This window comes from Lithobates pipiens, unplaced genomic scaffold (genome assembly GCF_037356315.1).
Source record: "Lithobates pipiens isolate NorthernLeopardFrog02 unplaced genomic scaffold, aLitPip1_a1.2 Scaffold_28, whole genome shotgun sequence".
In the NCBI taxonomy this organism is placed as follows: Eukaryota; Metazoa; Chordata; class Amphibia; order Anura; family Ranidae; genus Lithobates; species Lithobates pipiens.
Window position 1 is genome coordinate 185,022,618 of NW_027507789.1, and position 144,179 is coordinate 185,166,796.

The 144,179-nt window shown below is 45.3% G+C and overlaps 1 protein-coding gene and 2 long non-coding RNA genes across 3 annotated transcripts in view; 1 reads left to right on the forward strand and 2 right to left on the reverse strand.

Moving 5' to 3' along the window:
- The first annotated feature begins 33,709 nt into the window (after positions 1-33,709).
- LOC143935917 (uncharacterized) lies at positions 33,710-106,714 on the forward strand. Its single transcript, XR_013263587.1, has 3 exons — positions 33,710-33,786; positions 89,078-89,195; positions 106,580-106,714. It is a non-coding gene; the product is annotated as an uncharacterized LOC143935917 (long non-coding RNA).
- On the reverse strand, positions 34,832-92,826 carry MAP3K14 (mitogen-activated protein kinase kinase kinase 14). Its single transcript, XM_077460113.1, has 16 exons — positions 92,637-92,826; positions 57,820-58,076; positions 57,102-57,174; positions 55,757-55,913; positions 54,377-54,838; positions 52,704-52,841; positions 52,481-52,610; positions 50,761-50,892; positions 49,357-49,461; positions 47,839-48,002; positions 47,599-47,749; positions 45,089-45,325; positions 44,073-44,164; positions 43,217-43,346; positions 42,095-42,195; positions 34,832-39,133 (listed from the first exon to the last, which is right to left on the reverse strand). The coding sequence occupies exons 2-16, from the start codon at positions 58,055-58,057 to the stop codon at positions 38,915-38,917; spliced, it is 2,529 nt and encodes an 842-aa protein (XP_077316239.1). The 5' UTR covers positions 58,058-58,076; positions 92,637-92,826; the 3' UTR covers positions 34,832-38,914.
- Positions 106,715-134,239: 27,525 nt separating the features above from the next.
- LOC143934928 (uncharacterized) overlaps positions 134,240-144,179 on the reverse strand; it is a 19,592-nt gene continuing 9,652 nt past the window's right edge. Inside the window, exon 2 of the long non-coding RNA XR_013263433.1 lies at positions 134,240-135,405. This is a non-coding gene — a long non-coding RNA (uncharacterized LOC143934928). The remainder of the gene's footprint in view (positions 135,406-144,179) is intronic.

Below are 144,179 nucleotides of genomic sequence, written 5' to 3' on the forward strand. Positions count from 1 at the left end.
TTTTTTTTTCCCCTAAAAAATAACAAACATGTTATACTTACCTTCCCTGTTGCAGTGGATTTGCACAGAGCAGTCCGAATCCTCCTCTTCTCGGGTCCCTCTTCTGTGATCCTGGCCCCTCCCCCATGTTCAGTGCCCCCACAGCAAGCAGCTCGCTATGTGGGCACCCGAGCCAGGTCACAGCTTCTTGTATCCATTCAGACACGGAGCCCTGACTCAGCCCTGCCCCCTCTCTCCCCTGATTGGCTAGTTGACTTTGATTGACAGCCATGGAAGCCAATGCTGCTGCTGCTGTGGCTCAGCCAATCCGGAGGGAGAATCTCGGATGGCTGAGACACTCGTAGAAATCGCTGGACAGAGATAGACCTCAGGTAAGTATTGGGGGGGGGGCTGAAGGGGGCTGCTGCGCACAGAAGGCTTTTTTTTCTTAATGCACAGAATGCATTAAGATAAAAAAAACCTTCTGACTTTACAATCTTTTAATAAAAATGTTAATGATAAAAGATCTACAACTTACTGTTCACACTAATGTACTGTGAGATGTAGGTGGGTTCCCTGAGACCTGAAAGTAATTTCAAGGATTTCTCTGTATTAAAAAGTTTGAGTAAGGCTGCGAAAGTATGTATACTTTAAGTCAGTGGTCTCCAAACTTGGGGCACTATTCCAACAATTGACACCAATGATGGAGCACCATTCCATCTAGTTACACTATCAATGGGGCACTGTGTTTCCCACTGATATCAACAATAGGGCACTATTCTTCCCATTACAACCAATGATAGGGCACTGATGTAGGGGCATTTTCTACTTGCACTGGCCACGGTCTGGCCCCACCTAAAGCCTAAAGGACAGTATTTGCGCAGTTCTCTCCTTTTTTCTTTTTCTACACGTATATCACTTTTGGTATGTACTAGAATTGCTGCATCAACACTATAATTTTTGGTTATACACTGTAGCGCAGATTTCCTTTCCCTTTTTTTCCCCTAAAGGACAGTAAACTGGATCTTTGCTTAGAAAGTTTGGAGATCCCAAGTGTCAGAATTGTCACACACATTCTATATGCAGTGGAGGACAGATAAAGAAAATAGTAGACACCCAAATAGGGAACTTGAGCAGCTGGGGAGAGTGGAATGCTATCTAAAGGGAAAGTCGGGTCAGGCAGAGGAACAGATGTACGAGGAAGAAAAGGACAACTGTTTTATACAAGTGGACAGAATATACACAGGGCCAGACAGCTGCAGTAAGCAGAAGCCCGGAATACAGGGTCATTTTGTAAGATGCAAAGCATGCCAAGGGCAGTAACCAATAGCAACTAAAAAGAATTTACTAGTGCACTAGTCTGATGCAGTACAAAGTAATTATGATATGTGAAGTATAGAAATCAAATTCCAGTTTACTGCAGGCGCATCGGCTTAATGGGCTACCCGGCACATCATTGCCTTGCTGAATATGGTTATTAGGTTAGAGATGGAGATAAGAAGCACTGGATCCCAATGTAGATCAATTTAAAAGTCAATATAGAGGTCGTATTGAAGCATACAAGGGTTTTTGCTGCCAGCTCATGAACATGAAGAGGCCTTTAGGGAGCACTTCATGTAAAAAGTACTGTAAAATCAGACCAGACTATTTTCTAAGCAACCATAAAGAATTCATTATAAAATGTCAAAAAGACAGACCAACACATTTTGAGCTTTTCAACAGGTCTCTGCTTAGAATAGCCTGGCAGGATATGGATGGTCTTTGGCTTGAACAGATGAACATTCTAAACAATTAACTACTGAAGCATGTGACACAGAAACGTATATATTATTCCATACTGCGCTCATAAATCTTGTGAAAAAAAAATAAACAATATTGTCCATAAACCACCACCAAATCTTCCATCCGAGTGACCCCTGATGACGTCAGACGTTGCTGATGAAACGCGTCAGTCCGGGTTAGTGCGTGACATGTCAATTCCGCCTTCTGTCTGGAACGCAGGTGGAAACACAAATGGCGTACCTCCTCGTGTATTCCTGTTCGGGCTTATTTTTACCTATTGAACTGTAATGCCACGTACACACAATCAAACTATCCGGCGGACCAGAGTCCGCTGGACAATCCGCCCCGTGTGGGCTCCGGCTGACTTTTTTTTCTCAAAAGTCCGGCAGACTTAGAAAGTAGTATTGACTCAAAAATTGTCCGCCGGTCTGCGAGTCCGGCGGACAATCCGGCCGTGTGTGTGCTAGTGCGCTGGACTTTTGAAATGAATGGACTTTTCCACACACAGAGAAAAGTCTGTTCATTTTGAACACGGCTCCAGGTAGCCGGGACTAGTGCAGGAGGTCAATGTCGCCTTTGGCGGCGAGATTGACATGTCGCTGGCCCCGTCACTTGGTATGGACTTAAAGGGGAAGCCCTACGCCGAAAAAACGGCGTGGGGTCCCCCATAAGGTCCATATAAGACCCTTATCCGAGTGCGCAACCCGGCCGGCCAGGAAAGGGGGTGGGGACGAGCGAGCGCCCCCCCCCCCCCAGCCGTACCGTACTCCTCCTCTAGTAAAAGAGCTAGCAGAAGATAGCGGAGGAGTCCGGCCAGAAGACCCCCCAAGACGGAAGAAGACCCCCGGAGTTCTGCAATAAATTATTTTAAACCCTTATGTGGTGTTTTTTAAAAAAAAACCAGGTGAATGGGTAGGGGTACATTGTACCCCATACTCATTCACATAGGGTGGGGGGCCGGTATCTGGGGGCCCCCTTATTAAAGGGGGCTCCGGGATTCCGATAAGCCCCCCGCCCGCAGACCCTGACAACCAACGGCCAGGGTTCTCGGGAAGGGGCCCTTGTCCTCATCAACATGGGGACAAGGTGCTTTGGGGTGGGGGGGCCACAGGGCCCCCCTTCCACAAAGCACCCCCCATGTTGAGGGCACGCGGCCTGGTACGGCTCAGGAGGGGGGGGGTGCTCGCTCGTCCCCACCCCCTTTCCTGACCAGCCGGGTTGCGTGCTCGGATAAGGGTCTTATATGGATATAGTCTGCTGGAAAAGTCCGGTTGTGTGTGGGCAGGTCCGCTCGTTCGGAAAGTCCGGCAGACCTCCGCTTCAAAGTCCGGCGGTTTGTCCGCCGGGCTAAGTCCGCCGGACAGTCTGATCGTGTGTACGTGGCATAAGTGACACTTGTTTTTTATTAATACGTTTTTTATACATACTGCACTATGAGGAGTCTTTCTCTTTTGGGTTCATGATTACTACATCGTTTGGAGGATATACAAATTACTGCCGACCGTAACACCATTGAGGATATATCTTCATTGCTACATCACCTTTTTGACTACCCATAATGGGTGTCAATTTGGTCTGGTGAGTAGGATGTCTGCTTGACTCTCGGTGGAAGACGGCATATATTATTCACAGCAACACATACTTCATACTTCACTTGGATTACAGGTATTTCTATAGAGCATCAACAATGTATGCCGTTTTGTACATTCACATAAGTTCCCGCCTTCAAGGAGCTTACAATCTAAGGTACTTATCTCAGGCTGGGTTCACACTGCTGCGGTGTATGAGACTGGATGTGATTCGCACCGCACTGCAGTGCAAATCACATGCGATCTCTGTGCGATGCGATTTCAGCCATACAGATAGTATGGCTGAATTTGCATCGCATCCGGCCCAAACTCGCACAGGACCCTTTTTTTGGCCCGCAGCAGAATCGGATCACATGGATGTTCACACCATGCGATCCGATTCCTGTCCCAGTTTGCAGATCGAACTGATTTGGAGGTGTCATTAACTTTTCACTGACACTCCCAGCAGTTTGCATAGGGCAGTGTGAACTGCCGCCGGGAGACATGCAATGCGGGAACCCGCAGTAGATTTGCAGGGTTCCCGCATTGCAGCAGTGTGAACCCAGCCTCATGCACGCATATATTATGGCCAATTCAGACAGGAGCCAATTAACCTACCAGCATGTCTTTCAGGTGCAGGAGGAGTACATAGAGAAAACTCAAACAGGCACAGGGCCATAATGCAAAGGTCCTCCAGGTGTTACCATGATGGGCTTCAAACTGAGTTCTGCAAGCCAAAAATGCTAACCACTAAGTCACTGTGCTGCCTTAAAGTTTTACTAAACCCAGGACCGTACCTTCACTATATCTGGTCTCTCACAGTACACAAAACATGGAAATGCAATTATTTTAGTAAATATAAACTGCTAAATACCCTTTCTTATCAGCAGTATATAGCAGTCTTCTGACTTCTATCAGTGTCCGGCCGAGCACTCTTTAAAGATTGTAGGAGGAGTTTTGATTCTTCTCTGACTGTCCTATGAGGCTTCATGGCCCCTGACCCTCTGTCTGGACAGTGCTGATTGGCCCTGTGCCGATCACATGCATCCCATCAAAAACAAAAAAAACTCTCTAGCAATACACACCAAACTGAGCATGTGCCTCCAAGGCTTTGTACTATCAGCAGATGGATTGGGAACAGTGGAAGAAGGCAGAGAAGATAGAATCAAATAGCCTTTTTACACTACCCCCCTTTAAAATTTAGCTCCACCTAAAATGGGGAAGCTCCACTTTTTTGCAGCCCTGCACCACTGGAACTTTTTTGGGGACAGGAGGGGGGGTTGGGGGAACCTGGTTATGGTACCCGCCTCAACTTCCCAGGAAAATCGCCACGGCAATCTACGAGTATGTCTGGCTCTTCTTACTTCCCCCCACAGCCCCCCACAGCCTTCGGGGACACACACAGGTCCCAGACTATTCAAAAAGCACAGTTTGACTCGTTTTTTAACCCATTCAAACCTGGGATCATCTATGATTCTAAAACCTGGCAACATTTTTAACTGATGTTCATAGCTCTACATGCCCACCAAAATGCCAAACTCTACCCTCCACCCTTCTACAGCTCCTTATTCAGAAACCATGGCAGTAAGACAGTCTGTGGGGAGGTGCAGGGTGGTGCAGTGGGAGTAAACACTCAGAGTCCAATTGCAGAAAGCAGAACTTTTATTAAAGTTAAAGTTGGCAACTAACAACAAGCATGACAGGAAGGTGCTCAAATGGGAACGCTCAGAGCATACAACAGCGATGTGTAGTAGAGCAGGTCTCAGATGTGCCGACAGCATCTGTCCTGAGGGCAGAATGTGATCTGCCTGGTCCATGCCCAAATAGGAAAATCTCCAGGAAGGATGGCCTGTCCCTATCCTTTCCCTACTCATCTGGAACCTCTCCTTGCCGCTAATTACTGCCCCTGTCAGACAGGGTGACCTGTCCCTAAACTACCCACATGTGAAAAGTCCAGGAGCCAGGGTCTTAAAGAGACTCTGCCTTACCCAAGCTGGCCGCCAGAGTCGCATGGACAGCAACATCCAATCAGATGACTTCCCCAGTGAGCCAGAAAACCAGAGAGGAACCATATTTCTCTTGACTTCCTTGACCTCTGAAATCCTGCTGCTGTTGAGTGCCACCTAGAGAAAGTAGAAAAAAGTAGACTGCACCTGCCTACAAGTGTGCAGAGCTATAACAAGGCAGCATGTTATTCCACCTATAGCCTGTTTCACAATTTTTAGGCCACATTCCATCTAGTGCAACATTTCTGGATCTCAGTCTTAGGAAACTCTAATGCCGCGTACACACGACAGGACTTAAGTCCGGCAGAATTTTGACGGAGTTCTGACGGACTTTCTGAATGAACGGACTTGGCCACACACAATCACACCAAAGTCCGACGGATTCGAACGTGATGATGTATGACTGGACTAGAATAAGGAAGTTCATAGCCAGTAGCCAATAGCTGCCCTAGCGTCGGTTTTAGTCCGTCAGACTAGCACACACACGAGCGGATTTCTGGGTCCGGCAGAGTTCTGTCGGAAAAATTTGAAACATGTTCCATTTCTAAAGTCTGTCAGACTTTTGCAAATCAAAAGTCCGCTGCAGCCCACACACGTTCGAATAGTCTGCCGGAATCATTCCGTCAGACTTTTGATGTTGAAAAGTCTGGTCGTGTGTACGGGGCATTAGTAGTTACTATATCTACAGCTCACAGCACATTATCATGATGAGCATTGAGAGCAATGCTCCTTACATTTGTGGTCAATGGGAAGAATCCCCCTCTTACAGATCGATAAAAAGATCATTGTTGCCAGTGGGAACTTATCTGAAAGGCAGAAATTTATACTCAATGAACCTCTAGCAACATTTGAAGAAACCCTAGGTTTCCATGTGACCAGGAGCGCACTGACCATTCGCCAACTCGGGCACTGCCCAAGGGCTCCGGGCCACTAGGGGGCTCCAGTGTATACTGTGTGGCCCCATAATCTCTGATTGCCTGGAGGCCCCATAATCTCCTATTGCCCGGGGGCCCCATGAGTTGTCAGTCCGCCCCGGCATGTGACCCTGATTCAGAAAGGCTGGTCTATCAGAATATATGAAAAATCCACTCCTGCAGTTGAACCAGAGATTTCTTTACAATGCCTTAAAAATGTATTCATGCCCCCTTGAAATGTTCCACATTTTGTTGCAACCAAAAAACGTAAATGTATTTTATTGGGATTTTAAATGATAGACCAACACAAAGTGGCACATCATTGTAAAGTGGAAGGAAAATGATAAATGGTTTTCAATTTTTTTTACAAATAAATATGTGAAGTGTGGTGTGTATTTGTATTCAGCCCCCCTGAGTCAATACTTTGTAGAACCACCTTTCACTGCAATAACAGCTGCAAGTCTTGTTGGGGATGTCTCTACCAGCTTTGCACATCTAGAGAGTGACATTTTTGCCCATTCTTCTTTGCAAAATAGCTTAAGCGTCTGTCAGATTGGATGGAGAGCGTCTGTGAACAGCAATTTTCAAGTCTTGCCACAGATTCTCAATTGGCTTTAGGTCTGGACTTTGCCATTCTAACACATAAATATGCTTTGATCTAAACCATTCCATTGTAGCTCTGGCTGTATGTTTAGGGTCGTTGTCCTGCTGGAAGGTGAACCTCCACCCCAGTCTCAAGTCTTTTGCAGACTCTAACAGGTTTTCTTCTAAGATTGCCCTGTATGTGGCTACATCCATCTTCCCAGCAACTCTGACCAGCTTCCCTGTCCCTACTGAACAAAAACATCCCCACAACATGATGCTTCCACCACCATTTTAATGGTGGGGATGGTGTGTTCAGGGTGATGTGCAGTGTTAGTTTTCCACCACACATAGCGTTTTGCTTTTAGGCCAAAAAGTTCAATTTTGGTCTCATCTGACCAGAGCACCTTCTTCCACATGTAGCACCCTCTACTTAGGTATGTGCTAGAGTAGGATTTTTTGTGTGATAGGTGAGGTAAATTTGGTAGCCAGGCCTGTTTGTTTTGATCTGGGCTGGGAGTGGCTCAGGATAGTAGCTGGTGACTCACAGACAGCATCACTAAGACTCTTCTTTCTAGAGCCTTCTGGAGTCCTTCAAGAAAGTATGAAAGTATTCAAGAAAGTATGAAGGTTCTGGACAGGAGGCAAATGAGGAGCATGGAGAACAGCAGGAGCTAGCATTGCCGGGCAAGTTTTCAAGGAGAGGAAAACTGGTCGCAGCCAGAAGGGCTGGTGAGTGACAAGCACAGGTCACAAGTCAGGAGGACTGGGGAGGGACGCTTGAAAGGACTGGGAGCATACAGTCTGGGATGGGTGCAGAGCCAGTGGAGTGGACTGTGTTGTCAGGAGCAGTGGAGAAAGGCAGCAGCAGCCATGACCAGTGTAGCCTAAATGTTCCCTTATACCCCATAACCTAATTCAGGGCCGCTGTTAGAAATCATGGGGCCCCATACAGCCTACCTGTCGGGGCCCCCTTGACCCCACCCACAACCCACCCTAGCTCCGCCCACAACCCCGCCCTCGCCTCCACGCTGTCAGGGTGGGGGGGGGGGTGTCTGGAGGCAGGAGCTGGAACATGTAACATTTACAGCGCCCCACCAATCATAGCTGCATCTGAATGAGAGAGATGTCAGTGTTTTGACATCTGAGCCCATTCAGTTTGTGTCTTCATACACCACTGACTTGTGTCCATTTACATCAGGCAATCTCTGATCTGTCACATTTAGGTCTGGAAAAATAGAAAAGGATATTCTTTTCCAATTTTTTTTTCCCACCTGAATGGACATGGAGGAAGGCGGATCTAAATGCACACAACTCAGTTCATACCTGTAAACCTACAGCTTTCAATCAGGTCTGCATGAAAAAGGACCTAATTGCAAGCTTGGGTGAAAGGTTATCAAAGGGGAGTTGTTTGGGGGTGGTAAAAATGCAGCTTGGCTGTGTGTTTTTACTGCCCCTTCCCTCCCATCACGTGTAAAAGTAGCATCTCACTATGTGCTCATGTTCATTATCATCATGATGATCAGAGCACAGCAGGTGCTGTATGGCTCTGTCAGTGTAACATAACTGTGTGGTGCTGACTTTGTTATGGCTGTGCTGAGTTATAGTCTGTAACACACAGTACAGCCATATATCAGGAAAGTCAGCACCCAACAGCCATGTTACACTGACAGAGACAGACAGCACCTGCTGTGCCCTGATAATCATAATGATAATGACCATGAGCACACAGAGTCTGGGGACTGCACATTATACAATAGTGTGACCTGTCAGTATGTCTGTGCAGGGGACTGCTTGCCTGTGTACCACTGCCGTTATCCAGATTACTCTTGCTGCTCTGTCTGTCTCAGCCGCCTCAGTGATAAGTCCCTCAAGCTGCAGCACTTACTGAATGAAGGGAGCCGTATAACAGTAATATCCATCCGCCGGAGAGGCATACAGTGAGCAGGAAGAACTTTACTTTGTGCAGGTATACTGAGAGCAGCATGCGGCACGGAATTGTATCCCTGCACCCGAAAATTAAAAAAAAAGTCCCTCTTCTGCTTTAACCTCCTGGGCCCCTCTGGTAACCTGGTGGGGCCCAGTAAATTAATATATATGCCTTATATACCTTAGTAATCAAGTGGGTGCGGGTTAATATAGTTATTAAGCTTTTTTTTTTTTTTCTTTTTTTTTTAGCTAGAAGTTGAAAGCTGCTCGGGCCCCCCCTGCTGGCGGGGCCCGGTACAACAGGGCTGGTTGTACTGCCCTATCAGTGGCCCTGACCTAATTACTCCTCAACCTTTTACCTTCCCCTTACCTTTAAACCCATTAAGAGATGAGACCACACCTTTCTTTGAAGTAAAATGGCCACAACAGCCTTTATTAACTTAGCAACACTCCAAAAAAAAAAAAAAAAAATTATATATATATATATATATATATATATATATATATATATATATAATCAATAAATATATATACAACATTAACACAACAACCATAACCTGCCCATCCTGGTGACCCATAACTCCACCAAACACCAAAAGTCACTGCGGTACCCATTTTAACTTTTCCAGGCCTCCACCTGTAGCCGGTCGGAGACAACCTCCCGCAGTGACACATACCAGTATTCCATCCACCGTTCTGGAATACAACGGAGGGGCCTATACTATTGATGAGCCCCCCACCCCATCAGATCACCTCTGATTTACCGTCAATGACCACCAGGAACACCGCCACAGCCCAAAAGGGGGACCACCTCACCCTTGAGGGCATCCCCACACCTGCAAGGCCTTCCTAATCCCTTCCTCCAAACCGAGGGACCAAAGGTCAATGCCCACATCCGAAAGGTAAACACCGTCTTTCCGTAAATAAAGCCCAACATTAACCTCCAACTCCCGGTGTCAGACCACGATCCCTCCATTTTTGGCCACAAACCTCCCAATCACCTTATTAATCCTAATCCTGGTTTTTTCAATGCTCGCCACCGACCGGGCCCACCACCAAACCGTTCTGGCCACAATATCAGACCATACCAGAATGGTACGCGGAAACTTCACCCGCAGACGCATAAAGTCCGCCTTTATGTCCGCCATTATGTCCCCCATTATGTCCCTTACTTTGCGAATCCCCAAATCATTGCCCCCAGCGTGGATCACCAACACATCGGGGGGTCTGTCCCTCCCCGCAAATCTTTCCACTTCCATCATCACTCGTTCCCACTGCATCCCTGGAAAACCAAACCATTTCACACATGCCTCCCTCCTGGAAATACCCAGTTGCCGTCCATCCGGTCGTGCGTCACCTCTCCTGGCCCCCCAACAAACATAGGAATGCCCCAAAATCCAGACGAGGCGTTCAGGACCTCCATCTGGAATAAAACCATAACAAAACAACGATCATGACACACATAACAAAACTTTACACAACCATCAACCACCAACCCCCACATCCCAACTTAACCTAGGAAGTGAGAAAAATGAAATCCACTGCCAACTGCGACCGTACATATGTCCGGAACCTCCGCGACTCCCACCACCTAATCCTGCGAACAGCAGCTTCGTCCAACCCATACCTGGCAGCCTCAGTGGCCGCCCCGATACGGAAGGATGCATAAGCTTTTCCATCCAACCCCACTTCCGATAAACACTTCCGGATGACCGAAATGAATTGGAACTTGGACAGAAAGGAACCGTCCGCATGACGCAAAAAGGGGCCATCCCCACCCGTCCTAACTTTGCGAAACTCCCGTACTGCAGCAACAGGGCAGACACCAGAACCCCGGCAGCGCATACAGCGAAACCACCGTCCCCTTTCCCAGCTGGTCGGTCTTTGACCTGCGCAACCGAAACGCAACCCGATCCTCGCCCGCCCACACATCTTGTTCCAACAAACCCCCCGCAGCCCTCTTGGAAGGGCTGACCAGTTCCCCAATCCTGAACACCCGGAAAACGCCAATGAGAACGCTGCTGTAAACGGCAACACCTCATATCGTGATCTACAAACAAACCGCAACCGCTCACATATAGCTACCAAATTAGCAAATGTGACCGGCCGCCTTGTGTCCTTCGTCATATGCTGTTTCCGATAACCCTTCATCGCCTGCCGTACCCAAAAATCTTTTGTGCAATCCACCCCCCCCCCCAAGCAATTTGAAGAAGAAGGCCAAACCCGCCAGTTTCCGGTCAATAACCGTGACCGACGCCCCCTTCTCCATGTTCCTGACCACCAGGTACAGTACCAACAATCGCCGATCGGCTCCCCGGTCACTCACCCCAACCTCCTGCACCAACTCTACCCACTCAGACCAAACCTTCGAGTAAGCCGCCCAAGTAGATACACTCACGGACCGCCGGATCCATCCTGTGGCGGTTCCAAAGGTAGCTTCCAAATCCAAGCCGGCATGGAACCCCCGTCCCACTTGTCCCACTGAAAACGAGACAAGGAATCCGCCAATGAGTTCTCCACCCCTGGGATGTGCACAGCATAAACAAAAATGTTCAACTGCAAACACCTGAAAACCAATTGTCTCAACAGTCTAATAACCGGAGGCGAGGAAGCCGACATCCGATTAATGACCTGCACCACCCCCATATTGTCGCAGTTTATGCACAATTTCAAATCCTTAAAGTCCTCCCCCCACAGCTCCAACGCCAGTACCACTGGGAAGAGTTCCAGCAACACCAGGTTTCCAGGAAACCCAGCCTCGCTCCACGAGCGAGGCCAGGGCTCCGCACTCCACTGTCCCCGAAAGTACGCCCCGTAGCCCGATGAGCCGGCCGCATCTGTCACCAGGTCCACATCAAAATTACTCATGGGGCCGGCCATCCACATGGCCCTGCCATTGTACGCCGCCAAAAAGGCATGCCATACCCGCAAATCTTCCCTGTGTGCCTGTCGCAAGCGAGCAAAATGAGTTGGAACCGTCACCCCCACCGTAGCTGCCGACAGCCATCGACAAAAAACCCTCCCCATGGGGATGATCCTGCAAGCGAAGTTCAACTTACCCAACAATGACTGCAACGTCCTCAACTGGACCTTGCGCCGTCCTTGAATCTCGCTGATCTCCTTCTGCAAATCCTCCAGCTTAGCCTGCGGCATCCCCAAAAAACTCAATTCTGAGGTCGGGCCTTCCGTTTTGTTCTCTGCCAGGGGCACTCCGAACCTGCCCGCGATGTGCTGCAACGTGGAAAGGAGAATCGCACACACAGCAGAGGCAGGCGGCCCAATGCACAAAAAGTCATCCAGATAGTGGATAACCGAATCTAGCCCTGACACATCCCGCACCACCCATTCCAAAAAGGTGCAAAATGACTCAAAAAATGCACACGAGATGGAGCAACCCATTGGCAGGCACTTATCCACATAGAATTGGTCCCGCCAACGGCACCCCAACAACCGAAAGCTGTCCGGATGCACCGGAAGCAGACGAAAAGCTGACTCAACGTCAGCCTTTGCCATAAGCTCTCCCCGCCCATACCGGTGCACCCAGCGGACTGCCGCGTCAAAAGACGTGTAGGAAACCGTGCACGCATCCGGGTCAATAAAGTCATTGACCGAACCCCCTTTTGGAAAGGACAAGTGGTGGATCAGCCGAAACTTAGAAGCTTCCTTCTTGGGAACAACTCCCAATGGGGAAACCACCAAGTCCTCCCAAGGCTTAGACGCAAAGGGGCCCCCCATACGGCCCAACGCCACCTCTTTTCCCAATTTGTCGTCCACCACCCCCGGGTGCTCCATTGCCGACTTCAAATTCCCAGCCACCAGCGGAACCACAGCCAAAGAACAAGGAATCCTGAACCCGTCCCGAAAACCCGAAGCCAATAGACTCGCCGCCGCCCTATCCGGATACTTACTTAGAAAAGGAAGCATCCTTTCCATCTTCACCGGTGTCATCCCTCTTTTGCGCAGCGTCTCCAGACCGCTTCCCTCTCTTAAAACACTTGGACAGCATGTGGGCTCCACCACACCCTGAGCACTCGTGTTTAAACTTGCACCCACCCCCGAACTTGCAGGCTCCCTCATTGAACTGCCAGCAGACCCCCCATTTTTTATGGCCAGCAGCCCTGAGGACAATGCACTCCCGGCCCCCCCCTGAAGAAACGGAGGTGGGGCCCGCGCAGAAGACATAAGCCTCATCCAGAGGCTGATGTCCTTGTGGTCCCAATGCAATTCCACCTGGACCGCCTTCCGCTGACGGAATTGCTCGTCATACCTCAGCCATGCGACTCCCCCATAAACCCTATGCGCTTCCCCAATGGCATCCATATAGCAGAAGAGGGCCGAGCACTGCTCGGGGTGAGTCTCGCCAATAACGCTAGCCAAGATGGCAAACGCCTGGAGCCAGTTCGGAAAAGTCAGCGGAATCAACCGATACCGCCGCTTCTCCTCATCCTCCTTCTTAGAACTATCTGGCTTAACCCTGTCCAGGTTAAACTTCTCCAAGGGGAGCAGCGAGAAGATTTCGACATACTTACCCTTTGCTATCATCGCGCGAACCTCAGGTTTCAAGTGCGCTCCCAGCGGCCCTTCAAAGCACACATAAACCTCGCACCGGGCTGCATCCGCGATCCTGACCACGTCGGTCAACACAATCGCCTCCTTGGTGCCTGTCTCCCCCACCTGCTGCACCGGCGGGTCCACCCCCACCTGTGCCACGACAGGGGCCAGCGAGGGCGCCCCCCCCCAGCCTGCCGGGTATCCTTCTCGGGGGTCCCCACCCCCGGCGCCGCCCATGGCGCAGCTGGCCCCGCAGGACCCCGTCCCCTATCAAATTTAGCCACTAACACCCGTAGACCCTCCAAGAGATCGTTATCCTGTGCTGCGGCCCCGTCCCCGGCAGAGGCAGTCCCCGCCGTCGACCCGACCGCAGCCACAGTCCCCTTCCCCGCGGCAGGAACCACCGACACCCCTCTGCCTACCCGTACCACCCCCAGTAAATCCTGCAAAGCACTAGAAAAAGTCAAAGGGTTAATAGACTCACCAGGCTGACCAGGGCCGCGCCCCACTGCCGGTCTGCTGCTCTCCCGCTCTTACCCATCCAAGTTCTATTCCCTCAATAAAACACAAAAAAACAAAGCTCATGGACTGTTCATTGTCTTGGAGTGTCTGGGAAATGAATGCAGGGCTTGGCAGAGTGACATGTGGGCCACAACACTCAGCAGCCCCTATGGGGGTACTGCTACACATGTTTGTCCACCACATGGCTTCTCCTAAACTGCAAACAGGACTTCTTATGGCGTTCTTTCAACAATGGTTTTCTTCTTGGCACTCTTCCACAAAGTGATAGCAATGATTAAGGGCGCTCTGAAAAAAAATATTAATCTAAACCGCTAATTTGCAAGAACATTTTTTTTTTTTTTAAACCACTGAATCAAAATGGCTGTGAAAAAAATGCTTAAGACAAAGTGATGATCATCAAAGTGAAAATATGCACATGAGTAATAACAATGGTTATACTAGAGGAATAGTGAACCTCAGTGAACCACCATACATAATAATAATAATAATTAGCAATGTAAAGTCCCAATAATGTGTCTCTACAAAGAAAGAATTCTGTCGAATTCTGCCGATCCGGAAAGTGGAAACCAAATAGTAATCGTGATATAGCAAAGATTAGCAACAAGTCGGAAAAAGGCTTGCGACTCCCTCCACCATGCACATAGCACTACACCAGTAGTGAAGATACAAGTCCAAAACGCTTACCAGATCCGTTTGACCACTTTAATTAAAAAGTAAGTCAAACAACGCTTGTACAGGATAATGCCTGCTCATATGGATACCGATGCAAATAATGGTAGATGGTGTGTCTCTCTTCACAGACTCAAGCGGCAAATGTGAAAAAATACAAAAAAATCCATAGCATAATACTGACTTTAATAAAAAATAAGTAAAAAACAGACAGTCAAAAGGCTCCTTACATGGTTAGGTGCCTGACCTGGCACTGGGACTGCTCGCTCTGACCAAAAGAATCGCTCTCCAACTCAAGGAAAAATTCTTCCGCATTCGATATTGGCGTGCGTTCCAGGCCTGCAGACCAACAAACCAAAGGGCCGGAAATGGCATTGAATAGCTTGACCAAGTGCCGCTCCGACTTAAGTTTCGTTGTTAACGACTTCAGGAAGCGCCAACTCTTCCACAAAGGCCAAATTTGTCCACAGATTCTCCCACCTGAGCTGTGGATCTCTGCAGCTCCTCCAGAGTTACCATGGGCCTCTTGGATGCTTCTCTGATTAATGCTCTCCTTGCCCGGCCTGTCAGTTTAGGTGGACGGCCATGTCTTGGTAGATTTGCAGTTGTGCCATACTCTTTCTATTTTTGGATGATGGATTGAACAGTGCTCTGTGAGATGTTCAAAGCTTGGGATATTTTTTTTATAACCTAACCCTGCTTTAAACTTCTCCACAACTTTATCCCTAACCTGTCTGGTGTGTTTCTTGGCCTTCATGATGCTGTTTGTTTACTAGGGTTTCCTAACAAACCTCTGAGGGCTTCACAGAACAGCTATATTTATACTGGTGACTTCTGAAGGCAATTGGTTCAACTAGATTTTAGTTAGGGGTATCAGAGTAAAAGGGGCAATACAAATGCACGCCACACTTTTCAGATATTTATTTGTAAAAAAAAAAAATTGAAAACCGTTTATCATTTTCCTTCCACTCCACAATTCTGTGCCACTTTGTGTTGGTCTATCACAGGGGTCACTAAACTTTCTAAACAAAGGCAGCACAGTGGTGTAGTGGTTGGCACTCTCACCTAGCAGTAAGAAGGGTTGCTGGTTCAAATCCCAACCATGACACTACCTGCCTGGAGTTTGCATGTTCTCCCTGTGCCTGCGTTGGTTTCCTCCGGGTACTCCGGTTTCCTCCTACAATCCAAAGACATGCAGGTAGGTTAATTGGCTTCTGTCCAAAAATTGGCCCTAGTATATGAATGGGGACCTTGGATTGTGGGCTCCTAGAGGGTAGGGACTAATGTGAGTGTGCAACATACAAGGATAGGGACAATTGTAGACACTCACTCAGGCTGAACTGGATGGACTGGTGTCTTTATTCAACCTTACTAACTATGAAACTATGAAAGGGCCAATTTACTGTCCTTCAGACTTTAGGGGGGCCTGACTGTGGACAAGAAAGTGAGTAGAAAATGTCCCAGCAGTGGGAGTAAACAGAGCCCCAACCTTGGTGTTATTGGGAGGAATTGTGCCCCATAAGTGGTGTCATTGGACCCTGTTGTTGGTGTCATTGGAAGGAACTGTGCCCCTTCAGTGGTGTCATTGGACCTGATTGTTGGTGTTATTGGGAGGAATTGTGCCCCATCAGTGGTGTCATTGGGGGGGCCCCCCATCATTGGTGTCATTAAGAGGAACTGTACCCCATCGCTTGTGTCATCAGTAGAGATTGAATCTCGTCATTGAGAGGAATTTTGTACCTTTGTGGATGACAGTGGAGGGAATAATGCCCCAAGGGCCGGATACAAGCAAGCAATGGGCTGCAGTTTGGAGACCCCTTGTCTATCACATAAAATCCCAATAAAATTTGTCTGACACGACACTAAGCAAGTCACTTGAAAGATTTGGATATCCAACCCATAGCACCTTTCCTAGTATGTTCCCTCCCTGCAAGCTGCATTAGTGTCATCAGACGTTTAGTTCTAGTTATTTGAGGTGTATTGAGGGTGGAAATTTCCAATATATGTCCACATTAGACATGTGCGATTCGTTTCGTACAAATCGAAAATTCGTAATACGAATTTTTATGCATACAAATTCCGTACGAAATACGAAATTTCGTTTACGAATTTCGGATCTAAATTCATAATGAAAATTCGTAATTGTTACGAACCTAAAAGTTAAAAACCCCAGGAAGTCAGCACAGCACAGGGATGGTGGGAACCCTATGGGAATTTCTATGCTTATGAATTTTATACGAAATACAAAATTTCATTAACAAATTTCAGATCCAAATTAACAGAATTGTGACTGATGTTTTGTTCACCAATCAGAGGAAATAAGCACAGCACAGGGATGGGGGGAACCCCTCATAATGGGCACAGCGGGTGTACACTCAGACCCAGGAACTCAGCACAGAGATGGTGGGAACTCTTCATAATGGGCACAGTGGGTGTACAGACCCTGGAACTCAGCACAGGGATGGTGGGAACCCGTCATAATGGGCACAGCAGCTGTACAGACCTGGGAACTCAGCACAGGGATGGTGGGAACCCCTCATAATGGGCACAGCAGGTGTACAGACCTGGGAACCCAGCACAGGGATGGTGGGAACCCCTCATAATGAGCACAATGGGTGTACAGACCTGGGAAACCGGCACAGGGATGGTGGGAACCTCTCATAATTTGCACAGCGGGTGTACACCCAGACCCGGGAGCTCAGCACAGGGATGGTGGGAACCCCTCATAATGGGTGGGCACAGCAGGTGTACAGACCTGGGAACTCAGCACAGGGATGGTGGGAACCCCTCATAATGGGCACAGCAGGTGTAGACTCAGACCCGGGAACTCAGCACAGGGATGCTGGGAACCCCTCATAATGGGCACAGCGGGTGTACAGACCTGAGAGCTCAGCACAGGGATGGTGGGAACCCCTCATAAATAATGGACACAGCAGGTGTACAGACCTGGGAACCTGGCACAGGGATGGTGGGAACCCCTCATAATGGGCACAGCAGGTGTACAGACCTGGGAAACCGGCACAGGGATGGTGGGAACCTCTCATAATCTGCACAGCGGGTGTACACCCAGACCCGGGAGCTCAGCACAGGGATGGTGGGAACCCCTCATAATGGGTGGGCACAGCAGGTGTACAGACCTGGGAAACTGCCATTCCACTCCTTGACAGCGAAGTGTGAGGTTGCTGGTTCCTTTGCTCCTGTGCTTCCAGAGACCAGGAGCTAGAGTTGCTTCTCTGCCCCAGGAGGGATGCTGGATCCTGGTGAGGACCCAGGTGGGGGTCCTCTGGCTAGGCCTGTGGAAAATTCTGGGCCTGGCCAAAGGAGTGATGAGTGTCTGCCTGCCTTTAGACAGAGGATTGTTGGAAAGCTGAAGCAGATTGAGAAAGAAGAGGAGAAATTGTTGATTTTGATGACTGAATTTTGGAAGAAAAAACAAGTTTATGCCAAATTATAAAGCAAGAAGAGGCCGGCTCTGAGGCCTGAGTTGAAGGACTTGGAGCAAGCTGTTAAGAAGCAGAAGGAGCTGGTGTGCTCTCTGAAGGAGAACAGTGGCATATTTAAAGAAAAATATAGGAATGAGGAGCGATTTAATCGCATGAGGAGAGGAGCCGCTTCCTGCATGGAAGGTGACCCAACCAGTGAGGAGATGTAAGTACAGTCGGAGTCCGCAGAGAGTGAGAAAGTGGGCCCGGAGGATGAGCCCAGCTCTTCAACACCTCAGACATCTGCTGAGCCCTCAATGGTGGAGGCCTCTGTCCCCTTCCTTCCCCAGCAATGTGGAACACCTGAGCAGGAGGTTGAAGGTTCTGGCATGCTGGATTTCATCAATAAACTGGAGACCAGTCCTAATGCAGCTCCCCAGGATGGTGAGGAGATGATGGACACCGTTCCTAACCCTGGGGAAGAAAGACCTGTGGAGAGAGCAGGTACAGTGTGTGTGCAGGATGGTGGGAACTTTAATGACAATGAGCCTGCTGAGGGTTGTAGTGCTACAGACAGTCAGCCCAGACCCATAGACAATATACAGCAAGAAATAACATCTGCTAATAACTGTCAGCTTCAGTCTGCAGAGAGGTCCATGGACAATACAGAGACTTTGCCTGGACCAGGCACAGCGGCTGTTCCTGTGAATGGTGGAGGAGATGCTGGGAGCAGTAGTGCTACAACTCTCCAGGGGTCTACAGCAGCCAAGACTGTGTTTGGATCCCAGGATTGAAGCTGAGTGTTCGGGGGAGGGGGGTGGGTCCTGCTAATCAGAAGACTGCTATCCCAGCATATTCAGACTCTCTGCCAGCAGATTTGAATGTGTCTCAGGACAAGACTGCAAATGCTGGTGGTGGAAGAAAAACTTATGCTGGTGTTGCTGCCACAGGTTCTGGGAAGGGGGAGCAAGCAGGGAAGGAGCATGGGAATGTTCTAGCTTCCTCCCTGTTTAAAAGGAGGAATGTTGAAATGGGAAGGCGATGGAAACCCCCACATAGGAGGACAGTGGTGGATAAAATCCTGCAGATGGGGTTTAGGCCTGCAGATGTCTTCGCCCTGATCAGTCCGGCAGGTTCCTATGAATATGATTTGTCCTTTATCCGTCCGGAGTCTTTGGACATATTTTGGGAGAAGTTTGAACACGTGTGTAGGGGCCCGCCAGACTGGAAAGGGCTCATCCCCAAACTTATTTCACGCCAGCCCCTTATTAAGATGGTAACAATTTTTGTCCGTAATGAATCCATACCACAAAGGGAATTTAACTGCATGGTTGAGGAGGTATGGGGACGTCCTGAGCCCCCTAAGAAAGATTTTGGACGATCGGGGAATATGGATAGGGGGATGGTCTGTGCAGCTGAAACTAAAGGTTATTGACAATGTTGTCCAACATCTGCCATCCTCAGCTTTCCTGGGGAGGGACAGGCTGACCATCTTCTACCCGGGCCAGCCAAAGCTCTGCAATAAATGTGGGGATAAAGGGCATCTTGCATCCTCCTGTCCAGTGATGAAGTGCTCTCTGTGTCAGGGTATAGGACATTTGGCAAAGGATTGTAATATTATAAGGTGTAATCTGTGCAATGCAGTGGGACATCCTTATAGTCAGTGTCCTGAGGCAATGCACAACAAGCCGGAGCTCATGAGGGAGTTTTTCCGTCTGGACATGGAGGATGCACAGAGCTCAGCAGCTGGAGGGCCTGTGATTCCATCTGAGTCTGTGCCAATACCCAATGTGTCTGTGTCTCCCCAGTCTGTGCCCATACCCAATGTGTCTGTGTCTCCCCAGTCTGTGGTGCCCCAGTCTGTGCCAATACCCAATGTGTCTGTGTCTCCCCAGTCTGTGCCCATACCCAATGTGTCTGTGTCTCCCCAGTCTGTGCCAGTACCCAATGTGTCTGTGTCTCCCCAGTCTGTGCCAGTACCCAATGTGCCTGTGTCCTCCCAGTCTGTATGTAAAGTTTCAGTTGCCAAGAATGTGTCCAATCCTTCATATCCTTCTGTGTCTTCTAAAATTGCAGAGGCAGCAAGAGGTGCATCAGGTGTGATGCCAGTCCCCCTCCCCCGACGCTGCAGGGTTTCTATTGCAGATCGTGGGGTGCAGAGGAGTGGGGAAAATAGTGGGGAGGCTGGCCTGGTGGTAGATAAGGGAAGGGAGAGTGGGGGGGGAGGGGGTTGAAGGGGAGGATAGGTGTGGGGAGGCTGGTTGTGGTTTATCCAAAGATGATATGGAGTTGTTGGAGGATAGGAGGAGGAGGGGCAAAAGAAGGAAAAAAAGGGGTTCAGTTCCCTTCAATCCTGAAGTTTTGCCTTTGGAAAATAAGTTTAAGGTCCTGTCGGACGATGATGATGATGATTGGGACTCGTTCAGTTCAGAGTCCTCCATGGATGATGAGTGCCAGGGCGCAACAAAGCGTGCTGGTTCTCCAGGCAGAGGGAGTAGTCAGGCTAAGAAACGTCTGCCTCAATTACCCTAATGGCAGTTCCCACTCCGATAAAAGTGGCAACCATTAATGTTGCCAGCTTGAGATCAGTAAGCGCTCGTCATATGGCCTTATTTTTGCTCAGCGAGTTTGATGCTGACATTTTGTTTTTACAAGAGACCCATCTGAATAGTCTGGCCGATATACATCTGGCAAAGAAGGAGTGGAGACGTGGTCCCTCATTTTGGTCTCTTGCGGCCGAGCCTTACAGCGGGGTTGCAGTCCTTTTTTCTTGTATGGTAACATGCCGGCGGGTAATTGAGGTAGAGATTGGGAGATGCATGGTCTTGGACGTCTCTGTAAGGGGGCAGGACTTGCGCCTGATTAACATCTATGGTCCCCAGACGAAGTGGGACAGGAAATGCCTCTTTACAAAGATTAAGCCTTTTCTTTTTACGGCCCAGCAGGTTATCTTTGGAGGTGATTTTAACACCATTATTAGGTCTAAAGACAGGAGAGGTTTCAGAGATAAGCTGGGCTATGACACCCTTTTTCTCAATGCGATAGTTAGGGAAGCAGGTCTGGTGGATGCGCATATTAAGCGTTGCCCAGACAGCACGGGGTTCACTTTTCAGCGAGGTAGTAGTCAGAGTAGGATAGATAGGTTTTTTCGGCACCTGTGTGTCAGGCAGTGGAGTTTTCTGATCACTGTATTCTATCTGTGACTCTGAATGCCTCAGACATGCCACCTAGGGGGAGGGGTATCTGGAGATTTGAATTCGGCCCTCCTGGAAGACGAGAGAGTAAGACAATCCTTTGAGGACTTTTTTCAAGCACAGGTAACGATCCTAGACTTTTGCAACAGCAAGTCAGAATGGTGGGAGCTTGTAAAACAGCGGACTGTTAGGCTTTTCAAGGCCATAGGAAGAAAGAAGAAGCAAGATAAGTATATCACCTACCAGCGTTTGCGGAGGAAACTTGACCGCCTTGTTTCGAATGGAGGAGATTCTGGGGCGATCTCTGAGGTGAAGCTCCTCCTTAGGAGACATGAATATGACCGGCACGCCTCTTTGGTTCAGGAGAGGGATTACGGGAAATACCATTCGCCTGACCCTTACCAGAACTGTAAACAGAGCGTAGCAGTTAAGACGGTCCATGGCCTGAAGGACAGTACGGGCTCTCTGACGAAGTCTAGGTCAGGGATCCTGGAGGTTGTCAGGTCATACTATGCCGATCTCCTGGGAGGAAGGAACCTTGATCGGACAAGGATGTTGGGTTTTTTGGACTCTACACCAGGACTGGAAAGTAATGTTCCTTTGATGAATTTGACAGATGAAATCACTGCAGATGAGGTAGTCCAGGCTATTGATAAACTGGCCATCAAGAAAACGCCAGGGCCAGATGGGTTGACAGCTGAGTTTTATAAATGTTTTAAGACGATCCTGGCTCCCTACCTTGCAGAGGTTTTTAATAGCTGTTTGTATGAGGGTTCTCTCCCTCCCTCCATGAGGCAATCTGCAGTGATCCTTCTGTCAAAGGGTAAAGATCCTTCGATTATTGAGAATTGGCGCCCCATTAGCCTTCTTAATGTCGATAGAAAGATACTGGCAAAGATTTTTTTCTGGCGATTATCGCCAGTGGCAGGCAGTTTGTTATCCCACCACCAGCACTGTTCGGTCCAAGGCAGAAGCACTTTCTCAGCAGTGTTAGCCGTCCGGGAGGCCTTGGAGCGTTGTAGGGCTGCTGGTTGGGGTAAATTTTTGCTGACATTGGATCAGGCTAAGGCCTTTGATAGGGTTAATCATGAGTACTTATGGCTCCTTCTTGGCAGATATGGCCTGGGGGGGGGGGGGTTTCATTGATTGGCTCAAGATTTTGTACAAAGGGGCTGAAAGCTTTCCTCTGGTTAATGGTTGGGTTGGGCAAACCTTTGTGGTTGGCTCGGGTGTGCGTCAGGGGTACCCATTGAGTCCTCTGTTATATGCATTTGCAATTGACCCCTTCATTAGAAGGCTAGAGAATGGGCCATTGTGTGGGGTACCTATGGGCATCGCTGGTGAGCCTCCTTTGAAAGTTGTGGCCTATGCTGATGACGTTTCTGTTTTTGTCTCTGGGACTGTGGAGGCGCAGGAGGTGGTCTCAGTGATAAGGCAGTATACAGAGGCATCAGGTTCAAAGGTCAACCAGGACAAGTGTGAAGCTTTCTGGATGGGCGTGGAAGGTGAGAGCTTTGTTCTCCCGGATGACTTCCCGGAGCCCCAACAAAAAATTGGGGCATTGAATTTGGCCCAGGTGACTATGGTCATGCAAATTGGGTGAACAGGCTGAAGAATGCCGATGCCAAGGTGGCAAGCTGGAAAGGTTGGTAGCTTTCCTTGAGGGAAAAGGTTGATCTGATCAAGACTTACCTGATTCCGATTTTTCTATATGTCAGTTTTGTTTGCGTTTTGCCAGCTTCTCTCTATACCAGGGTCTATACTTGTTTCTTCCAGCTGTTATGGGGGAACAGAATAAACCTTGTCAAAAGGAATGTGACTTACCTTTCTAGGCGGGAGGGTGGTCTAGGGATGATCAACCCTGTAGTCTTTTTCTCTCTGATGTTTGTGAAGCACAATCTTGGTAACATGTTGGCAGAGAGACCGCTTGGGTGGGTTGGTATTTTCCAGTCCTGGTTTAGACCCTTTCTGCGAGACTGGGAAAATGGTGGGCCAGTGAAAAGCCTGAGGGTCAAGCATGATAAGCTCCCGGCTTATGTTGCCCCGTGTTTGAAAATGCTTCGGCAGTGGCAAGTAACGGCAGGAGAAGTCAGATCTCTTCCAAGGAATCTTCTTGAGAAGCGGATCATGAGCTCTGTTTTTTGCGAGCCACTGGCCTTGAGGGATTGCCCAAGCCTGGTTTTGGGGGTGGGTTTGCGGTTGATTAATCTGGAGAGAATCCCAATGAAGTTTAGGGATCAGGCTTGGCTTGCCTTTCATGGAAAACTATATGTGAAGGGCAACTTGAAGTTTCTTTCCATGAGTGATCGGGGCTGCCCGAGAGTGGAGTGTGGAGGAGTGGTGGAGTCCATGGATCACTTTCTACTTCAGTGCCCTTTTAATATAGAGGTGTACAAGAGGGTGGGGAGGGCTCTGAGTATACCCTTCCTCCCCCATATGAGTTATGCAGAGTGGGTGTATGGGGCTTTCCAGACTCGTCGGGATTATGATTTGGAAACACTTTTTTTAGTTAGTTTAGTAGTCCGTTATTTCACGTGGAGTGCACGGTGTCAGGTATCCTTATGGGGTAAAATCCTCCCTGTGGAAGTGGTGATGCAGAACATTCTGTGTGAGGTTGGGAAGATTCGGGGTCTTGAGAAAGACAGGTGGCAGCAGGAGGCCTGGATAAAGGGGTGGAGGAATATCAGGACTCTGTAGCTGCTGCCTGTTGATCTCGGGGTGTGCGGCTTTCTTTGTATTCTTCTTTCACTCCCCTAGATTTTCAGATCCAATACAATTTTGATAAAAGGCTACATGCATGGTGACGGTGATGTTCCTTAGTCTGGCTCTCCCATAGGGATTATGTAATGTGCAATTTGTTTTGCACTGTTTATTTTGTTCTTGTTCTTTCTGGTTTGTATAATTATATTCAATTATTTTGTAAATATGTTTTATTTATTTATTATGTTTTTATTGTATATAAGTTGTTGTTTGTAAGATTTTCAATAAACAAAATTAACCCCTCATAAATAATGGACACAGCAGGTGTACAGACCTGGGAACCCGGCACAGGGCTGGTGGGAACCTCTCATAATGGGCACAGCGGGTGTACACCCAGACCCGGGAACTCAGCACAGGGATGGTGGGAACCCCTCATAATGGACACAGCAGGTGTACAGACCTGGGAACCCAGCACATGGATGGTGGGAACCCCTCAACGGAGCCGCCGAAAATGTCTGAACACGAACAGCTATTGATCAGCTGTACACGGCGCCTGCGCAATCGACATTGTGCCACACGCACCTGATGCTCATGCAACTCTGCAAGGAGCGGATGCATACAGAAGAGGCCGCATGATGGGCAGAGCTCATACGTTGGGGGTAGTATTCTCAAAGGGGCAGATGTATTATTGAGAAGCGTGTAAGGGGCGGATGCATACAGAAGAGGCCGTGTTTTACAATGATGGTCAGAGCTGATAAGGACGGGTAGTTCAATGTTGATGGGTGGGTTACATACATAACACAAGCAATTTCAATACTTTCCAGAGTAAATTTTTATTATGCTTATATCTTAACCCCTTCACCACCCCTTTGAGAAATCCACCCCCATTGTATGAGCTCTGCCCATCATGCGGCCTCTTCTGTATGCATCCGCCCCTTGCAGAGTTCATTGAATAATACATCCGCCCCTTGCAGTTGCACGAGCATCGGGAGCGTGCGGGAGCACGTGGCACAATGTAGTCTTAATTGCGCAGGTGCCGTGTACAGCTGATCAACAGCTGTTCATGTTCGGGGATTTTCGGTGGCTCCTTTGTACTGTGCAAGCGCTGCACAGTACAGGGAGGGCATTATCTGGGGGACCTTTTTCATCAGAACACCGGCTCCGTTGTGAGCCAGTCACACTCACATGTCATGCGAATTAGATGTGGGGAAACCCATGAAACCAGTCTCAATGATGCTGGCTAGGAGGTACACTAGCTGACACTGCTGACATCACCAGTGACACTAATACAGTGATCATTGATAATATTATACACTGTCACTGTACTAATGACACTGGCTGGGAAGAGGTTAACATCTTATGATAATCAAGGGGTTAAGTGTGTATCTAACGAGTTTTAAAGTGGTTGTAAACCCTTTTCTCTACAGGTAAGCCTATAATAAGGCTTACCTGTAGGTACTGTGAATATCTCCTAAACTTGTACCGTTTAGGAGATATTCACTGTTTGATGATGTTGACACATGCTCTAAAAATTTAGAAACGGCTCGCTCGCACCGTTTCTTCAGTAGCTGTGCCGTGACCGGCGGCTCCCGTGCGCTTGAGTGACTTTACGGCTGCAGCCAATCACAGCGCTGGAGCCCGCGATACCCAGAAATAACTCCGGGAGACGTTTTGCCAGTCACAGTGGTGTACGGGGACCGCTGCAACAGCTTCAATCTAAGGAAGTTTACTGACTGTAGAAAAAAACGTCTACAGCCAAAAACAGCTGCTGTAAAGATGCGCGCTGGTGCCGCCACTAACGGCATGATTGCCGTTAGAAACGGCACGGTCAGCGCGCATCCTGCAAATATCTCAACCACTTTAAAGCTCTCTGAACGCCAGTCAAAGCTCCTGTCACTAAATAAAATAGTTAGCTTACAGTCCTGTTTAAACCTTGCTTGGTGCTTCGATGAGGTTTCAGTGGAGCTTTGATGAGCCTTTGGTGGAGCTTCAAGTGAGCTTTCCCATAGACTTCTATGGAGGCTTTGAAGAAGCTTTGGAGCACCACTAAAGCTACATGGGGTATCGTTTTGAAGCAAAGCAAGGTGTAAACAGAACTGAAGGGCTCATTTACACTTGCTTCGGCTTCAACACACATTAACGGCTAGTTTACACTTGCTTCGAAACATGTTTTTGAACATGCTTTGTTAAAGCTCTCTGAACACTAGTAAAAGCTCCTGTCACTAAATAAAATAGTTAGCTTACAGTCCTGTTGACTTCTTTCTTTTGTTTGGTGCTTCAGTGAGGCTTCAAGCGAGCTTTGCCATAGACTTCTATGGAGGCTTTGAAGCACCACTAAAGCTACATGGGGCTTGGCAAAGTAATGTACTGGTACGTCGGAGCCTACTTGCAGGTTTAGAGCCCCCAGCCAGGTCCCGCTGTGTAAACTGTCATCAAGTCCCCGGCAATGATTCATGGCTGGGACCTGCTGATTAAGGATGAGCTCCGGCGTGTTCACACAGCCCACGTGCAGAGCCCGCCAGGAAGTCGGCACTGCGGAGCGCTAATCACAGGCAGTGAGACATTATCACAATGTGCAACTGCAGAGATCGGGAAATGTCCGTAATTAGCGCTCCGCAGTGCCGACTTCCTGGTGGGCTCTGCATGTGGGCTGTGCGAACACCTCGGTGCTCATCTTTACTGCTGATCCCACTGTACATTCACAGCCCAGAGCTCTGTGTTGATATTCAGTACAGAGAGATTGATCTGTCAGTGTCTCATCCTGTGCTGTGTGTGGAGGTCCTGTGCTGGCAAAGGGTGTCAGGACATCAAAAGCCCATGATAGTCTATGGGGGGGGGTCGGGGGTCCTGTGCTGGGGGAGGGTGATAGGCTCAGGAGAACACCCTCGGTGTCCCCATAAATACAGATCTCATCTCATGTAAACAATGGGGGGGGGAGCAGATCTGTGCAGTACTCCGCCCACCACCCGGAAGTCCTCTCTACTTTCTGACACAGGTGGGCGGGGACGTCAAAGCAGGTCACATGGCTCTGGGCAGTGGGCGGAGACCCAGGAGCGAGCTCGGAGAATGCGTACTAGCGCTCAAACGTTGTAGTGTGATGAGGGGAATATAATGTGTGGGAGAGATAGATCTGTCCTTTGCTGATATCTATACCAGTGTGTTGCCGAAAAAGGTCCCTCAGCGGATAATGCCCCCGCCCCCCGTACTGTGCAGGCGCAGCGCAGGTTTAAGGAGTGTGCTACGCACAGGGTGCAGGGTTAAGGAGTGTGCTACGCACAGGGTGCAGGGTTAAGGAGTGTGCTACGCGCAGGGTTAAGGAGTGTGCTACGTACAGGGTTAGGGAGTGTGCTACGCACAGGGTGCAGGGTTAAGGAGTGTGCTACGTACAGGGTGCAGGGTTAAGGAGTGTGCTACGTGCAGGATTAAGGAGTGTGCTATGTACAGGGAGCAGGACTCGGGAGTGTGTTACGTACAATCTTGTAGCTGTTACTAACAGTAGTTGTATTCAACTATTGGCAACCCAGTTCTCCGTTTTACTCCACAGTCACTCACTGTGGATCTTCACTCAATGAACTCCCAGTCTCTTTCACTAGACTTCGGATCCAATAGCCACTGGATCCCATGAGCTCATCCACTTTTAGCACTCAGTATCCACCTCAACCATCACCCCCGCTTCCCTGCTGGGTCCCTGGCTTCTGTGTGTGGAAGAGACAACAGTGAGTGGTGGGCAAGGCCCACCGCCACCTCTGGCTTAGTGCCGGAGCTGGCGGAACTCCAAAAAAAGGGCCCGAGTTTACAAGTAATATACATGTTGGGGTGCTCAGGTAGGTACATTTGAGTTTTCTTTGGCTGTAATTCTTCTTTTCTCCCACTAGATGGTGACAGTGCAGCATTATGAAATGGTGATAAAGAAGTTATGACTCCTAGAACCCCATTCATGTTCTTGTTCTGTGTTGGAGAATGTGCAGAACACAGTACTAAGTATAATGTTCACAATGGTCAGTTTTACTTAATATGTGACTAGGTGACTGAGTTAAAAGAGAATGTAATACAGGTAGTTGTGTAGCTGAGGATTCATAGGAAGAAGGATGAAAAGAAAAACGATCAAATCCTAATGGAGCGATTATGATAACTCTTGTGCTTTCCTTATCTTTACTATGAGTGTTGTATTCAGGAAGATACATTGTAGCAGTTTTATTCTCTATTAATAACTGATGTGTATGGCTAGGAAATACCGATACCAATTGCTCACCATCATTTTCCTTTCCTGACCTCTGTCCATAAAGCCAATACATGTATGATGTCACAGTATACAGGAGGTCCCTTTTACCCAGATGCACCCTACAAACTTTCCTTTTACTAATAATACAACTCTTGTCCCTTTGTGTCCTCGCTCATTTCTCCACTGTATCTATGGAAGGATCCATGGTTGTCACCCAGGAATGAATGAGAGCATCAGGTTGCCTCTGTTTTAGCTGTCCTTACCCAGGCTGGACTTCAAACACATCTACCTTTTTTCATTATATGGTGGATTGATGGGCCTAGTAGTTTACACACTAAAGATAGGAATGTTTGTGCTTTTTACTTTGGCACATGGGAAGTAACAAGGACACAACCTTTCTGGGAAGATGAACCGATATTTTCTTTACTTGCTGAAAATATACTTAAGTAAGTTAAAGTGGAGTCCCAGGAATTTTTTACCCCCCCCCCCCCCCGCATGCTCACGAGCGTTTGTGATACCTTGTAATTTCTATTTGAACACTAATACCTCTTCCGCTGTACCTCCACAGGGCGAGGTACATCATGTCTGTCCGCCTGCCCATTGGCTTCAGGTTCTGAGTGTCATCAATCCCAGGAGTCAATGGGCATTCGCTGTTTTAAGCATCACAGAGTGCGCCGCGCTTTGTACTGTAGGCACTAGAGCTCCACCAGTAATCGTTAAGAATCAAAATCTCAATCTTTTTCTCTTTTCCCGATCTTCAAAACAGCATGTCACGATTCTTTCTAACAGGTGCAGGCATAGGGTTGTCACCTTTTCTTCAAGTCAAACCCAAACACTTTAGCGGCGTACAGCTATTTTTTATAGTATAAACATTTTCAATTACAGTAAATAACATTTCTAATCATATGAAGTTAATCACAAGAGTCCCCCTTTACATCTGAGTTCACAGAGTTCCCCTTTTACATTTGAATCTGCAGAGTTCCCTTACACTGTAAGGAGGTACTCTGCAGACTCTGATGTAAGGGATGCTCTGGGAACTCTGATTTAAGGGGGAACAATGAGTACTCTGATGTACGGAGAGGACTCTGATGTAAGGTGGAACACTGTGGCCTCTGGTGTAAAGGAGAACTGTGACATAAGGGGTGCTCTGAGAACCCTGATTTACCTTTGTGTACTCACTCAGGCAGGAGAGAGAAGGGGGGAGACTTCAGTCACAGAGAGGGATGGATGGTGAGCTCACTCACCCCTTGGCAGTCGGCACCTCTCATCCAGATTTATCTGAGGCTGCTGGACTTCAAATTTCCAGCCCCCCACTTCCCTTTTCTGAGGCACAGCCCTGGGGGTTGGTGTGTGGGCAGACACAGAGGGGTAGGGATGGGAGGAAGAATAGCAGATCGACCCTCTCTCCTCTCCCATCTGTATGTGATAGGAACTGTTAGGCCGCGTACACACGGGCGGACTGTTCGCCCAACCTTGTCCGCTGAACAGTGTTTGGGCGGACAGTCCGCTCGTGTGTGGGCTTTCAGCGGACAGTTTCAGCGGACAGTTGGACGGACAAAGTCTTTCGGAAATTCCGAAAAACTGTCCGCTGAAACTGTGTTTGAGCGAACAGTCCGCCCGTGTGTGGGCTTGTCCGCTGTACTTTCGAAATGAGCGGACTGTTCCCGCTCGGAAAGTCCGCCCATTTCGAGCGCGTGTACAGGTAGGCGGGGCCCGCGAAGGAGACGTCGCGGGCTCCGCCGCCTGGAATGGGCTTAAAGGGGAACCCCAACGCCGAAAAAAATCGGCGTGGGGGTTCCCCCCAAGTCCACACCAGACCCTTGTCCGAGCACGCTACCCGGCCGGCCAGGAAAGGGGGGCGAGCGAGCGCGCCCCCCCTCCTGAGCCGTACCAGGCCGCGTGCCCTCAACATGGGGGGTGCCTTGGGGAAGGGGGGGCCGCGCGGCCCCCCCACCCCAAAGCACCTTGTCCCCATGTTGATGAGGACAAGGGCCTCTTCCCGACAACCCTGGCCGTTGGTTGTCGGGGTCTGCGGGCGGGGGGCTTATCGGAATCCGGGAGCCCCCTTTAAGAAGGGGGCCCCCGGATACCGGCCCCCCACCCTATGTGAATGAGTATGGGGTACAATGTACCCCTACCCATTCACCTGTGAACTAAAGTACAATAAAAAACACAACACAGAGAAAAAATATTTTATTGCACAGCTCCGGGGGTCTTCCGTCTTCGGGGGTCTTCTCGCCGGACTCCTCCGCTATGTGTGTGTAGCTCTTTTGCTAGCGGAGGAGTCCGGCTTTCTTCCTCCCCGCCGCCGGCCTCTTCTCCCGACTTCGGGGGTCTTGTCCCCCTCTTCGGTTCTTCTGCCGGGCCACCGCGCCTGGTCCGGTGGCCCGGTCTTCTGTCGCCGTCTTCCGTTCTTCTGTCGCCGCCTTCGGTTCTTCTGCCGGGCCACCGCGCCTTCTTGTAGCTCTTTTACAGGCGGTGGCCCGGTCTTCTGTCGCCGCCGCCGCCTTCCGTTCTTGTTCTTCTTCTTGTTCTTCTTCTTCTCCTGGAGATGTTGACTCGACGATCTCTCCGGCCGGAATGCCAGAGCCGCGCTGTGCGGTCACTTATATAGTGACAATGGGGCGGTGTCACATGGTATATGTCACATGGGTTGGTCACATGGTGACCCCGCCCCCTTACGATGTCGTAGTCCCCATGTGACATCAACCCATGTGACCAACCCATGTGACATATACCATGTGACACCGCCCCATTGTCACTATATAAGTGGCAGCGGAGCGTGTCCCTGGCATTCCGGCCGGAGAGCTCGTCGAGTCAACATCTCCAGGAGAAGAAGAAGAACAAGAAGAAGAACAAGAACGGAAGGCGGCGGCGGCGACAGAAGACCGGGCCACCGCCTGTAAAAGAGCTACAAGAAGGCGCGGTGGCCCGGCAGAAGAACCGAAGGCGGCGACAGAAGAACGGAAGACGGCGACAGAAGACCGGGCCACCGGACCAGGCGCGGTGGCCCGGCAGAAGAACCGAAGAGGGGGACAAGACCCCCGAAGTCGGGAGAAGAGGCCGGCGGCGGGGAGGAAGAAAGCCGGACTCCTCCGCTAGCAAAAGAGCTACACACACATAGCGGAGGAGTCCGGCGAGAAGACCCCCGAAGACGGAAGACCCCCGGAGCTGTGCAATAAAATATTTTTTCTCTGTGTTGTGTTTTTTATTGTACTTTAGTTCACAGGTGAATGGGTAGGGGTACATTGTACCCCATACTCATTCACATAGGGTGGGGGGCCGGTATCCGGGGGCCCCCTTCTTAAAGGGGGCTCCCGGATTCCGATAAGCCCCCCGCCCGCAGACCCCGACAACCAACGGCCAGGGTTGTCGGGAAGAGGCCCTTGTCCTCATCAACATGGGGACAAGGTGCTTTGGGGTGGGGGGGCCGCGCGGCCCCCCTTCCCCAAGGCACCCCCCATGTTGAGGGCACGCGGCCTGGTACGGCTCAGGAGGGGGGGCGCGCTCGCTCGCCCCCCTTTCCTGGCCGGCCGGGTAGCGTGCTCGGACAAGGGTCTGGTGTGGACTTGGGGGGAACCCCCACGCCGATTTTTTTCGGCGTTGGGGTTCCCCTTTAAGCCCATTCCAGGCGGCGGAGCCCGCGACGTCTCCTTCGCGGGCCCCGCCTACCTGTACACGCGCTCGAAATGGGCGGATTTGCCTCCGCCTTACGTGGGCGAGTCCGTTCATTTCAAAAGTTGAGCGAACTGTTTGCCCAACCTTGTTCGTCAAACAGTCCGCTCGTGTGTGGGCAAGTCCGCTCATGCAAATTTTGAGCGGACTGTTTGATGAAACTGTTTGCCGAACAAGGTTGGGCGAACAGTCCGCCCGTGTGTACGCGGCCTTAGTGTTGGCTTTGGACAATGTGAAAGAGAGAGTAACGGACACTTTCAGCTTAGACAACTGCAGCCAGCAACATTTGCTGGGAGACCATAGTCCAGTCTGAATAATGTGTCCGGGTTTCAGGTAGTTTGAAACCTGGACACATGATTCCAAACCCGAACTGTCTGGGTGAATCCCGAACAGGTGGCAACCCTAGGTGCAGAGAGTTCTCACAGCTGGGGAAAAAATAAAAAATCCGGGCAGCCTGCCAAGTTTAATCACAACACCAGAATAAGTAGAAACAAAGTATCTTTTCATTCTTTTATCAAAGGAAAGAACTCCAGGTGTAAATGAAGGAAGTTTAACTATTTAAAGACCAAACCTTTTCTGACATTTTGTTGATTACAAGTAAAAATCATTATTTTCTGCTAGAGAATGACTTGGAACACTGAAACATGATATACAGTGTGTGTGTGTGTGTGTGTGTATGTGTATTTATTTATTTATATATATATATATATATATATATATATATATATATATTAGCAGAGACCCTGTAGAATAAAATGGTGGTTGTTGCAATATTTTATGCTGTATTTGCACAGCGGCCTTTCAAACGCAATTTAAAAAAAATACAGTTTAATGAATTAAATAAAAAGCTTTACTCTAAGCAAAAAAAACTATTGTGATTCTCATTTTATCCAGAATTGTGCAGCTCTAATAGGCACATGTATGAGATCGGTAGGTGCATGCTGGGTAGGCAGCAGCACCGTTGTTGGAAGGAGGAACAAGTGGGCTTCAGATGCCCACACTAAAAATAGGAGCGCGCTCACTGGGGGCAGCAAAATGAGTTTTATTATAAAGATAATAAGATTTCTACAGCCCACATGTCATACACATACCATTATGTATCACATTAGGTGTGAATATACGGGGGTGTTTTTAAAAAAAAAAAAAACTGGAACTCCGCTGTAAGATGAGCTGAGAATTTTCTTTGGTTTTGCTTGCATGCGTTGCCCTTCCATATCATCCTGGCTGCAAAGGCCAGTTATATATGGGGGCAATGGCCATTGGTTTGTACTGTTAGAACACTGATGAGTGGCCGCACTGGACACCTTTGCTGCCATTGTGCTATATGCTGGGGGTGCAGTGTCTTTAAGGAGGGTGGGCTCCCTCCAGGCATACCTGCCCTCTGCCTATCCTTTAAAATGCACGTGCTTCCATTGTGGAGAGTCTCAAAAATGTATAGAGCTAGGACTGCGCTGTCATGAATGTATTTTCAAATGTGTGCAAATGAAACCCCTGTTTTTAACACATACTGTTAGACAGGATAATCTGGTTGTTTGCAGGCTGGTCGGTACGTTGAGCTGGGAATTTCTCTGGTTTTGCTTGACATGTGTCGCCCTCCACGTCCTTCTTGTTGCAAAGGCCTGTTATAGGTGGGGGCAGTGGTCATTTTTTTTTTTTTATACGGCTGAAAATATTCTTAGCCCGAAAAGTAAAAAGTAATTCCATCTAAGGATTGGTACCCTTAGAGCTGCAAGTGACTGTAAACCTAAATATAAAAAAAAACACAAAAAAACATGTTATACTTACCTGCTCGGTATAATGATTTTGCACAGAGCAGCCCGGATCCTCCTCTTCTCAGGTCCCCTGCTGTCGCGGCCTGGCCCCTCCCACTCACTGGCTGTTATTGACCTAAACCATGTGGATTTTGAAAGGCCCATAGACTCCAGATTTATATTTGTGTCATTGATTTTTTACTTATTTGCAATCTATTAAATCTTCCTCTGTTTTCATCATCCAGTGCAGATTCCTTACTTCTTTACTTGAAGTGAAATTACAGATGGTGTGAACATGGTGATGGGAACCTACTAATAAGGTAATAACACTTAGAAGTTGAATGAATAAGTCTAGAATTCTTGAATAAATATATCATAGACTTAAGCTGGCCATAGATGGATTGAATCTCTGCCAGCAGGGACCAGACGAGATTCGGTTAATCTATGGGCAGGCTGGTTGTACCCAAGTTAATCCATATATCAACTTCAAGACAACCAGCCTGATGGATTTTATGTATGCGATTGCTGCTGGCACCTATAGCTACCAGAAGTAATCATGTTCTGCTGGCAGGAAAGGTTGCCCACCAGCAGTAATAAAATAACGCTGCAGTAGGGATTCTCCTATCAACACTGACTGTTTGGGGAATCAAACGATTTTCTTTCTTTCCACCCAAGGTTGCAGCAAAGAAAATCTCATCATATATGGCTTACTTAAAGTGCTACTAAACCCAGGACCCCGCATTCACTATATCTGGTCTCCCACAGTACGCAGAACATGTAAATGCAATTATTTTAGTAAATATAAACGTCTAAATTCCTTTTCTCATAAGCAGTATGTAGCAGTCTTGTGACTTCTGTCAGCATCTGGTTAAAGCTTGTAGGAGGCGTTTTCATCCTTCTCCGACTGTCCTATGAGACTGTAGGACCCCTGACCCTCTGGACAGTGCTGATTGGCCCTGTGCCAATCACATGCACCCTCCCAAGAAAAAAAAAACTCTAGCAATACACAGTAAACTGAGCATGTGCAGAGTGCCCCTAAGACTCTGTTCTATCAGCAGATGGATTGGGGACAGTGGAAGAAGGGGCGGATCAGGGGGACACAGGATCAAAGAGCCTTTTTACACAATGCAGAGGATTAACCCCTTTAGGTTCCACAGTGAGTATAACAAGCGTGCTTTACTGCATATACACACTGATTTTACTGTTGTGGGTTTAGTAACACTTTAAAGAATTTGTATTTCACTTTTTATCTTGCAGGTTGCTGTTTATTTCTGTGAATATGGCCTAACCTTTACAAAGGACTCAGAACAATATTATCTAGACATGAGCAAACACATACAAATCTGTAATATACACACATACAACTTTTTCATTTAATGCACAATCATAAATAGTTTATTATAATTTTTTGAGAAATATTACAAGAAATTGCAATTACAACCATTATTGCACCCATTCTTTCATTACAGCATTAGTCTAATACATTTAGGTTACATGTAACCTTTAGAATGCTATTACATTTATTAACATAAATGGCAGTCAAGCTACATCACAAATTAGTATGACTGTAGTATCAACTTCCATTTATAATTTTTTTTATTTTTATATTTGTATTATTATTATACAGGATTTATATAGCGCCAACAGTTTACGCAGTGCTTTACAACTTAAGGATAGACAGTACAAATACAATAAACTTTAATACGGTATTTGATTTGATTCTTTTATACATTCTACCCTTTTTGGAGTTCCAAATGCAAAATATGGTTGTAGGGGTATCCATCAGCTTTGTTCACGTCTTGGTCTTTTATTGATGACCAGTCCAAGATTCCTTGGGGTTGATTTACTAAAGGGGAAAAAGACTGTTAACTTTGCAAAGTGCAGTTGCTCCCGAGCTTAGTAAATGACGGGAAGCTCTGCTCACTTCCATCATACAATCATGTGCAAGCAAAAATGCTGTTTTTTTTTTTTATCCTTGCACGTGATTGGGTACGCTTTTCAAAGTGAAGCCTTGCCTCATTTACTAAGCTCTGGAGCAACTGCATTTTGCAAAGTGCACAGTCTATTTGCCTTTAGTAAATCAACCCCAATGTGTTTTGATGGAAAAACCCAGATAGAGGAGAAATCGGCCAAAAGTCAGCGACCGTGTCACAAGAAACATCTCTGGGTTCAGATTTATAAAAAATGAAACTGCTACAAATAGGAACCATGACAGATACCACCGTGAACCAAGGTGAAGTGTCTTCACACAGCTCCCTTTAGGGCAGGGGTCTCCAAACGTTTCAAACAAAGGCCATTTTATTGTCCTTCAGACTTTAGGAGGGCTGGATTGTGGCCAGGAGGGGCAGAAAATGTCCCGGCCCAGCATCAGTGAGAATAAATATGGCGTCTGGGTCTGTGGTCAATAGGAGGAGTACAGGCATACCCCACTTTTAAGTACACAATGGGGTTTATTTACTAAAGCTGGAAAGTGCACAATCAGGCTCACTTCTGCATAGAAACCAATGAGCTTCAGGTTTTATTACCAAAGCTTAATTGAACAATCTGAGATTAGAAGCTCATTGGTTTCTATGCAGAAGTGAGCCTGATTTTGTACGTTCCAGCTTTAGTAAATAAACCCCATTGTGTACTTAAAAGTGGGGTATTCCTGTATTGCCCCGATTAGTAGGAGGAATAGTATTCCATCAATGGTATCGGTGGAAGATATAGTGCCCCATTGTTGGTGTCAGTGAGAGGAATAGTGTCTCATATCAGTGGAAGGAGTTGTGCCCCAAGGGCCGCATAAAGGCTAGCAAAGGGCCACAGTTTGGAGACCCCTGCTTTAGGGTCAGCTTGAAATGAAATTTCCCCCTTGTCCTTAGGATGCTCAGCTGCCTGCGGCTAGTACAGACACTGGGCAAACTGTGTAGGGATCCAAATCTTTCATTCTCTTTACCAAGCGGAAGTGTCCATAGTAGCAATACCAGCCACAGCTGATGGGGTTGGGTGGTGAACGTGGGGTGGAGATTAGTAGCACTGATAGTACATAGCTTAAAGTGGACCTATCATTACACTTCACATAAATCAACAGAACATATGGCAGGATTACCAGAGACATTATTCATTTGAATTAAAAAAGTATCACAGATTACATGGTTTTCATGAAGGTTTCAATCAGCAGTGATAGAAGAGAGGTTAAAAAAACAGATATACAGATAAAAACAAACTATACAAATACACAAGGTTTTTAATGCATAACACACACTGATTACACTAAGTACAATAAGTTGAGTTTGTAGACACATACAGTATATATAAAACATTAAAAAGGCCACAGTTCACCTTTAACGGCCCATTTAGTAGCTGAAATGCGAATCGCACAGGAATGATGTGCGCTTCACATGTAGTTCTATGCAGTGCGATTTCAGCCTCATTCATTTTCAATGGTCTGAAATCGCCGCGCACCAACAGTAGTGCATGCACTACTTTTGGAAACATGCAGCAACCGTATTGCATGGTACTTTTGTACCAGGCGATCCGGTACAGGCAAACGCAATGCAACTGCGACCTGTGTTTGGGCTGTGGTTAACTTAAACTGACCCCTGCAGCAGATCGCAAGGGCATTGCGATCAGAATGAGATGTGGGAGTCCGCTCTGAAACACGTCTTTCCGGCACTGCATTTTAGTGTGAACGGGCCCTAAGAATGCTTCCGATAACAACTAATTAGGATTCAATGGACCCAATACAACAAGATGGACAGCGCTCTATAGACTGGATGGTGGTGATTAGATTAGTGAGCCGTGGGGAATGGGACCCAAAGTATACCTAAAGTAAGCCAAGGATACAATCACTTAAAATTAAAATGAATAAAAATAAAAATAGAAAGCTAACGATACCACGTTGGAAACTGTGGGCATTGATGAGCTAACATCCTCTGGTCCGGCATTCAGAGGCAGATGGGGGGCCTAGACTATTGTAGGTAGACTCGGGGTGCTTGAGAAGCCAAGCATGTTGATGCAACTAGCACCTTAGTGTATTCATGGGATACATGTTTTAGAATATTTCAGTCATTAAAATTCACATTTTACATTAATCAGTGCCTAGGTAGGAAAAAAAATTATTCTTGGCCATTGTGGGTGTTTTATGTCACCCAAAAACGGCAAAGAGATTTGTACTTCAAAAGACATAAAACAAAGGTTTCTAAGACTTTAAAAGAAGCATCAAGATCATTAACATTAAGTTCATCTATTTCACATATATATGTCAAAATGTATTAAAACACTGTAGTTCCCCTTTAATGTATAAAATGACACCTTTGGCTATCTGTAGAGCAGGGGTCTCAAAACTTCCTAAACAAAGGGCCAGATTATTGTCCTTCAGTCATTTGGGGGGCCGGACTGTGGTCTTCCCAAGTAGTGCCCCATTGCTGGTATCGGTGGGAGGGATAGTGCCCCATTGCTGGTATCGGTGGGAGGGATAGTGCCCCAATTGCTGGTATCGGTGGGAGGGATAGTGCCCCATTGCTGGTATCGGTGGGAGGGATAGTGCCCCATTGCTGGTATCGGTGGGAGGGATAGTGCCCCATTGCTGGTATCGGTGGGAGGGATAGTGCCCCATTGCTGGTATCGGTGGGGGGGATACTGCCCCATTGCTGGTATCTGTGGGAGGGATAGTGCCTCATTGCTGGAATCAGTGGGAGGAATGGTGCCCCTTTGCTGGTATCAGTGGGAGGAATGGAGCCCTGAGGGCCGGGCTAAAGGCAAGCAAAGGGCCACATTTGGCCTGCTGGTCGCTGTTTGGAGACCCCTGCTGTAGACGGTCACCCTGTATCATAGTTGTATAGACAACTCTAATTATTGTTACATAAGTTAAAATATAGAATTAAAGTGCCTTGTGCAAGGAAACTTTAAGACAATTCAGCTACTTTTTCACATTTAACAACTGACTCAAATCATTTGGGAAAAGTAGAGCAAGTGACTGTGTGGTATATGGAACCCAATGTAACCAACCAGATATTACTATCAGTATTCTAAGCTGTGCTGTTCTGCTCAGAGTCTGGTCAGTTGCTGTGGGTAAGACCAACATAATCATGTTTAGTGACATTAAGATTAATACTGGTAGACAAGGCAGCACCTTCCTCTATGAAGCCAGGGAATCCATGCTTCCTTTGGTATCAACAGAAATGTTAGGACATCAATAATCTAGGCAGATAACCTTCATTTTGTTCATCATTTCAGAAATTTTAGACCTATTACCCGTTGTTCTTAATGTTTGTGTGTGCAAATGTGAGCATGTTGACAACATGTTTAAAAATGGTACAATATGTGCTAAAGAGCCTATGTATGTATTGGAGAAAGGAAGATGCTTTCAGTGATGGCACTGTGAATCATCGTCTAAGGTATATGAATGGCATTTCTGCAAAACACATATACATATGTTGAACGCTAGAAGGTCCTTGTAAGCAGTGATCACTCTGGTATAAGGATGATTGAACCTTCTCTTCCTCCAGTATCTGCCACCTCTAGGTGGCCCTCTTCGATCTTCCCCTTGCTGACCCTCCACAGCCAGGTGCTTCCGCGGTCTTGTGCTAAGGAACATTTCAGCTCAATACTGCAGTCTGCAATATCTGTCTTCCATGGGATCGGATCTCCTTCTGAATTTACTATAGTGAATGGTTTGATTGGGATCTGTACAAAAGAGAGAAATAGATTTAATAGTGATACAGTATTTGGATAGCCAAGTAGTGCTGATGTAGATTCTTTTAAGGATCTTTTACATTCTTATTAGAAGAATACTTTAATCTAAAGCTTATTAGTGCATTATTGGTGGTAAACCTTGTATGCTCTAGTAGTTTTTTTTTTCGTTCAAACCAGCAGGACTGAACGAAAAAAAAAAACTGACAGCTCCGGAGGAGCCGCTGTACAGCCCCCCACCAGAACCCGCTGGTTGGCAGAGAGTGCTGACGGGGAGCCGGTCTGCAGACCTTTTTCGAATATGCCCAGTAGAACGAAATAGAAAAGATGTAGCTGGGTAGCCGCACTCCAAATTATTCAACTTTTATTTAAAAAATGTAATTAAAATCATAGCATCTAGGCTGGTAAACAGACTAACTGCACAGCCACTGACATGTGTCATACCAGCCTAGATGCTATGATTTTAATTACATTTTTTAAATAAAGTTGAATAATTCGGAGTGCGGCTATCCAGCTACATCTTTTTTACTTCAGTTCCTGTTGGAAACAGAGCCAGCACCCTGTGGGATTGTGGAGACGGCTGTTCTGGGAGAAGTCATTACCTTAGAGAGGTAATTCTTTGTATGCCCAGTTGAACGGCCGGCTTCTGTTGGACCAGCTGCAGTACACAGGGGCCAAACATTGGCCGGTTTCTATTGAACAGGCCGATGCCATCTGACCTTCAGGCCATGTGTACTAGGCTTTAGGATGTATTTATCCACAATTATTGGATTTGCCTATACTTGGATATTAGTCACTGATTTTTGTGGGAGGAATTTTCTCAGAGATTCAAGCTTCGTACCATTGCGTAATTCTTATATGTATTCTGATTCATACAAAGAGCTCAGGCCTCAAACTTAAAACGTAAAGTTGTAGTAAACTTGCAGTCCAGGAACGTATCTGAACTTATCTGTTTTAAAGCAAATTTGAATAGTTTTTCTTTTTCCTGGACCAGTTATACTTTGAGTATGCAGTATGGAAGTCCAGTCAAATGCTAACTATTATAAAATCTACTCCCAACCCCATTCTAAGCCCTATCTATACAATCTATCCTGTAATGAAAAGATGTGTATACTTACCTAATCTAAGGGCCCTTTGGTCCAGTCACAGGATTGGCTCCCAGCTTCAGGGGGGAGGAGGAACAGCCAACAATGGGTGCCCCATAGTAAGTCTATGGGTGACGTTACTGCCCAGGCATTCCATCCATTGTTGCTGCTCTCTCCTGAAGCTGGCTGCTGTTGAGATCACGTGACTGGAGCGCCTTTAGATTAGGTAAGTATAGACATCTTTCCTTTATAGGAGTTAATATAGGGATTGGGGTGGGAGCAGGTTTAAGCTTAGTTTTGGTCAGACTTTCACTTTAAAGTATAACAAAAGACAAACCTTTTTTTAGTTTTGAATAGAGTTGAGAGTAATTAGAACTCCTATAAGGTTGTTATTGCTGCCAGTGTCCCATTAGGGGGATTTAGCCTTTCTACTTGTCCTGTTTATAATTATTAATGAGAATGAAAATAGAAAATAAATCCCACATTTTGGGTTGTCACAAGAACAGGAATAAGCAGGCTTCAGTCAGTTTCCAAACAGCTTAGAAACACACCTGCTGGTTATTCACATTGGCCCCTTTCACATGGGTGATCTGATCAGGTCCGCCTGGCAGTTTTTCAGACGGACCTGATCAGACCCTCCAGTCTTTTCTATGGCGTGGCGGATGTCAGTGGACACATCTGCGCTGACAGCTGCCAACATCCGATCTGATCCTGCCCGCAAAAACCAGACAGATGGTGGTCCCATTTTCCATCTAGGGGATCAGATGGAAAAGGACAGGCAGTCCGTTTCCATCCACCTGGCAGATCGGCTGGAAATGGACAGGCGGTCCGTTTCCATCCGATTGCCCCATAGATGAGAGTGGGCTGCGTCCGTGTCTACTCTGCATAGTGGAGCAGACACGGACCTGTCATCTACCCACTTAGCGGGGAGATGCAAAGAGATCCCCTGCTGATCCTATGGCTCCAGCATCATGGAGGCGCCCGTGTGAAAGGGGCCTAAGAGAGCTGGCAGACTTAAAAACAAAAAACAAAGAAAAACACAATGCCTGTGTTGTGAACCTTTGAGAAAATAGGGAGAAAATAGTACATTGTAAGGGTCTACATACACTTTAATATCCTTAAAGAAGAATTCCAGGTATGAAAGTTTTATACATAGTCACATTGGTCTAGTTTGAATCGGTGAAACTTTTTCTACACCATAGTTGTGGGATCCATCTAGAAGCTGCAGGTCACTGTGGTGGAGAACGCTACTCCCGTGATCTCTACTTGGTTCCAGCACCCGTGCTAAGCAGCTGCCCTGCTGCATTCTAAACACAGGAGGTCAGCATGAGTGTTATTCATATACTGTAATGTTTTGCATTTTCTCAATGAAAGAAAATCACTCTCTCATAGGACGAGGTAAAGAGTGTGATGTCACTGCCCCGCCTCTCCACCTCGTCCTATCAAAAAACACAAAACATTTTCTGAATGGCACCCATCTGAGCACCAGATTTCCTATGTTCACAATGTAGCAGGGGAACCACTCGGCACGGGAGAGATTAATGGAGTAGTGTTACCTACTACATTGACTTCCAGCAAGTATGGTATATCCATAGTTACATTGGTCCTAGCTCAACCATGAATGCCATGCCTGGAATTCTCTTTAAGAGGTGAACAGATTATTGGCTATTGCAGTGTTTTGATGCATTTTTATAATTTCATATGAAAATGCCTGCCATGACTTCTGATGTGTCTCCTTTTTTTGAAGCCTAGTATGAAGGACCTTTTATTTTAAATAGGTTGAGGCAAATTTTTATAGCACACAACTGTACAGTGGACCTACTTTATTTCCTGTCATATTTGATGCAGACCTTAGAATTCATCCTCTTACCTGACTGCTGATGCCCACTGCCAGGTCTCCCAGCTTGGTTTTGCCAGACTCCCAAATGTTCAATGTTTCTCCACTGAAAGTTTGCAATTGTACTTTTACCCCTGAAACACAAATTAACAAGGAGGGTTCAGTATTTGAATTCTGACTTACTGCTAGTTACAACTTCATTTGTATTATTGAATCTCCAGGCAGTGAATTGATCTAGAACAGCCTTTTTCAACCAGGGTGCCTTCTGGCTTCTTCAGGGGTGCCTTGGCAAAATGCCTAAAAATTGCCCTAAATTGCTCAAACTTTGCGAGCAAAGCAGCGGATGGATCAAGCTTGATTTTTTGTTACTCAAAGTCACAGGTTTTCATTGTGCACAATTACAACCTTGGTTACTGTGCAAGCCAGCTGCTAGCATCCTAACAACCACTGATGTCATTGGTTGATGAGGACATTGGGCACCTGCATATCATCCTTGTTTGACCCTCATCCCTCTCTGTCAGCACTGGGGTCACGTGAGCAATGTTTGGGGGTAGAAGATGAGAGAGAAGAAATGCTGAAATACTAATCAGTGCCAGTGTGCACTTGCTTTAAAGAATAAATCACCTCTAATGTTGGGTGTCCTATGTGTGTAGATGCTGCTATGCTATTAGTTTGGTTTATTACATTTTAGAAAAGGGGTGCCTCGAGATCGTCCATAATTTTAAAGGGTGCCTGGAGTGGCAAAAGGTTGAGAAACACTGATCTAGAGTATAAAAAATGTTGCCTGTGCAAACGAAGAGAGTTGTTTGCAGTTTACTTACCATTGAACCAAAGTTATTCAATGGTCATTGTGCACAATGAGGAGGTTCTTTGAATGGGAATTATATTGGATTCATAATGGTTCCAGGATCCTCCTGGCTTTGAATAACCACTAGGATATAAACCTTTATCTTAAATGTTATCAATAATATCCCTGTTTTTTTTTATTGTTTTTATATCATGCAAAAGTGTTGAATATTGATTGATTAAATGTACCCACCTCTATGAAGTGGATTATATGTGAACAAAGTGCTACTTAACAATAGTAGTTGCAGACAGCACTAGTGTTCATGACATCAAGCTATGATTAAGTCTGTGAGGCCTCCAAATACATACCATTGAACCAACTAGGGGTGGTTGTGCTTCCCCCACTGAACAGGGAGTCGCTTTGTAAGCTCCATGCTTCCATTTGGCTGTCCCATGAATGGATTCCAGAACTTCTAGTATCCAAAGTATTCATGGATTCCTGTAGTGTTGATAAGAGAATAGTGAGTATGTAGTTAAAAAGAAGACCTAGGTCTTTCAGGTTCTAACAGTTCTAACCCACAGCAGATCAAGAGGCAAAATTTGATTCGAGGAATGATCAACTTGCATTTATAAGGAAATAAAAATGACTTCCTAACCATTGCATGGCATATATTTTAAACATGCCAGTAATCCTTGTAGCTAGCCCCTTTTAGTTCATTTGTAGAAAAAAAAATCACAATTAATTTAAAGACACTAGAAAATAAAAGCAAACTGAAATAGTGGGATCCAACTTTAAAACATTGAAGGCAATCATTTTGGGGGGAAACTCAAAAAATCATCTGGCTGGTGGTGCCATTGGGGCATTGGACACAAAAAGTCTATTATCTGTATTTTGGATACTTTAGCAGTCAACTCTTCCCAACAAAGATCTTAGCTTTACTTCTGCTGTATTATCCATATTATGATAGCAGGGAAGATTAAATTCCTCTTAATGGTGTATGGACTCAAGGGCATAGAGCTCACTTCCAGATGAATTGACAAACATTTGAGTGATTTAGCTGAAAGGCATATGTCTAGTCTGACTTGGGTGCTTTAGGTAGACTAACCCTTCTTGGCAAGGTCTTCACTATGTCTAGTCTGACTTGGGTGCTTCAGGTAGACTAATCCTTCTTTGCAAGAGTTGAGACAATGAAAGGCACAAATACTGAACAAAATCTAACCATACCTTGCCACTGAGCAGTGGATCCAGGCTGTCCTCGCTAAGAAACTGGGTATCCTCTAGAGAGAACAGTTGGGAGAGGTTTTCCCGGTACAGGTCTGCAAAAACAACAACAACTTTTCAGAACGTCATTGAAGAACACATTTCTTGGTCACAGTATAGCATTTTCCTTCACATTTTAGACCAGCTATACATGGTGTGAATACACTAGATATAAATCGCAAGAGAATCCGTCAGGCTGGTTGTACCCAAGTTGATCACTACATCACCTTGGTACATTCAGCCTGCCCATTAAAAGTTTGAATGTCGGCCGGTTCCTGCTGAACCAGCTTAGATCCAAACCATGAAGGAGAAGGGATCTCACCGCTCCAGGAGCACACATGCAGGCTGTAAACTGTCCTCTTCGGCTAGGAAGCCACAGGTGCTGGCTATTACCACTAGCAACAGACGAAAAGCAAGCTCTGGACTGCCACACTCTTCAGAAAACCTCTTTCTTTTATTGAAAAATCACATCACAGCTCAACAAACACAGCGAACAAGGAAAAATTGCTGACGTTTCGCACTAGTTGTAGTGCTTATTCATAGCTATGATTAAGCACTACAGCTAGTGCGAAACGTCAGCAATTTTTCCTTGTCTGCTGTGTTTGTTCAGCTGTCATGTGATTTTTTAAATAAAAGAAAGAGGTTTTCTGAAGAGTGCGGCAGTCCAGAGCTTGCTTTTCATCTGTTGTTAGATCCAAACCATGTATGGACAGCCTTAGTCCTTGGTAAAAGTACATAAAAACTGTCACATACAGAGCTGACCAGGAAACAAGTGCTGCAGGTTTTTTTAGTAGAGTGCTTCCAAACTGCTGCATGCAGCATAATAAAGATGATTTCCATAGGAGCAGCGAGAGATGTTGTACAGGGAAACCTTTTACTACAAGAACACGGCTATTACACACCAGTAGTCTTTTTTTTTTTTTTGTCCAACTATTTTCAAAAACAAAATTGGGAAGGGATCGCAGAAGCTGTAATCCTACCTATTTCTAGACGCTCGATCTCCATTTCACATGAAGTTCTGGTTTGCTCCATGCTTCTGGCATTTGTTGTTAAAGGAGAGTCCTGGGTTATGTTTTTGATATGCTGACTAAGCATAGGTACAGGTTCTTCAGGAAACAGCTTGGGTTTGGACTGTGTGGTCTCAGGTTCTTTTTTAGCCGAAGGAAATTTTCTGGGTTCTCTGTATTCTGAATCACATGGAGAGCTCAGGCCTCCAACTAAAAGAGTAATGAGAGAAAAACAATGGTCAGCTTTGACAATTCTAAAGGCAGATATGCATCTCATTGTCAGACAGCTCGGTACACATTTAAGATAAATGCTCAACGGCTCGTTTTATGGCCAGTATTTTTACATGGGAAAAGACAAATTGGAAAGGAGCATTTTTTTTTTTTATTTTTTATTTTTTTTTTAAGGCCAGCTCCGTACAAAAGATGTTTAATGTGAACCATCCACTGGTTTCTAAAATCTTTTAGAGCCCTGGCGTTGAGGCTTATGACCCTGTATGCATACGGCCCTATGTATGATTACTACTCAGATGTGTGTCCAGCTGAATCATATTTCAGACTGTCAATGATTTTGACAGGCTGCTGGCATGGGCTGTAGGCACTACCTGTGCCTTACTGGCACCAAGGTACACCCAAAGATAGGAAGTGGAAGAAAGGGGGAAATAGTGGGGTGGAATAGAAGGAAAGAAAGGTAAAGGATTATTAGCTTTGGGGGAGGTAGAAAAGGTAAAGCATCCAAGGTGGGTTGTCTAGTTGTGCTTAAGTATTATGTTTGAGGGCTCTGTGTTTTCAGCCAACAGAGAACTATACAATATAGCTGTCTCAATGCCAATATATTGTTGAAATCATTCACAACAGCTTTATAGATCCCAGGAGGTTTGTAAAGCAAGTAGAGTTACTGTAGGGATCCCGTTCTATTACCCGAAGTGCTCAGGTTGCCTTTCCAAGGCACTTTAGCACTGTTATGGATTTCAAACTAAGTTGAAAAATAATTCTGCTGAAAGATGCTTCCAAAAACGGACGTTGACTAATGCCCCGTACACACGGTTGGAATTTCCAACAGAAAAATTCAGACGGGAGCTTTTCATCGTATATTCTGACCATGTGTATGAACTCATCGGACTTTTTACTTTGAAAATTCTGATGGAGCTAAAGAGAAAACGTTCTATATTTTTCCGATGGAACCAATTCCTATTAGGAAAACCGCTCATCTGTATGCTGTTCCGACGGACCAAAAACGAAGCATGCTCTGAAACAAGTATGAGACGGAAGCTATTGGCTACTGGCTATTGAACTTCCTTTTTCTAGTCCCGACGTACGTGTTGTACGTCACCACGTTCTTGACGGTCGGAATTTGGTGTGATCATGTGTACGCAAGACAGCTTCAGCAGAATTCCGTCAGAAAAACCTTCAGAGTTTATTCAGACGGGAAAACCGGCCGTGTGTACTCGGTATAATGGGTTTTATCAATGCTCCATTAAATTTACATTTTAAAAACGCAACATACTTGTTGATGTGCATCCTTAATGACTATTTTATCATGTTTTTGTACGTGTTTTACTTCAGTAAAAGGCATTTAAATGACCACACTGACACAAGTCATTGCCATGGGTATACCTCTACAGAGAGCTTGCCTAATGTTCAGTATTCTAAAAAACAATGACAATGAATAATATCAGGACTGCCTAAAAAAGTGATTCTAATGCCGTGTACACATGACCAGACTTTCCGGCAGACTAAGTCCTACAGTCTTTCCGACGGACCTTTGGCAGAGTTCCAATGGACTTTCCGAACAAACGGACTTGGCCACACATCAACGGACTAAGTCCTTTCGAAAGTTCGTCCGTTTTGAACATGATGACGTAAACGGCACTAAACAAGCAAGTTCAGTAGCCAGTAGCCAATAGCTGCCCTCGCGTTTGTATTTGGTCCGTTGGACCAGCATACAGACGAACAGTTTTCCCAATTTTTAGTCCGTCGGATAGATTTGAAACATGTTCTATTTCTAGGTCCGTCTGATTTTTTTAGATGAAAAACAATCGGATTAGCCCACACGCGATCAGATTGTCCGACGGACTGATTCCGTCGTACCTAGTCTGCCAGAAAGTCCGGTCGTGTGTATAAAACCTTTTGTTGGCTGGCGGACCCCTTCAAAAACGTGAGGAAATATTCGCCCCCCCCCAAATAATACAAATTTAAATGGTAAACATGGCCTAACAATGAGTCAAGAGATGTCTAGCGATCATCAGGGTGCGTTTTATTTCATTACTTTCAATGGAAAACCATTGATTGTGACAAGAGGGGAGGGGGTTTACAGTGAATATAAATTTTATTTTTGTTCTGACTCTCATGGACCCCCTGAAACCCAACCATTGACCACGTAGGGGTTCATGGACCCTAGGTTAAGAATCCCTGGTCTGGAAGAAAGAACCGTTTAGTTTTTCCTATGCATTGGCACTGTTGCTGGATTGTAACAAAGTGCTTACTTGTTGTCAGTGCCGCATCCACTCTGTGTTTGAGATCTGACGCTGTTGCTCTGTTATTTGGATCTTTCTGTAATCCAGACACTATAAGGTCACGGATTAGAGGGTGAATACTAGGAGGAATCTCCTGCAACGGTGGAGGCTCTTTCGCAATCTGCAAAAAAAAAAATCAGCATGTCCCACTTCTTATCAAATGAATATAATAAATGGCAGCTTTGAATGCTGTTGGAGTATGGTGCCTACCTTTAGACATAAGGGTGCAGTATGTGTGCGGCTCCATGGGTGCCAGCCATTCAGCATGTGCAGAAGCATGCAACATGCGCTCCACACATCTAACTTTGTGCCACAGGGATTCCCTTGCACTATTTCAGGGGCCATGTGCGTCTCAGTCCCCGGTACATAGTTGGCTGCAGTAAAACAAGAAGATCAGTTATCACGATGGCATAAAATACATTTGCTGAAGTTATGTTAAGTGTGTGTGTATATGTATGTGTGTATGTATATGTGTATATATATATATATATATATATATATATATATATATATATATATATATATATGTGTGTGTATATATATATATGTATATGTATATGTATATGTGTATGTATATGTATATGTGTGTGTATGTGTATATATATATATATATATATATATATATATATATATATATATATATATATATATATATATATATATATATAAATTATTTTATATATATTTATTTTATTTATTTTTTAGAGAAAACCTTTACATATTTATGGTAGAAAAAAAATCACAATAAGCGTATATTGATTGGTTTGCGTAAAAGTTAGTGTCTACAAAATAGGGGATAGTTTTATGGCATTTTTTATTTTTATTTTTTTAATTAGTAATGGCGGCGATCTGTGATTTTTATAATGACTGCAACACATCGGACACTTTTGACACCATTTTGGGACCATTGTCATTTATACAGCGATCAGTGCTATAAAAATGCACTGATTACTGTGTAAATGACACTGGCAGGGAAGGGGTTAGACACTAGGGGGTGATAGAGGGGTTAAGTGTGTCCTAGGGAGTGATTCTAACTGTGGGGGGATGGGCTACTACTCACATGACAGAGATCACTGCTCCCAATGTCAGAGAGCAGTGATCTCTGTCACGTCACTAGGCAGAATGGGGAAATGCCTTGTTTAAAAAGGCATCTCCCCGTTCTTCCGCTCCGTGACGCGATCGCGGGCACCCGGCAGACATGGAGTCCGCGGGACCCGCGGTCACGGAGCACGGGGCGCGCAAGCGTGCGCCTACAATGCCGCATCTCAAAGGGGACGTACCTGTATGCCCTTTAGCCCACCTGTGCCATTCTGCCGACATATATCGGCGCGTGGCAGTCAGGAAGGGGTTAAGGTGCAGATTGACAGACAGTATGGGGTTGATTTACTAAAGACAAATAGACTGCACAACTTTGCAAAGTGCAGTTGTTCCAGAGCTTAGTAAATGAGCAAAAGCTCTGCTGACTTCCATCATCCAATCGTGCATGCAAAAATGCAGTTTTTTTTTTTCTTTTCCTTGATTATGATTGGGTATTTTTTGCAAAGTGAAGCTTTACCTAATTTACTAAGCTCTGGAGCAACTGCACCTGCAGATTGCACAGTCTATGTGCCTTTAGTAAATCATCCTCTATATGTACATGCACATGCAAGACATCTATGAAACACTTATTTTACTTATTCTAGCTTAAAGGAGAAGGGCCTGAACAGGTAAAAGACCATAACTACTCACCTGTCAAAAGATTTGTCCCCGAGCTACCAGGAGGGAGGTGAGCAGCATGCCCAAAGTCACATAGGTAAGCTGCGCTATGGTCTTCCGTCAGGAGAATGTTGTCCGCTATAAACAGACATGATGGGTTAAGAAGACATGTGAAGAGAGGTGCCTCAGGTTCCTGAGTACAGGGAACATTACACAATTTGAACTAAAGTCTCACAGCTATGTAGTCAGAGCTTACACAGTTGGCAGCATATTAAAGCCCAAATTAACTTTCAGTTAATATCCACTAAATATGTTATTTTTGTACATCAAAACAAAAAGTTGGGTTATGGTTTTATTTAGAAAGCAGCCACAGCCTGAAATGCCTATACCCTGCCAGCATGCTGCAGAGAAGTCAGTGGTCTCTCTGCAGAGGTCTGATAGGCCCCCTATGAGTCAGGCCTATAGTTCTGCTCTTAGAAAAGCCACATGTGATTAAGGAGCTCTAGCTCTGGACCTATTGCACCCCACGTGTAAGTAGTGGCCTCTCTGCAGAAGTCCAATAGCTAGAGCTTTTCAACCAGAAAAAGCACGAGCTTTGCTGATTGCAGAACTGTAAGCTGTGGCTGCTTTTGAAAGATAATGAATTGTAATAATTTGCCCACTTTTCATTTTGACGCACCTGGAATGTATTCATCTGATTAAGCCCGGGTTCACACTGCTTCGATGCGGGACACCGCATGTACCGATAATTCACACTGGAATCGGAGCGCATTCCTGTGCAGATTACATGCAGTGTCTCTAATGTGTGATTTGATCCATTGGGGTTGATTTACTAAAGGCAAATGGACTGCACTTTGCAAAGTGCAGTTGCTCCAGAGCTTAGTAAATGAAGTAAGGATTCAAGTACCCAATCATGTGCAAGAACAATAAAAAAAAAAGCAGTTTTGCTTGCACATGATTGGATAATGGAAGTCAGCAGAGCTTCTGCTCATTTACTAAGCTCCGGAGCAAATGCTCTTGCAGAGTGCAACTGCACTTTGCAAAGTGCAGATTCTATCTCCCTTTAGTAAGTCAACCCCATTGATTTGTATGGTTCAAATCACACCGCATTCGCACCAAACTGGTGTAAGACCTTTTTTTTTTGTATTGTCCGAACCAGAATCAGATTGCATGAGTATTCACACCCATGCGATCAGATTCTGCAAATCGCGCTGTGTTTTAAAAACCGTTTGTGGGGTGTCTTAACATACACGCTGCAATCGGTTCGCATAGACGGGTTGCGATTTAGATGTGCCGAATCCTCAGTGAATTAGCGCTACACATCTAGTGTGAATCCAGATTTAAAATGAATGTTCAGTTGAGCTTTAGGAATACATATAACTTGGTAGGAATCCATGAATCCCAAAAAATCCATAAAATGAGTTATGTGGCACTTACCTTTAACATCTCCATGTACCACTCTGTTAGCATGAAGATGTATGAGGCCCTCCAAAACCTGTGACAAGTAATAAAGAGCTCTGTCCTCTGTTAAGTAGCCGTTTCTCTTGATCAGCTGGCCCAGAGAGCCTCCTGAAAGACAGAATATCGATTGTTATTCCATTGTGTTACCAGTTGTGTTATATTGCCTGTAATATAAGGCATATTTGAGGAATGTTGCTGAACAGAACCAAGTTTACAGTGTTTTAACACATGTGGATCCAGAATGTTTACATGAAGTTAAGTGTGCTACTATGGACCCTGATACACAGGGGATGGGGTGGCCATGTTTTATTTGATTATTATTATTATTATACAGGATTTATAAAGTGCCAATAGTTTGCTCAGCAATGGAAGCAGACATTACAGTTACAATACCATTTCAAAACAAGAAGAACCAGAGGACCCTGCGCGTTAGAGCTTACAATCTAACATCCTTTTATGTGACTTTAAAGTATATTTAAAGCCATTTTCTTCCTTTTGAATAGAGTAAGGAACATTTCAAAATCCCACCAGGTTATGTTACCCATTGGAGAAATTTCCCTTTACTTCCTGCCCATTAGACATAGAAGAAATCTATCCACAGTGGGGGAAATTACCATAAAAGGTGTCCCCATTGGAAGATTTCACCTCTGTTCCTGTTCTGGTCAAAACTCTGAATGTTGGCATTTTCTTCATTTTTTTACTACTGGTCACAATACAGCCATACCCCACTTTTAAGTACACAATGGGGTTTATTTACTAAAGCTGAAAAGTGCAAAATCAGGCTCACTTCTGCATAGAAACCAATGAGCTTCTAACCTCAGCTTGTTCAATTTAAGCTTTGGTAATAAAACCTGGAAGCTGATTGGTTTCTATACAGAAGTGAGCCTGAGTTTGCACTTTATAGCTTTAGTAAATAAGCTTCATTGTGTACTTAAAAGTGGGGTATGCCCGTAGTCATCATGATAAATCAAGATGGTGAATCTTACTAGCAGGGATGCAGAAATAAAAATCCAACAGGTTCTCTAATCCCTCACCACTTTATCTCAAACGAAAAAAAAAAAAAAATAACTATTTCGGAATAAAGGTACATGTAAAGGACGCTGAGGACCGTACACAGTGACGTTTGTTCATGCTTCTCCAACTGGCAGATGCTGCACCTCCAGACACAGTGGGGTTGATTTACTAAAGCTGGAGAGTGCAAAATCTGGTGCAGCTCTGCATAGAAACCAATCAGCTTCTAACTACTGCGTGTGTACCCGCTTCAATACCAGGCACTTTCACCCCCTTCCTGCCCAGGCCAATTTTCAGCTTTCAGTGCTGTTGCATTTTGAATGAAAATTGTGTGGTTATTTCCCCACAAGTAGAGTTTTCCTTTGGTGCTATTTGATCACCTCTGGGTTTTTTAATTTTTTTGCTAAACAAACACAAAAAGTTTGAAAAAAAAAAAGTTTTATTTGTTTCTGTTATAAAATTTTGTAAATAAGTAAGTTTTCTCATTCACTGATGGGCACTGATGATGAGGCACTAATATGCAGCACTGATACTGATATGCAGCATGCATAAACAAAGGCCCATTCACTGTGTATGCACCTCAGCACCCGTGTGAATGAGGCCAAATAACAAATTTTTTCACTTTTTTTACTCTGTAGTATTGTTGAGAATGGTGTGTAATAGTATAAATAGTAAACTACGTTACCATTCATCATCTTCATGAATACAGTGATGTAGGATCCTTCTCGGATCGCCCCGTACACTGGGACTATTTTGTCCGAATTCACAGACAGGCAGCAGGTCAGTTCCTGAGATCGGAATCTGCTAACGTGGATCTGACAATGAGAAGGAAAGAGGATGCCTCTTAGGAGAGAGTTCACCGGGAAGAATGGGCCAGATTCCCTCTAATAGTGAAAAGGTCTACATACCGTTTTGGCTGCAAATTTAAATCCCGATGCTTTGTCCTTTCCCAAGTAAACATCCCCAAAGGCACCACTGCCTAGAACATCTTTAGATTTCTCCCAATGGATATCTTCTCGATATTCATAATCCTCAGCCGTCATTTCCTAAAGTACAAAGTATGAGTTTATGTTATACAATGCATCTCTTAACACGTGCTCTTCAATGTTTCATTTTAGCTATCTTCATCCCCCAACTGAATTTATCCTATGCTGGCACCACTGTAAATGTCAGTGTACATTGGCATTTGTTTGCATCAGAACTGCTTTTCTCACCATATACACTATATTGTCAAATGTATTGGGACGCCATGGCTTTTTTACACACGTGAACTTTAATGGAATCCCAGTCTTAGTCCGTAGGGTTCAATATGGAGTTGGCCCACCCTTTGCAGTTATAACAGCTTCAACTCTTCTGGGAAGGCCGTCCACAAGGTTTAGGAGTGTGTCTATGGGAATGTTTGACCAGAAGCGCATGAACGAGAAGGGCTGCCTAGAAGTTTCTGCTTTAATTCATCCCAAAAGTGTTCAGGTCCTGACTCAACCTCAAACTCGCTCATCCATGTCTTTATGGACCTTGCTTTGCGCACTGGTCCAAATCATTTGGTGGAGGGGAGATTATGGTTTGGGATTGTTTTTCAGGGGTTGTGTTTGGTCCCTTAGTTCCAGTGAAGGGAACTCTTATGCCATGTACACACGATCAGACTTTCCGGCGGACCGGAATCCGTCGGACAATTCGATCGTGTGTGGGCTCCAGCGGACTTTTTTTTCCCCAAAAGTCCGACAGACCTAGAAATAAAACCTGTTTCAAATCTATCCGACGGACTAAAAATCGGGAAAAACGTTCGTCTGTGTGCTGGTCCGACGGACCAAATACGACACAAGGACAGCTATTGGCTACTGGCTATTGAACTTCCTTGTTTAGTCCCGTTTACGTCATCACGTTCAAAACGAACTGACTTTCGAACAGACTTAGTCCGGTCGTGTGTGGCCAAGTCTGTTTCGTTCAGAAAGTCCATCGGACCTCTGCCGAAAGTCTGTCAGGAAGACCGTCGGACCTAGTCCATCGAAAAGTCTGGTCGTGTGTACGCGGCATTAAGGCGTCAGCTTACCAAGACATTTTGGACAATTTCATGCTCCTGACTTTGTGGGAACAGTTTGGGGATGGCCCATTCCTGTTCCAACATGACTGCACACCAGTGCACGAAGCAAGGTCCATAAACACATGGCTGAGTGAGTTTGGGGTGGAGGAACTTGACTGACCTGTACAGAGTCCTGACCTCAACCCAATAGAACACCTTTAGGATAAATTAAAGCAGAGACTGTGATGGAATTTAGAGGCATCTCAAATGGCAGCTAAATGCACCTGAAAGCATGCTGCTGGGGAAGCTCTGCTCATTTCCATCATCTAATCATGTGCAAGAAAAAATATTGTTTTCTTTTATTTTCCATGCATGTGGTTGGGTATTCTTTGCAAAGTGAAGTTTGCCCTCATTTACTAAGCTCTGGAGAAAATCCCTCATGCAAAGTGCAACTGCACTTGCAACATGAACAGTCTATTTGCCTTTAGTGCATCAACCTCAACGTCACTCTCCCAAGAAAATGAACAAGCAATTTGGTAGGAGCAGCAGATAGTGTCTTACTTTTTTGAAGAGGATCCCCTCATTGTCTACAGGCTCTGAGTCCTCTTCATCCCAGGCCTTAGCGATTAAGCACAGATCCTCTGGCTCGCCAACACTCACACTCCCTCTCAGAGCTGACAACACCCCCTCTTCCACAGAATGGGCTTTTGAGTCTGTGCAGGAATCTGTGAGTTTGTAGTCGTCCCACTGTGGGCTGAGCTTCTCTTCATAGTTGTCTAGTCCTAAGGCACTGATGATTCCAGGTAGTAGATCATTACAATACAGAGCATCAGAGGACTGTCGTTTTGTGGCTCCCATGTGATAGATGCACTGATCTGGGCTGATGAGCTTGTGAAGGAAGTTCTTGTTTCCATCAATTGGCTGTGTTTTCTGCAGTGGATAATCAATATTTTTTTGGGCCTTCCCAGAGCAGTAGTCCAATACATCATTGCTATCCCATGGCTTTGACCGACATTCATCTTCCTGTGGTAACACAATTTTAAAATTGGTAATTTAAATGCAAAAGCTAAAAGTTTATAATATTGGTGCTCAAGGGGAGGGGGCATGGAAAGAGATTTTCAAAAAGCTAAATTACCTTTCCTCAGCCTGGGTACTGGAAAAAGGACTCATTCAAACGGGTGATCTGGGGTGTATAGGGTGCCACTGTCAGAGGTGGCTAAACATGCCCTCTGAATGTAGCAGCACTCTGTGCTATAATCATAGGCGTGCGCCTGGGCACACCCTAATCGCCCTGTGTGGTGCAGATTACCATCCTTGATATTTTACTATGTCCCATGATGGGGGTCTTAAAAAAAAATTGTAACAAAAAAATTATTAAAAAAATTAAATTGTATAAAAAAAAAAAAATATACATTAAAAATATAAAATTGTAAAAAAAAATTATTAAACAAATAAAAAAATAAAAGAATAAAAATAAAAATGACAAACCGTGCACTGCCCTACTGACACCGTCTATTGCTCTACTGACGCTGTCAGTATATATACACATGCACACACGCATATGTGTTTGATTTTTGGGGTGCACACCCTAATGCAATAGGCTGTGCACACCTATGGCTGTACTTGTACACAAACTTGTCAGTTAGCTACACTGTCCCTGATTTGTACAGGCCTCTGGCAGTAGCTGCTCGCATATCATATTGGCGTGGCTGCCAGCAAAAAACAATGACTGCCACTAGCAGACACGAAAATAGTTTATGTGAGCAGCTGCCCCATATTGCCCATCTGAATGAGCCCTCACCCTGGTGAGCTGCATGCAGGATTTATTTTTAACTGTGGATCGGAAAACACAGAGGAGAAGAGGGTGTTAATCATAACTACCACAAGATGGCGCTGTGGCTCCAAATATCTTATTGGGTGTTCAAATTTTGCACCTCTTACCTGTACAGGTACCGGAGCTCTGGTTTCCTGTTCCGGAGTGGTTCGGCCCCTTTTACGCTTCTTTCTTTTATTTCTGATAAATTGTTTTGACTGTGCTGGTTTACCCTCTGTAGAATGCACCACGTTGTTTGGGATGTGCTCGATACTTTCAGCCAGACTGGAAATAATAATGAAAAAATATTGATCATGCCAAAAAAGTATCACCCATACCTCCCCACTGGTAGAACACCTAGAGACCCTTAAAAGAGAAGCATGGGATTTGCTTTTTTGTTTGAATCATACTTTACCTAGCGTCTCTAAGACTGAATACCGAGCGATTAAACACTCTTGATCACTCGGTTTTCACAGCTCCGTGAGCTGAGAGCTGGTGACTATCAGTCAGTGACGACTCACTGCTCTGCCCCACTCGTGCTCACTGGAGCGCTGGGCTATGGAATTGGCAGGAGCAGCCATCTCAGGCTCTCAGTGGCTCGATGATAGGCTGAGCCAGGTGCCGGTCCAGGCATGTGGGTGGATCCTGACCATACAGCTCTGTGACATCAGCCGACAGCGGGCTTCCACAGGAGAAGTACAGCCAAACAAGCTTTGGCTTTATTTCTCCTTTAATGGAGAAGGCCAAAGCTCTTTTGCTATACTTCTCCTGGGGATCATAGGAGTGTATTTCTTTCTGCACTCCTGTGACCCATTTTCAGCCAACAGCGGGCTAAAGCCTGCTGTCAGCTGATGTCACAGAGTCGCTGAGTACCTGAGCCAGGTGCTCCCGCCCCCTCTACAGCCCAGCGCTCCAGTGAGTGGAGTGGCAGAGCAGGAAGCAAGTGAATGACAGATACCAGCTCTCTGCTCAAGGAACACTGGGAACTGAGCGATCAGCACTCTTTGATCGCTCAGTTCTCAGTCAGATGCATTTGGGAACTGAGCGATCAGCACTCTTTGATCGCTCAGTTCTCAGTCAGATGAGTATACATTTTTTTTGTTAACCCATACTTCTGTTTTAAAGCTAAACTACAGCCAACAGAATTATCCAATATAAACACTGTGGCTGGCCAGCACATCGTCCAAGGTTGCATGGCCGCACAATGAAACCCGTGGCTTTGAGTAACAAAAAAGTAGACTTGATCCACCCGCTGGCTTGTACACAATTTTTGGGCAATTTGGGGTAATTGTTAGGCATTTTGTCATGACACCCTTGAAGAACCCAGATGGCACTCTGGTTGAAAAAGGCTGCTTTATGGGGACATCTCAATTATTGAACTAGCCAAATCAAAGGATAGGGAAGATTATTTAAGCTGCACACATCAGCATTGTTCATTTTCCAGAGGACACACAGGTTATAAGGTTTTCTTACTTGTACTGTTTTGAGTCTGGGATGTATAGGGGACCTCCCTGGAAAGTTGGGCATATCTGTGGGTTATTCTCACCTGGAAGGTAAAAAGAAAACAACACTGTTAGAGAGAGAATGAACATTGAGTTGTAGAAGGCAGTACTATGGAGGTATAGTGTAGGGAAACATTCAGCTATAGGTGATGTTAGTCCTTGTACACACAGTCGGATATTCTGATGGAAAATGTCAGATCGGACCATGTGTGGGCTCCATTGGACTGTTTCCGTTGGAATATCCGACGGACAAAGTTTGAGAGCTTGGCTATAAAATTTTCCAACAACATGATCGGATCGGACCTTGTCCGATCGTTTGTAGAGAATTCCGTTCGGACAAAGTGCCACGCATGCTCAGATCAAATTCCGAGACCAAAGCTATTGGCTACTAGCGTGAACGTAGTCCTGTTGTAACTAAGTAACGTCATCACGTTACGAACGATCGGAATGTCCGACCGTGTGTACAAGGGCTTAGAGTTTAAGTAACAGCAGGATGTGTGAAGGCAAAGAAATTTATACAAATTTTGATTAGTAGAAACATTAAGCAATGAGACAGATCTGTAAATGAAGGAAAATAACATTAATGTATTCATTTTGAGAAAATGGTGTCACAATATGGATGAAATAAGACATAAAGGAAAAGGAGCAGTTTGAAAGGCGATGGGGGGGAGACCATGGCAAACTCTTACATTCGGGTTGTGCTATGATGGAGATTCCCATGGCGGAACTCTCTTTCTTCTCAGTGGCAGTCCCATTGTAATATAATTTGGCCCAGTGGCTGTCCTTATTCTCCAGAGGAGCACAGTATTTTTCTGGTTCACCCATTTTGTTTTTCAGAACCCCAGCAGACTGAGACAGACTGAATGGTGGGTACACTGGGGCCTTGGCATAGACCAGTTCCTGACCCTTGTGGGAGTCTATTGCCATTTTTCAAATATGTGCCGCCCTGAAATGACAAAATATTGAAAGATAATTAATGTTTACTGTACAGTAACAATTTCTTTGTATCATTACAAAACTGTGGATATAAAATTCAGTAAAACTGTAACGCTGGAGGCTAATCAATAACAATAAATATTAGGATATACCGTAATTCTATGTAATAAAGCAGTGGAGTTCTTCCTTTCTTAGGGGCGACTGTTATAATTATAGATTTCTCCTGCACCTGCTGGTAAAATCTGATATTGCAGCATGGCCATAAAATTGTGTGTGAACTATACCAACATATTTTTATGGTTGGAGATAATGCCCCAAAGACTCCTCCCTTAGTCACTTGATCACGTCCCGAGGCTTCCAATACCATCTCTATGCTGATGACACCCAAAGCTATCTCTCTACTCCTCACCTCACTCCTTCAGACTCCTCTCCCTTTACTTATGAACTGACATATCAGCATGGATGGCGCACCACTTCCTTAAAAAAAAAAAAATCTGTCTAAAACCCAGCTAATGATAATTCCCCCTGCCCACGCTCCCCTCTATGACTTTTCCATCAAAATCAATAATGCAACCATCAATCCCTCCCCTCATGCCAGGTGTAGTTCTAGACTCTGACCTGTCCTTTCAGCCAGTGGTGGCCACTGTATTAGGGGTGCAGGGGTGCCGCCCCCTAATCCATGCGCCCGGCCCCTAATCTACATGCAGGGCGCCGGACGCATGGATTTCAATGGGGTTTTTTTTGTATTTGAAGTACATGATTAGGGCCTGAGGATCTAACTGGCTTCATAAAAGTGTGGGCTTGGGGCGCAGAACACTGCTCCCTGAGCCCACCCAGTTGTGTGGCATTACCAAATAATATTCCCGAATGTCTTCCTGCTTCTCCTTCTGGCCAATCAGGAAGCGGATCCTGAGACCCGATTGGCCGAAGAGTCTTAGGACTTGTGGCTAATCGGATCTCAGGACCCACTTCCTGTTCGGCTGAGAGGAGAAGCAACGGCCCAGCGCTTCCCTCGGCAAGCTGCAGCAGGTGGAGGGGCAGGTTCCAGGAGCCCTACCCCGAATCCAGCACCACCTCCGAAGGTAAGGACATGGATGGAGCCAGCAGCACCTCCGATCATGGCCCACCATCTGATTATTATTATTATTATACAGGATTTATATAGTGCCAACAGTTTGTACAGCGCTTTACAACATGAGGGCAGACAGTACACTTACAATACAAATCAATACAGGAGGGACTAGAGGGCCTTGCTTGTTAGAGCTTATCTGATTGCCACCTTCCCGTCTGTCTCCCGCAGGGGGCAGGTTTGTCCCCCCCCCCCAAAAAAAAAATATTAAGCACCATCCACCAATGCTTTCAGCCCCAGATCCAATCGTTGTTAAAAGCTTGTAGACTTTGCCTCTATAACATCTGTAAAATTCAAAAAATCACCCCTTTTTAACTAATGGAACCACCAAATTACTCATTCACTCCCTTGATATCTCTCGCCTTGACTGGTAGCAACCAAAAAGTTTAAGGACCTTTGTCAGTAAGTTTTTGTTTGCATCAGATGGGTTTTGTAGTCCCCTAAAGCAGGGGTCTCAAACTGGTGGCCCTCCAGATGTTGCGAAACTACAAGTCCCATCATGCCATTGCCTTTGGGAGTCTTGCTCTTAGCTGTCAGCCTTGCAATGCCTCATGGGACTTGTAGTTTTTCAACAGCTGGGGGGGCCACCAGTTTGAGACCTCTGCCCTAAAGGGTCTGTGGGAATGCAAATCCCACTTGAAACAGATTAAATACAAAAGGAGATGAACTGCAGGTCAATTCATTCTGAATGATCCCAAAAGCATCTCATACCGATGTCACGCTCACGCTACCAGCATAAACCCAAAGCCCATAGACACGTGCACTAAGGCTTGAAGGTTCGGATTTTTTTTACACTCATAGAATATATATATTTTGGACAAGGTTAAATATATTTGTGTGTGTTGGACAGGTTTTACCTTCATAGCCCAAATCCCATTTTAATGGGCACCTGTACTAACAGACCCAGTTAAAAAAAAAAAAAAAAAAAAAAAAAACTTTATTATATTGGACCTGTTTATAACCACAGAAAATCAAATATATTCTCAGATCTGAAACCAGAACCAGCATACTCAATAATGTCTTCTCCTGATAAAAGCAAAATTGTGTTTGTAACTTCTTTTGTTACATAGGTGAAAGGATAACAGAAGTGATTTTATCAGGTCGGCAGAGCAGGCTAAACAGGTTATTGCAGAATTATAATGTTTTCTGTTTCCTTACGTCATGTCCACAGATAGCTTGGAGGCATCCAGTCCTATCACATTGTTTATAGCAGAGCAAAGCCTTCAAAAGCCTTGTATATGTGTGTGTATGTGTGTATGTGTATATATATTACCAAAAGTATTGGGACATCATCCCGGTCTTAGTCCGTAGGGTTCAATATTGACTTGGCCCACCCTTTGCAGCTTTAACAGCTTCATCTCTTCTGGGAAGGCCGTCCACAAGGTTTAAAAGTGTGTCTATGGGAATGTTTGACCATTCGATGTGATGTGGTCTGGTTCGCTGTCTCCGCTCTAATTCATACTAAAGGTGTTCTATCGGGTTGAGGTCAAGACTCTGGGGTTGCTTTACTAATACTAGAGAGTACAAAATCTGGTGCAGTTCTGCATGGTAGCCAATCAGCTTCTAGCTTCAGCTTGTTCAATTAAGCTTTTACAAAAAAAAAACCTGGAAGCGGATTTTCTGGTTTCTATCCAGAGCTGCATCAGATTTTGCACTCTCCCGTTTCCAGTAAATCAACCTCTCTGTGCAGGCAAGTCAACTTCCTCCACCCCAAACTCGCTCATCCATGTCTTTATGGACCTTGCTTTGTGCACTGGTGCTCAGTCATGTTGAAACAGGAAGGGGCCATTCCCAAACCATTCCCACAAAGTTAAATTGTCCAAAATTTGACATCCTAAGAGTTCCCTTCACTGGGACTAAGGGGCCAAGCCTAACCCCTGAAAAACAACCCCACACCATAACCCCCCCTCCACCAAATGATTTGGACAATGCACAAAGCAAGGTCCATAAAGACATGGATGAGCACGTTTGGGGTGGAAGAACCTGACTGGCTTGCACAGAGTCCTGACCTCAACCCAATAGAACACTTTTTAGGTGAATTAGAGCGGAGACTGCGAGACAGGCCTTCTTTTCCAACATCAGTGCCTGAACTCACAAATCCTCTTCTGGAAGAATGGTCAAACATTCCCATAGACACACTCCTAAACCTTGTGGACGGCCTTCCCAGAAGAGTTGAAGCTGCTATAGTTGCAAAGGGCAGGCCAACTCAATATTGAACCCTACAGACTAAAACTGGGATGCCAATAAAGTTTATGTGCGTGTAAAGACAGGTGTCCCAATATATTTGGCAATATTGGGGGTTATTTACAAAAGGCAAATCCACTTTGCACTACAAGTGCAAACTACAAGTGCAAAAGTCATTTGAAATTGCGTACACACACACACACACACGCCTTTTGAAGGACTTTGCTCTGCTATAAACAATGTGATAGGACTGGATGCCTCCAAGCTATCTGTGGACATGACGTATTATACTTCTGCAATAACCTGTCTATTCCTTTGACAAATTGTTACAGTGTTAATACTTTAGTTCCACTGCTAAAGAACATTGTGATTCTTGGATGACAAGTCTGTTTTCTTTCATCCTTTCTTTTGAGGGCTGTGGCTATAGAAGAGCAGAGACAATACTTTGCATAGATAGAACTGTGAAACACTTTTGCCAAGATTGCAACGGGGAAAAATTGCGATAACGATTCTCGGCGATTAATCGTGCAGCTCTCAGTGCTGTGAATCAGTGGTGCCCATCAGTGCTGTCAATCAGTGCACCGAGTACAGGGATGGGGAGATGAACTGAGCAGCCAGGCACATTGTCCATGGGGTGCTGGCCTGGTGGGGCACAATTTGTAGAAAGCTAAACATATATATAAAATATAGTTACAATATAGGGGTTCTCTGACCTCTGTGTCACTGCTAAGTTCTGTAGTGACACAGGTTTCGGAGGAAAAGGCCATTTTGATTTTTAAGGACCTGACAGGGTTTCTTAAAAGCATTCTGACTTGTGTGGGGTTGCTTCTTGTCATTAGCATGTCAGAGATGAGAATACTTGAACCATAAAAAACGCCCCCCATGAAGCAATGGTCAAAGTCTCTGTTCTGCTCCAGGTAAGCTTAGCCATCACTCAGCATTCTGTATGATGTGGGCAAGTGTAACGACATATTCGGCGATCCATCGCAGTTTGCTACAGAAGTGACGTTCTGTCGCCGCCATCTTGCTACACCCCACACTCGTCCATAGTAAGGATACACTAAGAAGGGGGAAAGCAGACATGTTGTTACACCCACCAGAGTTTTGCATTTTACATGTATTTATAACAGTAAACTGCGTTTATATAGTGAAATACAGGACTTAGAACTCCGTCTGGTCAGATGTTGAATTTTAAAAGCAGCAAACTTCTCTCAGATTAGCAAACCTGTGAGATGAGCAGGGATGCCGCTGCTTTTAAAATTCAACATATAACCAGTCAGACGGAGTTCTAAGTCCTGTACAGACATACCCCACTTTTAGGTACACAATGGGGTTTATTTACTAAAGCTGGAAAGTGCAAAATCAGGCTCACTTCTGCATAGAAACCAACGAGCTTCCATGTTTTATAACCAGTGCTTAATTGAACAAGCTGGGGTTAGAAGGTCATTGGTTTTTATGCAGAAGTGAGCCTGATTTTGCACTTTCCAGCTTTAGTAAATAAACCCCCATTGTGTACTTAAAAGTGGGGTATGTCTGTATTTCACTATATAAACTCACTTTACTGTTATAAATACGTGTAAAATGCAAAACTCCGGTGGGTGTAACAAGATGTCCGCTTTCTCCCTTCTCAATGTATCCTTACTGTGGACGAGTGTGGGGTGTCCAAGATGGCGGCGACAGAACGCCACTTCCGTAGCAAACTGCCGTATATGTCGTTACACAGGTACAGACAACATTTTCAGGATGTCCCTTCCTGGACTTCACTCCCTTTTAAACAAGGAAAGAAGATACATTCATGGATGTATAACGCAATTTCAGTAGTTATGTAACATTTTCCAGATTTCCATGAAAAACAAGCCTCTCCTTAACAGGAATCCAGTTTCTCAATCCTCTTAATTGAACGACTATATTAATTTGTGAAATTTGCATGTCGTATATGGATGCAAGCAGAATATTGGCTTCAGTGGTATAGGTGGCTCTTGTTTGGACCAGTTTGTTGCTCTTAGAGAAATTTGACATTACTTCCTGAAAAGTGAATGAACACGTCAAGAGGTAGGTGTAGAGTGACACCCCATTACAGCTCCTGCTCGTGGAGTGCAGAGTAGAAGGGATGATGTCAATGGCGGTGCGGGGGATGGTCTATGTCAGGGGTCTCAAACTGGCAGCCCTCCAGCTGTTGCTAAACTACAAGTCCCATGAGGCATTGCAAGGCTGACTGTTTCAAGCATGGCTCCCACAGGCAGAGGCATGATGGGACTTGTAGTTTTGCAACAGCTGGAGGGCTGTGGACAGGTTTACCCCAGATGCTTGCATACATAGATGTGCCTGTTTCAATCATCAACCATGTGAGTTGCTAAATGTTGTACCTGCATTAAATGTAACCATATTGCTACACTTAGAGGCGCCTCTCTTCTCTTTTATACTCAGTTGTGACATGACGCTACTTGTATATCAAGATATCGCTTGTATATCAAGTCAAATTTTATTTCAAAATTTTGCTTGTCTTGCAAAACACTCTCAAACCAAGGTTTTACTGTATATCTACAAGTCATGATACATTAGTGTGATGGTGAGTGGGAAGAATGCTCCTTACATTTTTGTAATTCCCCTTAGGTCCCTTTCACAGGATCGGTCCGATCGGGTCCGCCTGTCTGTTTTTCAGGCGGACCTGATCAAGCCACCAATTGTCCTCTATGGGGAAGCGGATGTCAGCGGACACCTGGCATCCGACAAAATCTGCTGAAAACAGACGTATGGTATATTCGCCATCCGTCTTGCGGGTAGGATCGGATGACAATCAGATGGAAAGGGACGTGCAGTCTGTTTTCATCCGACCACCCCATAGGGGAGAGCATGCCCGGTCCTTGTCTGCTCTACATAGGGGGGCGGACAGGACCCCAGCTGAGCAGGTGGATTCTCCCCTCGGACGGATCCCCGTGTTAAAGGGGCCTTACAGATAAGCTAAAAAGATCAATGGTGTCAGTGGGAACTTACCTGAGAGGCACATTGCTAAAGGAACCCCTAGCAACCCTGATGAAGAAACCCTGGGTGTAATACTGACTGTTACTGTAAACTATCTTATAAACATTGTTAAAAAAATCTAAAAATGTGACCTTAGGAAAAATGCACCACAAATGCATGCAAAAAAAAGTGTGTCAAATGCACATCACTGCGCATGCAAAAATGCACGGTTAACACTCTGGTGTGAATGGGCCCTAAGGCTGGATTCACACCTATGCATTTTTAGCACTTTATGCATTTTGCAGATTTGCACTACAGAACGTGTTCCATAGGAAACCATGTTAAATGGACTGTAGTGCAAATCTGCAAAATGCAAAAAGCGCTAAAACTGCAAAGGTGTGAATCCAGCCTTAGTCAGGAATTAAAAATAGCTCCTCCTTTTCTCATAACCAATAGTTCCACAAAGAGGCATGAAAACAATGTATGCGATAACAGTCAGAACAGCAGGCAAGTTATACCATTGGTAACTAAAGGGCTGCAACAATATAGTAAACCAATGCCCCAAATATAAATCCTATAACGCCCAACTGGTGGACCAATAACCCCTGATCCCAGGACAGCATGGTGAATTCTATACATTACAAAGATTAAAGTGAACTGCAAGCAGAGGTGCCTATAAACTGCTGACTGCAGGACTACCAGATGTATAGCAGAACAGAGAGCAAAAGCTAATGCAGTGTCACACTATAAACAGTGTGCGCTTCATTTCTGTAAATGCAAGACTTACTCAGACAGCTGACTGCAGCCTCCATATGCCTGAAACTGAAGAGTTTGAACACTGCTAATCCTGTATACAAAGCACTTTCGGTTTCTGTAGTAAGGTCAGCCAAGCCTGCCAGTAAGAGAACCTCCCTTTTCCATGCTCGCCTGTCTCCTCCTCTCCTGCACCCCTCTTCTCTTCCCGTTACTTCACAGCCCATGCCGGCTAATCCCGCCGCCTTTTTCCCTTTCTGCTCCATTTTCTTTCATTTTCTCCTGCATCGCATTCATCCTTTGCTTTTTTTTTTTCCTTTTGTAACAGGTTTTGTATTCTAAGGTTTGTTGTTGGTGGTGGTTTGACCGTTTGCATGTCAAGTAGCTAAGAGCTCATTTATACTTGCTTTGGTTTCAACAAGGCTTCATCAAGGCTTCGGACAGGCTTTGCTAAAGCTCTCTGAACACCAGTCAAAGCTCCCATCACTAAATAAAATGGTTAGCTTACAGTCCTGTTTACACAGGCTTTTGATGTGCTTTGCTTCGAAATTTACACCCCATGTAGCTTTACGGCCCAAGTTCAGCTTTACCCGAACTGCAATTTATCTGGCAGTGTAGGCCATATATGTTACATTACGGCTAGTTTACACTTGCTTCAAAACATAGCTTCGGATAGGCTTTGTTAAAACTCTCTGAACACTACTCAAAGCTCCTGTCACTAAATAAAATGGTTAGCTTACAGTCCTGTTTACACCTTGCTTTTGCTTTGCTTCAATAATTATGTAGCTTCAGAGGTGCTTCAAAGCATCTCCATAGAAGTGTATGGCAAAGCTCGCTTGAAGCTCCACTGAAACCCATCCGAAGCTTCATCAAAGCCCCACTGAAACCCATCCGAAGACACATCAAAGCCCCAGGACGCCTCACCGAAGCCCCACCAAAGGCTTATTGAAGCCCCATCAAAGCACTACCAAACTCATCAAAGACTCATCGAAGCCCCACTGAAGCCCAACCGAAGACACATCAAAGCCCCAGGACGCCTCACCGAAGCCCCATCAAAGCGCTACCAAACTCATCAAAGCCTCATCGAAGCCCCACTGAAACCCATCCGAAGCTTCATCAAAGCCCCACTGAAGCCCAACCGAAGACACATCAAAGCCCCACAACGCCTCACCAAAGCCCCACCAAAGACTTATTGAAGCCCCATCAAAGCGCTACCAAACTCATCAAAGCCTCATCGAAGCCCCACTGAAACCCATCCGAAGCTTCATCAAAGCCCCACTGAAGCCCAACCGAAGACACATCAAAGCCCCACAACGCCTCACCAAAGCCCCACCAAAGACTTATTGAAGCCCCATCAAAGCGCTACCAAACTCATCAAAGCCTCATTGAAGCCCCACTGAAACCCATCCGAAGCTTCATCGAATCCCCACTGAAGCCCAACCAAAGACGCATCAAAGCCCCACAACGCCTCACTGAAGCCCCACCAAAGGCTTATTGAAGCCCCATCAAAGCGCTAACAAACTCATCAAAGCCTCATCGAAGCACCAAACAAAAGCAAGGTGTAAAAAGGACTGTAAGCTAACCATTTTATTTAGTGACAGGAGCTTTGACTGGCGTTCAGAGAGTTTTAACAAGCCTTGTTTTGAAGCAAGTGTAAACTAGCCGTTAGTGGTGCTTCAACGCGTCATTAAAAGCCTCCACAGAAGTCTATGGCAAAGCTCGCTTGAAGCTCTACTGAAGCCCATCCGAAGCCTCATCGAAGCTCCACTGAAGCCCATCTGAAGCCTCATCGAAGCTCCAGTGAAGCCCAACTGAAGCCTCAAAGCCCCACGACGCCTCACCAAAGCCCCACCAAAGGCTCATCGAAGCCTCATCGAATTGCTACCAAACTCATCGAAGCCTCATCGAATTGCTACCAAACTCATCGAAGCAGCAAGCAAAAGCAAGGTGCAAGTAGGACAGTAAGCTAACCATTTTATTTAGTGACAGGAGCTTTTACTGGTGTTCAGAGAGCTTTAACTAAGCGTGCCTGAAGCCATGTTTTGAAACAAGTGTAAACTAGCCATTGGTGGTGCTTCAAAGCGTAATTTAACCAGTTGCCGACCGCCGCACGCCGATGTACGTCGGTAGAATGGCACGGGCAGGCATAAGGACATACATGTACGTCCCTTGCCTCCCGCGGGTCGGGGGCCCGATCGGGCCCCCGCCCGGTGCCTGCGGCGGTCGGTTTTCGTCCGGGAGCGATCCGGGACGAGGGGGCGGCCATTCATTCATGGCCACCCCCTCGCGATCGCTCCCGACGAATAGAAATCCCCGGTGACATCACTTCCTCTCCTGTAATGTAAACACAGGAGAGGAAGTGATGTATTCTCTCCTCCGTGTCGGTATTTTTCGTTCCGACACGGAGGAGAGCGGATCAGTGAGTTGCACCAACACTCTACACACACAGTAGAACATGCCAGGCACACTCACACCCCCCCTTTACCCCCCGATCACCCCCCCAATTACCCCTGCCCCCCAGTCACAGTGACACCAATGTCATTTTTTTTTTTTTTTGCATTGGTGTCATTTGTGACTGTAATAACTGTTAGGGCAGTTAGAGTTAGCCCCCTTTAGTTCTAATGTACCCCCCTAACCCCCCCAATAAAGGTTTAACCCCGTGATCACCCCCCGTCGCCAGTGTCACTAAGGCTGGGTTCACATTGCAGCGGTTTATGAGAACGAATGTGATTCGCACCGCACTGCAGTGCAAATCACATCCGATCTCTGTGCGATTCGAGTTCAGCCATTCGCCGCACCCGCCGCACCCGCCGCAAATTCGCACGGGACCCTTTTTTTGGCCCGCAGCAGAATCGGATCGCATGGGTGTTCACACCATGCGATCCGAGTTTGCAGATCGCACTGCGATATGCGAACTGATCTGGGGGTGTCAGTAACATTTCACTGACACTCCCAGCAGTTCGCATAGGGCAGTGTGAACTGCCGCCGGGAGGCATGCGATGCGGGAACCCGCCGCGGATTCGCAGCGTTTCCGCATCGCTCCAGTGTGAACCCAGCCTAATAAGCGATCATTTTTCTGATCGCCGTATTAGTGTCACAGGTGACGCTAGTTAGGCAGGTAGGTATTTAGGTTCGCCGCAGCTTTTTATAGCGCCAGGGACCCCCATATACTACCGCATAAAGCCCCCTGATTGCCCCCTAGTTAACCCTTTCACCAGTGATCACCATATAACTGTTACAGGTGACGCTGGTTGGTTAGTTATTTTTTTATAGTTTCAGGGCACCCGCCATTTATTACCTAGTCTCACTAGTGTACCCCTAAATTTAGGGGTGTCTACTTTCCAAAATGGGGTCATTTGGGGGGGGTTTGTGCCATCTTGGCATTTTATGGCCTTCAAAACTGTAACGCCCTTAGAAAGCCTGAAGGCGGTGCTTGGTTTTCGGGGCCCCGTACGCGGCTAGACTCCCAAAAAGTCCCACATATGTGGTATCCCCGTACTCAGGAGAAGCAGCAGAATTTATTTTGGGGTGTCATTTCACATATGCCCATGGCATGCGTGAGCAATATATCATTTAGTGACAACTTTGTGAAAAAAAAAAAAAAAAAGTTTGTCATTTTCCCGCAACTTGTGGCAAAATATAAAATATTCCATGGACTCAACATGCCTCTCAGCAAATAGCTTGGGGTGTCTACTTTCTAAAATGGGGTCATTTGTGGGGGTTTTGTGCCATCTTGGCATTTTATGGCCTTCAAAACTGTAATAGGTAGTGAGAAGTGAACTCAAAAATTTACGCCCTTAGAAAGCCTGAAGGCGGTGCTTGGTTTTCGGGGCCCCGTACGCAGCTAGGCTCCCAAAAAGTCCCACATATGTGGTATCCCCGTACTCAGGAGAAGCAGCAGAATTTATTTTGGGGTGTCATTTCACATACGCCCATAGCATGTGTGAGCAATATATCATTTAGTGACAACTTTGTGTAAAAAAAAAAAAAATTTTTTTTTTTGTCATTATTCAATCGCTTGAGGCAAAAAAATAAAATATTCAATGGGCTCAACATGCCTCTTATCAGTTTCCTTAGGGGGTCTACTTTCCAAAATGGGGTCATTTGGGGGGGTTTTGTACTGCCCTGCCATTTTAGCACCTCAAGAAATGAGATAGGCAGTCGTAAACTAAAAGCTGCGTAAATTCCAGAAAACGTACCTTAGTTTGTAGATGTGACAACTTTTGCGCAAACCAATAAATATACAATTATTGACTTTTTTTTTTACCAAAGACATGTGGCTGAATACATTTTGGCCTAAATGTATGACTAAAATTGAGTTTATTGGATTTTTCTAATAACAAAAAGTAGAAAATATCATTTTTTTTCAAAATTTGCGGTCTTTTTACGTTTATATCGCAAAAAATAAAAATCGCAGAGGCAATCAAATACCATCAAAAGAAAGCTCTATTTGTGGGAAGAAAAGGACGCAAATTTTGTTTGGGTACAACATTGCATGACCGCGCAATTACCAGTTAAAGCAGCGCAGTGCCAAAGTGTAAAAAGACCTCTGGTCATTTACCAGCAAAATGGTCCGGTCTGAAAGTGGTTAAAGTCTCCATAGAAGTTTATGGCAAAGCTCATTTGAAACCCCACTGAAGCCCCAACGAAGCCTCATTAAAGCCCCACCGAAGCCTTATTAAAGCCCCACGAAGCCTCACTGAAGCCCCACCAAGGGCTCATCGAAGCCCCATCGAAGCTCCACCAAAGCCTCATTAAAGCCCCACCGAAGCCTCATCAAAGCACCAAGCAAAAACAAGGTGTAAACAGGACTGTAAGGTAACCATTTTATTTAGTGACGGGAGCTTTGACTGGCATTCAGAGAGCTTTAACAAAGCCTGTCTGAAGCCAGTGTAAATAAGCCCTAATTGTAACATATATGGCCTACACTGCCAGATAAATTGCAGCTCGGGCAAAGCTGAACTTGGGCTGCATAACGACTGTTTGTCCCGTTATATCACAGAGCTCTATCCACATGATTAAAAATCTCTGAAACTGATAATCAGCACTAAAAATAGAGAGTATTCACTGCTCTTGGGTTCTAAGGAGCAGCTAGCATAGAATAGTAGGTAACAATAATAACACAGGAAAATGGGTATATGCAGCACTGAAAATAAATATGTACATTTAAGAAAGTCCGCAAACGCTGGCACAAGAGTCCATGTTTCTTTTCTGGAGTCACCCAAGGTGTAAATCAGACAGACTAGAGTGAATAATGATATCCTCCACCGAACATCAACTCACCGGCCTCTTACCCCAAGTGGTGGACCAGTAGGTTATAGGTGGTCATACAGGCATAGTGTATATCAACAGGCTGGTCACGTCTGCACTAAGACAACAAGCAACTGGATCTTGTGTAGCCCTCACAGGTGGTGAATCCAAAGGTTCATGCACTGAAATAAAAGAAAATGATTCCTCATGGTGCAGTATATCAAATCAGGACATCTTGTGGGTTGGAAACATCTCCTTGTTTTTTTACCTTATGACGTGTTTGTTTTTATCATTTTAAATGTGAGTACTCGAATTCTTTTTGGAATACATTTTACACCGATTTGATATACTACACCATGAGGAGTCATTTTCTCTTATTTCAATGCATGAACCTGTGGATTCACCACCTGTGAGGGCTATACAAGATCCAGTTGCTGGACGTGACCAGCCCGTGGATATACACTATGGGGGTTATTTACTAAAGGCAAATTCACTTTGAACTGAAAGTGCACTTGGAAGTAAAGTCACTGTAGATCCGAGGGGGACATACAAGGAAAATACAAAACAGCATTTTAGCTTGCACATGATTGGATGATAAAATTAGCAGAGCTTCCACTCATTTCAGATCGACCCCTCATTTTTACAGTGACTGTACTTCCAAGTGCACTTTCAAGTGCACTTGTAGTGCAAAGTGGATTTGACTTTTGTAAATAACCCCCATGTCTGTTTGACCACCTATAACCTAGTGGTCCACCATTTGGGGTAAGAGGCCCGGTGTGTGGATAATGAGCACTACCACACCCTACAAGGGCTTTTTGTGGCTCACATTTGCGATCCTACCCTGTGCAATTTGCTGCAATCAGTCGCACACGGTCTTATCAAGCTGACCTCCAGCAACTATCTTCCTACGCAGAGAAGCTGCGTTACCTGGCTAAGGATTTTTAATTTCTGTCCATCCAGTCCTGAGATTTACACAGCTCTTCTGCCCAGTGCAGTCTTGTCTGGAAGGGCAGGAGACTCGATTCTCTTTTCTGCAGATAAAGTGGAGTTCCACCCAAAAGTGAAACTCCTTTGTCTCCTCCCCCCTCCGGTGCCACATTTGGCACCTTTTGGGGGGGAGGGAGCGGATACCTGTCGACATAATCATTGCATTTTTATAGCGCTGATCGCTGTATAAATGACATTGGTCCCAAAATAGTTTCAAAAGTGTCCGATGTGTCCACCATAATGTCGCAGTCACGATAAAAATCGCAGATCACCTCCATTACTAATAAAAATATACGCTTATTGCAAATTGTTTTACCAAAAATAAGAATACATATCGGCCTAAACTGAGAAAGAAATTTGTTTTTTATATATTTTTTGGGGATATTTATTATAGCAAAAAGTAAAAAATATTGCTTTTTTTTAAAAAAATGGTGCCTCTTTTTTTGTTTATAGTGGCAAAAATAAAAACCACAGAGATGATCAAATACCACCAAAAGAAAGCTTTATGTGTGGGGAAAAAAAGACGTCAATTTTGTTTGGGTGCAACGTCGCACGACCGCGCAATTGTCAGTTAAAATAAAGCAATGCCAAATCGCAAAAAGTGCTCTGGTCAGGAAGTGGGTAAATCCTTCCGGGGCTGAAGTGGTTAATGCTAGTGAGAGACTACATCATATAGTCATCCTTGATTTTGCACACATTTCCACCGTAATAAGCGTCCATTTGCCTCGTAGCTGCAAGGCAAGTGTCTGGACTATGACATTACACGACAGTGTTAACAAAGAAATGGGAGCCACGCCTTTTACGGGCGCCTTCCTCCCCCTCATTCTCTCACACACTCTCTCTGTCTAGATCTGCACTTCTTGAGAAATGTTTTGCCTTTCTGGAAACTGTATCACTGTAACAAACAGGAAACAGGAGGCAGCAAGCTAACACTGGCATCGCCTGCCGCGGGTTTCATGGGACCCAAAGGTCATGATCACAAGATACATGCAAGTTCCATACATGTAAGAAGCCACCACATCTTCCAGGGGAAATGCGGCATGATAAACAGTTTGTCAACTGCCACTGAGCAGATGAAATAGAAGGAAAAACGTTTGTGTATAAATCTGAAAAACATTATAAATAAGTTTTTTCCATTTTTTTAATGGCCACATTCCATCTGTTCTCAGCTGCATAAGGAGTTTGGAGAGCTGAGGGAGGAGAAACTGCAGCACACTGATCTTTCCAGTGAATGGCTGTAAAGAGGGGGCGGGGCAGCACAAGTCTGATCTTCGGAGGACAGGCAAGCTGAGCGCCCACCACAGTCAGGAAACTGACCATGCTGGGAAGGTTGTGCTTCTATGCCTGGCGTGGTCTGTTTTTAATAGGAAAGCAGGGGGACTGGCAGGAACACCAGGAATTTCACCAGGGAAGCAATACAAAGAGAACAGGATACTTTTTCATACAAATATAATGATACAGCTGGTGTTCTGACGATTACTGCAGATCGTCAGATAATGCCTCCAACGATCAGCGCCTGTGCAGTAGTGATCTGCCAATCAGCTGGCGTGATGTCAACACTGCTTCTGCGCAGATCGTCGGAGGCAGTTTGCAGAAACATTTCACATGGTTCATGCACGAACATGGTTGTGTACACGTTCACATCTATGCGTTTTCCAGCCGGTGCATTTTTGGAAAGGGCCAGGGACTTTTTTCCCACAGCAGATTGCATTTTGCGTGTAATAGACTTCAATGGAACTGAACCAAAAGCGCAAGTGTTGCGTTTTTGATGCGTTTCGCTTTTTTTTTGTTTTTTTCCCAAGCATGTAGCCTGGCAGGTTAGGAAAGGGAGAGGGTGGGCAAGCATCCTCTCCTCCCTTCCTGAACCATACCAGGCCACGGCTTTAACATGAAGGGGTGCTTTAAAGCAGGGCCCCCCCTCCCAAGCATCTTGTCCCCATGTTGAGGGAGACAAGGACCTCCTTCCCACAACCCTGGCCGGTGGTTGTAGGGGTCTGCGGGCAGGGTGCTCATCAGAATCTGGAAGCCCCCTTTAACGAAGGGGCCCCCAGACCCCCCCCCCCCAGTAAGTATGAGGTACTATACCCCTACCCATTCACCAAAAAATTGAGTAAAGACACAACACAAGTTTTTGACAAGTCCTTTATTAACAAATAATGTCCCCTGGTTTAGATCCATTGTCAATCGTGACGCCCACCGCACCACCGACCCCAAAAAAAAGAAAAAAAAGCCCCAATCGCACTGAAGGCTCCCGCTGTCTGCTTGCACCACTGTCTCTGTCATTTGAGTCTTCTGTTGTTAGGGACACAGCGAGCAGTTCCCCGGCCCGCTAATGTTAAAGACACTGGTGGCCACCAGCTCCAAATATTTGCATCTGAACCGCATCTAAAGTCGCAGCTGAATGGCTGCTTAGGAAATTTGCAGTGAAAAAAGAGGAAATTTGCACCGAACATGTGTGAACCTAGTCTAAATGAATTCTGGAGGAAAGGATATTGTTTAGACCCCTTTCACACTGGGGTGCTTTGCAGGCGCTACAGCGCTAAAAATAGAGCCTGCAAAGCACCCTGAAAGAGCCGCTGCTGTGTCTCCATTGTGAAACCCCCAAGGGCTTTCACACTGGAGCGGTGCGCTGGCAGGACGGTAAAAAAAGTCCCGCTAGCAGCATCTTTGGAGCGGTGAAGGAACAGTGTATACACCGCTCCTGCCCATTGAAATCAATGGGGCAGCGCGGCTATACCGCCGGCAAAGTGCTGCTGCAGCAGCACTTTGCGGTGGTTTTAACCCTTTCTCGGCCGCTAGCAGGGGGTAACACCGCCCTGCTAGAGGCCGAATACCGCCGCTAAAACGATGGTTTTTAGCGCCGTTTTAGCGCCGATGCAGCTCCCATCCCAGTGTGAAAGGGGCCTAAGTGTCACTCTAATGCCGCGTACACACAAACTGAATTTTGGCTCGCAAAAGACCAATGAGAGTTTTTCATCAGAAAACGCGACAGTGTGTAGGCTCCATCGGTCTTTTGCTGGCTGAACTCCAGCCAGAAAAAGATTGAGAGCATGCTCTAAATTTTTCGGTCGGGAAAAGTTCCTATCCGAAAATGCGATTGTCTGTGGCAATTCCGATGTGCAAAATTCCTACGCATGCTCAGAAGCATTCAACTTTAATTTTCTCGGCTCGTCGTAGTGTTGTATGTCACCGCGTTCTTGACGGTCGTAATTTCAGCGAACCGTGTGCATGCAAGGCAAACTTGAGCGGAATCCTGTCGGAAAAGCCGTCATATCTTTTTCCAACAAGAAATCCGATCGTGCGTGCGCGCCATTAGACCCCTTTCACACTGTAGGTTTAAAAATAGTGCCTGCAAACCGCCCTAAAACAGCTGCTCCATTCGCTCCAGTGTGAAAGCCCAAGGGCTTTCACACTGGAGTGGTGTGCTGGCGGGGCGTCACAAAAAGTCCTGCCAGCAGCTTCTTTGGAGCGGTGAACTCACCGCTCCTCTCCACTGAAATCAATGGGGCAGCACCGGCAAAATGGAGGTGCGGCAGCATTTTGCAGGCATATGTAACCCCTTTTCGGCCTGCTAGCGGGGGGGTTAAAAACAGCCCTCTAATGGCCGAATAGCGCAGCTAAAACGACGGTAAAGTGGTGCCACTGACACCCTAGGTGGCACAGTGTGAAAGGGCTCTAAGCCTTGCAGTGCGGGTGCAGCCCCACCATTGCAAAGTAGAACTTTAGGTCTCCTGGGGTTTACCTGCAACATAGAATTCTAAACCTTTGTTGGAAATGTTTGACAAGTCTATACGGGCATTGTAGACCGGGGCTCTGACTTTCCAGTCTGACCCACATCTGCTGTACTGTATTTTGCTGGGTTTGCAGGGTGATAATCAACACCACCTGTGTCCCTCCTCCACCCCAGACTGCAGTATAGCGTGCAATGTGTATGTGCAGCCAGGCGTGCTTGTGAGATTAATCATTGAGGACTGCAGGATATCCTTCGAAGACTGACTCACTCAGCCTGGGCCCCTGACTGCACACATTTCTAACTAGGTTCAGGCCAGACACCACGGACACGATTGGACAGATTTTCCTTTTGGATGCTAATCTAAAAAAAGGAATCGCATTGGCGGTGTAACCTTAAAGTGAACCTGCCTTAGTTCAAACATTTTTAAAGTATGAGTAGTTTGAAGCGCAGGCCTGTGCTAGTCTTCGGTTCTATGCGTTCCTGTGGAACAGAGTTGCCACCTCATCCCTTTCAACCCGAACGCCTTTGAATTACACAGGTTCTGAGGCTAATTAAATGCAGATAAGGCACCGAGTGAGTTTAACCGCTTCAGCCCCGGAAGATTTTGCCCCCTTCCTGACCAGAGCACTTTTTGCGATTCGCCACTACGTCGCTTTAACTGACAATTACGCGGTCGTGCGACAGTGCACCCAAACAAATTTTTTTTTACCCACAAATAGAGCTTTCTTTTGGTGGTATTTGATCACCTCTGCGGTTTTTATTATTTGCGCTATAAACAAAAAAAAAAAGAGCAAAATTTTGAAAAAAAGCAATACTTTTTGCTATAATAAATATCCCCCAAAAATATATAAAAAGCAATTTTCTTCCTCAGTTTAGGCCAATATGTATTCCGCTACATATTTTAGGGAAAAAAAAAAATTGCAATGAGCGTATATTGATCTACAATACAAAATGGGGATAGATTTATTGCATTTTTATTATTGTTTTTTTTTACTAGTAATAGCGGCGATCTGCGATTTTTATCAGCACTTCCACATTATGGCGGACACAATCGGACAGTTGACACATTTTTGGGACCGTTGGTATTTATGCAGCGATCAGAGCTATAAAAATGTACTGCTTGCTGTAAAAATTTCACTGGCAGGGAAGGGGTTAATACTGTGTTCCCTGTGTGCGTTTCTAACTGTGGGGGGGGGTTCCTAGCTATTAGGAACTCATGATCTGTAATTTCTCATAGAACAAAACAGGGATTTGCGTGTTTACACACACATGTCCCTGTTCTGCCTCTCGTGCCGTGATCGCTCGTGACCGGCAATCATCGCAACCTTTGGCCATGAGCATCGGCACCTCCATGGTGCAGCCGGCGCGTGCACACTCTTGCTATCCCGATCGCGCAAACCAACATACAATGACGGTGATTCGCGGGATTGTGCCGACCTGGAGCAGTACAATGACGGCGGCTGGTCAGCAAGCGGTTAATTATTTACATAACTTTGTTTAGTTAAAATCATTTAATCTGTTTAATTCGATCAAGGGGTTAATTGTGTTCCCTAGTGTGTGTTCTAACTAAAGGCGGGAGGGGACTGTGTAGGGGAGATGACAGATCGCTGTTCATACGCACGATCTGTCTCTTCTCCCCTCAAAGAACCAGAAATTGTGTGCGTTTCTCGGTATGTCAGCAGCGATTGCGGGAGCCTGGCGGTGATCGTGACTGCCGGGCACTTGCAATCCGGGGGGGGGGGGGGAGAGCAGGGGGCGTGCGCGCCCCTAGTGGCCACAGGGAAAAACTAGGTAACATAACGTTGTTTCGCCCAGCCGTGCCATTCTGCCACAGTAAAACTGTGGCAGCTGGTCGGCAAGTGGTTAATTACCACCTTAATCGGCCACAGAACCTCACCTCAGTGACCGCTCACAAAAGTTGTTCCCATGGGTATTCAAAGTCGATCAGTCATGGTCATATGTGGGAAACAGAGAAGGAACTAATAGTGAAGTACTGTTAATCATAAGCAGATTGCACAAACTAAATGCTACTTACAAAGAGGCTGAATAAAACAGGCACCAGTGCAGGGCTCTGGGTAAGTCGCTGGTCGGCAAGCGTTCCACGGAGGGCTGAAGTTGCACCAATGATTGCGAAACCAGAAGTGCGTCAACGCGTTTCACCTCTCCTTCCAGGGCATTATCAAGGTCCTTGATTATGCCCTGAAGAAGGGGCAGAGCAGAGAACCACTGACTGACAGTCCCTGGTTCTCTGCTCACAGAATGCTGAGAACTGAGCGATCAGTGGTTTTTGATCACCCAATTCTCAGTGCAGAGTCAGTGAAGGACAGATGCAGCATCAGATCGATGCTGCATCCACCAAGGTGAGTATAAATGTTTTCTATTTTTTCTAATTCCCATACTTCTCTTTGAAGAAAGCTCAGGTTAATTATGACAGTCGGACATATTATAGAGTTTTCGACAGCGGGGCCCCCTCCCCTAATTGCTTTTTCAACCATGTGTTTAGCAAGCCGATGAATATTGAATGAACTATGACAGCCATTGTCTCAGGATCTAGGAGCTTCTCCGAGACAAGCGCTGTCACTAGGCTGCAGGAGGAGGGGGCGTGTCAGTTCCCCTGATTTATCCATCTGTCTTTTTATTGGTTGCTAGGATGCAGGTGGCCTCAGTCTAGGTTGCTATGATACAGGTGGCTGCCTGAACCTAGCAACCAAGGCTTGAAAACCTACAGGGACAACCGTGTTATGGTGTTTTTATACAGGCATTGATTTACATTTAGGGTATAGTAGTTATGTTCTAGGGTACACACTCCGTTCACAACCGATCCATAGAAGCTCATGTACCAAATCTTGGTACAGAGCCAGGAGCATTCGGCATTGCGATTTTAGCGTGTTTTTTTTTTTTGCTCGACAATCGCTACAAAATTGCACCGCATTTGGTGCGCCATTAAGAAGTAATGGCATGGCAAATGCGTCCTGCGATTTGCCACGATTCTGAAATCAGGGGCAGAATTGCGGCAATTCCGCCCGCGATTTAAATTGTAAACAGAGCCTCATAGTTTTGTTATCTCTTTGTACATTGTGGCCTTTTGGTGGTGTCTTTTTCAGTCATAGCGGCTACATGTGAGGTATGGTCCCTGTTGTTTTTTTGCTTAGCGCAATCATGTGACAAAGTCAGTTGGTGCACAATATTTGCATATAATTATACTTTTATTGTGTATGTGCACTCCCCTTAACAGAAGTCATTGTTCTTATAAAAACAGATTATATTTTGGCAGTGTCTGCGCAGCAAATGGTAGCTTATCTCTTAAACAAATAATAAGTGAAAGTAGGGTGGGACGTCTCGGGGCTGAGAAACTATTTGCTATGACTAGTAATACAACCTAAGAACTTTTCTACACGAGGTAAAAATAATGTGCAGTGTGCAATCATTCTTTATAAGCAATCAGGTGTCGTTTTCCAGGGATGTGACCTGAGTAAACTGAAGTCTGATTGGTTGCTACAGTTTCATTGACTTGTTTGTTATTATTGCTTGAGCCTATAAATATAATGTAGCGGTACGCCCTCCGTAGGGGCTGCTGAGTGATGTGGCCCACCTTTCATGCTATGGCGATAAGAAGAGGGGGAGAAGTTCTGCAGTCCAATAGAAGAGGCCGCGCTGACAACATTGAATAGCATTTTAGTGCATTGGTGGCAGCATTGTAGGGCATTAGAAGCTCACTATTTTCTGTACTTTTGTAAACCCTGTTAGACCACTTGTGCCTACAGATAAGTCTATAAAATGGCTAACCTGTAGATACAGAGAATATCAGAGATTTTCAGTATATGCACTGCTGCCAACGTCATCGGCGCATGCGCACTGAAGAAACAGCTCACTGGTGCCGTTTCTTCAGGAGTTGTGCCGTGACCGTCGGCTTCCGCACGCATGCGCGGGAGTGACATCACCATGCAGCATGGGCTTGGGACTGGCCATGACAGACTACCCCAACCACATTGTTTAGTGGATGAAAGAAATGATTGATTTTAGTTGTGTATGGCTGATTTCAGTTTTAGTTGTATATGGCAAATATAGTGAATGCAGGCTCTTGGGTTTAGTAACACTTTATAGAGGTTGCAAACCTCAGAAAATAACAAAAACAAAAACCAACCATTCAAGACAAAGGCATAATGAACTAGTAAGCATCGGATGCTATCTCCTTATGAAATACTTACCTCAGAATGATGCCCTGAATCGGTGTCGACAGTACAGCATGGACATCTTCCACCGGAGTTACTTCAGGGTTCGTGGCTCTGGGCAATCACAGCGCCGGAGCTGTGAACCCGGAAGTAACTCGGTGGAAGATGTCCATGCTGTACTGTCAACACTGATTCAGGGCATCATTCTGAGGTAAGTATTTCATAAGGAGCTAGCATGCAATGCATACTAGCTCATTATGCCTTTTGTCTTGCATGGTTTGTTTGTTTTTTGTTTTTTTTTCCGAGGTTTGCAACCTCTTTAAAGTGTTACTAAACCCAGGAGCCTGCATCCACTATATCTGCCATACACAACTAAAACTGAAATCAGCCATACACAACTAAAATCAATCATTTCTTTCATCCACGCTAAAGAGAAAATCCAGTACTGTCCATGATGCTTTTTTTATTTGCACTAACATACAATTTTTCAGGACAAGCTTTCGGGGTATGTCCCCTTCTTCAAGGTCCAAGCAGTACGCCGACCTTGAAGAAGGGGATACACCCCGAAAGCTTGTCCTGAAAAATTGTATGTTAGTGCAAATAAAAAAAATACCACAGACAGTACTCCATTTTCTCTGTCACAATTGCACTAATATGGCTACAATCACATCAAGTATCCACACTAAACAATGTGGTTGGGATGTCCGCCATGGCCAGTCCCAAGCCCATGCCACGAAAGGAGGAGGATCGGTGCTGGGACAGCAAACCAACCCTATAAAAAAATTTTGCTACTGTGAAAAAACAGGGGCGCTCCTTACACATAGCACTTTTTTTTTCTTTAAACTTAAAAATTAAAAAGTCCAAAAATTTTATTATATCCAACCCTACTGATCACAGCACATTAATAAATTCAAGTTGGCACTTTGAAAATTTGAATTCTTAGCAACAACACTTGAGGTTCCACATGTACAGTATATGTTTAGTTGTCCTCAGGGGCGGACTGACCATTGGGCTACTCGGGCACTGCCCGAGGGCCCCGAGCCACTAGGGGGCCCCATCAGGGTTGCCAGTCTCAGTAAAACCAGGGACAGTATGTAAAAATCTGTGTTTTAGCCCTAGATGAATTATAACTAAAAATGTATGCAGACAGTGAAATTTGTAGTGTCTCCCAAACCTAAGTGGTCAACGTACAAGTAACCCTTACACTGGTAGTCAGTGCAAACGTGCCCCCTTGCTTGGGTGGTCAGTTTAGGTGGTGGATCAATTCACTACTGCTTGGTGCACATGGAACTCTTAGCATCTTCTAAAGGAACCTTATGGATCCACAGGACCCTGGCTGAGAAAGGCTGTCCGAAGCTATAAGAGATGCTTGAATGAAAAGGTTGAACCAATGCGTTTCTGGGGAGCCTCCAGTTCTTTTGCATTTTAAAAGCCGGCATTTGCTGCCACAAAGAACTCTGGTACTTACAAGGAGTCCATCCATCTCTGTTAGCACGTACCAATGGGCCTGAGGAGGGGCGAGGCAGTTCCTCTGAAACACGCTGGGCCAACCAGTACATTCTCACACTTTCAATAAACTATTGTAATCTCCCTCTTATGCCGCGTACACACAATCGGAATTCCGGCCAAAAAAAGACCGATGAGAGCTTTTCATCGGAAAATGCGACCGTGTGTATGCTCCATCGGAATTTAGCTGTCCGAATTTCCGCCAGCCAAAAATTTATATCATGTTCTCAATTTTCCCGACAGAAAAACTTTCTATCGGTAATTACGATCGTGTGTATGCAATTCCGACAGGCCAAAAATCACGCATGATCAGATTCAACTACGAGACAGAAGCTATTGGCTACTGGCTATTGAACTTCTTTTTTCTAGTCCTGTCGTACGCGTTGTACGTCACCGCGTTATAAACGGAATCGGAATTTGATGTGACCATGTGTGGGCAAGACAACTTGAGCCGAATTCCGTCGGAATTCCGTTGGGAAAACCATTTTCTGACGAGAATTCCGATCATGTGTACGCGGCATAAGAGTTGCATTTGTTTGAAAATTGGGCGCTCTTCCTTCTCATTCAAGCATTGGTTCTACTGAAGCGACAGTCGTATCAGTATGGTAGTAGCCCAAACTTCCTAAAGGAGATCAGCACCACCGCTTACTTGTGGAACCACCTAAAGACTATCAGTATCTGAACCAGTCCGCAATGCTCTCTAGCTCCAACTGATCTTTAACCACTTGCCGACCGCCGCACGCCGATGTACGTCGGCAGAATGGCACGGGCAGGCATAAGCACGTACATGTACGTGATTTGCCTCCCGCGGGTCGGGGGCCCGATCGGGCCCCCGCCCGGTGCCTGCGGCGGTCGGTTTTCGTTCGGGAGCGATCCCGGACGAGGGGACGGCCATTCATTCATGGCCACCCCCTCGCGATCGCTCCCGACGAATGGAAATCCCCGGTGACATCACTTCCTCTCCTGTAATGTAAACACAGGAGAGGAAGTGATGTATTCTCTCCTCCGTGTCGGTATTTTTCGTTCCGACACGGAGGAGAGCGGATCAGTGAGTTGCACCAACACATCCCACACACAGTAGAACATGCCAGGCACACTCACACCCCCCCTTTACCCCCCGATCACCCCCCCAATTACCCCTGCCCCCCCAGTCACAGTGACACCAATGTCATTTTTTTTTTTTTTTTTTGCATTGGTGTCATTTGTGACTGTAATAACTGTTAGGGCAGTTAGGGTTAGCCCCCTTTAGTTCTAATGTACCCCCCTAACCCCCCCAATAAAGGTTTAACCCCGTGATCACCCCCCGTCGCCAGTGTCACTAAGGCTGGGTTCACATTGCAGCGGTTTATGAGAACGAATGTGATTCGCACCGCACTGCAGTGCAAATCACATCCGATCTCTGTGCGATTCGAGTTCAGCCATTCGCCGCACCCGCCGCACCCGCCACACCCGCCGCACCCGCCGCAAATTCGCACGGGACCCTTTTTTTGGCCCGCAGCAGAATCGGATCGCATGGGTGTTCACACCATGCGATCCGAGTTTGCAGATCGCACTGCGATATGCGAACTGATCTGGGGGTGTCAGTAACATTTCACTGACACTCCCAGCAGTTCGCATAGGGCAGTGTGAACTGCCGCCGGGAGGCATGCGATGCGGGAACCCGCCGCGGATTCGCGGCGTTTCCGCATCGCTCCAGTGTGAACCCAGCCTAATAAGCGATCATTTTTCTGATCGCCGTATTAGTGTCACAGGTGACGCTAGTTAGGCAGGTAGGTATTTAGGTTCGCCGCAGCTTTTTATAGCGCTAGGGACCCCCATATACTACCGCATAAAGCCCCCTGATTGCCCCCTAGTTAACCCTTTCACCAGTGATCACCATATAACTGTTACAGGTGACGCTGGTTGGTTAGTTATTTTTTTATAGTTTCAGGGCACCCGCCATTTATTACCTAATAAAGGTTTAACCCCCTGATCACCCGGCAGGTGTCATTTGTGACTAATAACTGTTAGGGCAGTTAGGGTTAGCCCCCTTTAGTTCTAAGGTACCCCCCTAACCCCCCCAATAAAGGTTTAACCCCGTGATCACCCCCCGTCGCCAGTGTCACTAAGGCTGGGTTCACATTGCAGCGGTTTATGAGAACGGATGTGATTCGCACCGCACTGCAGTGCAAATCACATCCGATCTCTGTGCGATTCGAGTTCAGCTATACAGATAGTATGGCTGAATTCGTGTCGCACCCGCCGCACCCGCCGCAAACTCGCACGGGACCCTTTTTTTGGTCCGCAGCAGAATCGGATCGCATGGGTGTTCACACCATGCGATCCAAGTTTGCAGATCGCACTGCGATATGCGAACTGATCTGGGGGTGTCATTAACATTTCACTGACACTCCCAGCAGTTCGCATAGGGCAGTGTGAACTGCCGCCGGGAGGCATGCGATGCGGGAACCCGCCGCGCATTCGTGGCGTTCCCGCATCGCTCCAGTGTGAACCCAGCCTAATAAGCGATCGTTTTTCTGATCGCTGTATTAGTGTCACAGGTGACGCTAGTTAGGCAGGTAGGTATTTAGGTTCGCCGCAGCTTTTTATAGCGCCAGGGACCCCCATATACTACCGCATAAAGCCCCCTGATTGCCCCCTAGTTAACCCTTTCACCAGTGATCACCATATAACTGTTACAGGTGACGCTGGTTGGTTAGTTATTTTTTTATAGTTTCAGGGCACCCGCCATTTATTACCTAGTCTCACTAGTGTACCCCTAAATTTAGGGGTGTCTACTTTCTAAAATGGGGTCATTTGGGGGGGGGGTTTGTGCCATCTTGGCATTTTATGGCCTTCAAAACTGTAACGCCCTTAGAAAGCCTGAAGGCGGTGCTTGGTTTTTGGGGCCCCGTACGCGGCTAGGCTCCCAAAAAGTCCCACATATGTGGTATCCCCGTACTCAGGAGAAGCAGCAGAATTTATTTTGGGGTGTCATTTCACATATGCCCATGGCATGCGTGAGCAATATATCATTTAGTGACAACTTTGTGAAAAAAAAAAAAAGTTTGTAATTTTCCCGCAACTTGTGGCAAAATATAAAATATTCCATGGACTCAACATGCCTCTCAGCAAATAGCTTGGGGTGTCTACTTTCTAAAATGGGGTCATTTGTGGGGGTTTTGTGCCATCTTGGCATTTTATGGCCTTCAAAACTGTAATAGGTAGTGAGAAGTGAACTCAAAAAATTACGCCCTTAGAAAGCCTGAAGGCGGTGCTTGGTTTTCGGGGCCCCGTACGCGGCTAGGCTCCCAAAAAGTCCCACATATGTGGTATCCCCGTACTCAGGAGAAGCAGCAGAATTTATTTTGGGGTGTCATTTCACATATGCCCATGGCATGCATGAGCAATATATCATTTAGTGACAACTTTGTGAAAAAAAAAAAAAAAAAAAAAAAGTTTGTAATTTTCCCGCAACTTGTGGCAAAATATAAAATATTCCATGGACTCAACATGCCTCTCAGCAAATAGCTTGGGGTGTCTACTTTCTAAAATGGGGTCATTTGTGGGGGTTTTGTGCCATCTTGGCATTTTATGGCCTTCAAAACTGTAATAGGTAGTGAGGCGTGAAATCAAAAATTTACGCCCTTAGAAAGCCTGAAGGCGGTGCTTGGTTTTCGGGGCCCCGTACGCGGCTAGGCTCCCAAAAAGTCCCACATATGTGGTATCCCCGTACTCAGGAGAAGCAGCAGAATTTATTTTGGGGTGTCATTTCACATACGCCCATAGCATGTGTGAGCAATATATCATTTAGTGACAACTTTGTGTAAAAAAAAAAAAAAAAAATTTTTTTTTTGTCATTATTCAATCGCTTGAGGCAAAAAAATAAAATATTCAATGGGCTCAACATGCCTCTTATCAATTTCCTTAGGGGGTCTACTTTCCAAAATGGGGTCATTTGGGGGGGTTTTGTACTGCCCTGTCATTTTAGCACCTCAAGAAATGAGATAGGCAGTCGTAAACTAAAAGCTGCGTAAATTCCAGAAAACGTACCTTAGTTTGTAGATGTGACAACTTTTGCGCAAACCAATAAATATACAATTATTGACTTTTTTTTTACCAAAGACATGTGGCTGAATACATTTTGGCCTAAATGTATGACTAAAATTGAGTTTATTGGATTTTTCTAATAACAAAAAGTAGAAAATATCATTTTTTTTCAAAATTTGCGGTCTTTTTACGTTTATATCGCAAAAAATAAAAATCGCAGAGGCAATCAAATACCATCAAAAGAAAGCTCTATTTGTGGGAAGAAAAGGACGCAAATTTTGTTTGGGTACAACATTGCATGACCGCGCAATTACCAGTTAAAGCAGCGCAGTGCCAAAGTGTAAAAAGACCTCTGGTCATTTACCAGCAAAATGGTCCGGTCTGAAAGTGGTTAAGAGGCCAGTGAATGATTTGGCCAAGCAGGTTCTACCCATGGGTATAGTGGACTAACCCTTTGAATACTAATATTACGTTTTATCTCAGTAAATAATTTGAAATGTATAATTGACAGAGCAACTCGTTACAAGCAATGTTTGCAAAAAGCACCTGGAGCTGCTTCAGTATAACAAAAGCCTTCTGACGGGGACACACCTGTAGAAGAATGAAGTTGTCATTGCTGACAACTGTAGGGCAGGGCACAAACAGAACATGACCCCCACTGGATGGTATGATCCAAAATCTGGTAGCCACAAAAAAAAAACAAATGATTTTAATTGCCTAGACTATTTGCATATTGTTCATTTGTATAAATTATAGATTTAAATAGCTCTTAGTTTAATGACACTAATGTTTTTCCTCTTTTACAATCACTGCTTTGTGATAATGATTGTTCTAGCAGGTGAGCAGAGTGTAGACAGCAGCCCTACATATCCTATAACACCCTAAAGAAGATATCTTCTACTGTACATATGAAAAGAATGCCATCACGGAAATAGATCTGATTTTTTTAGTGCCTGGCAACAAATTTTCGCTGTGTTTACTTAAGTCAACAATCCTGGATTTGTTGTGGTTGATTTATGAATACAGCCCAGGTCTATCCAGGTTTTATTGCTGTCTTTGTTCTCATGGGGTTGATTGCCACACATTACCTGTCCTTGTAACACACAAGTGTCACCAGGACAGGAAGAGAGGTTGAATCTCCCCAATGGGGACACCGACAGCAATAAAAAGCTCTCACAGCGGTCCTAACCCTTCCCCCCCATCCTAACCTAAAACCAAGTTTGGGTTTCAGTTGGGCGGTAAATTGAATCTATAGTCTTAAGTGTCTTTTTTACATATCGGTAAAAGACATCTTCTATCATATATAATCTTCTCTGTGTAACGTTAATGTAGAAGTTTGGGGTTATTAAAACACCTTCTTGCCCGGCTTATAGCAGAATGATGGGCGGGCGGGGGCCCCATTGTCCTGACTGGACATCATGTGACGTCCTTCAAAACAAGCCAATATGCGCACCCCTGGCGGTCGGTGGTGTGATATGTCACCCACACACCACATCTTTGATCACAGTAAAAGCCTATGACTTAGGCTCTTTATCACATGATCAGCTGTGTCCAATCACAGCTGATCACAGTGAAAATAGGAAGTGCCAGTTATCGGCATTCCTCTACTCGCGCAATCTGTGCCCACCAGTGATGCTAATCAGTGCCGTCTATTAGTGCCCATATGTGCCGCCCATCAGTGCCCATTAGTGCTGCATATCAGTGCCCATAAAGGCTGCCCATCAGTGCTGCTTATCAATGCCCATCAGTGCTTCAGATCAGTGCTTCAGATCAGTGCCCGTCAGTGCAATTTTCAGTCTTTTTTCATTTGTTTAGCAAAAAAATTAAAAACTCAGTGGTGATTAAATACCACCAAAAGTAAGCCCTGTCTCTAAAAAAAAAAAAATGATAACAATTTTGTTTGGGCACAATGTTGCATGACCACGCACTTGTCATTCAAAGTGCGACAGCTCATAAGCTGAAAATTGGCCTGGGCAGGAAGGTGGGGAAAGTTCCCGGTATTGAAATTGTTAAAAAAAAACATACTTTCATGTTTTAGCGTCTGTGTGACACTGCAGCTCTCCCGCTCTGGCTCTAAGACCAAGAGCTGACATATCACATGACTGCTGATCAGTTCGTTATTGGTCGGCTCTGAGCAAAGAGCGGGAGCGTCAGTAACTGCACCGCTCCAACGCTAACTGGAGCCAGGTTGGGAAGGGGGCGGGTCTTAATCCCCTAGCCACCAGTAAAAGGCGGAGCCAGCTGTCAAGCAGCCAGGTGAATCCTGACTATAGTGCTGGATCTTTGCAAACCTGGTGCTTCTCTGCCCCATCAGATGGTTTTCAGGCATTAGCCCATTACCAGCTGACTCTGGGTCACAGGAGGACATTTTGGCCATACTTGGCCATACTTCTCTTAATGTTTCGAAGCCAGTCTCTGTGTATGATTTCTTCATATGTATCGGCCATATTTGCTCCTTACTTCCGGCATTCTGTACTTCCGGCTAGGTGACTGCTGTATTTTTATGGTTCCTCTTTCGCAGTTCAAAGCCACCAGTCTGCTCAAACGTTATAAATAATATTGTCAGTGTCTACCTGACCTTATCTCAGTAATTCATTTTTACCAACTTGCCAAAATTATAATTTTTTTTTTCTACTTCCCAAAACTTTCTGGAGAGTGATGTCCCCTAGCTACCCAAAGCCTCCTGAGATGCTCATCTCACGCATCCTAGGAGGTCTCAGGGTAACCTATAGTCTAGTGCATGCTCCATGAGGTTCCTGGTTTTGGCAGGCTGCCCCCTGATGATGCACCAGATACAGGCCACATGATGTAAGGGAGTAACGGGTGAGTAGCAGCTAAACAGGATGAGTATGTTTATGAAGGACAGCCCAGCGAAAAAGATAAAAGGGGCTTAAGAGGGTGAAGGTCCTCTTCAAGTATCCAACACTCTTGGATGTGTTGGGTGCCTGGTCCCCCTGCCTGCCTGGTGTACTTCCATCCGCCGGCCACTACATCACTACAGGACACCATTATTATGTAGGTGCCAACAGATGTAAGTTCAATAGAGGACCAGACATCCAATATATCTTTAAATTTAAAGTGGTTGTAAACCCTTACAAACCACTTTGACCTACAGGTAAGCCTAGATTAAGGCTTACCTGTAGGTCCAAGCAATATCTCCTAAACCTATATGGTTTAGGAGATATTTGCCCGAAAATGGGCACCGCTGTCTACGGCGCATGCACTGAGCGCGGCATTTCCAAGAATGGAGCTGCCGCGTGTGTCGACTCCCGTGCGCATGCGCAGGAGTGACGTCATCGCGGCTTCGCCGAATGACAGTGGCGGAGCTGCGAGACCCCACCGACAAGATGGATGCGGCGGACTACAGGGGACAGCGGTGACATCGCTGGCTCCTGTGTCAGGTAAGTGACACGTAATGGGCTACTATGCGATGCATAGTAGTCCATTATGCTTTGCCTTTGCAGGAAATGAAAGAGGAAGTAAACCCATCAGGGTTTACTTCCTCTTTAACCCATAGCTCTGTAGCCCAGCAAAGATGGTTGGCATGGGTGCCTGGACACGTGAGCATTACCAGGCAGCAATTGCCTCCAGTGACAGAATAGTTTTAAGCAACCTAAAGGAGAAATCTTTGGAACATTTAGAAACGGAACTCTAGGCACATATATAAAGGATGTAACGAAGGAAGGAAGCCTTTAATTCCTTGATACTTCAAACCTCATCATGGCCCCATTCACACCTGAATGTTTTGTAGCTCAAAGCTCCAAAATGCTCAACATCCAAAGTCCCATGTATTTCAATGGTAATTGTTCACATATGGGGCATACCTACCAACGTTTCAGGCATTTTCAAATATGCAAGAACCGAACCCCCCATACTTTCCAGTGGCTAAAACAATGAAGCCTGAAAACACACGTAAAATGCTTGTAATACGCTTCTCAAACACTCCTATACACTCATCAACACGTTCAAGTAACAATGCCAGCAAATTGCTCTGCTCAGGTGTGAATGCAGCCTAAAAACATACGCAGCAGAGATCAGACTGCGGACGGGAGAGGCAACACAAGAAGCCAATCATTTGTACTGTAGTGCTGGTAGGAGGAGAGAGCAGAGTGACAGAGAGATGAGCTCATCAGTCTGCTGCTTCCGATTCACTGCCCAATCACAGGCTGGGGGAGGGACAAGGCAGGTAAAACAACTTTCATATGTATTTCATTTAATGTGGTTAGCTGGTTACAGAGAGTTGAACTTTAAAAGGGAATCTGTGATGAGAGGAAGAAATGAGCTGACATTGTTGATTTATTTTTCAGATACAAGCTCCGAGGCCGTCATCCTGACCCCAGCTTCACTATGTAGTGTGTCACCCACATGTAGGACTGAACTTCTGACTTTTCACACTTCGCAGATGCCAAGTCACTGACTGCTTCGGTAATTAAAGGGGACCTGTCATGAGACTTCCATTACTGATTTCTCCTTTTTGCTAATGCTAGTTGCCTGGCTGTTGTACTGACCCTCTTGTGCTATTAATTGAAGGCTTGGTTCACACTGCCGTGACCTGAAAGTCGTGCGACTTACAGTGCGACTTTGCTGGGTGACTTCAGAGTGACTTGATGCGACTTGAAGCGACTTTGAAGAAACTTAAGGGAACGCCTGGGTAATCTTGCAGTAATGTCGGATCCAAATCACATCATTTCAGATGAGGATCTGATTTGGAGCTTTCAGCGCTGACGCACTTTGAATGACAATTGCGCGGCCATAAAACACTGTACCCAAATGAAATTTTTGTCATTTTTTTCCCACAAATAGAGATTTCTTTTGGTGGTATTTAATCACAGATGGGGTTTTTATTTTTTGCTAAACAAACAAAAAAAGATGGAAAATTAATAATTTGTTATAAAATTTTGCAAACAGGTAATTTTTCTGCTTCATTGATATGCGCTGATGAGGCAGCACTGGTAGGCTGCACTGGTGGGCATTAATGGGCACAGTTAAGGCGGCACTGATAGGCACAGATAAGTCGGTACTGATGGGGACAGATAAGTCGGTACTGATGGGGACAGATAAGTCGGTACTGATGGGGACAGATAAGTCGGTACTGATGGGGACAGATAAGGCGGCACTGATGGCCACTGATAAGATGGCACTGATGGGTGCCACAGATGGGTGACACTGGCCACTGATAGGTACCACTAATAAATGGCACTGATGGGTACTGATAGGTGGTACTCATGGGCACTGATAGGCTGCACTGGTGGGCATTAATGGGCACAGTTAAGGCAGCACTGATAGGCACAGATAAGGCGGCACTGATGGGGACAGATAAGTCGTAGACTTAGGAGGCAGTGCCGGGGTGGGGGGGGGTAATGGAGGGATTTCCTCTGAAGAGGTACATGTAGAGCCTGCGTGTGCAATTCACTCCAGTAATCAAAGTGTCAGACAATCCAACAATCCAGTAATCAAAGTATCCGACACGATAAGAACATAGTAAAGCAGCTATAAACAACCCGGTTCACATAAAACAACTTTAATAACGTTCAGTGATAAATGTGTTAAAGCTGAACTCCGGGATAAGCATTTATTGTGTAATTTCATTGGTCATGTGTATTCTTTGTTGAATCTTGGCATGCTTTGTGTATTTCTTTTAGATCTATGCAGGAGCCTCCTATAATAAAGACCGTTCACTGCTGCTCTCTGTCCTTGTGTGGGGTGACTGGTCTTGTCTCCGCCCCCTCTATAGTTTTCTGCAGGCAGAGTGTAGTGGGTGGGGCATAATGGGCCCCTCCCACAGCTCTGCTCTCTGCACAGGCTATGTGCAGCACAGCGATGATGTCACAGCTACATTTACAAGATAATATTTGGGTTTGCAAATGCATTTTCTTGCTATTTATATCCTTTGTAGCTATTAAAGGAATATCTTTCATTGAACGCTTTTGTGCCCAGAGTTCAGCTTTAACGTTTTTGGAGTTCATTAGTACTGAAGGTATTTTAGAAGTACTGTGAGGTGTTTATAGTCTTCAAACTGACTCAGTTCCACCAGAAAATCCTGTAAACTGCAACATGCGTCTTTTGCCTGTATTGTCTGCTACTATAGAATAGCAGCAAGCAAAATTGCAACTCCTCCTCTCTTTATAACTAGACAAGGAGGGGGATTTACTAAAACGGGGGCAGCTGTGCATGGCAGCCAATCAGCTTCTAGGTTTTATGATGCGTTCACACTTTTGCGTTTCTGCTGGCGATTTTGGTTGAGCGAACCAAAGTGTTGAACACGGGGCAGCCCCAATCACTTAATGGGCTGCCCTATGTGCGTTTTTTTGCCCGAAAGGGAGTCAAGCGCAGCACGTTTTTTTAAAAACTGGCGCTTTGTCAAGAACGGCAGCCGATTGCGCCATGCAAAGATCGTGGCAGGATCACACTGCGTTTGGGGTGCCTACACACTGGTGCGGCTTTGAAATCGTGATGAAGTACTACTACAATATCAGCTTTCAGCTAGATTTCAAAAACGCAGATCAGTGCGCTTTGCACTGCTGATTTCATTGCGGCTTGCAACGTCAACAGAATGCGGGTCGCAATGAAATCGCAAAAAAAAAAAAAAAAAAAAAGCAGTGCAGGAACCTTTTTCATAATATAAACAGCTCCATTGCTGGCAATGGGGTGCGACTTAACATGCGATTTGGAACTGTCAAATCGCATGATGAATCACACCGGCGCGAACCAGGGCTAGTTGTCAAAGTTTAACTGAACGAGGTGAGGAATCTGCTGTGAATTTGCAGCGCACAAGTGTGAACTGCCACTTAGTAAATCTCCCCCAATGATACATTTAAGATGAAATAAATCACATATGTATTATGTGTATATGTACATATATGTATGAAATGAATGTATGCACACATACAAGAAGTTCCATAGGCATAAGTGGGTTGATTTACTAAAGGTATTCAGGCTGTTCACTTTACAAAGTGAATGTTCCCTTCTCAGCTTAATAAATATGGCGAAGCTGAGTTCACTTTGAATATCCAATCACGTGCAAGAAAAAAAAAAGCTATTTCTTTTTTTTTCCTGCATGCGATTGGATGTTAGAAGTGAACACAGTAAATTTTTTTTTAATAAGTAAAAATAATTGAATAGAACATTCACTATGCAAAGTGAATGTTCCCTTCCCAGCTTATTAAATACAGCGAAGCTGGGTGCACTTTGAATATCCAATCACGTGCAGGGAAAAAAAAAAGTTTTTTTTCTGCATGCGATTGGATGTTAGAAGTGATCGCAGTAAAAAAAAAAAAAAAAATTGAAGAGAACATTCACTATACAAAATGCCATGCAAGCTTAGGGGATCCTACCCCCAGCGGTCACTCGCCTGTCAAGATCACTGCCGCTATCACTACTCCTGTCAGCCTTGTAATAGAAGGAAGGCGCCCCCCATCCCTACAATAAAGCATTGCGCCCAGGGCATCCGACCCTCTCGCCCACCCCATTGCAGCTCGCTCTGCATACCCTTAACCCTCGTGTTCCCAGCTAAGTAATCTGGCCGGTGCTGAGCGTCACGTCCAGAGTTTGGAACGACAGGCCAGTCCCACGTTTAGCATTCATTATATTTGGAGTAGAAGCACCGACAGGGTTAATGGCAGTCAGAGTTCCGGTGACGGTCACACAGTTGTCGGACTATGGGGCGAGGACTTGGACCTTAGAAGGAAGAGGTTGACCTCCCCAAAGCTTGTCCTGAAAATGTAACTGTTAGTGCAAATAAAAAAAGGATCACAGACAGTACTCAATGGTGTTGCTGCAAGTCTACGAAGCCGGCTACAGCAGCAAAGTTCAGTAGAAAGTTTGCTGTAGCCGGTGTCGTTGGTAGGTGCCCCCCTCCTTTCTTACCGGGGTATGCCGATTTGCCTCCCTGGTGGACCTTGACGTTGGCTTCTTCCTCTGGCCCACTTTGGCCTCCTGTGTCCTCTTTCCTACCACCGCCCTCCCTGATCTCAGCACACTTTGCTGCTTTACTTCAATGCTTTTTTTTTTTTTCTCTTCTTCTTCCTGAAAGTCTATAGCCATCCCTCCCACTGCCTTCTCCTCCTAACATGTGATGATCTCACACCCCCTCCTCCATCAGCTATCAGATACTGCTCTCTGATTGGTCCACGGGAGTCACGGAATTTCCCGGCAAAGGCCAAGCTTACCAGAAGATGCAAGCTTATTGGTCTACATTGTGTAGATCAGCCTTTCTCCACCAGGGTTCTGTGGAACTCTAAGGTTCCTCCTGAGGTTGCTAGGGGTTCCTTGAGCTGTGAGCGACGGCAAACCGATCTCCTACCTACACCAACCACCAAGACGACACTACAGTCACCGATAGGGTGACCACATTTCCAAACTGCCATTCAGAGACACCCCTTCCTAAAAAAAAAATATGATTTTTGTTACCCCATATATTTCATGGTTTCATCCTGGGACCTGTAGCGCTTCACTTTTCGGGGGTCACATCTCCCAAAAGTGAAGGACTACAAGTCCCAGCATGAACCCCTGATATCTAAAGATATGACCCCCCCCCCCCCCCCAATTTGAAGGACTCCAACTCCCAGCATAAACCCCTGAGATCTAAAGATATAACCCCTCCCCCAATTTGAAGGACTACAACTCCCAGCATGAACCCCTGAGATCTAAGGGTGCGATCCCATAAATTTCACAGGTTTATGCTGGGACCTGTAGTTCTTCACTGTTTGGGGGGGGTGGGGGGGAGAGGTCACATCTTCAGCTCTGTGGGGTTCATGCTGGGACCTGCAGTCCTTCACTTTTCAGGGGGTCACATCTCCCAAAAGTGAAGGACTACAAGTCCCAGCATGAACTCCTGAGATCTAAAGATATGACCCCCCCCCCCCCCCACCAATTTGAAGGAATACCAGTCCCAGCATGAACCTCTGAGATCTAAGGGTGTGATCCCATAGATTTCACAGGTTTATGCTGGGCCCTGTAGTTTTTCACTATTTGGTGGGTGGGGGGGTTGTCGCATGTTAAGCTCTGAGGGGTTCATGCTGGGACCTGTAGTCCTTTAATTTTGGGGGATGTGACCTCCCCAAAGTGAAGGACTACCAGTCCCAGCATGAACCCCTGAGATCTAAGGGTGCGATCCCATAAATTTCACAGGTTTATGCTGGGACCTGTAGTTCTTCACTGGGGGGGTGGGGAGAGGTCTCATCTTCAGCTCTGTGGGGTTCATGCTGGGACCTGCAGTCCTTCACTTTTCAGGGGGTCACATCTCCCAAAAGTCAAGGACTACAAGTCCCAGCATGAACCCCTGAGATCTAAAAATATGACACCCCCCCCCCCCAATTTGAAGGACTACCAGTCCAAGCATGAACCTCTGAAATCTAAGGGTGTGATCCCATAGCTTTCACAGGTTTATGCTGGGACCTGTAGTTTTTCACTATTTGGGGGGTGGGGGGGGGGGGGGTTGTCACATCTTAAGCTCTGAGGGGTTCATGCTGGGACCTGAAGTTCTTCACTTTGGGGAGGTCACATCCCCCAGAAGTAAAGGACTACCAGTCCCAGCATGAACCCCTGAGATCTAAGAGTGTGACACCATAGATTTCACGGGTTCATGCTAGGACCTGTAGTTCTTCACTAGTTGGGGGGTGGGGGGTGTCACATCTAAAGCTCAGAGGGGTTCATGCTGGGACCTGTAGTCCTTCACTTTGGGGAGGTCACATCCCCCAAAAGTAAAGGACTACCAGTCCCAGCATGAACCCCTGAGATCTAAGGGTGTGACCCCATAGATTTCATGGGTTCATGCTGGGACCTGTAGTTCTTCACTAGTTGGGGGGGTATCACATCTTAAAGCTCTGAGGGGCTCATGCTGGGACCTGTGCCAGTTTCATTCTGGGACACTGTATTGTCCCGGAGTGAAGGTGCCCAGGACAGACTTGCAGAATGCAGGACTGTCCCGAGCAATCCGGGACACGTGGTCACCCTAGTCACCGCAATCTCATGCCGTTTTTACAGTCTGCATTTCTTTTCTGTGTCTATTATTCATTTCATTTCAAGAATATTACAACAAATGTTGTACAGAGGGTAAAAATCGCATATTAGATTGTAAGCTCTTCTGAGCAGGACCCTCTTAATCCTCTTGTATTTTATTGTATTGTAACTGTATTGTCTCCCTTTTATATTGTAAAGCACTGCGTAAACTGTAGGCACTATATAAATCCTGTATAATAATATTAATAATGACAAGTCACACCCTATTTGTACCTATGAAACTGTTCAAATTGGTGAGACTCCGATTTTGACAATTTCTGGCGATTTCATGCGCGATTTTCAAACAGATCTGTGCATGAAGTCGCACAGATGTCAGCAAGCCGCACATGAAATCGCACTGCCCGGCTACTTCAGCACAATTTCAAAGTTGCATTCAGTGTGAACTGGGGCTAAAAAGCGGTTTGATTGATTTTTTTTTTTTTTTATAGAACGAATACTGTACTAATTAACCACTTCAGCCCCAGAAGGATTTACCCCCCTAATGACCAGGCCATTGTTTGCAATAAGGCACTGCGTTGCTTTAACTGGCAAGGGTCGTGCGATGCTGTACCCAAATAAAATTGAAGTCCTATTTTTCCCACAAACGGAGCTTGTTTATATTAAATATTTAATTTACTGGCCCCTTCCTTCTCTAAATGAACTTGGTGAGTGATCTGCACCGATCACTCTTGTGTTCATTCTTAACTGTGTTAACTTTGCTTCACTTTGTGAATGAACAGGAAGCCGCAAAGCACAAAGAACTTCCTACCCATTCAATGTCCAGTGCAGCTGAGGCTGCAAAGAAAGGGGCTAGGGGATCTCTGTCCTCAATCCCTTTCTCTGGCTCAAAAGTGAGACCTCAGGGGTCTGTTTAGACCTCTGATATTTCATCAAAACCCTTCAACGGGGGCTCTTTAAAAAAAAATTTTTTTATAGAAAAATAAAAAATATTGTGAAAAATAAAAATTTAAAAATAAAAAACTGACACAGTCCACCGTCCTACTGACACCAATCTCTGCTCTACTGCCACCGTCCACTACTCTGCTGATATACACATGTGTGTTTGTGCTCTGGGGTGCACACCCTAATAGGCTATGCACACCAATGGTTAACAGCTATGCTTGTGGCAGTTGATGCGTTTTCTCAGTGCGTTTTGTGCATTTTTGACACGTGTTTTTGGGAGGTGTCTGTTGTCATGCAGCAGAAACCAGCAAAAACACAGTGGAAACGCATCAAAAACACAAGCTCTGCATTTTGGATGTGTTTCTACTGTGTTTCCATTGAAGTCTATGGAGCCAAAAACGCAACCTGCTGCGGGCAAAAAAAAGTCCCCGACCCTTTCCAAAAAAACACACCGATTTAAAAACGCACAGATGTGAAGGTGACTCATAGGAAATCATGTTAAATGGACTGTAGTGCATTTTTACAAAACTGAAAACGCACTGCAAAACGCACAATTGTGAGCCTAGCCTAAAGGAGAAGCAGCACACTGACAAACTCATCTCTCTGTCACTCTGATTTCTCCTGCTACTAGCATGCTCCTATTCAGCACATGAACTCATTGGCTCCTTGTGCTGCTTCTGCCTTTTTCAGTCTGAGCTAGATATATGCAGAATAAAAGAATGTGGTTTTTTTTTACGATTAAGCACTTGAGCCCCAGAAGATTTGGCTGCTGAATGACCGGGCCATTTTTTGCAATTCGGCACTGCGTCGCTTTAACTGACAATTGCGCGGACGTGCGACATTGCACCCAAACAAAATTGAAGCGCTTTTTTCCCCACAAATAGAGCTTTCTTTTGGTGGTATTTGATCGCCTCTGTGGTTGTAATTTTTTGCGCTATAAACAAAAAAAGAGCGTCAATTTTGAAAAAAAAACACAATATTTTGTACTTTTTGCTATAATAAATATCCCCATTTTATTTTTAGCTCAGTTTAGGCCGATATATGTTCTTCTACATATTTTGGGTGAAAAAAAATCACAATAAGCGTATATTGATTGGTTTGCGCAAAAGTTATAGTGTTTACAAAATAGGGGATAGATTTATGGCATTTTTATTATTATCTTTTTTTACTAGTAATGGCGGCGATCTGCGATTTTTATCGGGACTGCGACATTGTGGCGAACACATTGGACACTTTTGACACATTTTTGGGACCTTTGGCATTTACACAGCGATCAGTGCTATAAAGATTTACTGCTTACTGTAAAAATTTCACTGGCAGGGGAGAGGTTTACACTAGGGGGGATCAAGGGGTTAACTGTGTTCCTTGTGTGCGTTTCTAACTGTAGGGGAAGGTTCCTAGCTATTAGGAACTCACGATCTGTCATTTCTCACAGAACAGAACAGTTCTGCCTCTCCTGCCCGCTATCACTCGTGACCAGCAGTCATCGCGACCATTGGCCGCAAGCATTGGCACCTCCGCAGTGCAGCCAACGCGTGAGCGCACCTGCTATCCTGATCCCACAAACCAACGTACAATGATGGTGATTTGTGGGATCATGCCGACCTGGCGCAGTACCATGACTGTGATTCGCGGGATCGTGCAGACCTGGCGCAGTACAATGACTGTGATTCGCGGGATCATGCCGACCTGGCGCAGTACAATGACTGTGATTCGCAGGATCGCGCCGACCTGCCGCAGTACAATGACTGTGATTCGCGGGATCGTACCGACCTGCCGCAGTACAATGACGGTGATTCGCGGGATCGCGCCGACCTGCCGCAGTACAATGACGATGATTCGCAGGATCGCGCCGACCTGCCGCAGTACAATGACGGTGATTCGCGGGATCGTGCCGACCTGGTGCAGTACAATGATGGTGATTCGCGGGATCGTGCCGACCTGCCGCAGCACAATGACGGTGATTCGCGGGATCGCGCCGACCTGCCGCAGTACAATGACGGTGATTCGCGGGATCGCGCCGACCTGCCGCAGTACAATGACGGTGATTCGCGGGATCGCGCCGACCTGCCGCAGTACAATGACGGTGATTCGCGGGATCGCGCCGACCTGCCGCAGTACAATGACGATGATTCGCAGGATCGCGCCGACCTGCCGCAGTACAATGACGGTGATTCGCGGGATCGTGCCGACCTGGTGCAGTACAATGATGGTGATTCGCGGGATCGTGCCGACCTGCCGCAGCACAATGACGGTGATTCGCGGGATCATGCCGACCTGCCGCAGTACAATGACGGTGATTCGTGAGATCATGCCGACCTGGTGCAGTACAATGACGGTGATTCGCGGGATCGTGCCGTCCTGACGCAGTACCATGACTGTGATTCGTGGGATCGTGCCGACCTGGCGCAGTACAATGACTGTGACTTGCGGGATCGCGCCGACCTGGCGCAGTACAATGACGGTGATTCCCGGGATTGCGCCGACCTAGCGCAGTACAATGACAGTGATTCGGGGGATCGCGCCGACCTGCCGCAGAACAATGACGGTGATTTTGCGGGATCGTGCCGACCTGGTGCAGTACAATGACGGTGATTCGCGGGATAGTGCCGACCTGGTGCAGTACAATGACGGTGATTTTGCGGGATCGCGCCGACCTGGTGCAGTACAATGACGGTGATTCACAGGATCGCGCCGACTCGGCACAGTACAATGACGGCGGCTGGTCGGCAAGCGGTTAATTATTTATATAAATTAGTTTAGTTAAAATCGTTTAATCCGTTTAATTTATTTTCAGAATTCGTTTTGTTTATTTGTATTCGAATCGTTTCAAATTTTCAAATTCGGATTGATTCGAACTGTTTTTGAATCAATTTTGAATTCGTATAGTTTTCCAATTTCCGAAGAGAATAAAATAGAATAGAAAATAAAGAAATAGAATAGAAAAAAATATAATAGAATAGAAAAGAATATAACAGAAAATAAAAGAATAGAATAGAATAGAGTAAAACAGAATAAAATAGGATAGAAAATAAAAGTACAGAACTTTGCTATCCGGGTACTGCAGAAGGCTGATACTAAGTCAAAGGTATTTGCACTACATTAATTAAATAAATGCATTTAATTATGTATGACATTCGACAATGACATTCACTTTTATCATTTAAAGTTTACATTTAAATAATGACCATATATAAATACAATAAATATATAAATGATGCAGATAATCAATTAAACAAACTGACAATATAAGTAAACTGTGCACAGACAAAACGCAAAAAGCAAAAAAAGTGGACATCTAAAAAAATAAAAAAATAAAAAAGGAAAATAAATCATACATTCAAGGGGAATGAATCACACAATATACTGCCAAAGTGCTTAAAGACAACATATCAGACAGATATAACATATAATACAACAACCATCAGATGGAGATTGTATCAAAATGTAATAATAAGCATACCACGGAAAGAAGACAATTAAAATAAAAGAGACACAAATAAAAATAAACATTTTTGAAAAATGAAAGGTGAACCAATAAGAGTAACATTCTACTTGGATACAATATCCGTATCAAAGAGTTTAACATCTAATTATTAAATAGATATAATTAATAATACATAATAATAAATAAATAATAAATAATTAAATAGATTTAAAATCTAAAAAGTTACAATAGGGATTGATTAAAGTGTTACTAAACCCACAAAAGTAAAATCACTCACTAACCTTAGGGTTTAATCCTCCTCATTGTCTAAAAAGGCTGTTTGATCCTCTCTTCTCTGATCCTTCCCTTCCTCCAGCATCCCCAATCTATCTCCTGATAGTACAGAGACTTGGGGGCACTCTGCACATGCTCAGTTTGGTTTGTATTGCTAGAGAGTATTTTTTTTTTTTCTTGGGAGAGTGCATGTGATCAGCACGGGGGCCAGGGGGCGTAACTATAGGGGGTGCAGCAGTCGTGACCGCAACTGGGCCCTGTGATGCAGGGGGCCCATGCAGCCCCCTCTACATATGGCCGGCAGCAGCATAGGCAGCTAGGGGTACCAGTGCACCATGCACACGGGTGGCTGGAGGTGGAGGGTGACTAGCAGAGCTCCATGCTCGACTATCACACTGGCTACTCTTTAGTTGAGCATTCCCTGCATGACCTGTGTCCTTGGCCGGCTCCTCAGAGTACCCCTCTCCTGCTCCATGCATTGCCGCTCAGTCCGATGTCTGTTCTCCCCAACCAGAGTACCCCCCCCAGTCCGGCCCACACTGCACTGCATACTTCTCCCGGGTAAACAAACTTTAAGCACACAGATGCAGTGCAGCCCTATGAGAGCCCCCCGGAGGACACTGCAGGCTTGTCTGCCAGCCCCCTTCCTCCCCCGTCATACACAGATGATGAAAGGCCTTTCTGGGAGATATGCTGATCGTCCGTCCAGCACACTGGATGAAGCCCAGGCCAACATGGATGAGTGCGCGGCCTACAGCTTGGTCATGGTGAGTGAGAGGACCCCATCCCCTACACACTATTACATACCCCCTCCATCTCCCCCTGGGGACAGGGACCTCTTCTCACGTGGGGACAGGGACCCCCACTTCCCCTGGGGACAGGGACCCCTTCTCACCTGGGGGCAGTAACTTCATCTGCCCTGGAGAAAAGGACCTCATCTCTTCTGGGGACGGGGACCCCATCCTGCCTAGGGACAGTCCCCCAATGGGGCACCTAAAAATGTAAAAAATAAATAAAAGAAAACTACTGACACCAGTGGTGGAACTACAGGGCTCACATACCTGTGACCACGCCCTGGAGTTCCACCACCTGACTCAGAGGGAAGGGCAGTGGCTGGGGTTCAGGGGGGCCCTTCATGGTTTCTTGCATCAGGGCCCTGAAGGTTCTAGTTACGCCACTGCACGGGGCCAATCAGCACTGTCCAGGTAGAGGGTCAGCCTCAGAGGACAGTCATAGGAGAATGTAAACTCCTCCTACAAGCTTTAAACAGACAATGATAGAAGTCACAAGACTGCTATATACTGCTGATGAGAAAAGGTACACTATATTACCAAAAGTATTGGGACACCTGTCTTTACACGCACATGAACTTTATTGGCATCCCAGTCTTAGTCCGTAGGGTTCAATATTGCGTTACCCCACCCTTTACAGTTTTAACAGCTTCAACTCTTCTGGGAAGGCTGTCCACAAGGTTTAGACCCCTTTCACACTGGGGCGCTTTGCAGGCGCTACAGCACCAAAAATAGCACCTGCAAAGCGATGTGAAACAGCCGCTGCTGTGTCTCCAATGTGAAAGCCTCGAGGGCTTTCACACTGGAGCGGTGCGCTGGCAGGATGGTAAAAGAAAACCTGCTAGCAGCATCTTTGGAGCGGTGAAGGAGTGGTGTATACACCGCTCCTTCAACGCTCCTGCCCAATAAAATCAATGGGGCACTGCGGCTATACCGCTGGCAAAGCACCTCTGCAGAGGCGTTTTGCTGTGGTTTTTAACCTTTTCTCGCCGAATAGCGCCGCAAATCCGATGGTAAAGTGCTGCTAAAACTAACGGCGCTTTACCGCCGATGCACCTCCTGCCCCAGTGTGAAAGGGGCCTAAGGGGAATGTCTATGGGAATGTTTGACCATTCTTCCAGAAGTGCATTTGTGAGGTCAGGCACTGATGTTGGATGAGAAGGCCTGGCTCACAGTCTCCACTCTAATGCATCCTAAAGGTGTTCTGTTGGGTTGAGGTCAGGACTCTGTGCAGGCCAGTCAAGTTCCTCCACCCCAAAATCGCTCATCCATGTCTGTATGGACCATGCTTTGTGCACTGGTCCAAATCATTTGGTGGAGGGGGGATTATGGTGTGGGGTTGTTTTTCAGGGTTGGGTTTGGCCCCCTAGTTCCAATGAAGGGAACTCTTAAGGTGTCAAGATACCAAGACATTTTGGACAATTTCATGCTCCCAACTTTGTGGGAACAATTTGGGGATGGTCCCTTCTTGTTCCATTATGACTGCGCACCAGTGCACAAAGCAAGGTCCATAAAGACATGGATGAGTGAGTTTGGGCTGGAGGAACTTGACTGGCCTGCACAGAGTCCTGACCTCAACCCGATGGAACACCTTTGGGATGAATTAGGGCGGAAAGCAGGCATGTACTGGCCATCGGGACTACCGGGAGATTCCCGGTGGGCCGATGGCTCAGTGGGCCGGTCTGGTGCAGTCCTGGAGCCGCTCCTCTCTGACAGTGAGTGATTTTGATTTCACTCCTGTCAGGAGGAGCAGTCTCCAAGATATGCTGGAGAGAGCATTAGGCTTTCTGCTCCCTCCAGCCTGCAGGGGGGGGTAGACACGGTCAGCAGACTTTCCTTCCTCTCTCCCCTATCGCTTGTTATCACATGACTGGAGAGAGGAAGAAGAGAGGCTGCCTTTAGAACCGTGAGTACATGTGGGAGGGGGACACTCTGATGTAAGGAGCTGGTGGTGGGACTCTGATGTAAGGAACTGGTGGTGGGACTCTGATGTAAGGAACTGGTGGTGGGACTCTGATGTAAGGAACTTGTGGTGGGACTCTGATGTAAGGAACTTGTGGTGGGACTCTGATGTAAGGAGCTGGTGGTGGGACTCTGATGTAAGGAACTTGTGGTGGGACTCTGATGTAAGGAACTTGTGGTGGGACTCTGATGTAAGGAGCTGGTGGTGGGACTCTGATGTAAGGAACTGGTGGTGGGACTCTGATGTAAGGAGCTGGTGGTGGGACTCTGATGTAAGGGAGCTGGTGGTGGGACTCTGATGTAAGGAACTGGTGGTGGGACTCTGATGTAAGGAGCTGGTGGTGGGACTCTGATGTAAGGGAGCTGGTGGTGGGACTCTGATGTAAGGGAGCTGGTGGTGGGACTCTGATGTAAGGGAGCTGGTGGTGGGACTCTGATGTAAGGGAGCTGGTGGTGGGACTCTGATGTAAGGAGCTGGTGGTGGGACTCTGATGTAAGGGAGCTGGTGGTGGGACTCTGATGTAAGGGAGCTGGTGGTGGGACTCTGATGTAAGGGAGCTGGTGGTGGGACTCTGATGTAAGGAGCTGATGGTGGGACTCTGATGTAAGGAGCTGGTGGTGGGACTCTGATGTAAGGGAGCTGGTGATGGGACTCTGATGTAAGGGAGCTGGTGGTGGGACTCTGATGTAAGGAACTGGTGGTGGGACTCTGATGTAAGGAGCTGGTGGTGGGACTCTGATGTAAGGAGCTGGTGGTGGGACTCTGATGTAAGGAACTGGTGGTGGGACTCTGATGTAAGGAGCTGGTGGTGGGACTCTGATGTAAGGAACTGGTGGTGGGACTCTGATGTAAGGAGCTGATGGTGGGACTCTGATGTAAGGGAGCTGGTGGTGGGACTCTGATGTAAGGAACTGGTGGTGGGACTCTAATGTAAGGAGCTGGTGGTGGGACTCTGATATAAGGAACTGGTGGTGGGACTCTGATGTAAGGAGCTGGTGGTGGGACTCTGATATAAGGAACTGGTGGTGGAACTCTGATGTAAGGAACTTGTGGTGGGACTCTGATGTAAGGAACTGGTGGTGGAACTCTGATGTAAGGAGCTGGTGGTGGGACTCTGATGTAAGGGAGCTGGTGGTGGAACTCTGATGTAAGGAGCTGGTGGTGGGACTCTGATGTAAGGAACTGGTGGTGGAACTCTGATGTAAGGGAGCTGGTGGTGGGACTCTGATGTAAGGAGCTGGTGGTGGGACTCTGATGTAAGGAGCTGATGGTGGGACTCTGATGTAAGGGAGCTGGTGGTGGGACTCTGATGTAAGGAGCTGGTGGTGGGACTCTGATATAAGGAACTGGTGGTGGAACTCTGATGTAAGGAACTTGTGGTGGGACTCTGATGTAAGGAACTGGTGGTGGAACTCTGATGTAAGGAGCTGGTGGTGGGACTCTGATGTAAGGGAGCTGGTGGTGGAACTCTGATGTAAGGAGCTGGTGGTGGGACTCTGATGTAAGGAACTGGTGGTGGAACTCTGATGTAAGGGAGCTGGTGGTGGGACTCTGATGTAAGGAGCTGGTGGTGGGACTCTGATGTAAGGAGCTGATGGTGGGACTCTGATGTAAGGGAGCTGGTGGTGGGACTCTGATGTAAGGAGCTGGTGGTGGGACTCTGATATAAGGAACTGGTGGTGGAACTCTGATGTAAGGAACTTGTGGTGGGACTCTGATATAAGGAACTGGTGGTGGAACTCTGATGTAAGGAGCTGGTGGTGGGACTCTGATGTAAGGAGCTGGTGGTGGGACTCTGATGTAAGGGAGCTGGTGGTGGAACTCTGATGTAAGGAGCTGGTGGTGGGACTCTGATGTAAGGAACTGGTGGTGGAACTCTGATGTAAGGGAGCTGGTGGTGGGACTCTGATGTAAGGAGCTGGTGGTGGGACTCTGATGTAAGGAGCTGATGGTGGGACTCTGATGTAAGGGAGCTGGTGGTGGGACTCTGATGTAAGGAACTGGTGGTGGGACTCTGATGTAAGGAGCTGGTGGTGGGACTCTGATGTACGGAGCTGGTGATAGGACTCTGATGTAAGGGGGCTGCTGATGAGAATCTGATGTAAGGGGGTGCTGATGGGACACTCAAAACGTAAGTGGGCCGGTCTGGATGACGTCCAGGGCCGAATTTCTGTCCCAGTCCTAGCCCTGCGTGGAGTCTATTTTAATGACTTGGCTTTACATAAATTTGGAATAAACAAAGGATTTTTGCATTAAATGGGCAGACTCTTTACATCCAGCATTATATCCACCTAACCCAGTAAGGATTATCATAATGTAATGAATTGCACCAAAGGCCCTGAGCGCGGTTCCTCTTTGACTGATTATTAATGATGCAGTTGCTCCCGGTTTCCAAACGTTGCAACACATGACTGTGTGCCAATAATTCATTGTTCATATTCTGTGCCACTTCCTGTTATGTGAATTCCTCCAACCAGTCTTTGGATGTCTGGCAGTTTTCGCACATTTGTTGCAGAAGAATTAACACAGCAATCTCTTCCTCATTATTAAGGCTACATTCACACTTGGACTGAGCGTTTAGCGAATTTGTACTTGAGCGTTTTTTTGAGCAGACTTGCAAATGTTATAGGCGTTTTTTTATTTAGGCGTTTTTTTTTATTTAGGCGTTTTTGCTGTGGCCAATAGAAACCTGTGTAAGGTGTGCAGTGATGCTACAAAGGAGGGGAGCTGCTGTTTGACCTGAACATGCCTGGAAAAATGCACATTTTTTACTGTTCAGGAATTTTCTATCGAAGTCTATGGGGACAAAAACACTCATGTACTTTTTTGAGCGACAGGTGTTTTGCTACAGGCGACAAAACGCTCAGATGTGAACAGGGGCCTTTTGAAATTAATGGGATTTTGCTTGTTGAGCGTTTTTTGTGCGTTGAGCTTTGAGCTGAAAAACGCCCAAGTGTGAACAAGGGTCTCAGATGTGACATGGACCACATTTAACCAGACACAATTTTCTGAAAACCACTCCTTGGCGTTTTGAAGAGCTTTTTTTTTTTTTTTTTTTTAGGCAAGTTGCAACAGGTTGGTGAATCTGTGGCAAATTTTAACCACTTCCTGTCTGCGCTATAGCTGAATGACAGCTACAGCACGGGTATTAATGGCCAGGAGGGCATTAATAGACATCCTCCCATGCATGAGCTAACTGCATGCCCCCTGCGGGCACGAGCGGCATGCTCTGTGATCACCGAGTCAATGAGATTGGAGTGATCCCGGCCCCTTACTATGTGATCAGCTGACAGCCAATGACAGCTGATAATGTGATGTGAACAAAAGATAGGTAATCCTCTTTCACCAGCTTCTGTCAAAGGGATATTGGTTCCGGAACAGTGAGAGCCACTGCCACCTCATCTGTGCCCACCAGTGCCACCTGTCAGTGCATATCAGTGCTGCCAGCCAGTGCCCACCAGTGCCACCTATCAATGCCCACAATGGCCATCAATGCCCAGTGCTGCCAATCAGTGCCTCATCATCAGTGCCACCTATGAATGTCCATCAGTGCTGCCAATCAGTCCCCATCAGTGCCTCTTCATCAGTGCCACCTATGAATGCCCATCAGTGCTGCCAATCGGTGCCCATCAGTGCCCATCAGTGCAGCCCCATCAGCGCACATCAATGAAGGAGAAAAATTACCTTTTGCAAAATTTTATAACAAAATATAAAACACTTTTTTTTCAGCAAAAATTAAAAAACCCAGTAGTGATTAAATACCACCAAAAGAAAGCTCTAGTTGTGGGGAAAAATTACAAAAATGTCATTTGTGTACAGTGTTGTATGACCGCGCAATTGTCATTCAAAGAGTGACAGCGCTGAAAGTTGACCTGAGCAGGAAGAGGGGGTTTAGGTGCCCAGTAAGCAAGTGGTTAAAGTGAAAAAAAAAAAAAGAGTAAAATATAGAAAAACATGCCTTCTCTCCAGCTAGACTCATTTTGTAGTGTTTTACTGCAGAGGAAAACGTTTAAAGTGTAACTAAAGACTTTTTTTTTTTTTTAGTTTTGGATAGAATGTAGAGGGATTAGACCCCCTGCCAGGTTTTTTTCTGTCTGTGCCCCCCTTTAGGGAGATTCCCTCTCTCTATTTGTCCTGTTTACCATTATCATTGAAGGAGAAAGGAAAGAAAATCCATAATTTTCAAACATCAGAACAGTAATTGAGGGGAAATCCTCCAATAGGGACACTAGTTCTGGTGACACTATTTTGGCTATGGGACAGGAAGTGAAGGAAAATCTCCCCTATGGGACGCAGATGGCAAAAAAAAAAAAAAAAAAGAGGACAGGTTATAACCCTCCCTTACTCAATACAAGATAATATAAAAAGTTTTGCCTTTAATTGCACTTTAATGTTTCCAACACTGAGGACTCGATCACATGTTTCTATGCAGTGGTTCGCAGTGACCTGTGTTTTCTGCGTTGGATGGAAGCAGGTCAAGGAAAATCAATAAGAGACTGAGAACAGCACTAGAATTGGAAGGACATTCGATGGAGCTCCCCAGCAGCCTTTCAAATCCTTAAACAGGTGAATGGAAAGAAATTGCTGTGTTCAAAGAATGAGACTATAGAACCCTCTTAACAGGAACTATGAGAATATTATTATTATTATTATTATTATACAGGTTTTATATAGCGCCAACAGTTTACTCAGCGCTTTACAACATGAGGGCAGACATTACAGTTACATTACAATTTGGTACAAGAGGAATCAGAGGGCCCTGCTCGTTGGAGCTTACAATCTAAAAAATTAGACCCTTTACATCCAACATTATATCTACCTAACCCTGTGAGGATTAGTATAATGTAATGAATTGCACCAAAGGCCCTGAGCGTGGTTCCTCTTTGACTGATTATTAATAAATGCAGTTGCTCCCGGTTTCCAAATGTTGCAACACATGACTGTGTGCCAATAATTCATTGTTCATATTCCGCCCCGTGTGCTGTGCCACTTCCTGTTATGTGAATGTCTCCAACCATTCTTTGGATGTCTGTCAGTTTTCGTACATTTGTTGCAGAAGAGTTAACACAGCAATCTTCCCCATTATTAAGGCTACATTCACACTTGGACTGAGTTTTTTCAGCCTGGGGGGTCCCCTTATTCTGCCTGTGAAGTAGCACATTTCCCCATGTTTAGAAAAGCACTGCAGCAAAATTACATTTCTAAAGGAAAAAATTTCATTTAAAATTTCTCACGGTTGTAATGTATCAAAAATCATTTAAAAGAACAGCGTGGATTCCCCTACCCCCCCCCCCCCCCCTCAATCCATACCAGGCCCTTCTTGTCTGGTATGGATATTAAGGTGAACTCCACGCCAATTATTTTTTTTAATGGCGTGGGGCCCACCACAGACCCAAAGGGCCTGCTATGGATGGGGGGGAACCCATGCCGTTTTTTTTTCTTAATTCTGTCATATGGGCTCCCCTTAAAGTGGTTGTAAACCCTTACAAACCACTTTGACCTACAGGTAAGCCTAGATTAAGGCTTACCTGTAGGTCCAAAAAATATCTCCTAAACCTACACGGTTTAGGAGATATTTACTAAAAGACAGTCACAGCTGTCTACGGCGCATGGGCTGTAGACAGTGGCGCGCAGGCGCACTATCGCTGTTAGCAGTATGCCGCTGCTAACGGCAATATGCCGTTAGTGGCGGCTCCCGTGCGCATGTGCAGGAGTGACGTCATCGCTGCTCCGGTGCTGTGAGTGGCAGCTATACCCGGGAGAAGATGGACACTCCGGACTACAGGGGACAGCGGTGACATCGCTGGCTCCTGTGTCAGGTAAGTGACACATAATGGGCTACTATGCGATGCATAGTAATCCATTATGCTTTACCTTTGCAGGAAGACAAAGAGGAAGTAAACCCTTCAGGGTTTACTTCCTCTTTAACCACTTCAATACACAATTATATATTATACACTGCACTATATACCCTGCACTGTATTATATATACTACACTAGGGGCACTATATACTCTGAACTGCAATATACAGTATATACTATACAGACTGCACTATATACCCTGCACTGTATTATATATACTACATTTAGTGCACTATATACTCTGAACAGCAGTATATATACTATACAGACTGTACTATATACCCTGCACTGTATTATATATACTACACTGAGTGCACCATATACTTTGAACTGCTATATATATATATATATATATATATATATATATATATATTTATATATATACACACACATACACTATCAGGACAGCACTATATACCCTGTACTGTATTACATATACTACACTGAGTGCACTATATACTCTGAACTGCAGTATATATACTATATGGACTGCACTATATACTCTGCTGAAAAATTGGGCCTTAGGTGTTGGTGGCGGCAGAATACGGTTACTCTTGTTGGGCGCAGTAACAGTCCCTGCTTTTAAATATTATTTCAGAGGCTGTTTGCCCTCTTTTAGTGGCCTGTGAGCCTCTGTCTCTCCTTGGAGGTCTTCCGGACATGATGGGTATTTTTTTTTTTTTTTTTGCTGAACTCCATGCCCAAGAGGGTTAAGGCAGTGCTGGAAAATAATGGTGGCCACACAAAATATTGACACTTTGGGCCCAATTTGGACAGTGGGGTGTACTTACTTTTGTTGCCAGCGGTTTAGACATTAATGGCTGTGTGTTGAGTTATTTTGAGGGGACAGCAAATTTACACTGTTATACAAGCTGTACACTCACTACTTTACATTGTATCAAAGTGTCATTTCTTCAGTGTTGTCACACAAAAAAATATATTAAAATATTTACAAAAATGTGAGGGGTGTACTCACTTTTGTGAAATACTGTGTATACATACACACTAGTCAGCCTGACTGTGTGTGTGTGTATATATATATATATATATATATATATATATATAGATCAAATACACTGCCTGTACTGACTGAATATAGAATTTACACTGTGTATATAGGCAGGTCCAGATTAAGAACATCATGGGCCTTGTGCTGAGGATTTTGGCGGGGCTTTTTATAAAAATAAATAAAGGAGGGAGGATGAGTGAGAGAGAGAGAGAGAGGGGTGGATGAGAGAGAGAGAGAGAGAGAGAGAATGAGGTGGATGAGAGAGAGAGAGAGAGAGGATGCACATGAGCATGTATGGGAATGACAGCAACGCAGCCCGGCCAAGGCAAGTGACCAAAGGCACAGAGCCCAGAAGGAAGACCGGGTGAAGATGGAATCGCCCGGAACCCGCCAGATTGATTGCAGCGCTGGACGGCTCGGTCTGACAGGTAAGTGTACCCTAATGTGCTAATATGCTGTGTATAACCTTCCTCAGGGCCACTAAAAAGTAGTAATGTTAGCGAAGTTTACTACTGCTTTAATATCACAGGAGCCTCTCATGGGGCCCACTACTGACCCTGTGGTCTTTGGGGAGTGCCCAAGTGCATAGTTGCCAACATTTAAAAATATTTTCAGGGTATATTTAGAGTAGCTGACATCCCCTATGTTCCTCTATACATCACAGTAGTAATCAACATTAAATGAGTACTAATAATGGGCAGAACAAATGAGGACTGAGAAGATTTCCTTTAGTTGAACTAACAAGTGTGCCCATTTTAGAGCTGGTAACATTGAAAATATTCAATATAATTTTAAAGAACTGTTTTTGTGGGTAAGAGGCATAGGGGAGGCGTATGGATGGTATAAAAGTGGGAAGTATGTGCAGGTGAGAGAGGAATATGGAGGGCATAACAGTGGACACTATGTACAGTAGATGAGTATGAAAGGTATGGCAGTGGGCACTATGTACAAGAGAGGAGTGTGGAGGGTATGACAGTGGGCACTATGTACAGGTGAGGAGGATGAAGGAATCTGGGAAGCAAAAATGTAAAGGTTTGTGGAAGGATGTTTAGGGACTGCGTAGTGGTTAAGCGGGCCATACATGGATTGAAGTTAAGCCAATTAAGTAGAGACCAGCCATAGTCAATCTATGTATGGGTTAGCTGGTTGTACACTGGTTGTTGTGTGGGGACAGGCTGGGGAGAGATGTCTGTCACCAGGGGATGTGTGGTCACGAAGGGATATCACTCAGCGGGTGGGGGAGTAACTAGGAGTAGGGTCTGTCATCTGCAGGTTGGGAAATGGTCACCTGTGATATAAGTTGAAGGGAGGTGGCTAACATGGGAAGTGGCTGGGGAGTGCCCTGGTTGGTGGTGAGTGTGAAATGGATGATGTGTTTCAAGTTTCTTTCACATTTGTGATAATGCTTACTGCCCTCTGAAAAGCGATCTGTGGTGGATTGCTTTTTAACAAGTGGTATAGCAGTAGCTGACAGGCATTCATGAGGTGCTACTGCCGCCTCCTTGTTTGTTTGTTTTTTACATTGCTGAATGGTAGTTTTACATTGTTGGGCTATGCTGCTACGATTTTGGCTTGCAGTTGCAGAGTGGCCCCATTGAAATCAATAGGCAAGTTTGACAGGCGGTGCTGCCTGTCATACTCTGCAGGCGCCAAGTTGTCCATTGAGCTCAGTGCCTCTGACAAGAAGTGAGGAGAGGCACTGTGAGCTCATCCTCTCAGTCTGCTGCAAACAGGATGTGCCAGCTTGTATTTAAACTGCCCGCTCCGTATGTAGCTTCTGACAGACTGCTCTAGGAACCATAGATGATAGGAGCCCCACATTTTGCTCAGTGGTGGGGTACCCTAGTAGAGCCCTCGCACAATGTCTTTGGCCAATTATGTCTCTCACTGAGGAGCGGGCTGTGATTGGCCAAAGTATGCAGATCAGGTGTATGCTTTGGCCAATCATCATACAGCAATGCACTTGGGTCTTGCAGTGCATTATGGGGAGCTCAAATTTGCTAATAAAATTTGCTGTTCGGCGAACACCTGATGTTCGAGTCTAACTTACGTTCGACTCCAACTCGAAGCTCATCCCTAGTAGTAGTAAGTCAGGCCATACATTATGCAATTTGCTTTTCTTCAACCAAAGGAAAGAAAACTGCTTGATTCCCCCATCAGCACATTCAGTGTTGTTGGGAGAAATCCTCCCACAGCACTATTGTGTTCTGATCCCCAGGGGAGTCTTCCCCACTAGCAGAATACAATGATCACTGCCAGCAGCTGGGTGACAAAAATCTGACAGGCTGGTTGCACCATCATGGGCCTGTGGGCAAAGTAATACTCTGGGGCCCCTACAATGGAGACAGTGCAGGTAAACAGACATCAATAGGTTGGAGGCAGACAAGTGGAGCTTCCCCTTCTTGGGTGGAGCTCCGCATTAACTGCATGAACAATCATTCTGTACAGCAAAGAAACGGAGAGAAAATACTACATACATAAAGTAACAAAGCTGTCCTGTGCGTATAATATATCTGCTAGATTGATGCCTGTCCAGCACTCTGACCCCTCTACGCCCCAGATATCCCCCCAGCACTCTGACCCCCTCTACACCCCAGATATCCCCCCAGCACTCTGACCCCTCTACACCCTAGATATGCCCCCAGCACTCTGACCCCTCTACAACCCAGATATCCCCCCAGCACTCTGACCCCCTACACCCCAGATATCCCTCCAGCACTCTGACCCCTCTACACCCCAGATATCCCCCCAGCACTCTGACCCCTCTACACCCCAGATATCCCCCCAGCACTCTGACCCCTCTACACCCTAGATATGCCCCCAGCACTCCGACCCCTCTACACCCCAGATATCCCCCCAGCACTCTGACCCCTCTACACCCCAGATATCCCCCCAGCACTCTGACCCCCTCTACACCCTAGATATGCCCCCAGCACTCTGACCCCTCTACACCCCAGATATCCCCCCAGCACTCTGACCCCTCTACACCCCAGATATCCCCCCAGCACTCTGACCCCTCTACACCCTAGATATGCCCCCAGCACTCCGACCCCTCTACACCCCAGATACCCCCCAGCACTCTGACCCCTCTACACCCCAGATACCCCCCAGCACTCTGACCCCTCTATAACCCAGAGATCCCCCAGCACTCTGACCCCTCTACACCCCAGATATCCCCCCAGAACTCTGACCCCTCTACACCCTAGATATGCCCCCAGCACTCTGACCCCTCTACACTCCAGATATCCCCCCAGCACTCTGACCCCTCTACACCCCGGATATCCCCCCAGCTCTCTGACCCCTCTACACCCCGGATATCCCCCCAGCTCTCTGACCCCTCTATAACCCAGATTCCCCCCAGCACTCTGACCCCTCTACACTCCAGATATCCCCCAGCACTCTGACCCCTCTACACCCTAGATATGCCCCCAGCACTCTGGCCCCTCTACACCCTAGATATGCCCCCAGCGCTCTGATCTCTCTACACCCCAGTTATCCCCCCCAGAACTCTGACCCCTCTACACCATAGATATCCCCCCAGCACTCTGACCCCTCTACACCCCAGATATCCCCCCAGCACTCTGACCCCTCTTCTCCACAGATATCCCACCAGCACTCTGACCCTTCTATACCCTAGATATTCCCCCCATCACTGTAACCATATACCATAAGATACCCCTTGTATTGTGACCCCACTACATCCCTGATACCGCCTACACTGTGGCCTCTCTACATCCCTGATACTTTTAGCACTATAGCCACCCAAGCTACCCCAAGCATTGCTACCCCCTATACACCCTAGATTCCCCTCAGCATTGTTTTCCCCCATAGACCCTTGATATCCCCTAGCACCATTATTCCATCCATGTTGTACCCCCTTTTCCAGTGGAGATACAGTGCATGTAAACTTTTGGCTTTGTGTCTACCACCAGCTCTGCACTCACCTATACCAATCAAGCAGGCAGAAGGAGGGGCGGAGGAGGGAGCATCCTTCTGGGCATTCCAAGGCTTTCGGTGCAAACAGCGCTGGACAGCTGGGCTCACCATGACATCATCCACAATGCTACTTCCACAGGTGGGCTCTCAGTGCTGCCGATTCAGAAGCTCTCACTCCAACTCCTACCCCGTGGCCTCTGAGTCCTGATCATTCAAACTGCATGGGGAGGGGTCAGAGCATCACTGGTGCGCCTGCCCTGCCCCTCCCTGCTGGCTGTGAAATAATAGGTATCGTTCTGCACAGCACGGCGCACCGCTGCCAGCTTGCCTCCCCTGTGTATCCATCACTCTCTGTGCCTTAATGGGGCCCCCAATTTCGGGGCAGCATGGGCTCAAGGACCAGCTGCTTTGGGGAAAGTGCAGGGGCCCCCCATGCAGTTGGAGCCCCTGGCCAGTGTCAGGTGTGCCCTCTCATTAAGACCAACTGCATTACACCCGGACCAAATGTCAGCTGGTTTCTATTGAACCAGCTGATGTCACCCAACATTCGGCACATGACTGGGAAGTATCAAGAACCGCCAGGGATGCAATCAGCTGCGATGGAAAAGGGCTCCTCTGTAGAGTGGAGTCTGGGATTACATGGTATACCAGTCCCAAGAATAGATCTAACAAGGTAGGAATCCAAGATCCCAAGGTGCAGGGAACCTAAACACCCCTGGAAAGATGCACAATGGGTTGCATTAATACCTGATACAACAGCTAAAACATATGCCTAATACAAGGGGTAAGAGTGGATGCTACAAAGCGAAGCCTGAGAATCCAGACTGCAAAGAGACAAACCACTAAGGAACCCAGTAGGGTGATTAAATAACCCCACTACTTGCCAAATAAGGGGCATACCTTCATGCTGAGAGCTGAGCAGATGAGACAGACAACTTCTGGCACCAAGATCTGAGTGAGAGGTAGACTGTGATAGTCCACCAGATACTACTGTAAAAAAATTGGGTTCTTCCACCCCATTCACAGATCTCGTGCGGTGAGGCAGGTGTACATGAAGACCACTGGAGTTATTAGGAATGACAGTGTCAAGGGCAGAACCAGAGATGGGCGAGTTTGGGCATATCTTTGACATCCCAGGCATGAAGACAAGGTGCCCTCCACATATGAATAGACATTACACCCATATAAGATACATGCTTGGATGCCTGTAAGAGACCATCACAGCTAAACTGAACTACTGTGCTAATATATTACGTAAGGGACATCCATGAAACTGTCTGCCACTGGTATGGTGTAAATCAAAATTATTCGGCCATCTGGTAAAGGACTCGTGTTTTCACCTTTCAGTGAAAAGAGATTGTCTTCTAGAAAAGGGTCAATGTATAGGCAGAAATAAGACCCAACAATGGCAGAATGTTTAATAGGAAATGCAGCCGTGGTATCAGTGGAGGATGTATTCGTAAATGTTCATAATACAGCAAGTGGCCAATGTGGTTCTACTTATCCATCTAATGCTGAAATTGGGTAACATCCCAGTAAAACTCATTTTTTCTTTTCAGAAGAACAGGTATTTTATCTGGTCCATATCTTTAGTAAGCTCCCTTCTGGGGATGGGGGTCTGGGGTCTTTTGAATGGATTTTAATAGCGTTAATCTATATACACATTTCAACTATATTGGGTGATTTATGTGTTTACAAGGATTCAGTATTAATTAACATCTATAGAAGAATACATTTGCTAAAATAATAGTAAAATCAATGCTTGTAGTGTGATTTATTAATTGTTTATCTTTTTGTTATATTTACTCTGTGAACAAAAAGATGAATGTATAGTATATCCTATAATTGGAGGCTTCCCTCTGTAAAGAGGAACTAAACTGTATCTGAGCAAGACAAAACTGAAAACAGTGTTTAATTAATTTTTATTCTTTAATGCAAACTCCCCTATCCATCTGTGTCCCCATGTCCCATTTTGAAAAACGCTCCCCTAGCTGCAGCCATATTGAGTAAGGGCAGTTGATTCATGTAACATTTACTTCCTTAAATCCATCTGCCCTTAGCTCAGACATGCAGGCAGAGTGGTGTGCTTAGCTGAGAAAACCCTTCTTCCTCTCCTCAGGATGAAAGAAAGAAATAAATGCCCAAGAAGACTCTAATGTATGACATTTTGGCCAAGGCCAGAAACCAGGAATCCAGTGAAAAAAAAGTTTAACACAAGTAAATATAATATACCTATCTATCTACAGTCTTTACTAATGCTGGCAGAATACGGATTAAAAATAGTTGATTGAGTGAGTTTAGTTCTGCTTAAGCAAATTTTATTCAGATATCTGTTCATGTATCGAGGGTGCGGTGTTTACAGGATTAAATTGTAATTACCTGCACTTACTGTAACAGTTGCAGCTAATTACAGCATAGAAAAAAAATCTCACAGTGCCAATGATATACACCACTCCCGCACCACCCCAAAGATACTGCTTGCACCACTTTTTTTCTGCCCCAAAGATACTGCTTGCACCACTTTTTTTCTGCCCCAAAGATACTGCTTGCACCACTTTTTTTCTGCCCCAAAGATACTGCTTGCACCACTTTTTTTCTGCCCCAAAGATACTGCTTGCACCTCTCTACAAGACTCTGGTCTGGCCACGCCTGGAGTATGCCATTCAGTTCTGGGCTCCAGTCCTCAGGAAAGAAGTGCTGGAACTGGAGAGGGTCCAGAGAAGGGCACCAAAGCCTATTAAGGGACTGGAGGACCTTACTTATGAGGAAAGATTACGAGCACTGAATTTATTCTCTTTGCAGAAGAGACGCATGAGAGGGGATACGATTTCAATATACAAATACCGTACTGGTGACCCCACAATAGGGATAAAACTTTTCAGTGCAAGGGAACTTAAAGACGTGAGGCCATTTACTAAAATTAGAAGAAAAGCGCTTTAACCTTAAACTGTGTAGAGCAGGGATATGCAATTAGTGAACCTCCAGCTGTAGCAGAACTACAAATCCCATGAGGCATAGCAAGACTCTGACAGCCACAAGCCTGACACCCAGAGGCATGATGGGACTTGTAGTTTTGCAACAGCTGGAGGTCCGCTAATTGCAGATCCCTGGTGTAGAGGGTTCTTCTACTGTAAGAGCGGTAAGAATGTGGAATTCACTTCCACAAGTAGTGGTTTCAGCAAGGAGCATAGATAATTTATAAAAACTAGATAAATCAAAAAGTAAATATAAATCAACAACTCCACTTTGTCAAATCAATATCACCTTGTGGCGCTTAATTAGTGCAAACACCCCCTATATAAATTCTACCCCTGCAAATATATAAACAATTCTCTATAAAGTAAATGCAAGTGACCACCTAACCCTTGTTACACTTGTCTATAGGATGTATGTAAATGACACCCTAACTTTGATTAACTCAAAAATAAATTATTATAAATAAAACGTCTGTGTGTATATATATATATATATATATATATATATATATATATATATATAAACAAATATATACACTTCCTTTGAAATATTAGTGAACAACACAACAAATGTAATTATCCCTAAACCACAAAGCGCGAATGTGTATAATTCTTTAAATGCAAGCGAAAAGAAAAAAGTCAAAAATCATAAAGAGTGTCCAAAAAAATTATTAATATTATTATAGACAGGACCATTAAATCCTTTTCATGTGCAGTTCTTGTCAGTGTCCATAAAATGATAAAGCCTTCACCACACCAACCGTGACAGTGACCCCCCCTTGATGGAGCACTCACCAGCTACAACGCCTAGCACTCTTGTGCCAAGCTCAACAGGCGTTTGAATCACTTAAATGAAGACCGTAGATGTTCAGCACTCAGTAAGTATTTTTCCTCTTTTCAGGCTCCAATAAGGCTATCCCTCAAAATCCCTCAAAGAGAAAAAGAGAGACCTCCCATAGTGCAACACTATAAAGTATCTTTAATTGCAAACTTTTAAAAGCCACTCATTAATGCACTCACATGAACAAAACTTGAATAAAAGCACTTCAAAATCACCACAATCCTTCACACCAGCGTACTTCATTCCAAGGCATTGGTGGTCACAGTGGATACTGGTCAGATTAGCAGCGTAAATACTGTCTGATATTGATTTGACAAAGTGGAGTTGTTGATTTATATTTACTTTTTGATTTATCTAGCTATATATATATAAGTGGCAGCTGGGGGAGGGTGGGCACTGGCGCAGTGATGACACACTTAGTTGGTGAATTTTGAGGTGTGTATTGATTTTGGTAAATTTATAAAAACTATTAGATAAGCACCTAAATGACCACAACATACAGGGATATACAATGTAATATTGACATAAAAGCACACACAAAGGTTGGACTTGATGGACTTGTGTTTTTTTTTCAATCTCACCAACTATGTAACTATGAAGTATTTATGTATGATATTATAGCCACTGTGGTGCAGTTTATGATTACCACAGGTGAGGTTATTTTTAGTTAACAATGGATATTTATGAATATATGGCTGGACGCAGTTTTAACATGGGGGGTGTGTTTGAGTCAGGTAGTGATTGCCCCCCTAATCCATGCACCCAGCCCCTAATCTACATGCAGGGCGCCAGACGCATGGACTCCAATGTTTTTTTTTTTTTTTAAGCACATGATTAGAGCCCAAGGCTCTAATTGGCTTTAAAAAAGTGTGGGCACGGGGTGCAGTACCGGGGGCTGGGAGGATGAACGGGGAGATCCGGGAGATGGCCGCCGACATCGGAGCATCAGATCAATCTCTCCGCTCTGCATCCCCCGGCAAGAGCTCGTCTGCGTGAGTACCAGTCGGGGGGGGGGGGGGGGGATTGGGTGGTCTGTTGGACCAGCAGCCACTGATCTTTACTTGTTTTAAGAATTTGATGAACACAGAAATCAATATTACAGAGGGCATGGTCTCCAGAAGTCTGGGGTAGGAGGCATATATTATTCCATATGCCCATCGCACATGTTCCTGGAGAAAGCTCTAGAGTTTTACCAGCACACCACGGATCATCGGTCCAAACAGTTTTTATTAAAGCATTATTGCATCACAAAAATAGTGATTGCAACATTTGGGAGTCATGCACGACCCCTTCGCCAGGCATGTGACATTGTCACTGAGGTAGGAGGTGAACCCTCAAAAAAGACAATACTAGTTCAAATTCGTTAATCCAGAAGGCCTCAGCTTCCGTCAATTTCTAGTTCAAAAGGAAAAAATAAGGAAGTTGGTCAGACTGGGCGAAAAAATCAATGATTGGAAGGAGAAGTTAATTTTCTACATAAATGAGGTGGAATATAAATCATTAACAGACACCCTAAAAAAAGGTTCTGGAGAGGGAGAAACTTCAACAAAAAAGAGAAAAAAATAAAAAATATTGCAAGGATATTCTAGACTACAAAATAGGGATAGTGTTCAAATGGCAAGAAAAGTTGGACACTGTGGGGTTAATTTACTAAAGGCAAATAGACTGTGAACTTTGCAAAGTGCAGTTTCCCCAGAGCTAAGTAATCGAGATTGCACAGAATACCTAATCACATGCAAGGAAAATAAAAAAACTGTGTTTTTGCTTGCACATGATTGGATGATGGAAGTCAGCAGAGCTACTGCTCATTTACTAAGCTCTGGAGCAACTGCGCTTTGCAAACTACACAGTCTATTTGCCTTTAGTAAATCAATCAGTAAACAATTCCCACTTCAAGGACACCGCAGAGATAAGCGGGAAGAACAACAAGGAAAGCATGATGATGATTCAATGCCACCAGAGATGGTAGGAAACAAGACTATATTCAATCTAGACCTATTAGAAATGATTTGGGGGAGAGATATATGCAATGGTGATCACTGAGGAGACATGAAGAAGTTGCAAGGGGTTCAACTTATAGTGTCTCAATGGATAGATATCAGAATTCACAATGAAGCGTTGGCATTCTTCTGCTAAATAGGTACCATCCCAGTGGTGGCTGGTGGGTTTTTCTTTTGGGGGGGGGGGGGGGGTGGCAAACAATGGCGCCCGGCACTTACCTGATCTAGATGGCGGGCTGTGGTGTCCTCCAGCATGGTCTGCCCGCCGTGCGTATGGTGGGGTGAGGGCAGCGGCTCCGGTGTCCACTCCTCCAGCAGCTTCCTCCACCGTGCGTCTCCTCTATCTTCTGCCTAAGCACTAGGCAACCATAGGATCGTTTGCCACTTCGGCCAATCAGGAAACAGGTCTCAGGACCTACCTCCTGATTGGCGAGGAGGAACTTTAGTGGCAAAATAGCGATAAATTAATTTGCTATAGTCACACAACTGGGTGGGCTCGGAGCGCAGTGCCTATTAGAGCCTCTGGCTCTAATAGGCACCCCAACCCCATTGGAATCCATAGTCCGTCGCCTTGATATGTAGATCAGGGGGCCAGATGCACGGATGGGGGGGTGGCACCTGTGCGCCCTCTATGGATGGGCCGTCACTGTACCATTCTCTATCACAGAGTAGAGATGATCCTATGGGAGGTTTTGGTGAAACCAACCCCAGAAAAAAAAATCAGAGACAGACCAAGAGAAATAATAGTGGCAATGGGTTTGTTCCATAGAGAAATAGGCTGGGATATAGATCTGGAAGCTATTATGGTTCTAATCCTGGGTTTAAAAGAATTTATAATGAGGGTTTTCCCAGACCAAATCAAGGTCTAAAAAGGACCCACGGGTTGAATAAAAAAATAACTCATCTATAGTCATCATTAATCTATGTATATATGACTGATCCTTAAAGCAGGACTTCACCCTAAAAAGGGAAGTCCCACTCTCCCTCCTCCTCCTACCCCTTCCTTTTCAACTTTTGGCACATTATTTTTTTTTTTTTGGGGGGGGGGGGGGGTACCCACTCCCACTTCTGCTCAGATCACCTTATTCCGCCCACCCCCATCTGCAACCTGCACATCACGGGGCTGCAAGACATTCACAGCATGTAGTGAACCTCGCGCATGTGCAGTAGGAAGCCGGCTTTAAAACGGCAAGGAGTCACAGGCGGCTTCCCACAGTTAACATGGATGGAGAAACCGGTTTGATTTTTTTTCACTCAGCCCGTAAGTTGAATAAAAAGTGTCTATTAGTGTATAGCTAGTTTAACAGTTTCACCAATCCACAGTGTTTTCAGGGCTCAATAATAGAAAGCTACGTTTGTACGGCTAGCCTTGAGCCTTGTACACACGATCCAATTGTTGGCAGGGGATTGTGTGATGACAGACTGTTGGCCTAAAATCCGACCGCTAGTACGCTCCTTCAGACAATTGTTGTCCAACTTTTGGCCTACAAATGCTTAATGGCAGGCTAGTAAATTTTCGGCGGACAACGGTCTGTTGTCAGATGTTAGTCTCGTCTGTACAAAAGTCTGTCACACAAAAGTTCAAAGTACAAACACGCATGATCGGAAGCAAGGAACGAGCCGGAAGCAATCGGTCTTGTAAACTAGCGTTCGTAATGGAGAATTAATATTCGTGACGTGGCAAATTATGAAATGTTGAAATGCAGCGCACATTCTCTTCTTCTTTAATGGGATAATAATGAAGCTGCTTTGCTGATGGAGTTATGACACACGTATTTTCAAAGGCATTTTTTTTCTAGTGATATCAAGAATATTATTGTTATGCTTTGAAGTAAAACACATAGCCAAGTATTATTTTACACAGTTTTTTTTATTGTGCATCAAAAAAAAAAAATCTAATTAAATTAGAGATGCTATCTGTCATCCAAATACAAAGAACTTAACCAAAAAGTGCATTCTATGCATACAAAAATATAGAAAATATAACCAATAAAATCATTATTCCAAAACAACAAAAAAAAAGGAAATTAGTAATTGTTGAAGGGGTAAAAATCCCCAGTCCAGCGGCCTTGTGGCTGGTATTGCCACTGCCCGCCATGCTGCTGTGGTGGCTTTGGAGATGGTGGATGTGGGGCCACAAAATAATGTGTGTTTTCTGAAATTTGGCCCCTCACCCCCTTGCTCAGGAGCTGCAGGATGAGTTCCTCACACCTGCTCTTTTGCTCACCATCCATCTGCCTTCATTTATTGGCCATTTATTGGCCGTCACCACGGCTAATCCCTCAGCCTCATCTGGGTCTGTACTGGGCGCAGTAGGGGCCTGACTGAGGAAGGCAGCTGTGGCCTCCTCCAGATTCCTGCTCTTTCTGGCCCTTTTAGCAGGAGGGTGTAGGGGAGGGATATGGGACTTCGTCTGGCTGCTGACCGCTGTCCCCCCTAGACTGACTTTCCCGTGTATGAAAATGGGACATAATTAGAATCTTTTTTAGGGTTTGGCCATCAATCACAAACAATTTTGATCTCCTCACTGTTGCAAATTGAATGTGGGCAAATAGAAAAGACTATCATTCTGATCCCAACATTTTTAATTCTTGGTCACTACTGTCTAATTATATGGAAACCACTTTGTTAAGGCAGAAGTATTTTAACAATAACGTCTAGTTATCAACATTGTATTTTTGAATACAAATATGTTCAACAATGCTATACCTGGGTCAAGCTGGGCTCCTCCACATCTTCTTCATGTGCAGCAGGACCTGAGTGGACCTCGGGAGCTGTGGCCTCAGCAGATGTTGAAGGGAGTATAACTAGACAGCGATGGCCTGGGTTCTGTCTGTTCAGTCAAAAACCGCAGGCTGTTGTAATACCACATCCTGGGGATATATATGTCATCTGCTGATGATCCAGATCTCTGCGAGTCCATGACCTTGTTGGGCTCCCTTTTAAAAGTACTCCTCAGGTTTGATATTTTTGTCCTGACATAGTTTATGTCTGCCCTGGGGTATACTGGTTTCACCAACTCGAGCAGTTTCTCCAAAGCTACTTTCCTCAATATTTTGTTGGAGTAGTGTCTACTCTTACCTTCCAGAGACAGGGCAGCTCCCAGTATGGGTCAATGAATTGGGATAAAAAAATGAGGTCCAGTTATTTTATCTGTCATGATAAATGATACGATGCCTGTAAGACAGAACACAAGACAAACCATAATGTCTGGCTTAACTCATAAAATGGTCCCAATATAGGCCTCAATCTAAGCAGTATAGGCCACTAACCACCTATGCCCCGATTTCCAATTGTACCTTCGTTTTATGGCTCTTTTCTTGCATTGGCGATCGCTCGTCCTCCACTCCAAGATTGTTCCTATGGCCATTCCATCGGCCGTGTATTCTGACTTTATATACACTGAGCGAAAATCTGCTCTCAGTGCATCATAACGCTGGGACGTGGCCATCTCTCCTCTGCATGCGACACACGGCGGAACATTCGGGAGGGACAACATGGTGGATTCGGCGTATTACAGGCAGCCCCTATGGTGGTGGAGCTCATAGGAGGCACAAAGCAACCCCCATGAGCAAGGGTGAGATGGTGGAGATGGTGCGCATCCTAGAGAAGCATAATTACAACTGCAAGCTGCGCAATTACGAAAGGCCCAAAAGCTGAAAGGACATCATATTGGAGAAGGTCATCGCCGTTTTGCAGAGTGATTTTTCGATAGACCGATCAAAGCATCAAATCAGAAAACGATGGTCTGATCTCAAACACCGTGAACAAGACCAGATGTACATTAGGGGTGCGCATCTTCACTGGTCTCACAATTCGATTACGATCATCTGGTCAACGATTCGATTTGATTCCACAATGCACCACGATTACCGACAAACTCCCACTTCTGCTTGGGCCACCTAGGCGGCCCTTCCACCCTGCAATCTTCTGGGACACATCACAGGTCCCAAAAGATTGCCCCACCATTCTGGACAGCACAGTCAGACATGCGCACCCGGCTGTGAAGCTGCAAGCTGTCATAGCCAGATGCCCACAGTAGTATTGCCAGCACCGTGGACAGGCGGGGGAAAGAAGGGAGGGTTCGGGTGGCCACGTCACTGGATTGTGGGACAGAGGAGTGTCTTTTTATTAAAAGACATTGTACCCAAACAAAATTGACGTCTTTTTTACCCCACAAATAGAGCTTTCTTTTGGTGGTATTTGATAACCTCTGTGGTTTTTATTTTTTGCTCTATAAACAAAAAAAAAGCAACAATTTTGAAGAAAAACACAATATTTTTTACTTTTTGCTATAATAAATACCCCCATTTTTTTCAAGGAGGACAAAAGTGATCACTGGTGCTCAATTAGGGGAGATGGGGGGGGGTCCTAGCGCTTAGTGGGGAGAGATGGGGGGTGATTAGTGGGGAGAGATGGGGGTCCTGGTGCTTAGTGAGGGGAGATGGGAGGGTTCCTGGGGCCTAGAGGGGAGAGATAGGAAGCTCAAGTGCTTAGTGAGGGGAGATGATCTTATGGAATCCTGTAGAATAATCATCCCCCTCTCACTTTTCTTGTCTGCTGATTTTTGTCATCCGAATGGATGCCAGTGCAATGATAGCTCAGACAATCTCACAAAAGAAAACTTCCTCTACTCACTTCTCTGCCAGGCTCTGACTGGTGACATCATCTATTGCAGAGCCCAGCAGAGAAAGCCAATGGTGGAAGTTTTCCTTTGTTGCCAGTTTTTGATTACTGGGCTAAGCTATCAATGCATGGGCTTCCCCAGCATCCATCCAAGCATGTTGTCAGTTCTAGCAGCTCCTCAGTTTGCCTTTATTGTTACTTGGACAAAACGCTCCTCACCTCAGTCAGCAAATGCAGTTTTCTCAGAAGCTCTATTGAAAGCTACTCCATCCAGTGCCTGCAGCAAGTCAGGAAGACCGTGGGACGAAGAATGTGATGGACAAGCCTCCCTGTGCACCCATTGGCTGAGGAGGGATGGGCGGCATATAGGCAGCACTGCCTCCTGCTGCCTCCTCTGCCAATGAGTATCTCAAGTTCCCTCATTAGTCCCTCCCTACTGAGTCATGACATCGCTCGGGAGTCCTGGCCTGCTAGCCTAGTAAACTATGTGGGTGGGCTGCCTGTACCCTGTATCAGCGGCCCTGAGCATAAGTAACTCCGATGTGACTGCCTGTGCTTGGCCCGCCTCTCTGCTCTCAGGTCTCATGTCTCTCCTGACGTCAGCAGGGAATTCTCAGCCCCGCCCACCTTTCTTCTGATTTGATAGTGACAGTCAGCGGGCGGGGCTGAGAATTCTCCGCTGACGAGAGGAGAGCTGGAGGTGGAAAGAGAGAAGCGGGCATTGTACAGAATAGGGAACACGCTCGAAGTGCTCTCCCAGGAAGGGCGGGGCAATGACGTCACCGGAAACCGATCTCTACGATGCATCTACGTATGCATCAATGCCGAATTGCGATGCATTAATTTCAGCACCCCCAATGTACATACAGTCAGGTCCATAAATATTGGGACAGTGACACAATTTTAATCTTTTTGGCTCCATACACCACCACAATGGTTTTGAAATGAAACAAACAAGATGTACTTTAACTGCATACTTTCAGCTTTAATTTGAAGGTATTTACATCCAAAGCAGGTGAATGGTGTAGGAATTACAACAGTTTGTATATGTGCCTCCTACTTTTTAAGGGACCAAAAGTAATGGGACAATTGGCTGCTGAGCTGTTCCATGGCCAGGTGTGTGTTATTCCCTCATTATCCCATTTACAAAGGAGCAGATACAAGGTCCAGCATTCATTTCAAGTGTGCTATTTGAGTTTGGAATCTGTTGCTGTCAACTCTCAATATGAGATCCAAAGAACTGTCACTATCAGGCCGCGTACACACGCGGGGACTGTTCGCCCAACTTTGTCCGCTGAACAGTGTTTCGGCAAACAGTCCGCTCGTGTGTGGGCTTTCAGCGGACAGTTTCAGCGAACAGTCCACTGAACAAGGTTTTTCGGAAATTCCGAAAAACTGTCCGCTGAAACCTTGTTTCAGCGAACAGTCCCCTCGTGTGTAGGCTTGTTCGTCAAACTAAGTTCCGCGCATGCTCAGAAAGGATTTACACGCCGAAAGTTATAATGCAGTGTATAGGACGTCGTATTTTTCGTCCCGTCGTACGTGCCGTTCACGTCATCGCGCACGGTTTCAGCAAACTGTTCGTCCGTCGTGTGTGGCCATGTCCGTCCATGCTAATTTTGAGCGGACTGTTTGCCGAAACTGTTTGACGGACAAAGTTGGGCGAACAGTCCCCGCGTGTGTACGCGGCCTCAGTGAAGAAGGCCATCATTAGGCTGAAAAAAAAAAAACCATCAGAGCGATAGCAAAAACATTACGTGTGGCCAAATCAACTGTTTGGAACATCCTTAAAAAGAAAGAATTCAACGGTGAGCTCCGCAACACCAAAACACCTGGAAGACCACGGAAAACAACTGTGGTGGGCTGACCAGAGAATTCTTTCCCTGGTGAAGAAAACACCCTTCACAACAGTTGGCTAGATCAAGAACACTCTCCAGGAGCTAGGTGTATGTGTGTCAAAGTCCACAATCAAGAGAAAACGTCACCAGAGTGAATACAGAGGGTTCACCACAAGATGTAAACCATTGGTGAGCCTCAAAAACAGGAAGGCCAGATTAGAGTTTGCCAAACAACATCTAAAAAAGCCTTCACAGTTCTGGAACATCCTATAGACAGATGAGACCAAGATCAGCTCGTACCAGAGTGATGGGAAGAGAAGAGTATGGAGAAGGAAAGGAACTGCTCATGATCTAAAGCATACCACCTCATCAGTGAAGCATGGTGGTGGTAGTGTCATGGCGTGGGCGTGTATGGCTGCCAATGAAACTGGTTCTCTTGTATTTATTGATGATGTGACTGCTGACAAAAGCAGCAGGATGAATTCTGAAGTGTTTCGGGCAATATTATCTGCCTTATATTCAGGAAAATGCTTCAGAACTCATTGGATGGCAATTCACAGTGCAGATGGACAATGACCCGAAGCATACTGTGAAAGCAACCAAAGAGTTTTTTAAGAGAAAGAAGTGGAATGCTATGCAATGGTCAAGTCAATCACCTGACCTGAATCCGATTGAGCATGCATTTCACTTGCTGAAGACAAACCAGAGGGGAAAATGCCCCAAGAACAAGCAGGAACTGAAGACAGTTGCAGTAGAGGCCTGGCAGAGCATCACCAGGGATGAAACCCAGTGTTTGGTGATGTCTATGCATTCCAGACTTTATGCTGTAATTGACTGCAAAGGATTTGCAACCAAGTATTAAAAAGTGAAAGTTTGATGGATGATTGTTAATCTGTCCCATTACTTTTGGTCCCTTAAAAAGTGGAAGGCACATATACAAACTGTTGTAATTCCTACACTGTTCATCTGATTTGAATGTAAATACCCTCAAATTAAAGCTGAAAGTCTGCAGTTAAAGTACATCTTGTTCATTTCATTTACAAATCCATTGTGTTGGTGTATAGAGCCAAAAAGTTTAGAATTGTGTCGATGTCCCAATATTTATGGACCTGACTGTATATAAGATCATAAAAAAGTAAGGCAATATTTAGATCTAACCAATATGTATATGTGTAAATTAGCTGTCAGTATATGTTCTTCCTCCAAGTAGCTCTCGAGAATTATATATAAGGTTTTCTAAAAAATCTTTGTATGACCTGGTATTCTAAAGATGAAGGTAAATATAAAGTAGATACCGTATATACTCGAGTATAGGTCGATCCGAATATAAGCCGAGGTCCCTAATTTACCACAAAAAACTGGGAAAATTTATTGACTCGAGTATAAGCCGGGGGTGGGAAATGCAGCAGCTACTGTAAGTGGCAAAGAGGGTCAACAATGCCCATCTGCAGCTGCATGTCTCACTGTGTCTATTGCATGCCTCCCTGTGTCCTGTGCAGATCTGCCTACCTCACTGTGTCCTGTGTATGCCTCCCTGTGTCCTGTGCAGATCTGCTTACCTCACTGTGTCCTGTGTATACCTCCCTGTGTCCATTGCAGCCTACCTGTGCTAATCTTCATCCTTTGTGTCCTGTGCATGCCTCCGTGTGCCCATCTGCAGCTACCGATCAGCGTGTCATAAAAACATACAGCGGCCATTCCAGTATTCAAAAGCCGCGCCTCCTCTTCGTCTGTGATAGGCAGAACACTCAATTTCCCAGCAGTCAGTTTTCAGCCTATCACGGACATCCCCTCAAGCTTTAAAATGTGTTGATTTTGTCAAGGTACGCTGTTTCAAGGCAGCGGTCCTTGAAGGCTCAGTCACACCACCAGCATTGGGTTGTGTTGCCCAACACACTTCCAGCACAAGGACAAGACAACCAGCCTTATTTTTTATTGTTGCAGTACACACTAATTCACTGTGTTGGTGTGTGCTAGGAAAACATAGGTTATTTTGCATTTTTGTGCAGCACATTGTGATGCAGAGCATAGTAGAAGCATTGACGCAAAAAATAAATAAAAAACAGCAATATCAGTACTAAAATTTTGTTCATTTCTACAATCTTTGTTATTGAAAGTTATTAATAAAGGAAAGTTTCTGTGAAACTTTAAAACTTGGCAGCAAGAACAGGAGACAAGAAAGTGCAGAGTTAATTTTGTTTTGGCAGGTTGTCAGAAGGCGTGGGCGTACAGTCATAGACAAGACCATAACCAGGACTTCCACCTAACAGATGTCTATGCTGTGTCTTGTGTGAGAGAGGGAGCAGTAGATACGGAAGAAGCCCAAATAAGCTTGGGAGGATTGGGGTGGGGGTGAATGAATCAGTTGTATTTGTAGCAAACAGATCACGTGACTGAGTTGGCGATACAGACAGGCAGAGGGATAGGGATAAATGTGTCGTTGATTATAACAGAAAATGTTTAGGATGAAGGGGACTTAGCCGGGGGCAATCGTAGATGTTCATCTAGATTCCTGTCCACAATCAGTTGATGATGTCTTTTTTATTTCTACGTGGCAGATAAAATAGGCAGCATGGTCAGGTTACTTGAAGGAGATCTCTAGTCTTTACAGATTTTTTTTTTAAAAGATGCATGTATATGTGATCACCCTAAAGCACAGTATCTCACAAAAGTAAGTACATCCTTTGCATTTTTGTAAATATTTTATTAGATTTTTTTTTTCATGTGACAACACTGAATAAATGACACTTTGCTACAATGTAAAGTAGTGAGTGTACAGCTTGTATAACAGTGTACATTTTCTGTCCCCTCAAAACAACTCAACACACAGCCATTAATGTCTAAACTTCTGGCAACAAAAGTGAGTACAACCCTAAGTGAAAACATCCAAATTGGGCCCAAAGTGTCAATATTTTGTGGACACTATTATTTTCCAACACTGCCTTAATCCTCTTGGTCATGGAGTTCACAAGAGCTTCACAGGTTGCCACTGGAGTCCTCTTCCACTCCTCCATGATGACATCACAGAGCTGGTGAGTGTTAGAGACCTTGCGATCCTCCATCTTCCATTTGAGGATGCCCCACAGATGCTCAATAGGGTTTAGGTCTGGAGACATGCTTGGCCAGTCCATCACCTTTACCCTCAGCTTCTTTAGCAAGGCAGTGGTCATCTTGGAGGTTTGCTTGGGATCCTTTTTTATGTTGGGATCATGCTCAGCTTCATTATGTCACAGTACATGTTGGCATTCATGGTTCCCTCAATGAACTGTAGCTCCCCAGTGCCGGCAGCACTCATGCAGCCCCAGACCATGACACTCCCACCACCATGCTTGACTGTAGGCAAGACACACTTGTCTTTGTACTCCTCACCTGGTTTCCGCAACACATGCTTGACACCATCTGAACCAAATAAGTTTATTTTGGTCTCATCAGACCACAGGACATGGTTCTAGTAATCCATGTCCTCAGTCTGCTTGTCTTTCTTGTGCATCATCTTTAGAAGAGGCTTCCCTCTGGGACAATAGCCATGCAAACGAATTTGATGCAGTGCGCGGCATATGGTCTGAGCACTGACAGGCTGACACCCCCCCCCCCCCCCCCCCCCCACCCCTTCAACCTCTGCAGCAATTCTGGCAGCATTCATAAATCTATTTCCAAAAGACAACCTCTGGATATGATGTCGAGCACGTGCACTCAACTTCTTTGGTCGACCATGGCGAGGCCTGTTATGAGGGGAACCTGTCCTGTTAAACCTATATATGGGCTTGGCCACCATACTGCAGCAGTTTCAGGGTCTTGGCAATCTTCTTTATATAGAGCAACAATTCTTTTTCTCAGATCCTCAGAGAGAGTTCTTTGCCATGAGGTGCCATGTTGAACTTCCAATGACCAGTATGAGAGAGATAACACCAAATGTAACACACCTGCTCCCCATTCACACCTGAGAACTTGTAACACTAACGAGTCACATGACACCAGGGAGGGAAAATGGCTAATTGGGCCCAATTTGGACATTTTTACTTAGGGTTGTACTCACTTTTGTTGCCAGCAGTTTAGACATTAATGGCTGTGTGTTGAGTTATTTTGAGGGGACAGCAAATTTACAGTTATACAAGCTGTACACTCACTACTTTACATTGTAGCAAAGTGTCATTTCTTCAGTGTTGTCACATGAAAAGATATAATAAAATATTTACAAAAATGTGATGGGTGTACTCACTTTTGTGAGATACTGTAAATAATAGTAACAATGTATGATAATGTTTTCAAAAACCCAAAATGCAGATTTTCTTGGAATTAATGTGCTTTCCGGCACTGATCTTGTGACCAGTAATACGGCCAAAGAAAATAAACGGTGTTCAGGCACAGTTGTGGTTTGGCCTGCTCTGGGAATGATTTGCTTCAAGCCCCTTTAATGAAGTCGAATAATGCCTAGGCAGGCACATTAGAGGGCACTGAATTCAAAGGGCTAATATTTTCCATCCAAAAAAATAGCTTATTGGGTATTTTTGGTGATTTAGCTGTTTCTACACACATTAAACGATTATTACGCATTTTATAGTTTTTCACCAGAAAGACTATTCCCGTGAGATGGAAGGGAACCTCCCAACCCATTATAACCACCTGGCTTCAATTGACAATAATAGGCTACCCTTATATAAGCTCACTTTTGAGCTACGAAAACAACCTCTGCTCTTTGACAAATTATGGAATAGATCTAGTTCTCTTACCTTAGTGCCTTGGAGCTGAGGCACTTAGTCTATGGTGCTGACATCTTCCCTGCATGACTCAGTGACCTAATACATGTGTTATATTTTTGCTGTAAATCAGATCTTAGCGTTGCAGCTGTATATTCATGTATGTATACATTAAATGTGAGACTTCGGAGACTCCTGGTTTTGGTTGCGGTTGTAACCTTTATTGTTTGTTGCTTATGTAAAATCTCAATAAACATATCTTTAAAGAAAAAAAAAAAGAGAACTCGAAGAGTTCTAGGATAAAATATGATAGTTTAGGCCCCTACAATTACTATAGGTATTATATTTTTTTCTGCATGTATTGTTCCTTTAGGTGAGAGGAGAAAACTAACATAATGCATACATTTCAGATAGAAAGATGGCAAAAGAATGGGAGCATAGAGAGAGTGAAGAATAGGGACATAAAGAGGGAAGTGGGGGTAGAACAATGGGTGCAGGACAGAAGAAACCAAGAAGAGGAACAAACATAAGTAAGAGGCTGACCAGAGAGAACAGATTTAATTTATGGCTGAGCATTTCCTTTTAACCCTTTTAAAGACAAAATGAACTGCTTTCTGTTACTGTTGATAATACATACATTGTTATATTAATAATTAAGGTGTGCAAAGGTCTCTGATGTCATGTGGTCCTAACATACGGTAGACCGCACTGAAGTATTTTATGCATCAGGTGCAAAAACCTTGTTGTTCTGCTAAGCAGGTATCAAGAACATAAAAAGGTTTAGACTGAACATTTTAGATGAACCTATTCTTTGTCTGTGCAGGAAAAAGATTCAGTTAAAAAAATAATTCAACCCAATCATTAAAATCTTAGCTTTAACATGTTAAATGGGATTCAAGCCCTCAAAATTGTAATAGAAGTATATGAGGCTCCCATCTCCCTACGTCATCATGGACGGAGGTAGACAGGCCTCAAAGACTTCAGTAGGGCTTTACATGGCCAGGAAATAGAGGACTCGAGGCACTGGATGTAAACAATCACCGTAGGCCATGGCTGTTGGAGGAAAGCATGCATCTCTGGAGAGGGCATTGGGATCTGTTAGGTCAGCTTAAAGGAGAAAACAACCAAAACCTTTATATACTTCAGAAACCATAGGAAGATGACTGCCAGGCCCATTGTCTGGTACCTAAAAGGTGACACCTGGTCTTAAGAGAAAAACAAACAATATCAACATTAGGTAGTTTGTAGAAAATCTATTATTCCTAAACACTAAGATGTTACATACCGTACATACGAATATTATCCAGACCATTGGTGGCTGGATCAGGGAATGTCCTCATATGCCTGTACCTTTACCTGACACCTACCAGCCAAACATAGTGGGCACCTTACTTCCTGCCACAAATATACTTGCCCTAAACCTGGGCCCAAAATATGATGGTATGTGAACAGATTGATTTCTCTTTACCCCAACCTGACCCATTTTTGGATCAAGCTCATATCACTTAGTCTAAGGGCAAAACGAAGGTGCTCAGAGGACTTCTACACAATCTCGATAATACGCAGTAATTGCGAGTCAATAAAGAATCTTCCACTGCTCAGAGAGGGGAATCTAGCAAAAACTGTAGGGAAAAAATTGAGTGCTCAAACCCCTAGTGCATTACCGAAAGATTTAATGGTGAATAGGGAGTAAAAACCAAATGCATTCTCACAAAACATTCAAGTGTACTGGGATTTTTCGTACAATTTTTCTTAAGAATTTTTCAAATTCTATTACTGTATACCCAGTATTAGATTGGGTTTTGCTTGAAGAAAAGGTGGCAACCCTAACACTTTAGCGGTCCGAACACCTTTGGGTGCTCCAAGGAGAATAGTAATGTGGTACGCATAGCGTGCCTCAGCGAATGGTGGGTGTGGCCAGATTACTCTTCCTGACATCACCCTGCTCTCCAGTGATGCCAAACCTGCCACCAGATGGCCGCTGCAGCTCTCAGACGGCAACAGATTTGTGTGTGACTATCTTAGTTACTTCTGAGCCACAGCCTGGTCTGAATTTAATAATGTGTCTGGGTTTCAGTCCGCCTGAAACCTGGACACGATTCAAAACCCGAACTGTCCGGGTGAATCCCGTACAGGAGGCAACCCTAGTTTTAGACAAAATCGACAACATCCGGAAAACAATTCCTCAGAAAAAAACAACCAACCTCAGTCAACCAAAGCAAAAAGAAGAAGATGTGGACACCAACATCCCACAACCACCGAAGTTTTCTCTGACCCCAATTACCACGGACACCACCAAAATCATCATCAAAAACCTATGAGACAGCACATCTCCAATTGACATCATCACCACAAAACTCCTGAAAGAATGTTCCGACATCGTGGCTCCCACCATAACTCACCTCATAAATCAGTCGTTTAAAGAAGGGATTGTTCCGGGCGCCCTCAAACAAGGCATCATCAAACCCCTGCTAAAGAAACCCAACCTCGACCCTCAGGACCCTAACCACCGCAGACCGATAACAAGCCTTAACACCATCTCCAAGATTATGGAGAAAGCGGTAGTACAACAGATGCAAAACCACCTGGACACCCACAAACTCCTGGACCCTCTGCAATCAGGCTTCCTCCCGGGCCATAGAACAGAAACAGCACTCCTCAAGATATGGGACGACACCCTCGAAGCAGCAGATGACAGAGAATCATGTCTCCTGGTACTGTTGGACCTCAGTGCAGAGTTTGATACAGTGGACCACAATACTCTACTCATCCGCCTCACAGAAGTAGCAGGAGTCAGACTCAGATCTACAATGGTTCGCATCCTTCTTCGGAAATCGTTAGATGCTAGGAGCATTCACCTCTGAAACCCAGGCAATCTCTTCTGGAGTCCCTCGAGGATCACCCTTGTCGCCAGTGCTCTTCAACATATACATCCGCCCACTCCTCAAAATCATCAGAATATCAGACCTCTGCTTCTACGCATACGCTGACGACACGCAACTCTACTTTCATATCACCAGACAAAAAGACCATCATCATCAACTAGAAAATTGCCTCACTTTGATAGACGACTGGATGACCACTAGCTCCCTCAAACTCAACAAATCAAAAACAGAGCTTCTTATCCTGCACGCAAACTAAAATTCCCGAACCAAGATTCCTTGGACACCACTCACCATCTTTGGACAGACCATCTCCCCAAGGACCAAGGCCATGAGTCTCGGAGTCATTTTTGACTCAGAAATGTCAATGGATGCACAAATAGGAGCAGTAGTCAGTGGTTCTCACCATCTGCGCCGCCTGCTACGCAGACTCATCCCCTTCATTCCAAAGGAGGACAAAGCAGTGGTAGTTGGAACAGTCATTAATTCACGACCTGACTACGCAAACTCCCTTTACATAGGATTACCCCAATATCAACTTGCGCGCTTACAACTTATCCAAAACACGGTGGCAAGGTTGATAACAGGAAAAAACACTGGGAATCCATCTCCCCTTCCCTGAGGAGCCTACATTGGCTAACCATAAAGAATCGGATCACATTCAAAACCCTCTGCCTCACCCACAAATGCACACATGGAGACGTTCCTCAATACCTACTTGAGAAAATAAAACACTATACACCCAATCGCAGTCTTCGATCATCTAACCAAAACCTCCCCCTCATTCCCAAATCCCACTACAAATCAAAGGGGGAACGGAGATTCGCTGTCCAAGGACCACGGCTATGGAACGCTCTACTGACCTACATCCGTATGGAAGAAAACCATCAGGCCTTCAGGAAAAAACTCAAGACCTACCTCTTCTAAGAAGCTTGACAACAAAGCACGAATACAGCGCCTTGAGGCAATTCAGTTCGCATTGTAGCTCTATACAAATTATTCATTCATTAATTAGACTTGATAGGTTTGACCACATTACCCGGATATGACCCCTCCTGTTTTTCAGCTCCCTCCAGCATTTACCCCTTCTCCCTGCCCCTCCCTCTCCTCTTAAGTTATTTGTATTCTCTCTCTTTTGCTTTGCTTATTTTTGCATTTATTCTTCCACTTTTTTGGTGCCTACTCTAAGGAATTTGCAAAGTGTTTCTGGCCTGTTGAGTTAGCCAATTTACAGATGCTTGGCAGAACATTCTAATAATGACTGGCATGGGACTCTTAACCTCCATTTACTTAGCCATTAATATATTTTCTTCATCTTCTGAAACAGGAAACATGCACACTGTATAGATCTCCTTTTTTTTTTAAATTAGATATATTTTTAATGCTTTTTTGGTATTTTTTTTTTTTTTAACAATAACAGACATACTGACAGATTTTTCAGTTTATTCTTAGATACAAATCGGGAGAATTACATACATCGATTGAACAGTATTACTCATAGAAAGGAAACCTTATCTGTGTTACGTAGCATATACAATTGTAGCACCCTGGGGTTTAATCAGGGAGCTCCTCAGAAATTTACTTGCCAGGAGAAGTTATCTTGGTTGATTGAAAGAGATCTATTGATTTTGCCCTAAGTTTGGCCTTGTGGCACTTTTCTCTTCTACCACTAGGTGGCCGGGTACTTGGTGGTACTAGATGCAGAAGGGCAACCCAAGGTCAGGTTATGGGTATATGGGGTATCTCAGCCAATGGGCAGGGGTTTTCTGGAATCCCTTGGCCTGCTGGGAGAGCCTATATATTCCGATGAGGACAGGTGATCTAGGTTTTGTGCCACCTGGACGGCTGTCTGGGTGGTCGTGTGTTGTACGCCCCTGGCTGCTAGGCCGGAGATTGGGCCTATCCCGGGGGCATCTGGCTGCTAGGCTGTGTGAGGGCCTAACCAGAAGTAAGAGAGCAGCACAGGGTTGGGATTGTGGCTTACAGTCCAACCAGAAGTGATGGTTCTGCCGGCCGGAGAACCTGTCAGTGGTCGGAAGTAGAAGGGAAGCTGTCGCCACAAAGAGACCAGCCACCTTTACCAGGGACCACAGTGAGTAACTGAAGCATGTACTGGAACTGCATTCTCACCGAAAGGGCACGGTGGAGAATCGGGAAACTTCAGGCGGTGATCAAGTCAGGGACCCAACCCGCAGAGGAGAAGCTTGCAGAGCAGCCTTGTGAGTCAAGCCAGGGACCGAGCCGGTTAGCAGGGGTGAAGCTTGAGAAGTATCTGGAGTGCCAAGCTAGGGGCCCAGCAGAGAAGAGGGAGATACCACCGCAAACCTTGGAGGAGCTCAAGAGATTTCAGAGTCCGTGAATCAGAGGGTCTAGTGAGAGACTGGGAGCTCAGTATTGAAGAATTACAAGAGACAGTTGTAGTGAAGCTGAAAAGGACTGTTGCGTTTGAGTTAGGAACTGTTAAAGACTGTTGCTATAGGAAACAGCATTCCTGCAAGTGCAGATGTGTCTTCTTGGTGGGGCCTTTCCCCTGCCGGCTGTCCTACTGAAGTCTGAGTCTGCCGATTGAATTTGCAACTAACCTTCTTTCCCCTAAAAATACAAAAAGGATTGTTAAGAGAAATAAAAACTTTTACATCTGTGTCTGGCACCTAATAATTTTGTCCACCTTGCACTCACGATGCCTCACAACCCACCACATATAGAAAAATGTCAGCTATCTTTGGCCTGGAAAGTCCTCATTAGACTGGACAAGGCTTGAGACCTTGCTATGCAATATATTACCAAAAGTATTGGGACACCTGCCTTTCCATGCACATGAACTTTAATGGCATCCTAGTCTTAGTCCATAGGGTTCAATATTAAGTTGGGCCACCCTTTGCAGCTATAACAGCTTCAACTCTTCTGAGAAGGCTGTTCACAAGGTTTAGGAGTGTGTCTATGGGAATGTTGACCATTCTTCCAGAAGCGCATTTGTGAGGTCAGGCACTGATGTTGGAGAGAAAGCCTGGCTCCCAGTTTGGATCAGGACTCTGTGCAGGCCAGTCAAGTTCCTTCATCCCAAACTCAATGTCTTTATGGACCTTGCTTTGTGCACTGGTCCAAATCATTTGGTGGCGGGGGGATTAATATTACAGTATATCTGTGAGGCGCAAATTTAAGAGAATTTGTTCACTATAAAAATAAATGTAAATCAAAGTCAGACTTCAAACCCTTGGCTGTAATGTATCTAGGCGATTTATCCATTGAATTTCAAATTTTCTTAATTTTAATTCCAGATGAAGTTACGCAAATTCTTTGTTCTGATCCAATTGTTCTATTATTACCCAATTGATTCCTGGTGTTTGAAATGTGGTGATATATGGGTAGGATATGCAATTCATTTGTATGTAAATATTCTTTGAATAAATCATTTTAAGTGCCGGCGAGTGGGAAGGACTGATTGCATGCACTAGAAGATTGCCGCTTGCCATTTACCCTACCTTGATTACATTACATTAATATATATATATATATATATATATATATATAGACTGAAGCTGTTATAGCGGCAAAAGAGTGGGTCAACTCAATATTGAACCTTACGAACTAAGACTGGGATGCCAGTAAAGTTTATGGGCATGCAAAGGCAGGCATCCCAATACTTTTGGTGATATAGCATATATATACTTGTGCATGTTCCCCCAAAAATACCAAGAGGAGAACAAAAGCAAAGAAATGAGTGACAGAGGTGGACAAAGATGTTGTTATTAGTTATATATGGACTATGGAGTATACTTCATCCATACAGTTAAATTATTATGAGAGTGTAATTTAACATGGCAGCTCGTTTCTCATTTATTCATTTACATCCAAAATGTTGATGGTTGAAGCTCTTGAATTCTAAGCAATGACCTGTTTTGGTGGATTCCAGTTTCTGTAGCTGAGAAATGGGGGCCTAATTTGCCCAGTTTCTTCCAAGGAAGAAGTGGCTGTTCCACTGACTTCTTCTTTCGTACCTTGGGGTCAGAGTTGTGGACGGCTACTTTTCTGCAGAAGTATAGAACAGGGTAACAAGCTAAATGCCACGCTAACCACGCTTTTTCTGCAGTAACCACATCAGTTTTATTTACCACAAGTAAATACATACAATGTTCCTAAGAATGTCTGTGTTTTGCTTAGAAATTATTTCACAAAACTCATGTATAATGCCTAGTTCTGATTGTAGACACCATGCATAATGCAGATCAGTTTACTAAATCAAAACTTCAAGAAAACAGTTGAGCTGCATAGATGGTAGGTGATTTATCCATACCTCCCAACTTTTTGAGATAGGAATGAGGGACACCTATCAGCAAAAGTATGCAGGCATAGAAACACCCATTGCCACGCCCCCTTAAGAATTGTACAAAAAAATAAAAGATTGGTTCAACCCAAAAGTGCTTTCTTACCACTACTATTCCTTTTGGAATTTACAAATGCAGCAATTTAAAAATCACATGAAAGGTTTAGCGCTGGAAAACTGGCAGAAAAGGTCGGACAGTCTTCCCGTCAGAGTTCCGACCGAACAGACTTGCCTGCACACGAACGGACCAAAGTTCGTTCGTTTTGAACGTGATGATGTACATCGGGACTAGAAAAGGAAGTTCAATAGCCAGTAGCCAATAGCTGCCCTTGCGTCGTATTTGGTCCGTCGGACCAGCATACAGACGAATGGTTTTCCCCAATAGAAATTGATTCCGTCGGACAGATTTGAAACATGTTCTATTTCTAGGTCCGTCTGAATTTTTGAAGAAAAAAGTCAGATGAAGCCCACACATGATTGGATTATCCGATGAAATGATTCCCTCTGACCTTTTCTGGCGGAAAGTCCGGGCGCGTGTACGCGGCATAAGTGATACTTTTTGGGGACCAGTGACACCAATACATTGATCAGTGATAAAAAAAATATGCATTGTCACTGTACTAATGACACCGGCAGGGAAGGGGTTAACATCAGGGATGATCAGAGGGTTAATTGTGTGCATAACCTGTGCCTGTGTACTGTGTGAGGTGCTTTTACTATGGGAAGGCAGAGATACAATTTCCTGCTCGTCAGGAACACAGGCTCACAACCTTCCCTTCTCACAGAACGGCAATCTGCCTTATTTACATAGGCAGACCGCCATTTTGCCTGTGTCCCAAATGATGGGCAGGTCCCGGCGGACATCACGTCTGCTGGACCCGCCGATTGGCTCCTGCTGTGTCCAATCACCGCAAGAGCAGGTCGCTGGTGGCACATGTGCGTGCCCCAGACGTACAGGTATGTGATCCTGCCCAGGAGAGCTGCCTTGCCGTAGTATACATACAATATATGGTCGGGCAAGCGGTTAAAGCGGTTGTAAACTGCTGGCGATTTTTTTTATATATTTTTTAAGCCTGCCAGGCAAAGTTATAATGTGCAAGTTTCACATAATGCTGACACATTATGTGAAACTTACCTTAGAACGAAGCGCATGCGCTGGTGATTTCACCGGCTGCATGTACAGTCAAGGCCAGATTTCCCACAAGGCCACCGAGGCCAGGCCTCTTGGTGGGACCCGCTCTACTCTTGAATTGGGGCCCCGATGACCGCTTTGCAGAGTGCACAGAGGACACAGGAGGCTGCATTCCCGATCTAGCCAGCAGTGAGGGGGCAGGGCCGGTAGCTCCACTGACGCGCTGACTCCGCCCCATGTAGCCAGTATGCTCAGAGAAGAACTGCTGTAGTTAGAGCAGTGATCGGAGTGGGAGCGTTAGTGGAGCTCCCGTCCCCACCCCCTCTATACTGGTTGGGGAATACAGAGGTCTGGGGGTGAAGCCAGAAGCTCCACTGATGCGCCCACTCCGATCACTGCTCTAACTACAGCCCCTCTGTTCCGAGTGGAGCAGTATGTCCGCAGTCTCTGGCAAACTCGTGCAGCATGTCCGAAGTCTCTGGCAATCTCGTGCAGTATGTCCGCAGTCTGGTAATCTCCTGCAGTATGTCCGCAGTCTGGTAATCTCCTGCAGTATGTCCGCAGTCTGGTAATCTCCTGCAGTATGTCCGCAGTCTCTGGTAATCTCTTGCAGTATGTCTGCACTATCTGACCCTCTCCTGTAGTATGTGTATTAATGTGCCGCTTTACTTGTTCATTTGGGATTGCTCCACTGCTCAGTGAGTGGTAATGATGTGCTTTAACCTATAGCAACCAGTGACTGCTAATGTGCAGTAACCTCTAGAAACCAATCGGCAAGCAGAAATTATGTGTTGTAACCTCTAGCAACCAGCCCGTGAGCGGTAAGGATAGGCTGTAACCTCTGGCAAACAATTGCAATGGCTGCGTGATCAAATTGATTGAGTCTATTTGCTATTTGGGGGGGGGCCCAAGAAAATGTTTGCCCAGGGCCCAATCAAAATTAAAGATGGCCCTGCGCAAATTGGCGCTGAAAATCCCCACTGTCTATCGCAGACAGTCATCAGACAGCCGGCATGAGCAGCACGCACATGCAGTGCCAGTGCTGCTTTTTATTTGTTCAAGGAGTGGCCCGCGGGTGGACAGGGCCTTGAGCTCCACTGATGCTCTGGCCCCGCCCCTTGCTATGCTGCCTGCAAGCAAGCGTGATCGGACTCAGAGGAACAGAGGCCTCGGTAGGAGTCTGATCATGGCGCGGAGTGGAGTGGGGTCAAGTATAACTAGCAGCAGCAGTGTGGAGAAATTGATCAGATTAGGAGCGGAGCTGGCCAGGAGGACGAGGTAGGTCTTCTCTCTCCGCCCCTGGCTCCCGCACCCCATGTGTAGAACTGGAAAAGTAGAACGTTTTAAAATTTTATGGGCACAGTGGCAGCATTTGAGGGCACAGTGGCAGCATTATCGATCATCTTTGGGTCAAGAAAGACTAAACAGTTTAGCTTTACTTGCCATTGAGTCAGAACTTTTAAATACTTTGTCATACGAAAATATTATCGATGAGTTTGCCAAAAGAAAAGTTAGAGCTAAAAAATTGTAGGGAGTTTCTTACTGCTATAATCTTTAAAAGGCATTTTCTGCATTACAGAGTATTTTCAATTCGTACAATTAAAGCCAGTTATTTTCAGTGTTCTCGTGTGTGGAGATATGTTTTTAATTGATCTATTGTAGCAGTCATCGATAAAGGACGAGAATGGTGGTGTGTGGGCATTGAAGGACCTGGCCTTGGGGCGGCAAAGGGAGTAAATCGGGGCCTGTGTACAGTAAATATCTCCTAGACGGTGCATGCTTAGGAGATATTTACAGTACCTATAGGTAAGTCTTATTATAGGCTTACCTATAGGTAAAATTAATGCATGGGAGTTTATTCCCACTTTAATGTATCCTTGCCTTAACATCTGACACTTAAAGAGGAAGTAAACTCTCCCACTCTGATGCTTCTTTTCATTTAGTCCATTATAATAAGTAATTATCAAACTATAGCCACTGTAATCCAGCCCAAATTGTATATTACTTACTGTTTAAAGAAACTTTAAAAAATTTGTTTCCAGGGGTTAAGCAGCGCCATCTTACGTATTGTTTTCTGAGTGGAGTGTATTTCCGCCCTTACATTGAGCACTTCCTGTACTGTTACCAAAGCCTCCTTCTCAATCCAATGTTTCTATGGCAACCCTGCTTCCCTGCTCATAGCTGACTTCTTTTATTTTTATAGTATTTACTTGTGCCGATTGTCTAATGTTTGCCTTTGTCAGTCTTATCAGCTTCAGCTGATAAGACTGTAGTAATGGCCAGGTTTACACTGCATGTGAGGTCACATGGTGTGTATGAGGAAGCTCTTAATGATTTTGCAGCCTCCTGGGATATCAGTGTTGTGTGCCATAGGAAGTCCTGATAACAGATAGATAAGCACATAGAGAGTGTGCCGTAAATCAGGGGAGATCTAGGCATGCTCAGTGACGTCATTCTAAAGAACAAAAAGGATAACAATACTAAGCAAGTAAGGAGATATCTGCAAGCAGTGTTCATTAGGGTTTTTCATGCTGATTTACATGGGACAAAGTTGTGGGGGAGAGTTTACAACCACTTTAAGGCCATGGAACGGGATAGTATTACAGCAGAAAAAGCAACACGTACGTCAGAGTCAATCCAATACAACACAACCAGGAAGATTAGTGATACATACTGATGTTCGAAAAACGAACATTTGGAAGCAAGCGATAGTGCCATCATGCAATGACCGATAAATCGTTCAGTGGACATATATGGTTGCATTTTTTGTTTGTTTTTTACATATACCTAGTGCAAACAGTTCATATGGGAAACACATTAACCTTTCAATTTATCATTCATTTGGCAGAAAATTTCCAAACTATGCTAAAAACCGATTATTGATTTTGTGTCCATTAGCTGGCCGAAGAATTAAACCGTCTAAATGACCAAATTTCGGGCGATTTTTCGTATAGTGTATGACCAGCATTAGTCTATGGCGGGGACACTGGTGGGGGGCAGGGGGTGGGGGGGTGCTGGGTGGATTGGTAAGGTCCCCTTAATCGGTATAATTTACAAGTGGCTCACCTTCACTTCTCTCATTTTATAACAGATATGTTTAAAAATCTGGTCTGCATGACCGAGTCCTGCTAAACATTTTGTATGTGAGATGTAAATTTCTGTATCTGTGACATATTGAAACTAGCAAAAGTAACCACTTCCCTCCACGTGTTGTGAAATGTATTTGCAAGGGCATTTTTTCACAAATTATTAACCTCTGTTTAGCCAGTTGTTGTTTTTTAAATGGTGTCAAGAACTGCTTGGCGTTTCCTAGGTTCTGATAATGACGACACCCAGGTATGGTCATTCTTGCAGCCCTATCGGCAGCTGGATCGGTGGGACTGGACCATCTATGAACAGCCTAAATTGTAAGAACAGGAGGCAATTAACGTGGTTTCTGATAAAATGTGAAGGTCAAGTCTACACTTCATGATATCGATACAAAAATAGACACCGTGCATTCCAGATGAATAGAGTCAGCAAAGTGTTGTCAAAAGAAAAATACAAAACCCGAGTACATTGACCATTAGTTAGCTTGGGGCCGTTTCCAGCTTGTAGAAAGAACCACCAACGTAGTTTCTTCTTAGTATTTTGAGGCTGCTTTACTCATTCTAGGAAAAGTGGCAGCAAAAATAATAAATTAATTTGCTGAACTTCAGGCAAATGATTATTTACACATACAAATATGTATTTTAAGCAACATTTTCTCCAGTCAGTCCTGAGATTAAGGCTGCATTCACACGTAGTGGTTTTTTGGTATGTTTTTATGTGCAATTTATGCGTTTTTATACAGTATTTTTGAGCTTTATAATTTTTTTTTATTAGCTAATACTACTACTACAAAATGATCATCTGTTAGATCATTTGTTTCTAGGGTTTTCAGCTTCTTTAGCTTTTGCATCAACTTTTATTTTTTATTATTTTTTTATTTTATTTTTTTAGGCTAAGGGGTTAAAGGTTAGGTTAGGGTTATTATTATTATTATTTGTTAGGGTTAGGGTGTTAATACTACTACTAATAAATGATTAAATACATTTAAATAAATACACAAATAATAAATACATGCAATAAATGAATATTATGTAATAATAAATATATAAAAGGAACCCCAACCTTAACCCATAACCCTTAAAAATATAAAAATAATAATAGATAACTAAACACCCTAACCCCACCACAAAATAAAATATTTAATTTATTATTATTATTAATAAAGTAATAAATACATGTCAAATACACAAATAAAAATAATCATAGATAAATACTATGTAATAATAAATAATTAAAGCGGGAGTGCACCCAAAAAAAATAAAAATAAATACAATTATTAAAAGCCAGCAGCTACAAATACTGCAGCGGGTGACTTTTAGTAAAAAAAGAGTTACCTTTCCTGGAGTCCAGCGATTTCGGCAGCCGAAGCCAATCAATCGCTCGGCTCTCGGCTGCCGTTGCCACCATTCTCGGTGAGGCAGAAAGTGAAGCGTTATGGCTTCAGTTCCCTACTGTGCATGCATGAATCGTGCTGCGCATCCTAAATGGTCCCCGCCATCTCCTGGGACCTGTGTGTTTCCCAGGAGACAGCAGAGAGGGGGTGCGGGAAGGGGCGTGACTCCCGCGGGAGTCTGTTCCTGGAAGTGGGCGCACCCCCCTCCCCCCCAATTGTGGCACCGGGGGGGGGGGGGAAATCAGATGAGTGGAAATCTGCTTTTACCATTAACTCTTAAAAAAAATAAAAAAATAATAATAATACCAATAATAACTAAACACCCTAACACAAAATAATTATTTATGTATTATTGAATATTATTATTTATTAATGATGATTTTTAGCTATTTGTGTATTTATTTTACATTTATTTATATATTACTTTTTTTTTTTTTTTTTTTATTAATTTGAGCAAAAAATTGTGCAAAAACGCACAAAAGGCACGTTTTAATTAACTTCTATTGGAATAAAAATGCACCAGAAACACACCAATCTGCCCAATTTGAGCTACAGAAAAAGCTTTGGGACTTTAAAGTTCAAGCGATATGGAGTAGAGATGTGAACCATATTCATAGAGAATAATTGATTTTCTGTCCCTCAGCGTTTTTGAGTTTCAAGCTTCAAGACGCTGAAATGTGAATGGGGCCTAAGGTAGGTCGGCTAAACAGCCAAGCTTGTGACCTCACGTCCCTCAATGCAAGGAGCAGCAGCAGACACATGTGGTTATCTTTCATCTCCTATGAGCATAGGCATGCAGCAGAATGTAATATTCTCAGGGAACTATTTGATATTTTCTAAAAAAAAAAAAAAACATGTACATGTACAAATATTTCATCATAAAAGATGAATCACCAGTATATATTAAAGATGTTGACATAATGGTTGAGACATTGAATAAAAAAAAAAAAAAAAAAGTGTGTTGACACATTGATTGATATTGAAACTACTGAAAAAAATGATAAACAGTACAGAAAAATCAGTCTCTCAAATGGACCTTAATGGTCAAATGACTTCAGTATTCAACTGTGGATAAGATCCACTCCCGGCAGCAAGTGAACCCACCACCACCACAATAGGTTGGGCACTTACCAGAGAGCCTGGATCCTTTATTACAAAGGGTCAAACAGGCTTGATGAATATGTTTCGGCAGTGGCATAGCTAGCACATCTGGCACCTGGGGTTAGACTTTTTTTGCCCCCCCAAGAATAATGGTATGTGGCAATATAGCTGCACCACGCCAAAACTTTGGGTGTGGTCAGATTGCATCAGTGGGGGGGGGGGGGGTGTCCCCATTCTTTAGGCAGCCTGAGCCCCCAGTCCCTTCTCTTCGATCCGAGGAACACCCCCTGCTTACTGAGGAACCTATGCAGTTGGGCTGGACTAAA

What these genes read in the sequence shown, in the direction of transcription:
- MAP3K14 (XM_077460113.1), bottom strand. Translation starts at nt 58,057, where the DNA reads ATGGCAATAGACTCCCACAAGGGTCAGGAACTGGTCTATGCCAAGGCC. An exon ending in GGTACATGGAGATGTTAAAG is followed by an intron (nt 49,462 to 50,760) that starts GTAAGTGCCACA and finishes GTCTGTTTATAG; the next exon opens with CGGACAACATTCTCCTGACG. An exon ending in CACCCCTAGTTGGTTCAATG is followed by an intron (nt 42,196 to 43,216) that starts GTATGTATTTGG and finishes TTTGTGTTTCAG; the next exon opens with GGGTAAAAGTACAATTGCAA.